The following is a 144,179-nucleotide window of genomic DNA, read 5'->3' on the forward strand; positions in this document are numbered from 1 at the left end:
GCCCAATTCAAAGTGCTGGTATTGACATTTAAATCCCTAAACGGTTTGGGGCCAGGTTATTTGAAGGAACGCCTTCTCCCATATGTACCTGCCCGGACCTTAAGATCATCTACAGGGGCCCTTCTCCGTGAGCCCCTGCCAAAGGAAGTGAGGCAGGTGGCTACTAGGAGGAGGGCTTTCTCCGCTGTGGCACCCCGGCTGTCGAATGAGCTCCCCAGAGAGGTCCGCCTGGCGCCTACACTTTACTCCTTTCGTCGCCAGCTGAAGACCTTTTTATTCTCTCAGTATTATAACACTTAATTTTAACTTAAATTTAAATTTTACTGTTCTAATTCTGTATTTTAATCTTATATCGATTTCTGCTGCATGGTTTTATCCTGGTTGTGCTTTTTTATACTGTATTTTGTATTTGTGTTTTTTGACTGTTGGTTGTTTTATGATGGTTTTAATTTTTGTGAACCGCCCAGAGAGCTTCGGCTATTGGGCAGTATAAAAATGTAATAAAAAAAGAAAGAAAGAAAGAAAGAAAGAAAGAAAGAAAGAAAGAAAGAAAGAAAGAAAGAAAGAAAGAAAGAACAATGTAGATGTGCAGGCAGGCACACAGTGACTTGGTCTGCACAACACAACAGCCCATTGTGGGTTAATTATTTCACATAAAATACAGGAATTCATTTTACACATTCAGTTCCAGTACTGTTCCAGTTCCAGTTCCAGTAGTTCCAGTTCCAGTACTGAACTAGAAATTTTCTCTTTGCAGAATGGGGGGGGGGGGGGGAGAGAGTCCTTTGTTAAAGTCATTTCAAAATTGGAGAGATTGAGCAAAATTTGCCTCTACAGTAGGGGTCAGCAACTTGTGACCCTGCAGATGTTTTGGCCTACAACTCCCATCATTCCTAGCCAGCCTAGCCAATTGTGATTAGATGGGAGTTGTAGACCAAAACATCTGCAGGGTCACAAGTTGCCCAACCTTGCTCTACAGACTGCAAAAAAACACAACCCAATACTTTTTACAGCAGTTTCTGCAGCAAATAATGGCCAGATTTTATCTTCAGTTATTAAAATGAGCATGTGCAAGTTGTCAACATATTTTCTTGCTGTAAATCACATGGGGCTTAATCTGCATCTGGATTCACATCTAGCATCACTTTTAGAGCTGGAATTGAGTACTAGAATCTGCTTTTTATCACAGCCCCTTTTGATTCAGGTAGTGCTTAACAGTGTTTTGTTTTTTAAATCTTGAACACTAATCTAGGGGCAAAAAAAATGATGTGGGGAAATTGGGGTGGGGGAGAAGCACTCTACAAAACCCATTACAGGGACCCACATGTACAAGACTGGGAAGAGTAGAAAGTGAGCTGTCATGAGAATTTAAGTCAGGTGGTAACTAGAAGCTAGGAGTCATAGCAGTAAATGCTTCCCTGGCCAGTGTTACTGTACATCTTCTCCAGATATGTGTTCACACTTGCAGTCAACCTGAGATAAATGTGCAAAAATAATCTTTTAACCTTGGCAGTCATGTATCTCAGCAGATTTATTCCAATGACACACAAGTTCTATTCCAAAGGGTGTTGGTTTATTGGTTATACATGAATAAAAAATGTACACAATATGGTCACACTGGGAATTAGCCTGTTTGCAATAAACATTTAGTTACTTAATATTACTATGTGAAATCCAATAGGGAATTAATTTGCTCATATATAACAGCAATCCTATGCAAGCTAAATTTATTAGGCAGAAGACCAAATAGTCGGGAAAGGACCTCCAGCAGATAGAAGAGAGTTCAAAAGATACCTTTTCAGGGATCCTGAAGGTAAAACTGAGGTGCAAAGGAGTTATTGTGGCTACCTTGGAGAAGGGACTTTGGAGAGGCTCCTGGCTGCTATGTTCCAGGCCTCCACTTCAACAGAAGCAGGGCTCAAGGTACTAGGACCAGGTGGTCTGGACAAAAAGAATGGCTCCCCTCTACGGATATGGCATGAAGGCATGGATGGCAGAAGGAGGTTGAAGCCAGTGGGCACAGGCCCTGCCTTTTTCCTCAGGCAGTTGTTAACCTCATGGGGGATAATGTCCCCAATGCAGCTATTATGGTTTGGTTTCTGTAATCGACTTGGGTTCCATGTATATCTTTGGTTCTTTTTTTTTTCATTCCTTAAAGTATTTTTATCCTGCTCCTTAGCCAAAAAAAAAAAAAAGCTCCCACAGCAGCATATATGCAATCAGTAAAATAAGACAGTCCCTGCCATCAGGATTTTAATCCAAAAGAGACACAACACGCAAGGAAAAATGGTACAGGAAGGGAAGCGGAAAGTAGTTTTTTTCTGGAAGGGTGGTGAAATGGCCCTTCTGTCCCTCCCATCTATACAGCCTGCTGAGATGACTGCTGGTGGTGATAGCTGAGGCATGAAGAGCCTTCATGTGGGAAGGTCTTTCAAGCAAGGCTTTGGTTCCTTTTCAGCTGCCTTGTAGCATTCTTACTCCACAGATATCGACAGGAATAATATCCCAGTAGTTCGGAGCAAAATAGTCAAATTGTCTCCTGTGAGCTCTCTAGCCATAGATTAGTTGATTCTCATACAGTGCAATGCTTCTGGCAGCAAATCTTGAAACTTGAATTAAAAGATTATAGGCTCTGTTCTTGTCCTTTTACTATTAGATGAGAAGGAGCTCTCAGCCAATCAAATCAAATGGGAAACCAAAGAACATTTGCTGATTGCGTTGCAAAGGAAAATAATGACAGGGTCCAACGACAAGATTTTGGGTTCTAACATTAGTAAAGGTAAGGTAGGAAAGAACATTTATCTCTGTGGCTAGAGGCTGATCTCCACTGGCAGCAATATAAGTCTGACCCCACAACTCGCACCCCACCAATCCAAGTGCATCCCATCCAAATGGCAACGCACGAAGGATGTGATCAACTTCCTGTTTTGGCTGACTTCTTGAAACTGCTAAAAAATGAGATGCGCTGGAGAGGTCAAGCATCTGGAAGGCCTCAAACCGCAACACATGGCTCACTTTTATGGATCATAACACTTGCTCCCTTTCATGGATCACAAGTTGTGCAGCCCTCCCTGCCCAATGGAAATCCAGCCTCTTTCCCCATCCCCATTCCTAACTGGCTGGCACCTTAAAGAGACAAACTAGCTGTCCCGTTCTGGTTGGTGTCAATTGGCTCGGAATTTTCACACACACCTCCCTCTCTTTTCAAATCCCTTTTACAGCTGAGAGGTGCCAGTGCAAAGCAGGGAGAAGGCAGAAAATAGGGTAGCCAATATTTGGACTGCCCAATCCAAGTCCAATTTAAAGAGGGAGAAAGCACAATGGAAATCAAGAGCCATGACACTGGCCACCAACAGTGAGCAGCTGAACTGCAGACTGAGCAGGCACACAGGTCAACTGGTCATAGTCTTGCTCACCATGGTGAGATGTATTGCATTCCTATTTAAATTATAGCAATTATTTCTAAATGTGCATGTTTAGACATGAATTAGCTTATGCAACTTTTATGTAAATCTTGTGCCATCTTTTGCCCTTTCTTTTGGTGATGCATTTCCTCATTTTGGACCCAGTAATTACAACCCAGTGATTACATGGTACATAAATGTCCACATGAAATTAGAGTCAGCCTGGAGTGTATTTTCATGAGCTGCAAAACTGCCCAAGTTTTCTTATCAGATTTTCTAAAGATTTTTACCTTTTCTTGTGTTCTGATTATTTCCCAAGTCTGACGGGCATAAAGCATGATGCAAATGTCTCCTTTAATCTAAGCATTTATTTTTCTCTGTCCTCCATCTGTTTATTAGGGTTGGTCTAAAAATAGAAAATAATGTAACCACCTCAGAGAATACAGCTGCATCATATTGTTTTGATTTAAAACATCTGCAGGAAACTTCATTTAACTAAGTAAGCGTGTGTAAATATCGGAAGCCATTTACTTGGTTTCTCAAGTTTTCAAACACCTCAAGGAGAAATAGTAGGACATTTTTGGCACATTTCTTTGGAAACTAACATCAGTAAAGTAAATTCTTAACATCAGATTCACTTGTTAGGGTGAACAATGGGTTAGCATTTATACTGGAACCATTCTTTGTAGAACAGAGAACAAAAGCAATGTAAATTGGATCCACAGATTGCTTACATCATTCTTAAGAATACATGGAAGTTTACCTCTCATTTACAATACAGCGACTTCTGCAACTATATCAAGGGCTGAACTGGTTATCTCAAAATGCCATCATCCTAGAATAGCATTTCCTGGAGTATTCATGGCTTTCCCTACTCACACAACACAAGAGTCTCTGTAGGGAGATACTGCAGAGGCCTGGCGCCTCTCCATGTAAATAGGATGACTGATATTCGGCATTTTAAAAAATACTAAAATTCATGTTTTATTTAAAAAATGCCTTAATAAACACAGCATTAAACAGATCAGAATAACAGGCTTATCCAACACCACCACATAAATTCTGGCTACAGGTCAGTTAATCAGGGAAAACACTATTCAGTTTGATATAGGGGGTGGTGCCCTCTGCACAAAGGCAAAAGTGGCGTGGCCCTTCCTTTGAAGTGTGATGAAGTCCACATGCTTGGGAGCTCTGTGTGTGCCCTGCACTTCTATGGGATTCTGAATCAAGGCACAAAGCAACAGGAACTAAAAGTAGGACTTTGTGAGTATCTCTCCACTGTCAGTATCAGTCCATCACAGAACTGGTATGGAACTGAAATGCATTCTATACTTTCCTGCCACAGGTATGACTAAAAGTGGCCATTCATCAGTAAACAAGGAACATCAGGTCTGCAACATTTTAACATGAACGTCAGTCCTTCAACCAGCTTGCTGTCTTAACATCAGCTAACCATAGATGGTCAAGGAAGGACATGGTACAATGCTGGGCTTGGTTTGGACACACCTGGGGCTGATCCAAGAATAAGAATATAAGAGCCATGCTGAATCAGACCAAAGACCTACCTAGTTCAACATCTTGTTTTCAACAGTGACCAACCAGATGCCTATAGGAAGTAGAACTTTAGTGCAATAGTGCCTTCCCACTGAACTGGTATTCAGAGGCATAGTACCTTCGATAGTGGATGTAATTGATAGTTTTATCCTCCATGCATGTGTCTAATTCCATTTGAAACCAAGCAAGGACAAATGCTAAACAGCACACAACTGCACAAATTCTGAATAACAGCCAAGACAGTGGGGTAAAAGAATTTATATAATATGAGAGTGCAAAAGAAATAAAAAATAAAAAATAAAAACATCATATACATATATACATAACAAGAGTAAAGTTACAAAAACAGGTTCATGTATTTGGCAATGAATTGCTGAGCGAGATAAGACTTTATGGGACTCTGGATTTTACACCTGTTTTGCTGCAGCTTCCTCAGAACCTCACTATAATTACTGCAAAACATAACATAATACAAATGAAAATAAACCCCCAAGCTGAGGTTGCGCATATGGAATTTGAAGATAAGGGTGATATGAATTCCAGCTAAACATCCATAACTCACCACCTCTAATAAGCTTGTGCCATGGGAGAAAAGGTGAGGCAATTCTTAAATTGTTCCTCTGCCCCAAAACATCTTTGATCGTCATCCAAGATGGATTGACTAAAGAAAAGTACAAACTTTCACTTACAAGGTTAAACAGAGAAACATAAAAATTGTAAAAGATTTGTCATTCTTCTCACCTTAAATCCCAGACAAGTTTAAAGCCATCTAGGTTGGCAGCCATTACCACTTCTTGTGGAAGTGAATTCCATAGTTTAAGAATTATTTGGGCTGTGTGATAGTATCTGATGATGGAAATGGATAACTTCATCAGAAACAGAAGTATAACTTTGTATTACACCTTTCCTCTGAGATCCTTGGTGTAGCTTGCTTTTTTTCTCACAATGTTTTTTCCTCACAATGTACCTGGGAGGTAGATTAAGCTAAGAAATAGTGGGTTGGATCCAGATTTAGATGTGTACTTGTTTTATCTATATATCTTTTTATATATTCACTTTTAGGAGCACTGCAGTCCCTTGCCAAACAAACAAAAAACCTCCTTGGTGGAGCCCTCGGCCCCCTTACTTACCTATTTTATAAAATGTATAGTTCTGTAAGGCGACATTTTGTAAACCGCCCAGAGAGCTTCAGCTATAGAAATGCAATAAATAAATAAATAAATAAATAAATAAATAAATAGACAGACATATATTAGAGGAAGTTTTGGCAAGAGTCTTAAATTGGTGAGTTAAAATTGTATTTATTTTTTTAAAAATGTATTTTTGGATACATTTTACTTTGATTTTAAATAGGAATTTTTAATAAATAATATTTTTAAATATAATACTGTCTTTTTATTTACAGGTTTTAACACTGCAGTAGTGCCTACTGATACTTGTGTTGTATGTATTGTAGATATGTGTTTGTATAATTGCAAATGTTCATTTTACCACTGAAGACCATAGGTCAAAACGCATTTGGTATTAGTAAAGTGTTTGTAGGTAAAGATAGTTTTTAAATGTTACAATATTGTGTTTTTATTGGCCCAATATATAGTGTGTATTTGTTTCGTATATATATATATGAGTGAAAAATAAAAACATTACTATTGTTATTACTATCGCTATTATTAGCGTATATATTGTCACCAGTGTACCCAACCCAGTTGTTCTGCTTTCCTCACAACATACCTGGGAGGTAGATTAAGCTAAGAAATAGTAGGTTGAAAACAGATTTAGATGTGTACAACTATTTCTCCTCACAACAGCCCTTCTGGACCCCTGAAAATGTAACCCCAAGGATTGGGGGACTATGTTGGAATGGGGTAAACTGTGATATGGGGAGAAAGAGGGGATCACTGAAAATCGGGCAAAGGCACCTTCTATCAACAGAAGGCAGATCCTGGATCCAATCCAGTAAATGATCCAGGATGCAAATTTGGATTGGTGTATATTTATTGCTCTGTTATCAGAACATGACTGAAGCGTAAATCTCATTTATATTGGGGATTAAAATAATGAAAATTTAGGCTTTATACCTGAAACCCACCAAAAGACTTGAGAACGTTAACCTTTATTGATGTTTCAAATTTTGATCTCATTTTTTACTTTTGTCAAAGATTCAACATATATTTTTGATGGATGTCATTAGAAAATTTATTCATACCACGATGTCCTATAGCAATGCTACAGCTAAGAGTCTTTTAGTGCCTCTTCCAGAAAATCTCCAGAGATTTATAACTCGGCCATAAATGTTTATGGCCGGGCCAAAAGGCTTTATAGTTAGTGGAACTTCAGGAAGATGAACAAAAATAGGCTTATCCTATACCTTTGTATAACAAAAGCTAATAATGTAGATGTATATCTAGTTGAAGCTGAGTTTTCTTCACTTCAGATGTGACCTATGGTTCATCCTGTGAAACATCCAAGTGTCCACTCAAGCAGTTTAGAGGAAAGTCCTATACTGTTGTTGCTAATTAGCAAAACGTATTATTTATTTCTTTATTTATTGGATTTATATCCTGCCTTTTTTCCTCCAAGGAACCCAAGGCGGCAAACAAAATCCTCCTCCTCCGCTCTATTTTAGCCTCACAACAACAACCCTGTGAGGTAGGTTGGGCTGAGAGTCTGTGACTGGCCTAAAGTCACCCAGTGAGCTTCCATGGCCGAGTGGGGACTAGAACCCCGATCTCCCGACTCCCAGTCTGACACGTTAGCCACTACACCACACTGGCTCTCACACTGTGCTAGTGGCACAGATCCAAACATATGCTTCCATTCAGTCTGTAACATAACTCAAAAACATTCTTAGGGGGTTCAGTAACTCGAACTTACCATTTTTATGCAAATTGCAACCCTTTAATATCTGTAAATTTATTTATTTATTTATTAAATTTATATACTGCCCCATAGCCAAAGCTCTCTGGGCGGTTTACAAAACTTTTTTTAAAAAGTGGACATTAAAAAAGTATACAAAATTTAAAACCATCAAAAAATATCAAAACAACAGTATAAAACATCTATGAAGAGTACATGGAGCTTTTCCACACAACACATTTATTGTGCACTTGTGGTTTCTTATTCACCGTTGTTTACAAGTTCTTCAGATGACATCGTGATCCTCCAATTTCGCTTTGGTTTTTAAGAGCACTTTACCGGGGGCATTTTAGAGCGGGGGAAATTGAATATTATTTCTGAAAGCGAAAGAAGAGGAATTTTCCTACTTGCACTATAGCACAGCACTACCTACAGATAATGTAGCAGAAAAGCAGGGAAAAAAATCTCTTGCAATTTCCACAGCTGCCACCAATTTAGGTGTTTCTCTCCCCTCCCCCCCCCATAGGCTCATCTACACCAAGCAGGATATTCCACTATGAAAGCGGTATATGAAATGCAGCAGCCACACTACTGCTTTATAGAGGTACTGAAGTGCACTGACAAGTGTTGGGGCCCATGACACATCTACACCAAGCAGGATATGACACTATGAACGTGGTATGAAAGCAGTATATGGTATGTGTCAATGGGCCCCAATGGTTGTCAGTGCACTTCAATACCGCTATAAAGCAGTACTGTGGCTCCTGCCTTTTATATACCGCTTTCATAGTGGAATATCCTGCTTGGTGTAGATGAACCCCATCTCTTGCAATGTGTGTTTGATGAGTTGCCAAATATCAGGTTTCCCACAAATACAAACTAGCAATATGTTATATTTGGATATGAACTCAGTAAGTTTCCATCACTTGCTGAAACCTTCCTTTCACCCTGAAATCTTGCCAGCACCTACGTACATGGTCTTGGAACCACTAAATGCTAGTGGCACAGGTCCAATGATCTTACCAATATTACATAAATATTGCTAAATATCTAGGTGAGCAGAAGATGGCTAGGACTAGCACAGAATTCAGTGATGGAGAGTTCTCCCTATTCCTAACTATGATAGACTTGTCCTTTTTACATTTAATATTTGTTTAAAAATGGATTTCAACAGATTCTGCATTCTTGCCCCTGCAGGAGAAGTTGCACCTGACAAAATTCATTCTTCTTTTCAACCTATTATTATTATTATTATTATTATTATTATTATTATTATTATTATTATTATTCTGTACTGCCCAACAGCCAAAGTTCCCTGGGTATTTCACAGAGTCTTGTCCTCCTTTGCATCTGGCCACCACAGTTGCCAGGGAGGAGAATAATGGACATATAGATTTTAAAATGGGTCCCATATTGCAGACTGGGATTAAAGACAGGCTCCTGCATCTGAACAGCCATTTTGGACCTAATTGTATGTTTACTTAATTGCTCATAACATCACCCTTTTGTCCCATTTGTGCCAACAAATCATGGAGTGACTTGGATCCTAGATAGAGCAGCTTCAGCAAGAGAATAATTTTCTATTCAAGGCCTATTTCTACAACACCAATAACCCCCTATTCAGGGGGAGGGTGTTGTATATGTGTGTATATATATTTATTTATTTAACCTTTCTTTGAGAAATGGCACAAAAGTGGCACACACACACACACACACACATTTTTCCAAAGACAACTAAGGGCTCATCTACACTATTTATTTTTTTATTTATTTATTTATTACATTTTTATACCGCCCAATAGCTGAAGCTCTCTGGGCGATTCACAAAAATTAAAACCACAATAAAACAACCAACAGGTTAAAAGCACTAAGCAGATATTCCACTATGAAAGTGGTATGAAAAGGGTATATAAAAGGCAGGAGCCACACTACTGCTTCATAGTGGTACGGAAGTGCACTGACGACTGTCGGGACCCATGACACATACCATATACTGGTATGTGTCATGTTTCATACCACTTTCATAGTATTATATCCTGCTTGGTGTATATTTTAGTTTTAATGCCCTCTACCCCGGTAGGTTTTTCCCCTCCCTCCCCTGTCTGTTACTGTGATTGTAGATTGTAAGCCAAATGGCAGATTGTCATGTTTTGTTTTATTCTGTACAGCGCCATGAACATTGATGGCGCTTTATAAATAAATAAATAAATAATGTGTCAATGGGCCGCAACAGTTGTCAGTGCACTTCAGTACCACTATAAAGCAGTAGTGTAGGTTCTGCATTTTATATACCGCTTTCATACCGTTTTCATAGTGGAATATCCTGCTTAGTGTAGATAACCCCTAAGTGTCTTATTATACCATAAAGACTAACAATGTTACTCTGTCATAAATTTTTGTGGACTATTATTCTTGAAAGTTTATGCAGGAATAGATTTGTTCATCCTTAAAGGGCCACAAGACTCTGTTGTTTTTTCTGCAATAGGCTAACAGTTACCCCTATGTAAGTCATTACAAAGGTTAACATAGATCAACACATCATTATCAAATAAATCAGTCAACAGCCTAGAAAGTCAAGGAACAGAAGCACAATTAACAATAGGGAGCACATGGGAAACCAGTTTTAAATCCAGGGGACATTGGCACAGTTGAGAATGTCACTGAACGTCTTGCATCACTAGAAAAACATCTATAAAAACGCTGAAAATATTTCTGTCTTTCACTTCAGATTTTCTCCTTGAAGAGCAATCACTGACCCTGGGAAATTAACTATAACGTTTTACTAATTGCCCCTGCTGGGAATTTAATGATCAACACTCAAAGTTATTAAAATAACTAATAGTTGCATCTATTAACTTTACCCTAAGTCATGATGCTGTGGGTACATTTGATTTGGGCAGTTTAATTCCTCCTTGAGGGCTGTTCCATGCATTACATAGCAGCAAACACTTGATTAGGAATAGAGGTTCACTCAATGCTTTCTTTAAACACACGAGGGGATTGCAGAACCATGATGGCTAGCCCTTCCCTGGCCTTCTGCATGCAATGACCAAGACTTCTGCCAGCCATTCTTTAGCCAAGGGTGCAGAAATTCATTCAATCTGAGTGCCGAATTCCATTTCAGAGAAGTTTTTAGTAGCCACCTTTCAGCGGTGAGCAAGGCCAGAGGCAAAAGGGATGAAGTCAAAATAATCCCAATACAAACATATTTTAGCCTAAAGTTCTTACTGCCATTAATTTTTATTTATTTATTTATTTATTTATTACATTTTTATACCGCCCAATAGCCGAAGCTCTCTGGGAGGTTCACAAAAATTAAAACCATGAAGAACATAATAAAACAACCAACAATCTAAAAACACAAATACAAAATACAGTATCATATTACGCTGTAGGAGGGACCTTTTCCCCAAAAAAAATTTCAGTAAGGAAAAACTCCACAAAACCTAGGAAATTACCAAATGATTGCTGGTTGTGGGGAAAGGGGTGGGGCCAGGGAAGGAGTAGTGGGCATCTGAGAAACCACAAAGGGCCAGACTGGGACCCCAGGAGAGCTGCATTTGGGCCCCTAGGCCGAAGGTTCTGTACCCCCTGCCTTAAGTAGTTGTGTGAGGGGGCTGTCTATGCATACAGATGTATATGTGTACAGATCCCCTCTGTGAGGGTCATAGGCCAAAATGACCACACAACTCCCTCACACGTTGAAAGAATGTGTGAGGGAGTTCAAGTGAATTTAAAACATCTCAGCTGTATACACCCAAACACATAGTGTGTGGAGAGGCCAATGAATTTTGAAAGATTGCATTAGTTTCCACTACCCTGGTCTTCAAAATTACAGTATTGTTTAAGGTGTGGTTCCTCTGTTACATACTGAGAACACAAGAAATGCCCTCACAAGTCACTTCTCTGTTAAAAGAGTTTCAAAATGTCACTTCTTCGGATTCAATTCATGCCGGTTCACAACCCTCATTTCCCTTGAGCTGTAGAAAGTTCCTGGGCAGCCTTTTACGGGGGTCTGTTTCCTTGTGACGAGAGAGCACTAAAGATTTACTGCACCTTTTGTAATCAACTGTTTATTCAGGCATATGGGTTGGACAGTGGCATGCCTGGTTCTTACATTCATAAGGCTGTAACTTAATCCATGTGGTGTGAGAGTGAGAGCCCACCCACACCCACCGCTATCATATATATCAGGTTAATTGCCTGATTCACAGGACTCCTCTCAAACAGGGGAGGAATATCACACAAATCAGCCCTGTGTGCATAGTGGCCTCTAACCATGTGGAGGACCTGCCACACATATACTGTATAAGTCTCATGTCTCTCTTCTGCTACACAAATTGAAGCACTTGCCTGGCGAAGCATTCTTAATATTTCAAGAAGCATCAATTCCCTTACAAACAAGGACTTACCCTGTCAGCTCACCAAGGCTGCTTCTGAATAATAGATCCAAATTTATTTCTTTTACCCTGTCCAAACTCAAAACTACCATACTGTTTCTGACACCACCCAGGGAGGTAGGGTATGATAGAAATTCCGGCAGCTTAGCCACCAGGAATCATGGCTCAGTACTCATAGAATCATAGAAACGCTGAGCTAGAAGGAGCCTATAAGGCCATCAAGTCCAACCCCTTGCTCAATGCAGGAATCCAAATGCCTGACAGCTAACTGTCCAGCTGCCTCTTAAATGCCTATAGTATGGGAGAGCCCACTACCTCCCTAGGTAATTGGCTCCATTGTTGTACTGCTCTAACAATCAGGACGTTTTTCCTGATGTCCAGCCAGAATCTGGCTTCCTGTAGCTTAAGCCCATTATTTCATGTCCTGCACTCCAGAATGATTGAGAAAACATCCTGGCCCTCCTCTTTGTAACAACCTTCCCAGTATTTGAAGAGTACTATCATATCTCCTCCCAGTTTTCTCTTCTCAAAGCTAAGCATGTCCAGTTTTTTCAGTCTCTCCTCGTAGGGCTTTGTTTCCAGACCCCTGATCATCCTCATTGCCCTCCTCTGAACCCCTTCCAGCTTGTCTGCATCCTTCTTGTCCCCCCGAGGGCACCAGCCTAAAATAATGGAGGAAGATAGAGCATAAACAAAGACATGTTTACAGAAGTATTTTCCTTAAGTGCTATAGGTGATGCTTCCATTGGTTCCATGCCACACTGGATGCTTTCAGATGATGCTTTTATTCTGCAATTGCCCTGCCACAAATACAGAATTTTATGGTGTGTCTCGATTATGTAGTCTCCCATTTGTAACCTGTCCATGTTTTCCTACCTCTTGTACCATCCTTTTTCTTAGCACTGAAAGCCATTAAAGAGGGAAAGACAGGTTGATTGGTAGTTCTAGGACAGGAGTAGGCAACATGGTGCCTGTGGGCATCAGCCAGTGTGCCCCAGGCACCTTCCTTGGTGCCCACTAAGATACCCTACTTCTACCATTTTTTTATTCAAAAGTATGTTTATATATTCTTACTAAACCAAATATCAGGAATGCCAAAAGGCACACAACTGCGTAACGATTTTAACAATACAGTCAGACAGTGTTGGTATACAGAGTCAAAATAATGACTTCTATTTTATATAGTTATATCAAATAAAACATTTCAAACATACAAAATTATAAAGATGACCAACCATAAGGCAAATAGTTGCTTCTTATGATGCCTTGACAATAAAATATAACAACAGTCTAACTATTATTGATATACTGTATTATTAATTATAACAGGATTCTGGTTATCTTTTCCCGTTTCATCATTTCAGACTTCCTCAGGCATATACTCTTCCAAGTCACCGCGTGCCGTCAAGAGCCGTGGGGGTGTCGACAGAAGATAGTACTCCCTAAGTAACTTCAAGCTAACAGATAGGGAAATTCTTTCTTATACCCCGGCTGAAAATTCATTACTGACAGCTGCAATTCCTTCAAAGTGAAGTGGGAGCCTATAGCTAGAGCAGTGGTTCCCAAACTTTTTCTGGTAACCGCCCCCTTGGTTCCACAAACTCATGCCCAGTGCCCCCTGCACGCAGCCCCTTTAAATGGCAAGTACCCACTGCAGGCTTGCCAAGGGAGGGAGGGAAAAGAGACCGAACCCCTCTGTTTTGCAGCCGGCGTGGCGGGGCACACCAAGCAGGGTATGTCTCTTCATTAGCATTTTGGTGCTTTTGAAACATTTCAATTCACCGTTAAAAGGACTCTTCTTAAACGGTATTAATACATGTGTGGATTCTTCCCCTATATGGCTTGGGACGAAACTACTTTCTCCCATAAAAATGTCCCGAGGTTTTAAGACCTTCTGGAGAGGCGCTTCTCAGAAAAGACCACCTCGAGTGCCCCCCTGCTGCCCCCTTGACTCTTAACGCCCCCCTATGCAATCCCACCGACCCCAAGGGGGCAGTACCGCCCACTTTGGGAACCACTGAGCTAGAGCCATCTTAATTTCCTATAAATTCCTCTGGGCAAGTTACTTGCCCTTTGTGACTAGCCATGCTCACAACATTTTATGGTTGTGCCCAGCACAGTTTCTCAAATTTCCAAATGTGCCCACAGGCCCAAGAGGTTGCCTACTCCTGCTCTCGGAGCAGCCCCCATTTCAGTAACAAAACAAGGAAATCACACAAGAAAGCATAAATCATGGGGAAAGTTTCCTACATCTGTGGCCCTGCTCCATTAGCACCAACTCCATTGCCATGGGAACTTCCCATGTGGTCTCCCCTCACCTCCAAATCTCCTCAGTTTATACATTACCAAGCAATATGGAATGCAGCCATTAACCTGCATGACTTGGGTAATAAATGAATCAGCTATCTGAGAAAGATTTGCATATTCTAGGCATTTGGGTACAACTTGACAGTTCCTATGCCATTCTTAACAAAATGAATAGGAGGTTACAATCACAGGACAGGCCATTTACCACAACAGTGTTTTACTTTTCTCTTCTCTCAGGCTTAGTTCTGAACACTGTGCACAGATAGCAGAGAAGGCTGTTGAGACAGCAAAAAATAACCAAGAAATGACAGGGAATATGAGAGTTGGGGGAAATGTCAGCATGTTACTTTCCACAAGGTTATGTTTCCAAGGTTGGAAGCAGAGGATCTCTTTTACAGGTGTTAGTGATACAGTGGTAGTATCACTGCAATTTGGTGTGCCTCAAAAACTTACCAGATCTGTGTGACCAGAGACAATGCCGTGGACCGCAAGTTACTCTTCTGTTACAAGGGGGAGCAATTTCCACCAATCCCTGCCTCCATCTGCAGCTCCTTGCAGCCATGGACATGGCTAGACGAGGGGAGTTGAGGGAGACGATCTCGCGATATTATGATCATGAGATCATCCCCCTTGGCTACATGTGGCACATAAAAGGAGCACATGAGCGCTTGAATGGATCTGTAAGGGGTTTTTTTAGTAATAAAAAAACCACCCACTCACCCCACCCCACCCCACCCCCAATGAGCACAGAGCTCCTGAGGAGCTCTGTGCCCCATGCCCAGTTCCCAGCTCCTTGTGTTTACTCGTGAGGAGCCTGGACAAAACAGTGATGGTGGGCTGCACATCCTGCGGTCTTGGGATCATCCCGAGACCCCAGGAAAAACCGGGATGGAAGGATAGGGCGATATCCCAGAGAAAGGGAGGAATCATCCATCCCTGCTCCTGGGATGCCCTGTGCATCATGTGGATGCACAGGGACGATCCTGGGTGATCCCCAGGATATCACCCCATCTAGCCATGCCCCATATCTCACTACACTCCCACAGGTCCCCTATCCCTCAGGAGCACATTGTCAAGTGAGAAAGTAGAGGAAGGAACGTTCTGCTCCATGGACAGAACTCTTTCCCACTCAGAGAAATGGATTTTTGGATCCAAAGCAACGGTGAGATGAAGAAGCGCATACACCATAGGAAGCACAACCACTATCCTGTGCCAATGGCCTCTTGGAATTCTCCACCCCATTTGTGGACAGGAAAATTTGGAGGACCATTTCAAAGAATTTCTCCAAGAGGAGAAGAAATTCTCCAATTGTTTCTCATGGCTGGGGATCCCAACTAGCTGTGGCAACAGCACTGTCTTTTTCTTTTTTGTGTGAAGTTGAGGTGTTTTCCCCCCTGTTGCTTCTGCACAGCAACAACGGCGTCAACAGACTAGCCATGCATTATGAGAGGAATTGCCAACCACCACATAAAAAAAGTTCTGCACCAAAATCTACAAACTGGCTTTCTTTTTCTGGTTTGGGGAGAAATTAAGAAAAAGAAAAATCTCAAAAATGTTCTCAGAAAAATGTAATTTGAAAATTTTGGCTAAGTTGTACTTTATAGCTGTGTTCAAAAGACACCTTAAACTACGGCTTTAACCATGGTGAATAAAGCAAAAAGTCTTGATCACTGTGGTTAAAGCCGTGGTTTAAGGTGTCTGAATGGGGCCCTGTATCTCCTCCAACTCTCTTTAAAGGTATTGCCTGTCTCCAGCCTACTAGGAAGATTGAGCAAGGACAAATGCTTCTTTGACTACCAGTCTGGAATCTTTCCAGAAATACCCAACATGCGATTAAACACAACTAAGACTTTGATGAACTACTGACCCTTTTTTTACTAAAACAAAATAAGATGAACTTGTTCATATCTGGCTGAAGAAAATGCACTATTTGTGTTACAATAAAAGTTTCTATATGAGATAGGAAGGAGTGATTAATTAACTTCCTAAAGGCACATCCAAATGGAATCAGCACACCTGACACCTACAAAATGCACCGGGAATATGCTAATACTGGCAACTCGGCACAGTTGGTGCACAGATCAAAGGATCTGGCTTTTCTTGGCATAGAATTTCAGATAAGGTGTCACATAATTTTGTGCTTTTTTTTTTTTTTACAGCAGTGTGTATTACAGTATTAGAAAAATCAGTGACTATTGAAATTTACTAGTAATTCTTCAGTTTTTGATGGAGTCAGAGGGGGGTAACAGAAAGTTTTAGATTTTACCAATAAATGTCAAAGCCAACTTAGGGCCTTCCTAGACGAGGCCTTAGCGCGCCTTCTGTCCCAGCTTCCCTACTGTGCATCCAGATGACGCACAGGGGAATCCGGAGACAGGCCGCGCTGAGGCCTCCTCCAACGCACCATAAGCGAATTCGCTTATGGCGCGCCTTTTCCCCAGCTCCGGCCTCAGGCCGGAGCTGGGGAACGTCTAGGGACTTCCACAGCTTTTCGCGGCTCTTCGCTTACTCGCGAGGAGCCGCGAAAAGCCGCGGACCGGGCACAGCGCGGACCAGGCACAGCACGGACCGGGCACATCGGCAGGGGGGGCGAAGAATCACAGGGTGGGTGGCACGGGGGGAGGCCGGGTGCGATCGCGCCGCGCGCCATCCGGGCAATGCCACCCCATGCCAGGCATTGCCTGGGCTCGGGCGGCACGCAGCGCGATCGCACCCGGCCTCCCCCCGTGCCACCCACCCTGTGATCCTTCGCCCCCCCCCCCCGTAAAAAAAACCAAAAAAAACCACTTACCTTGTACAAAAAGATTTCTGACATTTCTTGTTGAACTGCCTCCATTTTCAAGCATTACCAATACATGTCAACATTCACCAAGTTTCTGATATTTGCCACCACATATGAAATCCCTGTTCATTAAAACCGTGGTTGTACAGAGTGCAAGTTGCAATTATATGAGAGTTCTTTAGCTTGGAAGACTACTGAATCTGAATTACTACTGAAAATCAGGACAACTCTTCTGGTCAGGCTTCATGCAGCAAGACTATTTAAAAACCTTTTGGTGTTGTTCACATTGATAGTGTTCAAAGGACATATGCCAGAAGAAGCATCTTGCTTCTAGATTCCTCCACCTTTTTTTATGACGTAAAGCTGAATTTAATGCTGCAGCTGAAATAGGATTTCTCCACGGATGCAGATTCCATCATTGACGTCAATGGCTGTGCGTAATTGGGTGGTTATCCATCACCCCAGTGTCAGAGAATAGCACACTTAGCTGTTTGCTGTACTGTTTTGCAAAGGATGAGTAAAGTCAGGCCTTCTGATCTGCCACCCAGGAGGTCCTCAAAATATTCTGGAACAATAATTTCAGCCCATTGCCATGTCCGGAAAGCATTTTACTATATTAAGAATATGTGTGTGCATGTGCACGCAGACTTGTTTTTATTCTCATGCCACCAGCAGTAATGGTTCTTTTGAGAAATATTGTATATAGTCCCTATGGGAAGAGTTAGCAAATTTTAATCTTCTTAAACTTTCCCTTGCACTAGAAATTACTGCTATGGGACACCAAATGGCACGATAACCAAGTCATATGTTATCCCATTGCAATGTGATATGTGAAACTCATATGAGCTTTAAGAAAATGCTCCACACAGTTCATGAAGCAATTTATATGTTAGAGTTGGGGAATCTACTTCCAGAGGACTGGATCCTATGCTATTCCTATAACATTTGCAGGAAACAATATAGCAGGGGTAGGAAACCTCAGACCTGGAGACCAAATCCAGCCCTCCTGCAATCCCAATCCAAGCCTCCAGGGTTCCCAGAAGGCCCCACTCTTGGCTCCACACCCTTTCCCCTGACCACGGTTCATTTGTTGTTGCCCTGTCTTTTGTGCAGCTTTTCCCCATTATAAAAGATAAAAATGAATTTCTAACTTATCTGGCGTGCAGGCATGGCATGCTGCAACCTTGATGAAGCTAAGCAGGTCTAGGCCTGTTCAGTTTCTTGAAAGGGTGACTACTTGGAGACCCCATGTACATTGATTCCTGCGTTAAGCAAGGGGTTGGACTCAATGGCCTTTGTAGGCCTCTTCCAATTCTGTGATTCAAAGGCTTAGTTACTGGCAGTAAGAGTTTTAAACTAAAATATGCTGGTATCTTGGCCTCATCCCTTTTGCCTTTGGACCCACCCACCACCGGAATCCCCCCTTCTCCCAAACTGAATTCAGCCCTTGGACTGAAAGAGGTTCCCCAGACCTGGAATATAGGGTTTTTCTTCACACAGCAGCGTTGTACATGGTTCTGTCCCACAGACATTTCCAGAGCAGCAATGGTTCCTTCCAGTCACACAGGCATGGCTCCTGTTAATGTTTGGAACTGATTGTGTATGACCTTAGCACAGCAAAAAGAGTTGCAATGCCACGAAAAGGCAGCTTTTCATTGCACACCACCAAATAACTTCATTGCTAGGAGTGTATGAGAAATTTGTTTCAGTTTGTTTTTGAGCAGAATTTACGCAGTTCAAACATCCCAGACCCGAATGCAAACCTGCAGTCAGTCCATACATTTCTGAGCATGCAATGTGATTCACAGGGCAAAAGGAAAGAAAACCACACGTTCAAAAATACATACATTTGAAAAATGTGAACATTTCAAAAATGTGCACAAACATGTTTCAAGAAGTAATTTTATGGGTTCCGCCCTTGATACTCATCAGCTTTTGAACTCAGAGGCTTAGGAGTATCCAGAATTGAGTGTGAGATATGGCCGAAGCAATCTTCAATTCCGCCATACCTTCCACTGTACATTTCAGCTTGATGTCTCCTCTGAATGAATGCTTGGAGGCGGTAATGGGTTGGATGAGGAAAAACAAACTGAAGCTGAATCCAGACAAGACAGAGCTGCTCGCTGTCAAAGGCCGCAACCTGGGTTTGGAGGTGTGTCAACCGGTTCTGGATGGGGTTACATTCCTCCTGAAAGACTGTGTTTGCAACTTGCGGGTGCTTCTGCACCCGTCACTTCAAATGACAACCCAGATAGATGCGACGGCCAGGAGTGCCTACTATCAGCTTTGGCTGACACGCCAGCTGTGCCCCTTCCTAGAGTTAGAAGACCTAAAGATGCTAGTGCACGCGCTGGTAACTTCGAGGCTCGACTTCTGCAATGCGCTCTACATGGGGCTACCTCTGTGCCTAGTCCAGAAACTTCAATTAGTCCAAAATATGGCAGCCGGGCTGGTCAATGGTAAACCTAGAGGTGACCACATTACACCAGTTTTAAAATCTCTTCACTGGCTGCCGATTAGTTTCCAGGCGAAGTACAAAGTGTTGGTTATTACCTTTAAAGCCCTACATGGTTTGGGTCCAGGCTACCTGTGGGATCACCTTCTCCCATACAATCTGCCCCCCACACTCAGGTCCTCTGGGAAGAATCTAGCTAGTACAAACTAGATTAACAACTGTTACCCAGAGCACCTTCTCTTCTGCTGCTCCCAGATTATGGAATGGCCTGCCGGAGGAGACTCGTCAACTTGACGGTCTTTTAGAATTTAAAAAAGCAATAAAGACTGATCTATTCCGGCAGGCCTATCCAGTGAAATTTTAGAATGTTTTAAAGATGTTTTTAAGATATTTTAATCATGTATGGTATGTTTTTAATTAGTTTTTAATGTGTATTTTATATCATGTTTTTATACTGTTTGTTTTATACTTTGAATGGTTTTAGTTTTTGTGAACCGCCCAGGGAGCTTTGGCTGTTGGGCGGTATAAAAATGCAATTAATAATAATAATAATAATAATAATAATAATAATAATAATAATGAGCTAGCTGATATGCAGGGGGAGGGAGAAGCCTGAGGATATGGTGTCTCCACCCATAGGAATGCCCTCTTACCTGAGGTCACTTTTGCAACCTGGGAGAGGCAGCCAGCAAGGGAAACTTGGGTCCCTGGTTCTGAGGTCAGAACATTGTCTTCAACCTCAGATCCAGGAATCCAAAATATCATATGCCCCCCCCCAAAAAAACCTCTGTCTTGGGGCCATAGTATTGCTCCATTAATCAATGGGAGAAAAATATGTGCATTTCAAAAATGCAGCAACTGATGCATAAATTCAAGAAAACGTGCATGAAAATTTGTGCAGATTTTCAAAGTCAAAAGTAAAACAAGAAGCAAACCTTGCAGTCTGATATGAGCCTGAATCGGAACTAGGTGGAATTTGAATTCGAAAAACTTCTGTGAGTTTTGAGTTTTGCTGATTTGCACATTCCTGTTCTTTGAATTGCTGTACACTATTCTCAAGGATTTGGTGGGGGGGGGGTATTTTTACCAAAGAATCCAAGATCCCCATTTTCCCCCTTAGCCAATGCTCTATCAGCTGGTGAGCGCTGGCAGACTGTAGCCAAAATGGGGCCACAGAGAATCAAGAGGGGTATCCGAATACGTAAGGTGGCAAAAAAATTACATCAGTGAGGACTGATCACAGAATGAGGTTTGTTGAGGCATGGAGGGACTAGTTGGGAGATGGAATGGAAATGGAGTATCCTGTAAGAAGGCATGGATGGCTTAGACAATCAACAGATGCACTCCACACTGCAAAATTTTGTTTCAGGTTCTATGAGTTTGAACTTAATGCTGAAATCAGAGCCAAGGCTGTGCAAATTAGGGATGTGCTCCGCTCCGATTAGGAGCGTAGAAGCAGTAGCGGATTGGCCTGCTCCGCCTTACCCAGAGGCGGAGTAGGAGCGGACCGCGGACCCCCTAGAAGCAAGGCGAAGAGAAGCGGCCATTTTTCGGAGCTCCGAGTTCAGTCGGAGCGCTCCGGTCGCCATCTTGAAAACATTTCGCCATAGGATTGCATTGCGGCAAATAATCGCGCATAACTACGTTGTTTTTGAAGCTATCATTCTGAAAATTCTTGTGCACAGAGAGTCGTGGATGGGGGTCATTTTGAGACCACTCTCACCTCTCTGCATCGTACGGGTCGCGGGCTATATTTTTGTGAAAATCGGGTCAACCGCGCGGCTCAAACTGCGTTTCCGGCTTTTCGCCCATAGGATTGCATTGAGGGAAAGAATCGGGGATAACTGGGGGGGTGTTTAAGCTATCATTCTGAAAATTCTTGTGCACAGAGAGTCGTGGATGGGGGTCATTTTGAGACCACTCTCAACTTTCTGCATCGTACGGGTCGCGGGCTATATTTTTGTGAAAATCGGGTCAACCGCGCGGCTCAAACTGCGTTTCCGGCTTTTCGCCCATAGGATTGCATTGAGGGAAAGAATCGGGGATAACTGGGGGGGGGGTTTAAGCTATCATTCTGAAAATTCTTGTGCACAGAGAGTCGTGGATGGGGGTCATTTTGAGACCACTCTCAACTTTCTGCATCGTACGGGTCGCGGGCTAGAAGTTTTTAAAAAATCGGCGGGAAAAATACCTTTTTCAAAGGGCTGAGGGGCAGAGTCAGCTCCCGGTCATGATGATCCCAAAGTTGGAGGAGGGCATAGGCAAAACAGGTAACTTGGGATTCTGGGAAACTTCTCTTTCTTCATCTGAACGGGCTTTTCCCCGTGTTTTTTAACACACCTCGCAGGGATGTTGTGTGTGGGGTGCCCGATTTTCAAAAATTCGCCAAAAATCAGGGGATGATGGGATTGCTTTGAAACTTGGCGTGCGTGTGTATATCCCCATGAGGTGTCATGGTGCCAAACATGAGGTTTCTAACTTGAACAGAAAAAAAGTTGTATAATTTTTTAGCTTTCAATGCAAGCCTATGGGGGGGAAACGGAGCTCCGGATCCGGATCCGGAGCTCCGGGCGGAGCGGAGCGGAAGTGGGCGGAGCGGGGGCGGGGCGGAGCGGCCCGATCCGAAAAATGGCGGATCTGCAAGTGAAGCGGAGCGGGGGGTCCGTGCACACCCCTAGTGCAAATGACTGTGGGCCATATCTGGTGAAATCTCAAAGTCAAAGGGGTTAATGAAAGCTTTCTAGTGGTTCGAGGGTGGGTGGGGGGAGGCATTCATCTAGTCCAGCATTCTGTTCACACAGTGCCCAACCTTCTTCCATCATCATATATAGCCAATCATCATTCATTGTAGTCAAAAGGCTCCAAGACTGTCCATTCTGCATTAACAAGGTCTCAATATATAAAATAAGCAAACCATCCTCATGACTTGCTGTACTGGCCTTGATGGAGGCTCCTTACTTTAACACAGGCTGTTTATGGACCTAGTAGTTCAGAGTCTTAGGCCTTAGCTAGACCTAAGGTTCATCCCAAGATCATCCCGGGGTCATCCCTGCCTGCTCCCGGGATCCCATGTTTGTCATTTACATGAACAGGGATGATCCCGGGACGATCCCAGGATAAACCTTAGGTTTAGCTAAGGCCTTAGTTATCTGAAGTCTGACAAGCACTGAACTATCTCCGGGCATGTAACCACCTCTATGGCATCAAAGCAGCTTAACCAATGGCTGCTAGAAGAGCTATACCAGAACAGTCTGAACAGTTCAGTCAAAGGGATCAAGAGAGGCAGGACAGGCAAAAACATTATAAAGGGGAGCCCATCACTAGTTATACCCATGAAAGATTGCAAGGATTAGTTTGCTTTAAAGCTTAATGCCACTTTTGGTTCAATAGTTAGAAGGTGCAAAAGAAGTATCACCAATCTTTAAATATCTTGTAAAACTCAACATCTCCAGAAAGAAAAATACCTATTTCCTCTCATTAGCTGTGTATTTATTTATACTGCCTACCTCATGAGCTCCACTGAGAACAGTATGAGTCACCATACAAATGAGGGCATTTGTTAGAGTAGCAGATTCCACTATGCAGTTGTTTCACAGCTTTAATGTTCCTGAAGCTGTCTTCTAAAAATTGCTTTGAAATTAATGAAGTGCAACCTGATGATAAAGATGTCAGGAGGACTGGCTGAGCTAGAATAGGGGATGGTGGTAAAATGGCACCCCAAGGCTTTGTCAGTTGATTGATGCTAATTCAACTATTTTTTACATTGCAAGGTAATTTCCATTCATGTTATAAAGGGACTGCATTAACTGCATTCCTCTGATTTAATCGTGGCATTTCTCTCTTTTTTATACTTGCCCTGTTCAGGGCCAATTCACAAAAGAAATTGAAGTGTTGAGAATGTTGGCCAATAAGATTTTTAAAGGTTCAGCCTAAACAAAAGACATCATGTGGTCATTACGCACACAGCCCCAACTCCATTAACATTTATCATTCCACCCCACCCCACACCCCTGAACCCACATTAACTCCACAATGCCATAGTAGCTGCAAGTTGATCATATGAAGCAATCGCAACACCATGTACCAAATTCTGCATGGAGTCAGAGTGGCGCCAGCCATTATGAACGAACAAGGGAGAACAAAGCATGTTAATAGCACTTTCTCTCCCCCACGGTCATTTAAACTGGCCAAAGCTGAGCTTTCCACTCTCCTTTCATAGAAGCAAAGGATAAGGATCACATATCTTCACCTGCTGAAGATATGTAAATGTAAAGGCATTTTAAGATGCCTTTTTTAATGGTGTGCTGCTTTTAATGATGCACTGGTTTTAAACATTTGAAATAGTTTTATGTATTTTTATGGTGTTTTTATTTGTGTTGTACCCCGCCTCGATCCAGAGGGAGAGGCGGGGTAACAAATAAGTATATTATTATATATTATTAAGCTCTTAGCTTCCAACATTCTAAACAAGTATGGAAAGCAAGAGCATAAAAGAATTGTGCTTCCTCTCCCAGCCCTCTTGAAACAATCTCGCTCAACACATACTCCAGTATTGGGAGAGGAACTGCACCTAATTCAGAAATTGGCAATTTGTGGTCCTCCAGATGTTTTGGCCCGCAACTCCCATCATCATCACCATTGACTATGCTGGCTAGGGATGATGGGAGTTGTAGGCCAAAACATCTGGAGGGCCATAAATTCCAACCCCTGCCCTAATGCATGTGTTGACTGTGGATTGTACTTTCCATATTGGTCGCAGAATAAAGAGATGTCAGAAGGCATTCAAGCACTTTTTTAAAGCAAGAACTCAAGAAGAACCCTGAGGGATCAGACCAGAAGCCTATCTTGTCCAGCAGTCTGTTTTCCACAGTGGAAAACCAGATGCCTATGAGAAACCCACAAACAGAACATGAGAACAGTAGCACCCTCTGGTTGGTGTTCCCAACAACTAGTATTCAGAGGCATACTGCCTTTGAAACTGAAGGTAGCATGCAGCCAACATGATTAGTAGCCATTTGTCTAATCTTTTAAATCCATATAAGTTGGTGGCCAACACCACATCTTGCGGTAGCAAGTTCTATAGTTTCTATGCATTGGGTACATTCAATTTTGAGAGTAAAATCATTTGGTTTTTTTTAAAAAAACAACAACAACAACAATGCAAAGCTGCATTATCAACATTGTAATAAAAACATTTATGATAGATATATTCATATGGATTTGTTCAGTCTTTCCCCACTTTAGCATAGTAGACAAGACAATGTGATTTTAGAGAAGTACATAGTGCATACAACAACTGGAAAATGTATAACCTTATTTTCTGTTCTCCCTCATGAAACCAGAAACCTTGAAATTGGCACTTGGAAATAATGCCATTTAAGGTACATCTTTGGCCTTCTTGGGTGCTCTAGAGAAGAGGTAGCAACTTGATCAGATTTTCCTCTTCGGTTTCTCAGCCCTGATACAAAAAGCAATCCTCTAATGTGCAAGGAAATTAGCTGGAGTTATTTGTAGAAACCGTATGCAAGCACTGCTAAACTGAATAGAGGTCAAGCTGCAACAAGAGCACTTGGTAATTGTACCCCATATCGCTTTATACAAAAACAGCAGTAACATAAAGTGCATTTTCATGTTAACATAGACCGAGACACACATCTCATGTACAGTACACAACATGGTGTTATATCATGAGCACCAGATGGAAATCTCAGATAACAGTCACATTTTCTGTATGTACAACAGACAGCTGGTAAGCAATTCTAGCTTTATTTAATTGGGTGAGGTATGAAAACAAAAATGTTTATGACTGAAAGACTTTGGAGTGGAATGTTCAGCTTGGAGGACTCCTCAAATGCGGTAAATTTGAAATTTACTGTAAGCTATTGGGGTTTTTTGGCAGGGGGACACATGTTACATTAAAACGAAGATGCAGCTTCCCACATAGTAAAGACTTTTGTTTATGGAAATTTATTTTCCCATCTTACACATGCAAGTCTGTCTGGAATGTTCATTTCCAAATACCTGACATGAAAAGCATCTCCCAGTACACAAACTCTGAAAGGCACCTGCACTAACATAGTTACAATATTTCCTTATTGTTAGATTTGTCTATTTAAAGCATATCGCAAGCACAACAGATTTTGGAACACACTGGGACAAAATGGTCCTATAATTAACAATAAAAAATGGTACTTTAAAGGGGGTGGGGATATAACAGTTGCTTTGCCACTTTGACAAATTCATAGTTGACCAATTTCCTCTCATTCTTTTTTCCAGCTTTAAAAAAGTAACCTACATCCTTCCTGAAGATCATTCTATAGGCTTCCAATTCCAAGGCCATTTTTGATCCTTTAAGGCCATTTCCTTGTATGGAGAAGAACCAAAACAATGTTGTGTTGATTCACTGATCATTTGTTCTCCTAGCATTTCTAACACGCACTTGCACGTTTATGCAACTTTGGGAAACAGAAGGACAAGAAATGAATGTTCTTCAGCAAGACTCAAGTTATGTCTCTTTGGTGAAGAAGGTCTGTTTAAGTCACAAAAGTTCATTTACAAGCCTCTACTGTTTATATTTAATTCCGAAACAACCCCTATGGTAAATATGATTGCGCACGCGTGTGTGTACACATGTACATGTGCACATATTCACATCTGATCAGCAATGCACATGTTATGTTAAAAAAAAACTAGTTCATCAGCTCAGATTAACACTTGAGTTTGAAAAACAAACTGTAGTTGAAGATAGCAGATTCAAATCATGTTTTCAGTTCTCTCCATATGGCTTCCATTCCAGAAATATGATCATCAACCATTGCGTCCACTTTCAAAACACTATCTGTATTATTGTTGCAGCGGTTATGGCTGTAGGTAGTAGGCTTGAGCGGCTACAGAAATATTTTCCCCTTTATTGCTTGACACAGCTTAGAACCCTATCATGTATAAAAATTTATCATTCTTTTCTGTGAGTCAGACTCAACAAAAGAAAGAAAATAAAAATAACAAAGCAATAGAACAAAGAGTGGCGATGAAAGCCGAGTTACACCAAAATGTCACTTCTCTTGCTGCACCATACAACTAGTCCGATCATGGCAGCTGTCAGGAGAACTGGTATGAAAATCAGGGTAATCAGAATTTTATCCGGTGGATCTTCCCAATGAACTTTTTCTGAAGTACAGTTTGAAAAGAATTGTCTATGGATTCCAGTGATGAAGCCCTCAGCAAGCGGATTAGGCCAAAAACATTTTGCTGTCACAGCCTTGTGTTCTGTACATAGGGTAAAGTTGTTGTAATACCTGAAAAAAAAAGAACATGAATATAAGTGTGACAAACACATACTAAGGGGAAAAAGCTGTTGATAACTCTATTCCTTCTTTCATCCCAGTCCAACATATTCTTGGTTCAGCCAGACATAATATCAAAAAAGGTGTCAGTTTCTCAAATATGGTAGAGTTACTGTAGTGGGGGAGGGCAATTTCCAGCAATACTTTTGCTACAGAAGTGCACCAAGACTTTGATCCTATGAAAAATATAACCATGATGGGAGGATTTATATTAATGCCTGACTTCGAGTCGGACCCAATTCTGCCAATCTCTTTTTACTCCTGATATCCAAAAGTTGGCAGATGCCGTAAGCAAAATTAGCAATACAGAAAGCAGCCCTCAGAGATAAACTCCAGTGGCATAATCTGAGGTCCACCAAACCTTCTCAGAGGTCCACGCATTTGTTTGATTATGTGATTATGTTTGAAAAGCAGATTATAGGCTGGCTCACAATGCGTGCTGGCATGTGCGCCCTACCTATGACGTAATGTGGAAAGGAAGCAAGTGCTCAGGAATCCCACCCCATGACATGAATACTTTGTGTAAATGGCCACTTATGCACATACATTCATATGTGAGTATGATCCATGCATGCAGTTCATCTTCATTGCAGTACGAAAAGAGTGGAGAAATTCCATGAGGAAAGCCTACTCATGTACATGTGTGGCAGCAGTCCACATGAAATATGCTCCATATGGCAAGTTGGGGAGCTTTGCTCCTAGAACCAACGGTATGTAGATTCTAGTCTAGATCTAGAATCTAGATCTAGACTAGAATTTTTCAGCCATCTGGTTCAAGACTTTAAAATGAAAAGCAGTGAAACGTGATCCATATGGCAGGTTACTGAGAAGATGATTGCATGGAAAGACTTAGCCAGGCCTGCACAACTTTTTAAAAAATATATCATTTTTTCCTACTGTTTTCCATCAAAGATGGACACAAAGTGGCTCACAAAAATAAAGCAGATGTGGAACTTAGAAAGCTTCCTTATTCTTATTATTGATCCATCCACCCAAGTATTGCCAACATTGACTGGCAGCTGCTCCCCAGGGTTTCAGGCCGGATTGTTTCCTAGCCCTATGTGGAGGTGCCAGGGACCGAAATTGAAACCTTCTGCATGCAAAACATGTGCTCTACCACTGAACTACAGCCCCTCACTTAGCCACTAGGCCAGTTTGCACGATTTCTGCAGGTGGGTTGCAGCATGTGGCAGCAGCCATTGTGAATATTCAAGCCTTGACAGGCAGGCACTATGGCTCATTGTGACATGTAAATCTGGTGCAGGGTGGGTTGTTGCTGTGGTTAAGGAACCATCCACAACCCCAAAACAGCCCATGTTTTTTGGATGGTTTGTTAAGCATGACAATAACTTATCCTTACTGGGTTTGCATGTCGTAATAAGCCACGCCAACCCACTACTGAGGCTTGAATATTCACAACAGCCACTGGCAGTTGCTGCAACCCACCGTGGCTTAAATAAGCTACAGTGGGCTATGGTGATCATGCAAACCAGGCCAATGTATATCAGCCACATATCACAACCCACCAGGGGATCTGTCAGAATACTGGTCAACCATGCGGCAAACCAATGTGTAACTAGTGGGTTGTTTCTATAACTCGAAGGCAGTTGCATGACAGAGGAATGGCAAGAACAAAGTTTGTCAAATGCTTCCAGAGTTGGGAACATGAAGAAATCATAAAGAACCACAGTTCCAAAAGTGTTTGTAACTCTTGAGTCTCCGCTGTGTAGTAATCCCATTCAGAGAATGCCAGTAACACTTTTTAGCTCACCTGCTTCCTGCTGAGCTCTACAAATACGTATTCAATATGCCTTGTTGTGCATTAACATTTTATATCACTTCATTCCATTTCATAATGAAGGATCCCTAAGAATAATGCCTCCACAGCACAAATATCTTTGCGAATGCATGGAGAGTCCAACACTTATTAGCAGTTTGTGATACAGAAGCCAGTGCTGTGATTCAATATCCCTACCTCTTCCTGATAGTTCTCTGGCAAAATATTAGATTGTTGCTTCAATTCATGTACAACACAAAGATCATTTTCTTGACAGAATTGCCTGTAGGACCCATAAAAACTGCATATTGGGAAAGCATGAACTTGTAAGTTATGCATTATTCATATACATTGCATCATTGGTGGAGACAAATGATCAGCCACAGCATGAGGTCATGGCTTGCTGGGGGAAAAACTGTTGATGCTCTGCTGCGATATAAAGAGAAAATCTGTATTATGTGTTGGATCCAAATCTGGCCATACTTAGAGTGGACCCAATGACATCATAAATATCATAGATTTCAATGGGTCTATTCCAAGGATGAATAATTCTGGATCCAACCCTATATACAAATGTATTTTGGAAACTTGCAAACTAAATACATAGTGAAATGTGTTGAAAGGCACCCAGAACAATTAAACAAAATACAACCTGAACGTTTTCCAGCGCAGGCTGTGATGAGAATTATATGTTGGGCTGTGTTAGGAGTTTTTGCACTGGCGAGGCCTTTGTGTTAGATCCAGACTTAGTTATACGAAGAGTAGTCCCATTGAAATCAGTGGGACTTAAGTCATGATAACTTAAGTCCCATTGATTCTAATGGGTTGATTCTAAGCATGACCAAGTCTGGACCTAACCCCCTTTCAGTGTTTGGAATGGAATCTTTACAAACTCCTGCTGAGTAGATGGAACTGAACGATACAATATTCACAAATGCTCCACTTGGGGTGAAGGAAGTGAAAGCTGCATTTGCCTAGGACTAAAAGCTCACACAGGACACACAGAGCCTGGTGGAGCTATGTCGGTATGTAATATCAATGATTGGAAGGTGGATATGGAAGAGATCCCAGGAGATACAGAAGCTAACAAGTAGGAAGTTGAGATGCAAGGAAGTTGGGGGAGGGGGAATCTACAGAGTATACAGAGAGTATACAGTAGACCAAGAAAACAGCAAGTTGAGAAAGTGTTGAGGAAGGAGAAAGAGGACAGCAAAAAAAAAATACGGGCAAGGAATACAGAAATGAAATGGGGATGTAGAACAGCTCACACTGACTCTTAAGGACGGGAGTAGCTGGATATTGTTGGGAGGAAAAGGCAGAGTGAAGAAACAAGAGTGCTATCCAAACAAGAATGAGACTTGTCAGGGATCAAGAAGGTTAAAGGATTATAAGAAAGACATAATAAGCAGTGCAATAAAAAGTTGGGAATTGAAGAAAACAACTATGGATGGAGACACAGAGGTGGGGGGAAGAAGCTGAGAAGTGGGGCAAAACCTGAGAAAGACCCTTGGCATTGTATGTTCATAACTTCTCAGCGTTCGGTTGTCCCAGCTGGTCAAGAACTATTGTTTTTCAACCTTGATTCCTTAGTGGTCCAGCTCTGATAGTATCTTGGGGTGAGGCAGGTTTTCTCCTAAACATGTTCATTTTTTTAATAATGCCATTCTGCACTACAGAACAGGACAGGACAGACATCATACAATGTTTAAGCCAGTGACCAAATACTAATTCCCGACATCCAGCTGCAGTGTATGTGTGAATGCACAGAATATAACCAAAACAGATGTAGAGGATTTAAATTTAGTGCTATAGAGATTAGGCTAGCAAGGCTGAGAAATGTCATTTCTGCTGTAGAGCTCAACAGAAGATAGAGTGTCTCAGTTAAGAATAAATGTTTCTGTTCAGCTTGCAAATGGCAAAGGACAATCTGCCAGCTGATTTGAAAATGATCCACTTCTCTTTTTCCCATTTGTACTCTAATACTTTCCTTACGTTCTTAACTGAAGAGCTGCCCAATTCTGCTAAAGCATTCAATATTGCTAGGTAGTGTACTTGAGAGTACATGCCTAATGTTATCTTGATCCTCGTTGAGCCTTGTACTTACAACGTGTGTGTCGCCAGCAATATAAGGGGATTGTAAAACACATCTTCAGGAATTAAGGAAGAAACTAAATTTACAGCTAAGCATCTGTAAACAACATTCCAAAACCTAAACATTTAGATGGGGATCAGGCTGGTAAAACAACACTTCACATTAAAAAAAAAAGAAGAAGCTTACTCATTGTCATCAAATGTATTAAGTAAACTAAAGCATTAATTAAGAAGACATGAAATGTGTATCTTTCTCTTAAAAGTGTTTATATGAATAGTTACATGAGTAATTAAGATTCCGTGGATTTATAATGTACATAAAACACATTGCATGTGTGATGACACAAATTCTGCAGGCCAGTAGCTATGGTGTAAACAGCAGACACCGAAAAATCACATGCATGTTCCACAATTATATGAGTAGGCTTTGGATACATGGGCCGCTGCTTCCAGGCTTAGTACAGACCTGGATTTTCTGCTGAACTTATCATCTAATGCAGGGATGGGCAGAAAGTAGATCTTCAGATGTTTGGGACTTCACCTCCCAGCATTTCACTCCCAGTGTAGCCAATTTTCTTTGTGCTATGTCTGAGGCAATTAACTCTGTATTTTCTGTCTCTGGCGCTGCTTTCGCCTTACTTCTGGTTACTGTTAGAATTTTCTGCACACCTGCTCCCATTACATCTCTGCAAACCTTAATACTTTATACTAAACAGGCATAAGCAGTAAAACATCACAGAGTCCATTGGACTTCCCTCCTCCCAGCCACTCTCTCCCATCCCCTTGCAGCTGCTCCCCCCTAATCGAGGCCTCCACATGCACCAGCAAGCAGCCCAACCTCCTCTCTGGCCTCCCCACCAACCCCTCCCGGCTAGCAGCTTTGTTTATATACCGTTGCTTAGCAACACAAACGTCTTCTCATAGTTCAGAACCTCCAGCGTGTCGTAGCTCAGAACCTCCGTGCCACACATTACCTTGCATCGCCTTGGCATTTTGTATATCTAGATCGGCCGTGATAGAGGCAGGGAGAGATTTCATCTTGTGAAAGAATGTAATGGGCCAAGGGTTAAAGATGGCTTCTCTGTCAAGATGTGGCTACAGGTGGCTACTTGCCAGATTTGCATTCCTTAATGGTGGACATCATGTGCTAGCAGACAAAGGGAAAAACTTTCAACCAATGGAGCATCGAATGTAATCTATGACTCAATGAGATTGTGCACCTTAACTAGCAAATTGAATGTAAGTTAACTTGCTAACCCCGTCCTGACCAATTAGAAAGAAACTAACACCCCCTGTGTAATCAGAGCATATATATACTGTAAGATTCCTTCGTTCTGAGTGCCTCCATTTTGTAGAACCGGAGAGCACCCCCATACTGCATGGATTAAGAGCATTCTCCAGCCTCGTGTGTTTGATTGGCTACTAATGCGCTGGGGTAGCGAGCCTTTCACCCCTGTTTGAGGGGCAACAGCAGGACCCTTATTTTGTAATTACAAATATTCCCTTTGCTTTAGGACCATGTAATGCAAAAGTGACCTCATCATCATCATCGATCTTCCTCAATCTGCAAAAATATACCTGGAAGCAAACTTTAGTGTGAAAATAATTATAGCCACTTTGACAGTATGCCAGCACCATCTCCTCCATGGATATTGACATATTTTTCTGCCAAGATTAGCCTCGCTTTGGAGAATGGTACTGCTCCCACTCCCCGCCACCACTGAAAGAGGGATTATGCTGGGTGGCTCTCAAGGGACAAGTGCCTAAGCCCTAAGGCAGTGGTTCCCAAAGTGGGCGGGACTGCCCCCTTGGGATTGCATAGAGGGGTGTTAAGAAGCAAGGGGGCAGCAGGGGGGCGCTCGAGGTGGTCTTTTCCATACCAAGAGTTTTCGTTACAGAAGGAAATTTCTGATCGCTATCCTGCACTATGGAGAGTGGTTCAGAAGCTCCTGGTTGCATTTCCAACATCATATTTGGTGGAATGTGGTTTTAGTATGGTCTGCCTACTTCTCTCCAAGCAAAGAAATCAACGATTTAAGACTCATGTTAAGTGACTTTAAACCAGACATTGGGAAACTGCTATCACTTATTTATTTATTTATTTCATTTTTATACCGCCCAATAGCCGAAGCTCTCTGGGCGGTTCACAAAAATTAAAACCTCAATAAAACAACCAACAGGTTAAAAGCACAATTACAAAATACAGTATAAAAAGCACAACCAGGATAAAACCACGCAGCAAAATTGATATAAGATTAAAATACAAAGTTAAAACAGTAAAATTTAAATTTAAGTTAAAATTAAGTGTTAAAATACTGAGAATAAAAAGGTCACTTCATCAAGCCCATCCATCACATTAAGAATTTACAGAATAGTGAGGTACTCTACCCTAGTTACTAAATGTGTTATCTAATATTCTTGCTAAATGACTATCAGACTTTGAAAAGATGATATCACTGGATCAAGTTCATCAATTATGTTTAATTGAATAAACTAAAAACATGTAATTGGATTTTGAATAAATATTCAATTAATTGTTACTGTTTTGAATTTTATTGTTATTATCTTCCTTAGTGGGTCGTTGAAAACCACTATTCTGAATAATGATTTTTATAGTGTAGGGTAGGGGGCACTGGGCATGAGTTTGTGGAACCAAGGGGGCGGTTACCTGAAAAAGTTTGGGAACCACTGCCCTAAGGGAACCAACCATTTGGATGAAAATGTGTGGGTAGTAAGAAAGTTGAGTCTAGGGACCTTTATGGTTCCAAAGAGGATGGAAAAATTAGAATTGGAGAGATACAGTAGGAGCCATCTACCATCTCCATTCAATGTGAAAGATGAAAACATAGGTGGATGGTGGTGTTTCCTACCCATATAGATTGAGGAACTGGTCCGGATTGTTATTGGGAATGACTCTGAATTAGCCTTGTAAATTTCTATACTTTTAGCTTTAATTTACAATTTTTAATTGTACTGTTACATGGCTTTTCGATTTGGGACAGAATTGTATGACAAATTGTTAACAATAAATTGGGGATTGTCTTGGCAACAGAGAAAGTGTGTGCCCACATAATGAAGGAGTTAACTCTCCTTTGCAAAACAAATTCATTTCACTTGCTTTCCTATGATTAAAGACCTGGTAGACTCTCGTGCCTTTAGTAAATAAACTCCAATCACTGCTTAGACATCATTTCCTTTCCCAAGAAGGTAAAATGTAATTGTGTGAACAAGATGTCCCTGTGACACACTATATAGGAGAGCTAGAGCGATATAGTAGCTAACAGTGTGCAATGGAAAGTTGCCTCAACTATGAACTCACTTGTCACACTCCAACTAGGGGACTACGTGCCTGGAAGCAGGCTTTCTTGGACATATCCCTATCTGCAAGGGGAATTGTACATGTAGAATGTGCAATTTCCCAACCTAATCCAACAGGAAGAACTGCACAGGCATAGCCTTTTCACAAAAATTGAAATCCTGCCTAGCAGCTGTTCAGAACAGACAGCAGGAGATTGAAATGATTAGCAGGATTTCTGATTTTCCAAAAGAGCTACATACATGTAGCACGAGCTGCTCCACACTCTCTCTATTGGGTCGGAGCCACTAGGTACCACTGCACACCCCCTGCCACTGGCCCTTACTGTTCAGATTACTTATTCATTATTTTATTTAATAAATTTATTTAATCTATTTACTATACCTGAAGGTTATCTAGAAGCAGTTTACTAGACAGGATTAAGATCACTCAGAGAAAGCCTGGATGAGTAGATGGATCTTTAAAAGGCTCCTAGAGCACACCACAGTTGCAGCCGGGAAGGGCATTCCATATGATGGGCACCACCATGGAGCAGGCCTTCTTCTGGATTGCCACCAGATAACACTCTGCAAGTCACGGTACAACCAGCCAGGTGATCTTAGCAATCACACAAGTTTTTATCAGGGAAGGATGTCCGCCAAGTATTACTTAAAGATTTGGAGAATTACATATCAATTTTCAAAAAATTAATCCAGATATTTTGAGACTGTAGAAAGCACAATATTTTGCCTATCTCCAAGCCAAGTATCATTGGTGGCGGGGACGACACACAGTGCATTTTATGCATCTTTTGATAAATTATTCTACAAAGAACATTAATTTAAGCATGAATAATGAATGTTGGAGGCGGAGGTAGCATTTAAATTGCCTCCCCACCTACCCACACGCACACAGGAGAAGAAGCCAGTGATGTAATCAGTCATACAGATCACCATCATCCACCACCAGCTAGATGGGACTTTCTTCCAGAGTTCATTATAGCCAACTGCCCAGTGAGCAAAAGAAGACAGAGGCAGTGAAGAAACTGTCATCATTGACACCTTTGTAAATAATAGACACAATTTTAAATACCAGATACAATTTTCTACCTGTTCTAATGATTTGTTGTTGTTTTTTAGCTTTGCCAGCTGAAGAGCAAGAGAAATATGGTTTCAGCAAAATAAAGTAAATAAATGAATAAAAAGTTTCTCAGACGTCAATTGAGTGACTGTTGACCCCCCTCAGATCCTCATGGGTATGTTTTGTGTGTCTCATCATATTGTTACACTGAGCCAAAAGCTGAACAAAATGATATGGAAAATAGTTTCCAGGTTTTCATTTTCCCAAAGTGCCCAATGTCTGTAGCATGTGCCTTCAAAGTAGTTTATCTTTAGCTTCATTTTAAGACTAAATGTTCCCCTCACCAAGCAATTTATTTTTATGTGTTCGTTAGAACAACAAAAATAAAGAAATGGCTTATTAGGAATGGATTTAACATGATAGGGTGGCCATGTGTCCCCTTTTAGGACAGTCCTCTATTTTGAACGCATTCTCTATTTGAAGGGCTGTTCAGTACACGTCCAGTTTAAAGACAAGGAATCATCACAAGGAAGAACTGAGCCTTGTAGCTGCAAAAAAAGAGGACATGTATCATCAAAATAGAGGACCAAAGAGGACACCTATTTTCACACAATTTACATATGCTGATTTATATGTCTAGATGCAAATTTAGAAAAAGAAATTATGAATGAAATAAAGTACATCTCACCATAGTATGGAAGATTGTGTCCAGGTGACCTGCAGGTCTTGCTCGGTCTGCTGCCAGGTGCTGTTGATGGGTGACTACAAAGTCCAGCTCTTCCTTCTGATGGTTCATTATCTTAAACTGGACATCCCTTCAGACTAGGGGACAGTCATCTGACAGCCCTTCAAATAGAGGATTGTCCTCTATAAAAGGCGACACCTGGCCACTATAAACACAGGACAGAGAAGTTGTAGAAGGGGAAGCAAAAAGAAGGATGGATTATCCCTCTCCTTTATTTCTCTGTTCTGTTCTCACCAACTACCAAAAATCATAAAATCATAGAATAGTAGAGTTGGAAGGGGCTTATAAGGCCAACCCCATGCTCAATGAAGGAATCCACCTTAAAGCACACCTGACAGATAGCTGTCCAGCTGCCTCTTGAATGCCTCTAGTATGGGAGAGCCCATGACCTCCCTAAGTAATTGGTTTCACAGTCATACTGCTCTAACAGTCAGGAAGTTTTTTTACTGACGTCCAGCCAGAACCTGACTTCCTGTAACTTGAGCCCATTATTCCATGTCCTGCATTCTGGGATGTTCAAGAAGAGATCCTGGCCCTCCTCTGTGTGACAACCTTTCAAGTATTTGAAGAGTACTATCATGTCTCCCCTCAATCTTCACTTCTCCAGGCTAAACATGCCAAGTTCTTTTAGTCTCTCCTCATAGGGCTTTGTTTCAAAACCCCTGATCATCCTCTTTGCCCTCATCTGAACCCCTTCCAGATTGTCTGCATCCTTCTTCAGGTGTCATGCCCAGAACTGGACACAATACTGAATAGAAGGAAACCAGTACCTCAAGCAGTTTGGAAGCTATACTTCTATTAATGCAGCCCAAAATAGCATTTGCTTTTTTTGCAGCCATATCACACTGTTGGCTCATATTCAGCTTGTGATCTACAACAATTCCAATATCCTTCTCACTTGTAGTATGGCTAAGCCAAATATCCCCCATCTTGTAACTGTGCATTTGGTTTCTTTTTCCTAGGTGTAGAACTTGGCATTTATCCCTATTAAATGTCATTCTGTTGTTTTCAGCCCAGCGCTCCAGCCTATCAAGATCAAAGTTTGTTTCTGTCTTCCAGGATATTAACTATCCCACCCAATTTTGTGTCATCTGCAAATTTGATAAGTATTCCCTGCACCTCCTTATCCAAGTCATTATTGAAAATGTTGAAGAGCACTGGGGCCAGGACTGAGCCCTGCAGTACCCCGCTCACTACCTCCCCCCAGTTTGAGAAGGTACCGTTGACAAGCACTCTTTGAGTCCAATTCTGTAGCCAACTGTGGATCCACCTAATAGTTGCTCCATCTAGCCCACTTTTAGCTAGTTTGCTGATCAGAATGTCATGTGGTACTTTGTCAAAAGCTTTCCTGAAGTCAAGATATATTATGTCCCACAGTCCACAAGGGAGGTTACCTGATTAAAAAATGAGAGCAGATTAGTCTGGCAGGATTTGCCAGACTATCACTAAACTTATCACCAAACTCTGCTTGTTTAATTACAATATAGGTGTCCAACGATGTATCATGAAAAAAGAGGAAATGCATCACCAAAAAAGATAAAAGAGGGTGGCAATTTGCATAATGTTTGCATACACTAATGTATAGGTGTAAGTGCAACTTTAGAAAGAATTACTATTATTTAAATAGAAATACAATACATCTCACACAATGGGGAAGACCATGACTTGTATGCTTGCTCAGTCTTCCATCTATGTTGATAGGCAACTTGAAGACCCCGTCTTACCTTCTTAATGTGGTTCTTTATCTTTAAACCAGACTTGGACTGAACAGCCCTTCAAAGAGAGGACACTGTTTCATTAGAATAAAGTACATGCAGGCTTTAGATAAGAGGAAAGCTTTTTCATTCAGTTGTAGGCGTGCACAACCAGTCTGCTCTTGGCAAGCTGCAGCAAGTGAGAGACCCTCCCACAACCTTCCACAAGTGTCCCAGCACTTCCACACAAGCGTAACGTCTTGGTTGGATGACTGCAATGCATTATGCATGGGTCTGCCTTTGAAAACCTCCTGGAAACTTCAGCTTGTCCAAAACAGGGCAGCAAAACTGTTAACTGGCCAATATGATCATGTTATACCAGGGCTTTATGATCTGCACTGGCTGCCACTCCTTTTCTGGGTCCAATTCAAAGTGCCAGTATTAACTCTTATAGCCCTAAATGGCTTGTGGCCAGGTTACCTTAAGGATTGCCTTCTCCCATGTATACCTGCCAAGACCTTAAAGTCATCTTCAGAGGCCCAGGACCACCCTACCAAATGAGATGAGATGCATGGCCAGTAGAGAGAGGGCCTTTTCAGTGGTGGCATCTCAGTTGTGGAATACCCTCCCCAAATATGCATGCCTGGTGCCTTCCTTGTGGTCTTTTCAGCACCGTGAAGTCCTTTTTTATTTCCTGAGAGTTTTTAGTCCTTTAGCTGCTGGCTTTTACTTCTTTTTTAAAAACTCAATTTTTATTTTGTTTTACTTTTCTTACTTTTTTAATGTTATATTTTACGATGCTACTGCATTTAATGGTTTTACGTTTAGTTTGGTGAACCAGCCAGAGGGCTCTGCCTATTGGGTGATATGTAATAAAAACATGTAATAAAAAAGAAAGAACTTTATCAAAGCAGTGAAAATACTGGAACAGGAACTCAACATAATTTTCTAATAAAAGTATTGTATCATCTGTTTCAGTAATTTGACCATGGCAACCACATAGAATAACACTGTTCATCAGCTATGCTTCTAATCTCTCCGCCAAAAGTAATGTCATGGTGCTAAGTAGTGGATGCTGGATTTTTAAAGAGGAACTCCCAGAGGAGAAATAAAAGCCCTTGTGGAAACAGCTTGTTTTAAAGTGCAGTTAAATCATTCCTGCTTTCAAGCTTATGAATGCTTTTTGAAAGAGACCTAGCCTGCATTAGCCAAAAAACATTCATTTCAGTAGTAGTACTTTTACTGTGGATGAACCTAATTCTACAGCAGCCAACTCCAAGAAAGTGAATAGAGTTAGGCCACTCCTTAAGAACAGAAAGTTTCCACACCTCAGGCTTGAACAAGAGCATAATTTTGCAGAATTGGAAGGACAAGATTTCACTTTCAATTATCCAATGGAGAAAGACCTGTCTACCCTCTCTGTACATTAACATTATGTATAGCTGACAACATTAAGGGGAGCCTTATCAAAACATATTATATGGATACCTAAGTACAATACCTTTCTGGAAATCGAACTTCATTGATGTGTATGCCTCACTAATTAGCAGATGATGATGATGATGATGACGATGACGATGATTTTACATGAATAACCCACCTGTTTTCCTCTTGCAAGGAACCCAAGGCAGCTAACATGGTCCCCCTCCTCTCTATTTTATCCTCACAACAACCCTGTGAAGTTGGTTAGGCTGAGAGTAGTTATGATACACGATTGTTATAATAGACCATATTGCAATTTTTATTCCTCCTCTCCTCCCCACTTTCTTCTCCACTTCCTTTCTTGCTGAGGATGCATTTCCTCACTGAACTTAATGTTGATCTTTCTGGATGCTCAGATGTTTGGAGGGAAAATTAAATACACTGTAATAAAATACAATTAAAAAACACACACCAAGATTATGAACACACTGGTTGATTCAACCAGTTTGTAATCCAAATAGAACACCCTATATTGGCCAGAATCCCAATTTCCATTACAATAGCTTTTCTGTCCTTCTCCTTTCTCTTCTGCCACTATAATCAGAAGTCCACATAAGTCCACATAAATTTATGAAAATGCCCAGAGACTCTTGCCCCTGGTAGAACCTAGTGTAACATTTTTATAACATTTTAATTACATGTTAACAGATGAAATAACATAATGATCAACAATAAGAACAATATCAAACAAAGTGTTCTCAGTCAACATTTGAATTTTGAATGCCCCTTGCCTTTAAAACCAGCAAAGCCCATGAGAAGTATGTGACAAGGATAATAATACTCTCAACTGTGCTCCTTGTTCATATATTGTGTTGAGTCAAAATACCCCTTAGATCCGTCTTTCCCAACCTGGTGCCCTTTAAGTGAGTTGGGCTACACTTCCCATTGTCCAGAGCCAGCATGCAACTTTGAAAAAAGGTATCAGTAGCCCACTGTTCTCCAAGATGCTTATTTAACATGCATTTATCCCCTTGTTATCCTTTTTCCTGTGGGGTACGTTATGCTGAGAGACGTCACTATAATAGCCGGATGACTGGAGGAATGATTTGGAGCAGAGGCTGGAATGGAATGCTGGGTGGAGTTAAGTGTCAGTTGGGAAGTCAGTTAGTGAGTAGGAACAGAGACAGGGAGAGGTCAGGGATAATCAACGGCATCAAGACAGAGAGATTTCATGGAGTTAGGAAGGAGAAAGACAGTGATAGTGAATACAAACCAGAGTTAGGCCTCAGCTAGACCTACCAGTCTAGCGGGACAGAGGGGTCAAGATCTCGTGATATCTTTATTACGAGATCTCCCCCCTCTGTTTACACACGGTGTGTGATGACCTCAGATGGAGAGGACATCGTGCCTGCCTTTTTGGGTTTTTTTTTAAGTGGAAGGAGCGCATGAGCGCTCGTGCATAAAAGGTAAGTGTTTTTTGTTTTTTTAATATTTTCCCGCTCCCCCCAACCCACCCCTGATGGGTACAGAGCTCCTAAGGAGCTCTGCGCCCCGTGCGCGGGTCCCAGCTCCTTGCGAGTAACCGCGAGGAGCCGGGACAAACCGTGACAGTGGGCCACACTTTTCGCAGTCTCGGGATCTCCCAAGACCGCAGAAAAAGCAAGCCTAAAGTGTAGAGCCTTATCCCAGGGCAAGGGAGGGATCATCCCTCCCTGATCCCGGGATCCCATGTGTCATATGAATGCACAGGAATGATCCCGGGGATCGCCCCGGGATAAAGCCCTGTCTAGCTATGGCCTTAGTTAGGTTAGTTACTGAGAAGACAGTTGAATGTGTTCAGAGAGAAAGAAAATTGTAACTAAAGGCCTGGTGGTTAAGGATAGTTATTAAAGAGGTAGGTGAGTGAGTGAAGGTAGATTATTAATTAGAACCATTCTTTATTATTCTTTATCAGTTGTCTGTTTGTTCTGGATGTTAAAAATGCATTTAATGATTTAACTACCTGTTTTCTGATTCAGGTGGATACCAAGGTTGGTGTAACTCACTCCACATGCTGGCTTTAAGTATATAAGAAAGGAGTGTTCTCTGGGGACACTAGGAGACTCAATAAATGACCCTCAGTTCTATTACTTTCTCCACAGCATGAGAAAGTAGTCTTCCTCTTACTTGTCTTTCTTCTAAGCTGAGGAGTCCCAAATGTTGTAACCTTTTTTTAATAAGGGGTGGGTCCAACCTCTTGATCATCTTGGTTGCCATTTTCTGCACCTTTTCTAGCCCCACAATATCCTTTTTGAGGGAAGAAGAAGAAGAAGAAGAAGAAGAAGAAGAAGAAGAAGAAGAAGAAGAAGAAGAAGAAGAAGAAGAAGAAGAAGAAGAAGAAGAAGAAGAAGAAGAAGAAGAAATTTTATATCCCACCTTTTTGAGGATACAGATCCTTCCATCAATGATTAATAAATGACCATAACTATTGCATTTATATCCCATCATGGAATTCACTGTGACATACAGTACATGAGGTTCTCATGCGGTTACCCATCTAGTCAATGAGCAGATCCAGACCTGTTTAGCTTCAAGCCGACCTGCTCAGCTTCATGGCCTTCAGGCCATATATTCCAGATGCAATTGCACAACATATTTGTATAGAGGCTTTCTACATGCAAATTAGTTTTGTATAATTATAATATTAACTTTTTTATTTTCAAGTCCTTTCCTGAGGGTTCCTAACATGATCCCCAACATTTTCACAGTAGCTATGCTGGGTCAATATTTTTTATCAGGCTGAACCATCACAACTCCAAGCACAGAGACGTAAGCTAAGAAGTTCATCAGACAAGCATTTTGTCACACATTCACTACTTCCCACTTACGGATGTGCGTGTGTCTATTATTATTATTATTAGTAGTAGTAGTAGTAGTAGTAGTAGTAGTAGTAGTATCCCGCCTTTTGCCCAATGCTGGGCCTCAAGGCAGCCTTACAAAGTTTAAAACATACATTGGGGGGGGGGAAGCAAAAAAAAACAAAAAAAAATGTTTAAAATACACAACAAAATTATAAGACATTAACATAGATGGAGGGCCAGATTATTCTCCAAAGGCCTGCTGGAACAAAAAAGTTTTAGCCTGCTTCCAAAAGCCCATCAAGGAGGGAGCCAGCCTAGCTTCCCCGGGAAGAGAGTTCCAGCGCACCGGAGCAGCCACCGAGAAGGCCCTCTCCCATGTTCCCACCAAGCGCGCTTGTGAAGATGGTGGGACTGGAAAAAGGGCTTCTCCGGAAGGTCTTAAAGCACGGGCAGGCTCATAAGGGAGAATACGTTCTTTCAAATAACCTGGACCCGAACCATATAGAGCTTTATAGGTCATAACCAGCACTTTGAATTGTGCCCGGAAACAGACTGGAAGCCAGTGGAGCTGTTTTAACAGGGGAGTTGTATGCTCCCTGTAAACAGCCCCGGTCAACAATCTGGCTGCAGCACTTTGAACCAGCTGGAGTTTCCGAACACTCTTCAAAGGCAGCCCCACATAGAGCGCGTTACAGTAATCCAATCGGGATGTAACTAAGATGACGACGTCCACGTCCTGCACAACTCCCGCACCTTCCACTCATTTTTCCATAACAAAATAGACCCATTTTAATCTAACTTTAAAAAACAAACACACAAAAAACAGAATGTGCCGCTATCGCCTGCTGTGTGCAGGAAAAGCAGTGCAATTAAAATGGCCCCTGAGTGGGCCACGTGGTCTTTGTTTACTTCCTCTTTCCCTTCTGGGCAGAAGAAGTAATGAGGGACAAACACGGGAGAAGTGATGGTAAAGAAATGTAATTTCCCCCCGTCTGATGACACTCTAAGGCCTCATCTACCCCAAGCAGAATATTGCACTATGAAAGCGATATATAAAAGGCAGGTGCCACACTACTGCTTTATAGCAGTAAAGAAGGGAACTGACAACTGTTGGGGCCCATTGCCCCATGCCATATACCACGATCATACCGCTATATCTTGCATGGTGTGGCTTCTGCTTTTTATATGCTGCTTTCATTCCACTTTCATAGTGCAATATCTTGCTTGGTGTAGATTAGGCCTAAGTGTCATAGTAGAGAGGTCTTCCATATTAGTATGTCAAATTTCCTGTTGAGTCAAAATAAGAAGCTGCTTCCTTGTATTAGGGAACAGCTATCACAACCTTCCCAAACCTGGTGCCTGCCATGTGTGCTGGACTCCAACTTCCATAATCTCCCAGCTGCTAAAGCTGAGCTACCATGTTAGGCACATTGCCTGCATGGAAGCTACCATACACCTTAATTCAGTTGCTGTCTCTCCGCTACAGCTATTCAACATAAAGTTTAATTAGCAATATTAACCCTGGCCTTTACTTATTATGAAGCATTGTCTCTTGAAACAACAAGTGCACATTTTCATTCTGGTGCTAATATTGGAACTCCAGATCCAAATGATCTCACATCATTCCAAATGCATTTAGAGCAATGTCACAGAAAGTCAAAGGATGTTTTTGCAACATAAAGGTAATTATTGTTAGTCTTCATTGTCACAAACACATCTGCTCTATTCATTACTCCTTGCAGACAAACACAGCTGCAAGTAGAAGAAAATTTATAGCAGAAGGAAGAACCATTTCTCAGTCTGTTGAGGATGATCCTGTCAACAGACTAAGTCTTAAGGATCCCAAACAATATATGTGAAAGACCCCATGTTGATGCTTTATTGTCCTAATATATATTTGTTTTCCTTCCTGTCCCACACCTGCAAGGATTGTAAATATTCTGTGTAGAAGGAAAACATTTGATCTGAAAGATCTTCAGCAGGGTTTCAATCTTTCATTGCAATACTTTACCCTGTGTTTTTTTTTTAAATGTACTAGTCAAATTTTATCGTGGACCCTTGCCATTTTGGAAATCAGGGTTTTGTGGAATGGTGGAGACTAATGGGGAATATACCAGGGATGTTGACCCTCGTTCAGCTGGGGGGGGGATTCTATTTTGGAGACCCGGGGGGGGGGCATATTCCAGTGGTGACCAGGGCTGAAGGTCAAAGGGAGTGGGCCCAAAGGCAAATGGTATAGGGCTAAACAACCCAAAGTACAAGCAAGTTTAAGGTTAAAGCTCTTACTGCAAGTAACTAAGCTTTAGGAGAGGCATCTCAGTCTTTTAGACCCTGTTCAGATGACACGCTAAGCCACAGTGGTCAAGCATTTTGAGCTAAACATTATGGTTTAGCATGTTGTGTAAACTATTGCTATACAATTCAAAACGTACAATTCAAATACAACTCTCCATAGTAATTGCAAAATATATAATTCAAATGCAACTCTCCATAGTACGAGGAACGATTATGCTGATGTTCCTCAGAAAGATTAATGTGACATGAATTTATCTTTAACAGCAAAAATAAAATAATTCCAATCCCGATACCCTTCCATACAGCTTCAGAACAGATGGCGGGAGGGGGGAGCTATAACTGGAAGGGAAATGAGCTCCCCACCCTTAAATGGCCACTTGTGAGTCAGTGCGTTGTAATGCTCCCCATATCAGCACAAAGGGTCTAAACGTGTTCTTTCTGTACACAAATCGGCAGAGGGTTTGCAGTCAAGCAAATTGAATTTGGCTCAGATCCAGGTCAGAATAATACAGCTGGAAATGAAAGCAGCGACACTAAAGACACCTGGAATTAATCATCAATTCAAAGTCACAGAGGGAGCAGCCGAGGAGATGAGAGTCGGTGATTAATGCAGAAGAGCTCTCAAATCTCGATGTTTGGATGGCCAACCACAAATGTTCATTCGGAGTCCATTTTTCAAGACAGACATTAAAGTGCCATTTTGCTGGGAACTAATCAAGCCTGACCCATGCCAACAACTCATCATTTATGGAATGATGCTTTGGAGATTTGTCAGTAAAAATAAGCGAGAAACCAAGCAATGATCTCCAGCTGTAGAGAAATCCCTAATAGGCTGGATAGGTGAACGCAGGTTGAATACTTCATCTGATGCCAGAGACCAGTTAGACAAAGTTGAATTTTGGATTAACTGCACTTTTCACTTTTTGTTTTAGTTGTTCACCCCTGCGTTTGACCCTCATTACTTCCTCTTCAAAGGAGCATACAGCTCAGCAGACAGAAGTTAATCCAGAGTATTGTGGGGTGGGGCTTGCCTTAACGCGCTCCTAAATTGAAAAGGGAATACATGCACTAACTGTTTATTTTGTACATTTATAGCTTACCTTTCTTCTATCATAGAACTCAAAGTGGTAAACATGGGATTCCTAGATGGTTTCCCATCCAGGCATTGACCAGATAGACATAAGTACATCAGAGGAGCCATGCTGGAACAGACCAAGGGTCCATCTTGTCCAGTACTCTGTTAACACAGTGACCAACCTGCTGTCAACCAGGAACCCACAAGCAGAACATGAATGCAAGAGCACCCTCCCACCCATGTTCCCCGAACAACTGGCATACTGTCGCTGCTACTGGAGGTAGCATGTGGCTATCAGGACTAGTAGCCACTGATAGCCTTCTGCTTAGCCTTAGCAAAGAAGTTATAACACATGCCTTCGTGCCACACTTTATGACATACTCTCTACTTCCTCTGAATTTGCAAGTGATAGAGTTCGGGTACGATCCACCAGTCCAACTTATTTAAGTCTCATACATCCTGATCCAGCAAGAGAGCACTGTGCAGATAAGGAGCTTTGCACGGACATTGTTAATGGGGACCTGAATGCACATTCTCATCTGCATTGTGATACTCATCTGAACCCTACCAAACTGGCTGCACCATTTTGAAAATTAGGAGAAAATGTATGGAAGCAGAGAGTATGACTATGCACAGATGCAGGCACAGACACACACACATATCAAGGAATTGCCCCAAACCTATGGGGCCAGAGTTTTCCAGCACAGGAAGGGCTGAGCTTGGTTGAGGAGCAAGAAACAGCCAGATTGCCAAAGTGATGGGAGGGGATATTCTGCGGCTGTGCCACAGGAAAGTTAGAAGTGGAGTTCCTGTGGCACAGCCGGCAAGAGATTGGCAACCTGGTTGCTGGAGCTACTGTCTGCCACTAAAGGTGTTTGCCGTCAACAGAATCTTTGGGGGCAAATCGCAGCCAGGAGGTGGCAGGAAAGAAGCATGAAGAAGAATAGAGTCAGACCTCTCCTCCCCATGCACTGAACTTCCAATCCAGACTACATCTCCATCCATGCGGCTGCTTTTGGCACTAAATGGAGAACATTTTCCATTTAAAATGCTGCGACGCACCTTTGGGGTGTTCCTGTTGGTTTGTATTTGTATATGTTTAACTCTCTGCAGCTTAAATGAATAGGATTTAAAAGGGCTTGATTTTATTTGGATTGTGTCTTAGGTTTCAAAAAAAAGAAGGTAAAAAGGTAAGGCAATACGTCAATGTATTGAGATTAATAATTTGAAATAAGTATCTGCAATGTACTATATTCTGGTATTTTCCCTTTTTAAAATTACATTCTGCGAAAACTTGTCACATAGGATTTCAATTGCAAGGAATTTCAATTGCACTGTGGACCCAAATGTTCCTGGAATGAGATAACTGAAGGTTTTTTTCTATTATATTTTATCAGCTCCTGACTATTAAATTGCTTTTCTTTGTTATTTCATGAATTGCTTTTCAAAAATAAAGTTAAAAATAGAAGTTGTTGGTGCCACCCATTTTTTTAAAAAATAAAATAAAATGTCATTTCTGTCACAAGCATCATGGCTTCTAGGAACTTCTTAGCATTTGTAGTGGGAAGGGATTGAGCGGGGGAGTGCAAAAAGAAGTGAAAGATTAGATGATAAAATGTACTGGTATTTGGGGAGTTGGGAGGCATCCCATATTCTAGAAGCAGCCATTTGTGCTTGTGCCCCTGATCTTTTGAATCACATATCAAGAGTAGTAGTAAAAAGGGCACCTTTATGCACCAGAAATGGTTCCCACAACCAGCCACTTACTTCATATCCACAATCAATGGGAGAATGAAAACTGGAAATTTGCTTTATGTTCAAGTTTTGAAAGCAAATTCACACATATGACTCACAAATCCACCTTGTGAATGGCTCTACACAAGTCTTCACATTGCAAGCCAGAATGTTCAGCAAGCTTCAGAGATCAACACATCTGCTGAATTGTCCACAAGATGTTTTTTATGTTGCAACAAATACTTATAGTAACATTACAATAATTAATGCAACAAGTAAATGAACATCTTTATTATCTCTAAAAGTTACAATTTTTAAATGGGACACATTCAGCTATAGCTGAGGCTAAGACCTGGTTCGCACTAATGACAACCCAGAGTACTGGTTGAGTATGGTCTGTCGTTATGTGTGAACCCTGAACTATGGTTTAACTATGAGTTGTTAATCATGAACAACCCAGAGATCACAACCCAACAACAAACAATGGGTTCTCTTCTTAAGTTGTTCATGGTTAACAACCCACAGTTAAACCATAGTGCAGGGTTTGCAGGTAACGACAATCCACAATTCAACAACAACACACACTCAATCCATACTCTGGGTTGGCATTACATGTAACTCATGCCTAAGGCTGCAATCCTATACTGTGAGTAAACCCTATTGGACTCAACATGTATATGCCTGCATAGGAGTGCACTGCAAATCCCATTAAAATCCACAGGATTTAAGATTGTTTGAGGCAAACTAGACTAGGCATTGGAGTCACATCAGAAGTCTCCCAGGTTTTAAAACCTGAAAGGCACATGGAGCCTGAGAATTTGATAGGTGCGGAGGTCCTTAACTCTTTCTTTGTGGGCCATTTTCCCAATAAATCGCGCACACACAGCTCTTCTCACATGGGGAAAACTATGAGACCTCTGTATTTTCCCACAGCAATCAAAGCTGGGGATGAGAGAAAATAACTTTGACTAAAATATACCAGGAAAGGGAGATGGTTAACCCCTTCTTCTCCCCACCACACCAACAACAACTGCTGCAATCAAATTTGCATCCCCCCCACAGTTGCAGTGTTAGGGCTTTTGTTTATAAAGTCAATTGACTGCTCCTTCATCTCACCTAGTCCAGGGAAAGGTAGATATGAATCTACTGGCAGATCTCTGGGTGGCTTAGAGTAGATCAGCAAAGATTTTTTACTCCGAATTGTGAATCTAACAGCAGCAACAAAATGACAATGCCCCCCATCCCTAGATTATACTACTGAAATGAAGAACACTTGGAGTAACCAAGAGTGGGTTTTTGTATGGAAGGGCTGTGAGCTCTGTTCAGTTCTGGTACTCCAAAGAGATCCCTGAGCTCAGCATGCTTAATGCTAAATCTGTACCACCAGTTGGTGGATCTAAGCCTTCCAATTAACAAAAAAACAAAATAAACAAAGATCTCCCAAGCTTGAAGTTTGTCCATGTCTGTTCCATTAATTTCAATGAGACCTGCCAGTCCTATCTTTTCAGGGTTTACATGGAAGACTGTGTTGCATCCTGACATTTGTAGCCCCTTCCCAGCTTGCTTTTCAGATGTTTGTCCTTAGAAGGTCAAGACAAAAAGGAGGGGAGAAGGAAAAGGGGAAGAGCTGAATGGAGGGAAGGAGAAAGGAGACAAATGCTCTAAAAAGAGTATGTGGATGAAGGAACAGTTTGTTTGCCTCCAGGTCTTGCCTACCGTCTCCTCCTCATCCCCAAAAAAACAAAAGCATGCCCCACTGAGGTCAACAGTGCTTATTCCCAAGCAAGTGTGAATAGGATTGCAGGCTCAATCACAGCTAAACAGCACAGGCTCCAGAATTTTGGAGGCCCTCAGGCACAGCACCATGGACCCACCTATCCGGGAAGAAGCAGTACAGGCATCGTAGGATTTCTCTTAAGCTGTCTCTGTTCTTCTTGGAAATGTTATGCAAAGTGGAAATAATAGCACTTTAAAAATCACTTCACTGGCTGCCAATGAGTTTCCAGGCCAAGTATAAAGTGTTGGTTATTACCATTAAAGCCCTACATGGTTTGGGTCCAGGTTTCCTACAGGATCACCTTCTCCCATACAGTCCGCCCCGCACACTCAGGTCCTTTGGGAAGAATCTACTTCAGTCAGCAAAAACTAGATTGACAACTGTTACCCAGAGGACCTTCTCTTCTGCAGCTCCCAGACTGTGGAATGGCCTGCTGGGAGAGATCAGCCAATTCAATAGTCTTTCTGAATATTAAAAAAAAAAAAAGCTATAAAGACTGATCTCTTCCGGCAGGCCTACCCAGTCGAATTTTAAGATGTCTGGCTGTTGTTTTAATAATGTATTAGTTTTATATGTTTTAATCAGTTTTATGTATTTTATAATATTTTTGGTTTTTATGTTGTTCCCCGCCTCGATCCAGATTTATTATTAAATTTATTATTATTATTACTGTTGTGGGGGGACTCTGCTGAACTGGAGGGGCCCTGGCAAATGGCCATCCTCACCACCCACTGGAGACACCTTTGCAACTGACTTTAACTGGATTGGGACCAAAGAGTTCAGGAGTAGGTTGCTAGAATCACCTGTTTGTACATGCTAGGACATGATGTTTTGATTATATTATTATTATTATTATTATTATTATTATTATTATTATTATTATTATTTATATAGCACCATCAATGTACATGGTGCTGTACAGAGTAAAACAGTAAATAGCAACACCCTGCCACATAGGCTTACATTCTAATAAAATCATAATAAAACAATAAGGAGGGGAAGAGAATGCAAACAGGCACAGGGTAGGGTAAACAGGCATACTCTGCCACATATACACCCAGATTTGCATTTGCCAGACCTTGTGGGCTTTACCAGCTGACATACTGTCCATATTTATTTATTTATTTATTTATTGCACTTATATACCGCTCCCATAGCCAGGGCTCTCTGGGCAGTTTACAGAAATTCTAAAATTAAGATTAAAACAAGTATACAAAATTTAAAATTCTAAAACACAGAACATACACACATACAGCATTACAAACAGTTTAAAAACTAAAACGTGGGTAATTAAGATGTGCCACCATATGCCTGGGCAAAGAGGAAAGTGTTAACCTGGCACCGGAAAGATAGCAGCGTTGGCGCCAGGTGAGCCTCGTCAGGGAGATCATTCCATAGTCTGGGGGCCACCACCGGAAAGGCCCTGTCCCTCGTTGCCACACTCTGAGCCTCTCTCGGATTAGGCACCCGGAGGAGGACCTTAAATGTTGAACGTAGTGACCGGGTATATTCACGTCGGGAGAGGCGTTCCATCAGGTATTGTGGTCCCAAGCCGTGTAAGGCTTTATAGGTCAAAACCAGCACCTTGAATTGGGCTTGGAAACCTACACGCAGCCAGTGCCAACAGACCAGAGCAGGTGTTATATGGTCGAAACTTCTGGTTCCCGAAATCAATCTGGTCGCTGCATTTTGCACGAGCTGCAGCTTCCAAACCGTCTTCAAAGGCAGCCCTACATAGAGTGCATTGCAGTAATCTAACTTGGAGGTTACCAGAGAATGGACAACTGAAGCCAGGTTATCCCTGTCTAGATAGGGGCGTAGCTGGGCCACCAACCGGAGTTTGTAGAAGGCACTCCATGCCACTGAGGTCACCTGAGCCTCAAGTGACAATGATGGATCTAAAAGAACCCCCAAGCTACGAACCTGCTCCTTCAGGGTGAGTGCAATCCCATCCAGAACCGGTAGAACATATATTTAAGCATGTCCATGAACACACGCTTTTTCAAACTTCCACATGTAGAAGAGACTGGCAGTACCACTCAGTCTCTTGGTTTACAGTTTACCTCCTACAGAGGTTTGGGAACATGAGAATTAAATCCAGAGAAGATGAAGGTGCTGTTGGTCAGTAGACAAGTCTGGCTTGGAGACTAGGATTCAATCTGTTGTTTGCTCTCCCTTGAGAAAGTTCATGTCCACAGCTCGGGGGTGTTCCTTGACCTTGTCCTGTCCATCCATTTTCAAGTGGCAGCTGTGCCAAGGGGTGTGTTTCGCACAATTATATTTAGTGCAGCAGCTGTGACCTTTCCTGAATTGATCTGATTTGCCAACAGTTTTACATGCCTTGGTCAGGCCAGATCTACACCAAGCAGGATATAACACTTTGAAAACGTTTTGAAAACTGTGCATGTAGTGTGTCCTGGGCCTAAACAGTTGTCACTACTGTTACAAACCATTATAAAGCAGTAGTGTAGATCCTGCCCTAGTGCTTCCTCTGAGGGAGGCTTGGAAGGTGGCAAAAAGGGAGAAGGCCTTCTCAGTGGTGGCCCCTGACTATGAAATGAGCTCCCCACTGAGGCCCATCTGGCACCAACACCATCAACTTTTCAGCGTCAGGTTAAGACTGCCCTCTAATCCCAGGCATTTAATGGCATATGATGGGGCAACAGTTGTCAGCTGCCTTGAACAGGTCTGTTATTGAAACTGTGTACTGATTGTTTTTAGCTATTTAATTGTTTTCAAGTTTGTACCTTAAACATTTATAACACAACATTCATATAATGTTTATATTCCCACAGTGGCCAACCAGCCCACAAGCAGGACATGGGCGATTATAGGCTTTTCATATATTTGGGAACTTTACCTTCATTACATTAGGACAGCTTTTCTGAAGGAGCTCCGTGTTTGAGATACCTTGCTCAGACCTATTTTTATGCTGTGAGCCTTGTACATTTGTTATATGTTATGCTGCCCTAAGGCAGCTCACAGCTTCAAAGAAAACAATATCAAAACGCTTCAACATGTTGGAAATGAATGATGAGCTCAAGAAAAGCACGAGAGAAATGCTGTGCTCCAAAGAAAATGGTTCAAACTGGGGGGAGCATTTTCGTTTCCAGTGTGTATACCACTTTGCCAGGCCTCCAATACCTTTAGAAATGGGGCCTGTATTGTTAGTCTTGGCTGGAGTACGTGGAATGATTAAGCTGAGAGCTCCTTTGGGCAATTGGAGTGTCTTTCTCAAACTTTCAGGATGTCACTCTCAATAACAGCATGCATGGAGCTAACTCAGAGAGAATTACACCTTACACTTGGACTAAAAATACATTACTGAATCAAGGGACAAAAGATACTACTAAATCCAGTACTCTGATATTTCTACGCAGCAGGAATAAAAATTGGCAAGCTACCAGCTCCCCTAAAACATTTGAAATCATACACTCAATAATCATTTGGCTTTAGCCTTTCAAGGCAATATAGAAATAATAATAATTCTAATAAGTCTAACAGTGTTTGGGAGGATTACTAAAATAGTGAAACACTTTGAACGCACCATCGTGAGAGAGGGCTGCCATTACCACCCAAAGGACAGCCCTTCTTCAAATCCTGCCCACAGAAGGCACCACTGTATGAACGCCGCATATTTGTGAAATCAGGGGTGGCTTTGGTGAACTCCCATGGGCCTTGCATGGAAGCCAACTAGCCCAGAAAAAACTGTTGAAGTCAGAAGAAAAACACTGGTCTAAAGCAGAAGCCATGCAATAGCCAGGGTCCCAAATTTAAGAATACATGCATCCCTGTCTGTAGCAGTTACATCAGTGGGCATGTAGGCATGTCAGCCTTTGTTAACAGGGTTTACAAGTCATCAGATGTGCTTAGGCCAGATTTAAGTATGATGCCAGATGAACAAGAAAAATCTGCCTATGTGGTACTCCTAGCACCTTTAAAACAGGTCCTTAGCCGCTACATGTAGAATCCATGGTATGGGTTGGTGGGTGCTATGCTGGTGTCCTGCCAATGCACAGATGATACAACTAGTGTCCTGCTTGCAGGGGTAAAGGGACAAGGCTTCAGGGAACTAGTCAGTAGGCAGTCCAAACACAGGGAATTCCAGAAAAGAACTAGGTTACCAGGGAGCTACAAGGCAGGTCTCTGGCAGCTGGTGCACAGATGTTGTTCCAGCAGCTTGGGTCTAGAACTAAGGGCTTTTACACCTGAGCCTTCAGAGCCCCACCCAGAAGAATAATCTTTTGCAAGCAGAGTCTTGCTCCTGTATATATCTTTACTCACAAGGAATCCTTATTCCTCAGGAAGGCACTTTTGAAGCTGGCAGCTGGCTGAGCCTGAACCTTTAGACGCCTGTGCTCTCTGGGGCTTGGTGGCCACTCGGAACCTGCTTCTGAGTCCAAGAGGGGTTACCTTTGTTGTGAAAGTGCCATCTCCCCCTACAGCCCTGACATGCCACAAGGTCCCTAGACATAGGACTTTACTACACAAAGCACTTATCATGCACTCGTCATTCCATACTCACAGTTGTTTATGGGTTCTTTAGACAACGACGTAACCCTCCAGATTCACTTGTGTCTAACCAGCACTTTTGAAGAGATTTTTTAGAGCATTAAATGTAACATTTAATTGTGAAAGCGTGATTTCCTCTTCTGCATTTGCACTATTTCACTATTCCACAGTGCCACCTAGAGGTTGTATAGCAGAAAAGCAGGAAAGGAAACACCCCTTGCATAATGCTCCAATCTCAATTTTCTACCAAAACTGATATATAGCAGATTAACAGCCTCGTGTAGAAAAGTTCATAGGCAGCTCCTCCATGACGTTTGGGGGCAGAGGGTCAAGGATGCTCCAAGTCATCTTTCGGAGTCCTCCAAAGAGAGGTGACAACTAATATAAGTGAGATGCAGGTGTGTGGAATGCTACACAGGTATTTTTCCCCTTACCTGCCTGGCATCATATTTAAATTGGGCCTAATATTCTTGCCGGAACAGACATGCCGAAGTGAGTGTCCTTTAAAATAAACCAAATCTTTTGCTCACATGTAATGACAAAGGCTAACAGCTAACATACTAGACATGTGCAAAGCAGTAGTGCTCCTTGTTGCATGGCAATCTGCTTTTCAGACATAAAGGAACTTGGAAATTTGCAGTGTGACATTTCAACGGAGAGGTGTGTAGATACACTCAAGTGCAACTGAAGGAACTCTCGGGCTTGAGGCCAACTTCCCATCATATGGCAAAACAACTGTTTGACAAGATGACAGAGAGTGATTTAATATATACTCTGTGTGTGTGTGTGTGTGTGTGTGTGTGTGTGTGTGTGTGTGATTACAATACTCCAAACCAAAATAGTCTAAACCAAAACAGCAATTATCTCATATGTCCAGTACTAAATCACTGCTCAACTATATCAATTACACCAATCATTTAAACCTAGAGGGACCATCATTACCATCACAGGAAGCAAAAGTCATTCCAACACTAATCCTAAATCACCATTATTCAATATCTATAAGACCTTGTCTATCTCATTATCCACTTCAGTTTCTACCTGAATGAATAAGAAATCATTAAACTTAAAACCCAGGGGGGAAGTCACTATCAAGTTTACCAGCTAGTTCATCCCCCCCCCCATCTTATCAAATGATGTATCTATAGAAGTGTTCTTTTGAAGGGTGCAATCCTGCACTATTCGCACTTGGGGAAAGCAGGATGCAGAGTAGCACGAGACCTCCATAAAACACTCACCTCCTTCTGTCCAAACATTCATAGGATTGTGCCCTTAGCCAACTAGCAAGAGCAAGATGTCCACTGGTGGGTGTGTCCATGTCCAGTGGCCGGGCTCTGGCCACTATTTCCCTGGCCCCACAAAGACATTTTGCATGAAATATCCCTCTATGGGCACAATCCAGATTGGGACCTTAGCATGCAGCTGAGGAGGCTTTAACCCTCTCCCGCCCGGACATGCTACAGTCCTGACCCAGACTGGGCTCTTCACACCTGCCATTTACATTGCCAAATATCAATCCATTAAAGCAGGGGTGGGCAACAGGTGGCCCACAGTTTCCATGTAGGGGGGAACCATTCTTTTTTCCAGCTCCCCTGCCATCAAATGACCACTGCTGGGCTGCTGGATTGCTGCTGGATGATGATGATGATCCACCATTGAGTTTTAGGATTTTTAAAAAAAGTTTGAGGTTTTAAAATTATTTTTTAAAATAATTTTAACATGGCAACCATGTTGTCCTCCTTCTTGGTTTCCAAAATATGGTCACCCTACCTTAGGTCTAGCTAAGGCCAAAATCAATCCTCCGGTTTTTCAAAACTGAGACAGTATAATGTGCGGGGGACACATGTTACAAGTTTATACTGGGCCCGGAGAAATGCTTGGGCACCGAGAGAAAGAGCTGAATGTATAAGCCAGGGCGGGGAGGTTCTGTTTGTTTATTTTAAATAAACTTCTTGCAGTCTAGTAGAGAACAGAATTAGGCCCAAATCAATATTTCAGGATTGCACTATTTATCAATGTAATAGCCAATCATCAACAAAAATCTTTTTTCTCTTCCAGCTTAGCTACATAGGAGCAAGGTTATTCCATTCCAAAAGAAGCAAGTAGCATAGATTCTCTATTACCACAGGCTTCTACCTAACGAGAAGAAATGGAATGTAATCTATCACTTTTGGCTGCTTTCTCTTTTTCCCCATGAAATGAGATCATATCATCCGGCAAATCCATACAATGCAAGACAAACTGTTGAAGCTGGAGTGATTTTTCCTCCCTCCATGTTGTAAAAATAGTAAGACATCTTGAAAATGAATTGTCAATAAATCTTTTTAGCCATTATATATTTTAAGGTTTTCCACACCTTGAAATTATTTCATAGATTTTTTTTTCAAACACATTCCTGCCCCTCACATTCTGACCTTCAGCATTTACAAATAACAGATTTTTCCCCTCCTATTGTGATGTGGATTGAATTAACCTAGCTGGTTGGTCAGGAACAAGTAAAAGCACAAGAGGCATCCCCTTATATTAAGAACACTGAAAGACAAAATTATTCAAGTAAAACGGATGCTTCGTGCTTTCTTTTTAGCTCTGCCTAGTTTGAACAGCCTCGTGTGGTGCAGAGTGGTAAGCGGCAGTTACTGCAGCCGAAACTCTCCCCACGGCCTGAGTTCGATCCTAGCAGAAGCTGGTTCTCAGGCAGCCGGCTCAGGTCGACTCAGCCTTCCATCCTTCCGAAGTCGGTAAAATGAGTACCCAGCTAGCTGGGGGAAAGGTAACCGCGACTGGGGAAGGCAATGGCAAACCACCTCACTACAAAGTCTGCCAAGAAAACGTCAGCGAAAGCAGGCGTCCCTCTAGGAGTCAGTAATGACTCAAGTGCTTTGCACGAGAGGTTCCTTTCCTTTCTTTCTAGTTTGAATACCAAACATAATGGAAATTCACTGGCAATCTGTCACATAGATCATTGCTCCTCCAAAATTAGCTCCCTCTCTTAAATTCCCACATATCTCTCACTCCACACATTAAAAACAACCACACTTAACCTTGACTATACTGCATTACTAGGGGTGGGGGGATATTTAACACATCAAGGAATCAGCTTCATTTACTCTTCGGAACTTTTTCTTTACTTTTCTTTTCCCCTAATTTTTGCAAGATCTTGTAGCATGAAATAATAAAGCCCACTGCTGTTTAAAATGCACAACCTGTCACCACTGAGAACCCATCTTTAATCACCTCAGTCATTCCACTCCCATCCTGAAGTTTCATTTCTTTTGCAGTGGCTCGCAACATCTGGATGCAAACAACCTGATGAAAGCTTGAACCCCAAATTTACTGAGATAGCAAACAGCAATGGATTCATTGTACAAACTTCTCCTCTGAAGATAGACAAATCTCAGAAATGCAAATAAAAAAAAACCTATTCATGTTTATGCTGAAGGAAGTCCTGTTGTATTTAGAACTTACTCCCAGGTGAGTGAGCACAGGATTGCAGCTAAAGTGCATCATTTTGAAGCACCCGTAATGCTCAACAATTATGCATTTAGATGTAATCCTAGGCACGTTTAGACAGAAAAAAGATCTAGAACTTCCTGTGGATTGAACTTCTCTGCCCCCTGAAAATGCTATGCAGAAGGCCAGGGGACCCTGCTGAATATAATGAGCTGTGGCTTGTGTGGGAAAGGAAGGATCCCCCAAAATCAGGAAGAGGCAACTCCTATGAGTAGAGCCCTTCTGTCCACACAAGGCAGGTCCTGGATACAGCTCCCGGTATCCTACTATTCAGTACAAACATTCCTAGATTAAAAACATAACAATATAATCGCTCAACAACAAAAAACACCAAATTTTGAAACACAGCGACAGCACAACCCATAAAACCAGAGTTAACATCATAGATCTTAAAGGCCTTGAAGAAAAAACAGTATTCACTTGGTGCCAAGAAGACAGCAAATTTGGGTACCAGTCAAACTTCCCTGGGGAGAGAGTTGCAGAGCTGGAGTAATTTATGTTGCCTTGTATTCTGACCTTGCTTTATCTCATCCTGGGTTTTGTGTGTGTGTGTGCACACTTCTAAAATACGTTCTAATAAAAGTTAATCTGTCATTTCAGCCCTCGGCAAAATAAAGGAATTTGATCTGCCAAACACCGACGGCCATTCATACCGTCTCTGTCTAGTGGCATGGTTTGAAAGACTGGCCATTTTTCCCCTTTAGTGGAGAAGGAACTGGATTTAAATGGCCAAATATTTGCTCCTTCCATGTTTTGGGCAATAAAATGCTTTCCTGTTTCACATCAGCAAGTTTGTTATGTCCCTGGACTAAATCGTATTTCAGTACGTTTAAAGATCCAGGCCAGCCAAGCGGAAAATACTTATATCTTCTCTTTCTTCTTGCCAGACCTATCAAATGATCAGAAAATGCAGCACAGCTGCCAATCTGGGTTATCCTGTGACAACGTAAAGGGTTATCTTTAGCTTAGGCACATATAAGACACTTTTTCGTTGTTGTCAAAGCCTTTGAGCTGAGAAATAGGACTTGTGAGCTATCGCAACACATCCAGAGGTCTGTGAAGAGAGGCCGGTGAGGTTGAAAAGGCAATCACCAGAATGTGGCAAACCTTTCGGTAAACTCATTTAAGACGTTCTTATTTAAACTTGCTCCCTTGGGCATAAACTTCACAAATGCTGAACTACTAAAAATGCTAATGGATTTCAAGAACTATATAGGATGTTCAGAACTTTTTTTAAAAAAAAATCAGGCTTGTCATGACATTAACATATGTACTCTGGACATAAAAGTCCCCCCCAACTCACATGCACACATAACATATACAGACACAGGGCCTGTTAACAAAAAAAGCTTTAACCACCATGGTTTTAAGGTGTCTTCTGAACAGGGCCACACACTTTAATAAAATTAAACTACCCAATTAAATGAGCTCTAACAGTTTCCAGAAGACGATTTTTTCAGCTTTAAATACATTTTTCATCCCTCTCTTTTGACTCCTAAACGGGAAGAGATAAGCAGATGACAGCTCGAAGAACAGAACGATACTTTATCATACCTTCATAATCCCTTGTATGTGAAGAACAGGCCAGGAGGCTGGGGAGTGGACAGGTGTTAGTAAGCTTTTAAAGCTAACATCTGTCAGAGAGTAAAGCAAGCTGAAACAATTGAAATGTGATGGTTTTGTCTAGAACTGGATTTGGGAACCCATCATTCAGAAGCCTTGATTATAGATCTGTTATAGGAGAATTGTTGTTTTCTCCACAGAGTAGTATCACTCAAGAAAGAAGCTTTGGGTTCTCAATTCCTTACACATAGCAAACTCTTATGTTTCAGCGATAGATCATTATCGCAGCTTAAATAAACACCAGTCATTTCTAATGAGCCCAATGAATTACAGCTGGGAGTATGTTTAAAATTTCGAGTGCTTTGCTTGGTTTGAAGGGATGCAGGCATTTGTACCTTAGACTTGAATGAGACACGTTGTAACAGAAAGAGAAAACAACAGATCAGTGACACCCAAAAGAGTGCTTCATGGCAATTTGTGCTCCACTTCGTGCTTATACTTGGATCCTGAAAAGATGTACAGCACAAGTCTATGCATGTCAACTTGGAAGTAATCCCCTCTGAGTTCAATGGGGCTTACTCCCTGGTAAGTGTGCATAGGATAGAAGGTTTACTTAAGAATAAAGCCTCTTGTGGAACATATGTCTGTGTACGATAGCTAAGCCAGGAGCATCCAACTATTTACATATGCTAAGCTTAATTCTGGAGATTTTGACATTCAGTATTATTCTTTAAAGCAGGGGTGGGCAACCTTTTGCTGTCTAGGTCCACATTCTCTCATGGGTAATCTGTCGGGGGCTGCACATCAATGGTGAGCAGGACTGAACCCATCAGTGAGCAGGGCCTGAGCCAAAACTGGGTGGGTCATCCCTTTCTTGCTATCACCCCCTGTTCTCTCCCTCCCTCTTCCTTCCCACCCAGCGGGCTGCCAGCAAAGGGACAGATCACTTTTGCCAGCACATGTAGAGTGCTTTTGAAACCACCGTGGGGGCTGCATGGGCCTGTGATTGCAGCTTGCACACCCCTGCTTTAATGTACCAATGCCTTTTTACAAGTCTGCCACAAGTCCAAAATATAAGATAGAGCCACTCTAGTGCACAGTATTGTACATATGTCCTTCATCATGCCTTGGGGTGCTTTTGCTTTTAGCTTTTTGAAACAGGGAAAAGTACAGCAGAGGAGGGTTGATCTGACTATGCCAACTCCCATTAGCCTTAGCCAGATGGTTACTGGTCAGAAATCCTGGGAGTTGGCATCTAAAACATCTGGATGGCACCAGGTTGGGGAAGTCTGGACTATATGTCATAGCCAGTGCCTCATTTTCATCTGCATGTTGTAGCACCCATGTTTTGAAAGGATTATGATAGACTTTCTTAATAGCTAATATTTTGAACAATACTTACAGGATAAATTCTGTTAGATTGCACCATTTTTTAGAGTCCACCTTGTGCATCATCTCTTCAAAGGACTTCCCACACATGGGCAAGTTTTGTAACATGAGGGATTCATTGCAGACAATTCCTTGTTGTGCACCTAGAAAAGAAAGAAAAGATCTTTTCAAATCACCAAAGAAAAAACTTCACAATCTCTCTGGAGTAAGAGTAGCAACATTTTGAAAACACTCTCCAAGAAAAGAATTGTTGAACCTATTTTACATCTCAGGGCTGACTCGGACATGACAATGGTTGCACGTGGGCACGGCTGAAAAGCTCTTACCTTTGGGATAAATCCTAGCACTGTGGTAGAGCACATGCTTTGCATGCAGGAGTCCTGGGTTTGATCCCCAATTAAAGGCTCTTGAATAGCAGGGCTGGGAGGAAACTTGAAGAGCCTGTCAAAGTGTGCAGTTCTAATCTAGACAGAGATGTGGGGTAAAATCCAACGTGTTCTACTTAGAATAGACCCATTGAAATGAATGGGATATGAGTAAGTCATGACTAAGTTAAGTTCCATTCATTTCATTGGGTCTACTCCAAGTAGCACTTATGCTGGATTTTGCCCTTTGCTCTTACCCAGTATAACTATAGGCTTGGTGGGCCCAGTTTCACATTTGAAGGATTCTAAGACCATGAGCCACCTCATATACATGAACTATTTGCATCCATCCCAGAAACGTTGGGTTGTGTCCAAGATCTGCCTTTCACAAGAGGAAGGGCTCCACTCATGGAAGGTCTTTCCACCCGACTTTGGGTATCCCTCCTCCCCACACACACCACAGATCACCCTATTTAGCAGGGTCACAACACTCTTTGAGCTGCATGATCAGGGAGCTGGAGGGTCTGTGTGGGAAGAAGTGGGTGGGGAAGCCAATTTCCATCAGTGCAGATGATCCCATGTAAATCTGGATCCAACCACATGTGCAGAAAAGGGCACCCAAAATAATGAGGAGGCTAGAACAACTCCCCTAAGAAGAAAAGTGACAATGTGTGGGCCTTTCTGGTTCAGAAAAAAGTGAATAAGGAGGTGGGGAGACATAGTACAAATGTACAGAATTATCCATCGTGAGGAGAGACTGGAAAGAGAGAAACTATGGTGGCTAGGACTGATGGGAGTTGAGATCCAACAATATCTGGAGGATCATAAATTTCCTGCCTTTGCTATACTAGATGATCATTCAATGCACAACTAAAGCAGTCTTGTGAAGGTACCAGAAGAAGCCCATCTTTTTAAGGTTGCCATCGTGATCAAAGATACGAACAAAAACAATGCAAATAGACAATATTAAAGCTTACCTGCTAATCCGATTGTCATTAAGCCATTAACTAGAAAGAAAAGAGAAAGCCATTATAGAGCCATTATTCCAAAACAATTAAAAGTGCCACACACTAATGATAAATGTAATACATAAACTAGAATCATAGAATAGTAGAGTTGGAAGGGGCCTATAAGGCTCAATGCAGGAATCCACCCTAAAGCATCCCTGACAGATGGGTGTCTGGTTGCCTCTAGTGTGGGAGAACCCACAACCTCCCTAGGTAACTGGTTCCATTGTTGTATTGCTCTAACAGTCAGGAAGTTTTTCCTGATGTCCAGTTGGCAACTAAGTTAATCAAGTCAGGCTATGTTGCGCTTAAGTCCAATTGATTTCGGTGGAACCTGAGTGTAATAAGCCCTCTTCAGGCCTTTGTACAGAACATGTAAAGGGGCTTCCAAGAATGCATTAGCTAGCCCCGCCCTAAGATGCCCACAAACATGTTGGCAACATGCCCCAGCCAATGTACAACTGGTGTCATCCTGAAGAGGGATCAATGCATGCTCCCCTCATGTAGATAAGAACTCTGATCACTCAGGGTTCTGATCAGTGTGCACATCCATATGAGAATAGGGGGACTTTCAGACTGGCACCAACCACATGTTGCCTGAGAGTGTGGCTGATGCATCTCTCCACATCTAAGTAGCAGGGCTGTCTGGCCCATTCTAAGAAGTCCCTTCACACATTTGGTACTCTCAGGTACTAAACAATTTCAGAGGGCTATGGCGATTTGGCAAACCACCCCCAAGTTCCCCTCTAACCTGAATCCTGTCAGATTTTTTTTATTCTGTTTTATATTATTCAAAGCATGAAGCTTCATGTTTGCTAAGTAATAAGCAATAATAATCTCCCTCTAATCTTAAAGAGTACAGTTCTTAATGCCAGTTGCTTACAGTATTTCATGGGTTGCTTCAGCATATAATGAAGGGTGCTTGGGTAGTTAAAATAACATTTATGCAGCAAATCAGCTGGTGTCCACCCATGTGCATTGGAGTTATGGAACTACAAGGTGAGAATTATTATTCAAGGTAATGCTTTGGAAGTTCCAAGGTTCAAATTTCAGACAAATCCTGTTTAGGAGGATACATATGCACAAAGGGCATCTCCAGTTTAAAAGAATCTCAAGCTGCAGGGTTGAGAAGAGGACTCCAAGAGCTGCTGCCACTCAGAGTAGGCAATACTGCAGGGGTGTTGAACCTCTTAACCAATTCCATTTCAGAGAAGCACTTGAGGGTTGCATGCCTGCAGCAATACTGGGGTTAAATGGGCCAATGGTCTGATCCAATATGGGGCAACTTCCTAATCTCTTTAATGGATGAGGATGAAGTGGTGGGACCCAACATTAATTTAGATGGATTGTCATGTAAATGCACAATCTTATGCATGTTTAGACAGGGAAAAAGGCCTACACATCCCAGCATTCTGGGGGATGTTGTGAGTTATAGGACTTTTTCCCATTTAAACATGCATAGGATTGCACCTTAAATGTTGTTTTATTGACATTATTTTTCTATTTTCCTGACTTTTGCATTTCGTATTCCCTTTTCTGTTGAAAGCCATGTTTGGGGCCTTGTTAAAAGCCAAATGTCATAATACAATACAAACATTATTTTCTAACAAAAACATATAAAATCATCTAGTTTGCCCTAACTTATATGGCAATACAAAATATACATTCCAAAACATTATTATAATATTAGAAGCTCATGTAATATATTGTCAAAATCTCGATAAATAATGAAGGGAGAGAAAAACTCTCCTAACAATGGGAACAATCCATCATCAGGGCAATGTTGAATCTCCCTGGATTTTCATGGTGATGGATTTCTACATTTTCCGTATCATCTTCACACAATTACAGAACACTGATATAAATAGACGATAGATAGATAGATAGATAGATAGATAGATAGATAGATAGATAGATAGATATGCAATCCTGTACATCTCTGCATACCAAACATGTGAAAAGGGGTCAGCTTTAAATCTTGGTTCCAATATACACAAATAAACCAATTTTTTCACTCAAGCAAAAGAAAGGACTCTTTTCTTTTAAATAAAGGTGTATGTGTGTGTTTTGTGTGGGTTTTTTTTACAGATTTTTCTTTCTTTTACAGATTAATATCGATGTTTAATATCAATGTTTAATATGCCACAGAGGTGTTTTGCTCAGAATATTGTGAAAATATGTAATTTTCTACTTTGTGACCTTTTAACAACAACTGCTGAAAAAGATGTCAGTTGAAACATGTTTGACTATCTTATTTATAATTGGATTTGGAATACTATTGCAGGAACTGTTGAGTTGTAATTTTCATGAATTGAACTGAAAGAACAGGCAAGCAGCCAGCTGATAAACTGATTTTACTGAAATAAAAAATGATATGTGTTGCATGTATGTTTTCATTTTATTACTCAAACTTATATACCACATTCTACAGGGGTATCAAAGTAATGAACATAAAATATATCACCAAAACAACAATAAAGTAATAAAACAACACAACAATAACTATGCTTATCAGTGGTAAATACTGGGAGCTACAGACCATAGGGTCACACTTTAGAGAAAGCTTGGATGAAGAGATGGGTCTTGAGAAGACATTGAAACATCAGAACTCTGGCAGCCTGTCTAATGGCAGTTGGCTCCAGAAGGTGGGTGCTTCGTCACTAGAATCACTGCTACAAGTGCTCCTGAGGCAACCCCCAGGTACATGTGGCACCCTCAGAAATGCTCCCTCTGAAGATCGCAGAGATCACAGCAGGGACATAAATGTTTGGTGTGGGCCCAACATTTTTCAGGTTTTGGTTGGATCCTGCAATCTGCTCATGTTGGTATTTGTGGTTATTGCTTGCACAAAAGAAGAAAACCAGGCAGATGTAACGACCCCAGCTTTGAGCAGTAGCCAAAGCTCGGCTATGGAAGAGGAGAAGCCAGCCAGGTCAGGAGAGCAACTGCCAGCTGTGGAGGAGCTGGACCTGGCCCCAATGGCAAGCTTTAGCCTGACAGTCAAGAATTCCTGGAGACTCACACTGGAAGTCTCAGGGACAGCGTAAAACATTTTTGTTGAACACGATGGGACGGCACTTCTCACTCCCCATTCCACCTACAGGAGCTCATCCTCCACTATACCTAAGGGCATCAGACTAACTGCAGGGCAGGCCAAGTGGCACACACAGCTCTGTCCTCCAACAAAGAGGCATGGCTGGGAGACACTTACCCCCTCCATACCACCCATCATCTGCTGCTTGAGATGGCTGCCTCATTCTGCCTAATGGTAGGACTGGCCCTGACTCAAAGGTGATGTCTATTGAGACAAATCCCCCTGATGATTGATGCCCTCTACATCTGGAGTGTCACTTTCTTCATTGCCCACTCACTGGCAGAATAAATGCCCTAGGCAGGAATTGATGGAGAGGCAATTGAGTGCTTGTTCCCAGGCCTGAGGCATCCCCTTTTATTGAAGACTCTTCTTCATTTGTCAGCAAGGCAGTGATGCATGGGAGAAGTCAGAGCCAGAAGGCATATAAGGGCACAGTTGGCACTGTGGCTCTGTTGGAAAAAGTAGTCATTTTCCAGTGACCTGACAGACCTATATCAATCTGTTTTGTTTCCCAGGATCATCGTGACCCTGGCTATCTTCTGGCTGCCTGTGTGTGTCCTGCACCATCTACCACCCTTCCTTCTTGGGATTTTGATCATGTCTTGGACTTTGCCTAGCTGGTATTTTATATCTCCCTCAATCCCAATCCCTGTCTCCTTCACCCATAGGCACCGCCTCTACAGGACTGTGTTTTTAACCGTGTTTAATGTATTTGTTCTATTATTGTTTTAATTAAGTTTTACTTATGATTGTAAACCACCTTGAGTGCCAATTTTCTTAGTAGGGTAGAAATCAACCAATCAATAAAACATAAGATGCATGCATCTCTACAAGTATATTGAGTATGAAAAAGGGTTTGAGTTTTCAGTGCACATGATGTTCATGGGTGGATGGGACTCTCGTGGGACATTCCTGTAGAGGGGCTAAGCAATAACTCAGCTGATCCAAACAGTTTGATGGCTTCTGATATCATCAGGTGGGCATGGGACGTCAGTGTGGAGCATGCTCTGGGCATCTATCAAAATGATGAAAAGGTTCACCTTTCAAAAACTAGCAAAGAGGAATAGCTGAAGAAGCTACAAGGCAACTACAGGGAAATGCAGGGTGGAGTGAGCTGCATTCTGTTTGAATGTGTTATTTATCCGGATGGGATTCCACGTTTCTGTCATTTGCAGACAGAATAGATTGATTTTCTTTCCCTTGCCATTACTTTTTGAGTGGTTATGTTACTGCAGTTTTTGATGTTTTCTTAAACTTGTAAATATGAGTCATCTTTTAAGAAAATGTGAATATCCCAATTTCTTATTAAGGTAAATCCCTAGGGGCCATAATGGTGTAATTCCAGAAATATAAACACAGGGACGTGTTTTGAATACATTATGGCAGGAGTGTTGAACCTCTTTCTGGCCATGGCCTGAAAGAGAAGCTGTCTGGGGGCTGCATTCCAGTGGTAGGTGGGGCTGAAGGCAAAAGGAGTGGGCCCAATGGGAAAGGGGGCAGAGCCAAAATACCAGCATAGTTTAGCTTAAAGTTCTTACTGCCAGTAATGAAGCCTCAGGAGAGGCGTTTCAACCTGTTAGAATGAGGCAGTGGGAACCAGGAAACCACCAATGTTTGAGGTTGGAGGAAAGGGGGAGGGGCAAGGGTAAGGGGGCACGGCCAAACAGGGAACCTGGGAGCACCAGACTGGGATCCCAGGCAGGCTAGATTTGCCCCCTGGGCCTGAACTTCTGCATACCTGCAATAATGGATCTGGAAGTCAGTTCTTTGTCCTACTAGCCCCTGCCTTACAAATACAATATGGTTAACATAAATGTAGGGTGTAATCCTTTGCATGTTTAGATAGAAAAAGGTCCTACAACTCCCAGCATTCTCCATCAGCATGGCTGGCTGGGGAATGTTAGGAGTCGTAGGACTTTTTTCTATCTAAACATGCAAAGGATTGCACCCTTGGTGTATTACCAATGTATCATTGAGGAAGCTGCCTTATACAGTCAGAACATTATCTGAACTGACTGGCAGTGGCTGTCCAGTGTTTCAGGCATGAATCATTCCCAACTCTCACTGCATTTGCTGGAGATTGAACCTGGTGCATTTTGCATGCAAATCCTGTGGTCTACTGCTGAGCTATGAACCTTCCCGTAATGAAAGGGCACTTCCACCTGCCAGCGACATTTTGCAGCAATGCTGTGATGGAAAGCCACATGGAGGCAGGTCTTGCAAATTGATCTGGCACATGTTCAAGCCCCTGGCAAAGACTTTCTGGCTGGGCAGCCTCAATGTAGTACTGAAAGTCTCTCTAGAGAAACCATTTGGGACCTGTTCTTACTAAGAAAAAAAGTAGAAGAGGCAATTGCCCATCCCAAGACTTTCTGATCTCTTAGAAATGTTCTATTTGGAGCTTGTGACACCATCATAAATTCAATTTGCAATGAAGATTTAACCAAAAGGCTAAAAGGGAAAGCAAAGCTCTTCACTCAGCCTTGGGTATGATTGACCAGGCAGTTTAGTCCAATATTCCAACACAAAAACATAGTAATGGATTGATTTTATTAAATTGAACTAAATTAAGTCTAGCTGGAGGTTATGGGCCCGAGGTTCCAGTAGTAATCTACTTGCTGAACAATCGTAAACACAGATAGCTCAAGTTTCTTAATTAAAGTGCTAATTTTTTTTTAAAAAAAATAGCAGTTTGAATTAACATGCCAGATGTCTGCTTAATTTTATTGACAGTGCTCCATAGGAGCATTTAGCATATCCTCCACAGATAGATGGAGAAACGTACGGTGGACATTAGCAAGCATTATGGAAAATTGAAGCCAAAGGGGCAGAACAATTGGAAGCAAGTCAGGGAATCCCAGAGTAGCAGTGGAACAGGAGAGAAGAAAAACAGCAACAGCAGGTAGGTAGGGATACTTAGCAAAGTGGAAGAAAATCAGGATTAAGCAAGCAGAGACCAGGGATGACATGCTTTTAAATTATTACATAACAACAAGAATGAAATATCATTGCCAGTATTCCTCTACTTCCCAGAGGTATTTGGCTGCCTGCTACTGGAGACAGAGTGCTAGATTAAATGGAGACTACAAATTGATATGTAGGATCTGAGCCCAGAGATGCCAAATGACTCCCCCACACACATACCATTTTCTGCTGCAACATCCATTTCACAGACAAAAGTAGTAAGGCTGAGAGACATGTGGCTTGCCCAATACTTTATGCAAGGAGAGATGAGGTCTGAACCCTAAACACCAGCAAACCCCTCCCCTTATCATCTCCTCTTCCAAAAATTACTACTCCTTTGATTCAGTGGTTCCAGCAATGCCATGCTCTACATTTCTGTTTTTCCCAGCTTCCCATATTTGCAGAAACAAAAACAAATGTAATAAATAAATAAATAAATAAAATAAATAAATAAAAAGTTCAGACACCGTCTAGCATGGGACCAGCTCTGCCCTTGCCTGTCAGAGGAAGGGAGACCAGGCCAAATAGAGAGGCCCCAGTCCTTTTTGCCTTTCCCTTCCAATGGCCTTTCCACTGCCATCAGTGGGATTTTTATTTTCCCTGCCTGCTTTTACCAAACCATCTAATAACCGTCTCAGTCTCTTGCAAACACTCTTAGATAGCGTATGGAGTGGGTAACTCACTCAAAAATAAGAAAAACCAGACCACACTGTTTAAACAACAACAATTTAAATGTCTACTGAAAAATATTATTAGGAAAAAGGTTTCAATATCTGATTAGTTACAGCACACACAGAGAACAATACCATAAGCGCAGATGTGGGGGGGGGGAATAACCAAGCTAAACACATTCAGCTAATTTCTAACTAGACTGTGTCCCTATTTTCTCTAAGTTCTTCCCAGCAATATTTTACTGTCTGGGTTCTCGGCTTTTCCAAGCATTCAAGCTTCCATCAGCACTCAGTTTCTCCTAAAGCAGTTCTCTGATCTTTCTTTCTGACTAGTGTTAATCCCATGTTGCCACAGGGGCTAGTGATTGGATGGAAATATGCTTGCCTGTTTCCCTTGCGATTGTGTGTCTGTTTTTGTCTCTTGTTTTACTCTCTCTTCTCCCCCTGGTGTCTTTTCTGCTCTTTCTCCTCAGCTTCTCTTCCTTCTCCTCTATCACCAACTGTCTTTTTTTCAGCCCCTTTCTCAACATTCTCAGCCTCTCTTTTCATTGGCCCAGCACTCAAAGAGCTCACAGGAATGAGCATTATGACACGTGCATTATGACACTGTGTCACATATTACATTACATGCATAGTGTGGGGCAGCCTGAGTGTTCGTTAACCTCCTCTTTGGCTTATTCCTCTCCCTTCTCGAGCTGCCCAAAGGTTCAGCTTTAAACTTTTTTAAAACTACAAAATTCTCTGCACTACTCAAGCTTCAGTTTAAAACAAAAATGAGCAAAATTGGTCTGGTAGGTCTCAAGTAATAAACCTTAAACTATTGTATTCTTATATAAGATTCCTCTTTTCCTCCAGCCTTCCTCTCTATTTCAGCCTTCCTCTACATTGTAAAAACTCTTTTTGGCTTCAACTTTTTATAAGTTAAAGCTAACTGGTACTCTCATAACACTTAACCAATCAGGAAGGTTGACTCTTGCTCTAATTTCCTTCTGTTGAGCTATTTGCAAATATTTCTGCAGAAACAAAACTACTTCTAGCAACCTACACCACCATAATGCAAGCAAGCAAAACCTTTTCTGCAGGCTCCTTATCTTGCTAACCATCTGCTCAACCTCATTAGTGGCTCACGTTGTTTCTTTTGCTACCTGAACTTTTGACATTTTGGATTTAGCAAATAATAAAATTTAGCCCCATAATACCCAAACCAAACTATATACAAAATTAGAAGACAGTTCAGTTCCTTCATACCCTGGCAAAGCAATGATTCACCCAACACATAATGTGTGTATGGAATTCACTGCTGAAAGGTGTAGTAATACCCAATAATTCAGAAGGCTTTAATAGGGAGATAATACAAATTTGTAGAGGGTGGGACTCGTCAACATCGATTGATAAACAAAGCCTCCACATTCAGAGTTCATTTTTCTCTGAATAAATACCAGATGCTGTAGACGGAGGAGAGCAGAAGGAATCTGGCTGGCCACAGTTGGGAACAAATGGTCTATAAGCCTGCCCCAACCTAATGCCCTCCAGATGTTTTGGAGTACAATTCCCATCCATGTCAGCCAGCATGGTCAATGGGTAATAATTTGTAGTCCAAAACATCTGGAGGACACCAGACTGGGGAAGACTCTTTATGCATCCATCTCTCTTCCAGATCTATCCCATGTTCCATTTGTATCTTCCCCAGATATTTGTTTCCCTCTCAGGCCTTAGCTAGACCTAAGGTTTATCCCAGGATCATCCCGGGGTCTTCCCTGCCTGCTCCTGGGATCCTCTGTGTGTCATTTACATGAACAGGGATGACCCCGGGACAAACCTTAGGTCTAGCTAAGGCCTCAGATTCCCCCAAACATTCATTTTCTCTTTGTCTCTCCCATACAATGAAAATCCCTATTATTATTATTATTATTATTATTATTATTATTATGTTTTTGCCTTGTTCGTGCTAGTACTCCTTCAGTCTTCATATCAGGAATGTGTGCATAGAGCTGTGGGTGAATGAGCTCTGTGGGAAGGGGAAGTCATGCTAACAGTGAGCTCCAAACAATCACAGGTGGGTAAGATACGACCAGTCCATTTCAGCCCAGCTGGCCGGCAAAACTAACTCCCCTGCCAGACATGCCTCCTTTGCCAGCTAGACTAGACAGTGTATGGCAACCAATCCCTCACCCTGAACTCAAATAGGCAGAACATGGACAAAGCCCTAAACTTAAGCGAAGTGTAGACAACATGTTCCTCCAGATGTTTTGGCCTACAACTCCTTTATGTCTCACAGTTGGCTACAATGGCTGATGAGTGCTTATACTGCTCCTTTATTCCGTTCCTGAATCAAAGCACCCAGCGCAGGTGCAGGTGTCAAGAGGTTTGGAATGCTGCAGCCATCCCTGTGACACACCTTTCTCTACTTAGGCCCCACAGCTATACAGTTCAACGCCCTTACCCCAAATTCTCCCTTCCGCTGCCACCATAGACCTGCACCCTTCCCAGGTACTCCAAGGACCACACCAGTTGTAATTGAATGTAATTTATTAACAAGTAGTTATTGCAGGTACAAAAGCTTAACGGTTTCCTCAGTTGTCAAGCATAATGGTTATAAAGCACAATGCGTAATGGTTTCAGTCAGTTCTTTCTCTTATACATTTCACAATATAACTTCAGGTTCTCCTGCTTACTCCCCACACTAATCCACTCAAACCAACACAGCACACAGACCCTTCCTATCTCCTATCTATTTCCTATGTCCTATGTCCTATCTCTCAATCTCTACCAAACTCTCCCCCAAAATTTCAATCCAAAACTCATCTCTAATCCTCATATCTTCATCCCTTCTGTCCTCTCAGCAGAAGCATATATACTCCTCCCATTCTCTCACAGCCAATCCAGACCTCCACACCAACATCCAATTAGCACTCTCCTTCCATCCAGCACTCACTCCCCATCTATGGCTTTATATTTACCAATCTGCTACAAATACACAGGAGTACCTTCTTTAAACTTTTCAATCATTCTTATTAATAAACTTGTATATCAACATCACAGCCTCGTGTAATAGAACATCACATAGACCAAACCAAATTAAGCAGCAAGAATGTTGTCCCTTAGCAGCCACTTCTGCTGGAGACCTAGCTTGTCTCAACTCCCTGATCCTTCCTCCAGAAAGAAAAATGCAGGCATCACAAGGTCCTCCGGCAGTAGGGTGACCATATGAAAAGGAGGACAGGGCTCCTGTATCTTTAACTGTTGTATTGAAAAGGAAATTTCAGCAGGTGTCACTTCTATATATGGGGGACCTGGTGAACGTTCCTCTTCATCACAACAATTAAAGCTGCAGGTGCCCTGCCCTCTTTTAAATCTGGTCACTCTAGCATAGCTCCTGAAGATTTAACTGTTGTGATGAAGAGGGAATTTCACCAGGTTCTCCATATATACAAATGACACCTGCTGAAATTCCCTTTTCTATGCAACTATTAAAGATACAGGAGCCCTGTCCTCCTTTTCATATGGTCGCCCTATCCACCAGCAGCTGTTGGAGCAGGCAGGAAGCAAATTCTGTGAACCCATTTGTGTGTACTTGCCCCTTAAAGCCTCTTTAGTAGGAGTCAACCACCATTTTAAAGGCAACCAAAACCTGCCCTTCTTTGCCCTTCATACTGTCAGTCTATCATATTTTTAATCCACACAATTAACAAGCATTCTCTGGGTGGATTACAAACAGTTAAAAGAAAAGAAATACCATACAAATGGCTAAAAGAATCAACTATAATACAGGTCACTAAAAGAATAACATACAACACAAAATGATACTGACTACAGTGTTGCAACTGTTTAACATTTAAAATTCACAAAGGACAAAAATCCTGTCATTCAATAAATCACTGCCACTGTCTTCCTACTGCAAACAAAATGGCCATCTTAATTGCCCATAAGCAGAATTGTTTGCTGATGTCAGTGAGAGTTTCATTCTCATCAAAATCAGAATTTCCCAGAACATAAATTTAGAATTTCTGCCCTGTAATTCTGAACTAGAGCCCCTGATACATCAACCACTTTGAGTCATTCTAATTGTTTATGCTATCACCAGAACTCCCACATGGAAATATGTTTTTTATTTGGTACGTGCTGCATTTGGGAGAGTGAAGGCACTAAGGTTAATGCATTATGTTAACCATTTTGTGGTTAAGCAGCATGGTTTAGTGTTTTTTGTCTGAACAGGGACAATGAGGCTCCGCAGGCCAGATTGCAGAGCCCTGCAGACTGGGTTAGGCCCATGGGCAGGAGGTTCTGCACCCCTGGCTTAAGGAACAGATTCCCTATCGCCCTCCCTTTAAAAAAAAATAGTTCACCCCTTTGGTGGGCAAAGCATTGCTTCGTTATCAACTACTGTGATCTCTTTTTAACCTAAAATAGTAATTGGCTTGATTTTAAGCAGCAAAGTAAAACAAAGACTCATTGCAAGGAAATCTGAAGAGGAAAATTTAATAGGCAGAGAGGCAGAAAATGGAGAGTGGAGCATGGCCCAGGACAGAGAGGTTGAAATGAGCAGAAGCAAGAGGAGGCTGGAAATTATGAGGAGGGATTCTCAAGTAGGGATCACTACACAACAACACAGTAATGTATAAACCAACTCAAAGATCAAGGTGAGTGATGCTGGAGGTGGAATGCATTATTAAGGTGACCATATGAAAAAGAGGACAGGGATCCTGTATCATTAACAGTTGTATTGAAAGGAGAATTTCAGCAGGTGTCATTTGTATACATGCAGCACCTGGCAAAATTCCCACTTCATCACAACAGTTAAAGCTGCAAGAGCCCTGCCCTCTTTTGTATCTGGGCACTCTAGTATAGCTCCTGCAGCTTTAATTGTTGTGATGAAGAGGGAATTTGGGGGGGCAGATCTACACCAAGCAGGATATGACACTTTGAAAAAGGTTCGAAAACTGTCTACGGAGTGTGTCCTGCTCCCCAACAGTTGTCATTACTGTTATAAACCATTTTAAAGCAGTATTGTAGATCCTCCCAGGGCATTGCATACGTACAGATGACATCTGCTGAAATTCCCTTTTCTACAGGAGCCCTGTCCTCCTTTCCAAATGGTCACCCTAAGGTTAGCCACAAGGGAACATGCCCCATGAGGCAAAAAATGTTCTCCACCACAGAGTTAGAGGCTCGATGGAAAATAAGGCCAGAACAAATTGTTACTCAGCCAACTTTGAACATTGAAAACAAAGCACAGCTTTTCTTCTGCAAGACATCATTGAATGCGGTGCCTGGGATTGCAGAGCAAAAATGGTGAATGGTGTATCAGCATGTGAGGTGTCCAGGTAATATAACATTGCAGCATAATACTTAACTTTTTTCTATAGCACTTTAAGCATTCAAAGCACTTCATCCATTATCTAAATAATCCTTACAAGAACCCCATAAATTAGGCGCCCAATATTAATCTCGTAGTGTGTGTGTGTGGTGGGTGAGGCGAGGTGAAGCTGAGAGAACAGTGGTCTTCCAAAGGCCACCAAGTGAGCTTTTGGCTGGGGCAACTTCCCCGCTCACAGTCCTAGCCAGGACTGGCCCAGGTCATTCTGCTGCCTGAGGCAAAGGGCAAGATTGCGCATCTCATTCCAAGTATAAAAGCTGACTAGACAGGAAACTGAACTGTTCTTTGACACTGGCAATGGGACACCATTCTCCACCACACCTGAAAGCAGCAGGCTAGCTTAGAAAGCACAGGCAGGCTGTGTGACCAACACCTCTCTCCTCACCACCTTCCTGTGACCTTCCAGGATCTTTGGTGACTGGCATACTCTGCCTAATGATAGGACTGGCCCTGCTCCTAGCCACTGCTTTAGTTCTCCTTGGTGTAAGAGGAACACAATGAAGGATTGAATTGAACCACATTCACCATATATCAGTCTTTTGCATCTAAAACAAAAAAGGGTGCCAAAACTGACCTGCATAACAACACATTCCTTATTTTTGAAAAGAATAAATTCCCTACTGCTACACACTTTAGAAAACACGTGCCTTTTGTGTGTAGGAAGCAGTCTGCTCTCTTTCAGGCAACATTAAAAAGAAAATGGATACTAAACCCCTTACTTTTTTTAGAGGCAAACAAACTAAAATAAATATTTTAACATAAAAGAAAAGAGACTGCCCATTCCTTTAAGCAAACCTCAGAGTTGTGTCCTGTTTTGACTATTCTCTTTTGTTCAGTTACTAATCGCCCATTATGTTATTTGACTTACATGAGCAAAGAAACCTGTTGTGGGAAAAGAAGGAGAACAATTATAACATGGTATGAAAAGGCCAAAGGAAATGAGGCAAGTGAAATCCACAGGCTGGGATAATGAACATGGTACAAAGTAAGGATGCAGGATATAAACAGAAGCCTTCATAAATATACTGCAAAGAGAAATATGACTGGCACAAATCAGAATAGCTAACAGAGGGGTTAGAAAAAAAATGAGAAAAATTAAAGGCAACTGGAGTGGGGAAGCAAATATGGTATAGTAACCCACTGGAGACACATAGGATTTTGTATGTGCTGCAATTCCATGGGTGGCCAGGAACATGGTACTAGCTGTAGAATTTGCCTGTTCCAGGAATCTTAGTTTTTGGGTTTTTAAAAGCATGTTTTCAGCCCTTGTGAAAATGACAACATGCTAAGGCAGCTGAAGAGTAATGGATTTATTGTGACATGTGCTTTTACAGGCCACAGTCCCCCCCTCGTCTTGTTAGTCTCAGTTGGCAGATGTAAGAGAAGGGGGGTTATTACAAAATGAGGCCTGGGGGCTCACCAAAACGAGAGATCTGGATACCCAACGTGGCAAAATGAGACCACGGTGCCTCCATGCTTCTCCCATTGTTGTTGTTTTTAATTCATGTGTTCTCTTAACTTCGTTGTGCCTAGGGTTGCCATATTCTGAATCCACAAAACCGGGACAATTTGGGGGGGGGTTTAAAAAAATGAGCAATATGTAAAGGTCTAGAGAAAGAAAGAAAGCTATGTATCTAAGCTTTAGTTATCTAACACTGCAATCCTTTGTGTGTCTACTCAGAAACAAATCCTATTAAGTTATATAGGACTTATTCCCAGGTAAGTATGCATAGGATTGCAGCCTAAAGCACTTAAGCACCTGCAAATAAATAAGCAAAGGACAGTTTAAGCAAACAAACAGAAAAAAATGACACTAAATTACATTTCTCCACTAGTTCTCAAATGCTAGTTCTCAAAAACACTCCACTGAGCAGACTCAAGGCACCATTTCAGAGGTTGGAATTTCTCTGGCTGGCTGGAACAGGAACCTGGGATTCTTGACTGACTAGCTGGGACATTTTGGAAATGCTTGGAAACAGGGACATTCCCGGTTTTCCGGGACGTATGGCAACCCTAGTTGTGCCCCTTCCTCTTCATTTTCTTTCCCAGAACGGATCTGGGCCCCTCCTGCAGCATTTCTTAGGACAAGGCAGCTAAAGACCAGAGCTTTGATGTCCAATACACCCAGCATGCCCAGCCAGAAAATGCAAGAAAAAGGGTGCTCACTGCTGCCAGGTAAACTAAAGAGACTGGGGGAGCAGCAAGGAGCAACCAGGGATGGCTAGAGAGCTAACAGAGGGTGACCTGAGCATGTTTTTTTCCTAGTTCTTTTTTTTTTTTAGTATCAATCCTTTATTTACAGTCAATAGACCAGAAAAAGAAATGTACAGTTATTTCAAGCAAAAGGTCAATAAGATAACCTAAAAATAAAACATATCATTAGTAATACATTTTAATACATAAAAATCAAGGGTAAAAGGGAGTAAGATCAGAGCAAGGATGGGACATGTATTAACATTAGATCTTGAACAGAACATAGGAGGAAAATTCAAGCAATCATATGTGGTCTGAGGAGAATGGCCAGATTCAGAAACTTGGCAACCTGTATAGTAATTGATTTATTTTGGCCCTGGAGGAGGCTAACCATCAGGGTCTCTGGGGAGCGGCCAGGCAAAGCCTGTATAATAGTATCAGCTCTTTTCTGATATCGTCATAGAAGCTACAGAAAAACAGGACATGGGTAATGGTTTCTACTTCAGTTTCGTTACAAGGGCAGCATCTTTTGCATAAAGGAATTTTTTTAAATCTACCTTCCATCAACCTGGAAGGAAGGGCATTAAATCTCGCCAAGGTAAAAGCCCTCCTATACTTGGGAATAGTCAACCAGCATAAATATGGAGGACCATCTTTATTAGTGTATCTAGTTAGGCCTAATGAGTATGGGGAGCATGGGCCACAGGCAGCTCCCTGTAGTTCCTGCCGGTCAATATCCGCTAATCGCTGTTTAACAATCGATTTAGCCTTTGCTAGGTCCATTACTAGCAGATGAGGAGGCGAGAGCCCGCTAGTGCAGATTTTATATGTAATGTATGTGTGTTGTGGGGGGCTTGGGGGGGGTTGCCTGTGGTTGTGTGTGTGTGTAGGCCACCATGACAGCCATTTTGTGACTAGGCAGATTGTCCACGACAGCCATTTTGTGGTGGTGCCAAGACAGTTTCTCTGATTTCCAAATAAGCTCATGGGCCCCAAAGCGCCAGGGACACCTGCAAGATTTTGATGTCCCTATGCAAAGTCGAATGCAAACATGATCCAGTGAAATGGGGAACTGATCCAATCTACATTTGGGTGATTCCACTCCTAGGTGGTGATAAATTGGCAAAGCTTGATACTAGTGTACATGAATACCTAATAAGAGGCAATTACTTTTAATTGTTAGCTAACCATCGTACATCCCTGATGCCGATGTGCCTGGCAGCCACACCATATGTGCATTTGGAGTATGGCAGGGTGGACGCTACATGTGTACCAGTTGTATGCTCCAATCAGAGCTGCCACCCCCAACATAGAGGAGCTCTATGCATGTACATTGATGCATGCATAGAACCCCTTCTAATGCACTCCAAATGTATGGATGATAAGGGGTATTGGCACCAGGGCTAGCGTCTGTGCTCCCATGGTCCCGCTTACACATTTTTCAGTGTGGAAGTGGGTCATCTAACACACACACTCCATGTGTTACTATTTTTAATGTTTCATTTATGCTCATTGAATCTCTAGTTAGGTTTGCCCAACATAAATGACAGAACATTGCTGGCACATGATGGCTTTTAAATCCAAACAAAACAGAGCTGTTCCAGGTCATTAGAACAGCAGCTCAGGGTATAGGGGTTCAACCTGTCCTGGATATGGTTGTACTTTTCTTGAATATTGGAGGTGTTCCTAGATCCTTGGAGGTCTAGGTGGCTGCTTGATGTGGGAGCCACAAAGCCTACATTTAGTCTCTAAGCGTTTCTAAATGAGGCTTTTATTGCAGGCTCATGTTTGGTCCCTCATGCAAGTTTGCAGGTCCTTTAAATGACAACGTCAATCTCCAGGGCATCTCCCAATCATTTTGACCTTTCTCTCACTTTTAAAAAGATCGGAAATAATGTAGCAAGGAGCATTATTGCAATATATCAGTTGCGTGTAATGATGGAGTTGTGCTATATAGCAGCACCACCTAGTGGCTGTTTAATGAAATATATAAAACTTGCAGGCAAATGAATCAAATTCCATGTCTGGCTATGTAAAGGAGTGATCTTAATCCTGCAAAGAATCCAGAAGCAAAAGCCCTGGTGAGTTGCAGGATAAAAAGCCTGGTGAGATGTCAGCCATAGTCTTAAAATGGAGTGTAGGAGGAGACTGCAGTCTTAATTGGATTAGGCTCTACTATCATTGACATTAAGCCATCTTTTTTTACTACACCACCGTCGCAACATCACCACCCATTTAACTTTACATCCAGCTTGTTGAAGAGTCCTGGAGAACTTGAAAACTTGTTCATTGTTTTTAGGTATTTTGAGTGGTATTGCTCGATGTTGGAATTTGATGTTTTAGTAATGAATGAAGAGGGCTTTCAGTGTTTTTGTTTTTTTAAGTAGAGATATGATAAAGTTGGAAAGTATGAGTCTCTTTTAATGTTCTATGCCAGCTGTTCATATAAATGTAATGTGATCCTCTGTAGAAATTGAATGAACTTATATATATTTTTTAACCCTACATTTTTAAGATAGAAGAAATGAAGCATGTCTACCTGCGCACTGAGACCTTCAGGAAAAAAACAAACAGATACCAACAGCCAGACAAGACATGATGTGTGAGATCTATGATTGGATCCTTCACATGGTTGCTCATGGTGAGGGGGCAGGTTTAACAGCCAAGTGTGGCTGCAATTTAGTTGCCAAAACAATATCAATCTTCCTCTCCTGCCATTGCCCTGAATAAATCACCCCATGAACTGATATTAGCCCAGGGGGTTAGGGGAGTGGGAAAAGAAGACAGGTACCCATTTAGCTGCTTTGAAGTGAAAAGAAAAAGGAGATTTTCCATTCACGTTGCATCTAATTGGACACCACAGCTTGACACTTTCAAGGACCAACACACACACTACTTGAATGTTATGTGAACCGCCCGGAGAGCTCCGGCTATTGGGTGGTATAGAAGTGTAATAAATAAATAAATAAATAAATAATAAAAGTGCATCTAAAAGTGAAGAGCATTTTTGCCCTAACCATCTACCCATCTCTGCTGCTTGCAAAGAGAACTGATCGTATGAATCTAGGACAGTACAAGGCAGTTAGGCTCCATATAATGACTATTATTGCCATGGGAAGTGCATTTAGCCTATTAATGCAACCAAGCTAATTGCTCATAAAGCAAAATTCTGCGAAAAGCAGTACCCTCAGAACACAATAAATTAGCTGGGCTGTAGGACATAGGGCTACACAAAGGAATGAAAAAGGTCAACAACACATTATCCTAATTATAAACTAACCTAATGCATTATGCCATATCTCTCCTTCCTCAGATTAAATACGGAAATTATCTACAGGGACTACCTGGCAGAACAGATGACAGATTTTAAAAGATGTTGTAAACAGAGAGACACACATTGACCACTCTACAGAATTAGATCTATGTTATAATAATTTCATGTTTCACACTTTAAAGCTCACTCTCCATCTCTTTAGACTTTCCACTGATCTAATATGACAGTTTCTAAGAGAACAATCCTATGGTCTCTGAGCAAGCACCCCAGGGGTCATAGGACAGTTGGTATTCCCTCCAGAAGGTCAGAGACAGCACTGCGACCTTGGAAGGGGGAGTTCGAGATCTGACCACCACCACCATGGAGAGAACCACGCCAGCTGCCTCTCGGAGGATGGACCTTGGAGAGTGGGGGGAAGGGGACTTTCCGGTGGGCTGAGTGGAGACTACAAAGGGCAGGGTACGATTTATCCTGAGCCTCCTCCAGCTTCCTTCCTTCCCACACTAAAGCACCCTCTAGCCAAAAAGCAGAGGACAGGGAGGCGAAGCTTGCCTCCACCGGTTCTCCCACCTTGCCAGCTTCAGCCCAACAGGACTTAGGAATCTTGGAAACAGGACATCCCTTAAATAACTCTCAACACAATCCAGCCATGTTAAGTATTTTATGTGATTTCAGTGAAGGGGTTAAAGATGTTCTTAAACTGTCTTCACCGAAACCAACGGAGTTTTAGTACCTATCTACAATTTGATTGAAGATCATATGTCAGTAGTACATCTCTCCAATGACTGTATTGAAAGTGTAATATATGAAAGCAAATTACCATGCATGTTTTAAAAAACAAACACACGCCTGCTGTTTCATAGTTGTATTGTCAGCATTTGCCTTTACTTTCCTCCCCTTTATAGATCTGCCTTAATTTTTACGGAGTAATTTTTAACAGCTTTGACTGGGACTCATGGGTTCTCCAAAAAGAAGAAAAAAGAAAAAGACACACTTCTTTTGCAAGAACAGGACTGGGCAACATGTAACCCATCAGCCCCACCTGCATAGCCAGTGATGAAGGATAATGAGAGTTACCATCTGTGGCGATACCCACCTTTCTGTCCCTTAGGTATGTCTGAATTTGTATGTCTAGTGAGTGCGGAATGTTTGACTGAGTGGGTGTGGCTAGTGATGCGGTGAGAGAGGGGGAGGGAGGAGTATAAATAGGTTGGCTGAGGGGATTGTGAGTTAGTTTAGTTTTGAGGTTTGGTTTTAGTCTGGGAGTTTTAGTCTGGCTTGTGCTTCGTGAGAGCGTTTGGTGTGAGAAGTGAGAAGAGAGAGAATTTTAAGGGACTTGGGATTGTTGTTTTAAACATAAAAATATGCAGGTTTGATCTAAATTGAAATACTAAAGATTTGTTAAATTTCAATAAACTTTACTTTGTGTTCTGTTACCACAAACCACACGTCAGCTTGGATTTATTACCTGCTATATTACCCAGTGTAAAAACATCTAACAATACACCTGCAGTTCAGTACCTCAGTAATAGAACCTATTTTCCAAAACCCTTTACCTTGTTCCCTCACATATAGGGGAGAGGTTGTGTTGTTTTTACCCTTTCCTCAGGCTTTTCAAGAGGTGGCGCTTGGCTTGAGAAGGGTGTGCTAGGCAAGGCCTTCTGGGTGAGGTTGGTGCCATCGCATCATCCGACAACAGCATGCCTGTCCCTGCTTTGGAACTGCCGTCAGTGCTTTAGCGCAGCCTTTCCCACCTTAGTTGCTTCCCAATGTGTGAGGGAAGGCTGTTTTAGAGCAATGGTTGTTGTACTGATCTTGGTCTTGGCTAAAAGCAGTGGAGGTTGGTGGCTCCATTTTTGGTGGGGCTGTATATCCCTTCTGGGTTTCAGTCAGAACCAGCCAGAACTCTAAAGGAGTTAACCAATATCTGAACCCTACCCCCAAAATAGGTTCAGCACCTTGAATTGTTCCTTTAGGGTTCTGCATGAAACCCAGAATGGATTCACAGACCCACTGAAATTGGAGCCACCTGCCTCCACTGGCTAAAAGTGATCAATATGGGGATGCTACCCTGAGTGTGTAGAATTCAGGTGTTCAGAGCACTAAACACCCGCAACATACTACATTTGGAGCAGTAGAAGTACAATAGCTACTGTATTACAAATAGGTGTAATACTTCATTTATTTATTACATTTCTATATACTATAGAAGTTCAAAACTACAGTATAAAACCAAAATGAAACCTAGCAACAGTGCAAAGATTTAAAATACAGTAACAGGCTTAATGAGAGTTAATAAGAATAGGCACTGAAAGGCAAAAAATGTCTGGGGAAAATAAAAAGGCACCAAAACAGACCATAATGTGGGTGCCAAGGGAGCCTCTCTGAATAGCTCATCTGCAGCTGGGGTGCCACAACAGAAAGGACACTCTTCATAGTAGCCAGCACCTTATTTCATTTATGGGGGTGGATCCTGGAAAAGGATCACTGAAGAAGATCTTAGGGTCTGGGCAGGTATATGCAGTGGATTAACAGCTGATTAGCAGCCTCATGTAGAAAAGCCCTTTGTGTTTGAGCTTTTGCTGCCTGATCCTATGGACCCTTTACTCAGAGGTAAGTCTACTAAATTCAGTGTGCTCTACTCCAAAGTATATACACAGGGCTGCTGCCTTAAAACCTGAGCTGCTATAAACTGCTTCATTTGGTCGTAGTCATTTATCGTACAGCAATGCAGCACTGTTGACATTCCCACGGTACAACAGCAAACCCTCTCTATTCTATACTTAGTTGAAGAATTGATTATCTCTGATAAAAATTCAATCTCTTTTCCTCAAGACAAGCATAAATAGGAGTGCAGAGCTAATGTGTAATGAGGCGGACAATGAAGTGGGATGGTGAAATGAATTGGATTGCAGTGGTGGGAATTTGATGGGGAGAAAGGCTTTAGAATGGAGGGCTAACGGAATGGGCAAAAGTGGGCTATGGGGATAAAAGCAGGTTACGTGGCACTATTTGTACAGGCTTTGTTTGCTCTGAATGGTTGGATGTAGCTTGCCAATATTTCTTTTGTTCTCTTCATCATGCATCCTACCCGACCAGCACCTTTCCCATTGGAAAGAAGCAAAATTAAGGAATGATGGGTAAAGAGGCAGAAAGTAAGAGAAAATTGGGGTGGAGAGTGAGGAGAGAAAGTGAGGCAATAAAGAGACAAAGAACACTATGGCCTGGTTCACACCTAACAACACCCATTGGTTGTTTGAACCATAGGTTGTTGGGGCTGTGAGCAAGTGAATGAACACGCTAACTCCTGTGCCCATGATATCCAAATCTGGAACTATGGATTATTGTAGGGTTAAACAAACCAGAGTTTAACCCAACAATCACCCATGGCTTGTTGTTATTGGGTTACACTCTGGGTAGATTAACCCTACTACAACCTAGAGTTCTGGGTTTGGACATCACATGAAACAACCCAGGAATGGAGGCACTGAAAATGAAAGTGATGAGCATGCAGGAGGCAGTTCCCTTGCTTGCAGCCCCGCCAATTCATGGATTAAACAACTCATGGGTTGTCCTTATATGTGAACCAGATCTATCTGTGGTGTGTATGGTAACTGTAGGACAAAAAATGTAGTTAGGGCCTAAAGTGTAAAAGATCAATATAATCAAATTGACCAAAGATTGGCTTGGGCAGAGTTAGGAGCTTTTATAAATGAAAAGCCTCGATCACAAAGAGGCTAATTAAACAAAGGCAAAAATGATTCTGAAGAAGGAGAAAACAGGCAGCTATGCATAAGACTTCACATCAAACATCAGCCTTTTGTCTTGATGTAAAACCCAGGTTTTAGCATTTTTAAAGTTATTAAAGATGGAGACCAGACATCACCCTGATTAGAAATCAACCATCAACATGTTCTAAAGGACAGCTGAAAAGCAGGAAAGAGAAGAAAGTAAAAGATTGTGGTTATTAAGCAGGATGCCAGACAGTACAAAGACAAAGGGTCCATGAACATAGAGTGTAATTCTCTTGGTGTGTTTCAGTAGACAAAGGTCACTAAGAGAAAGGGGTAACAACTGACATAAAAGGGAGGTATGCATAGACAGATGTAAAGAGAAGAAAAGAATACGGTAACCAGAGTACGGTAACCAATCACATCATACATCATGTTCAAGTGTAAAACTATCAAAGAAAAGAGAAGATTCTGGCTGTTGTCACTTCCAGTAGGGAGCAACGTCTGCTATCAAAAAGATGTATAGGAGCCCTACCCCTCCCACTTTTAAAAAATAACACTTGTTTTATTGGCTACTAGGATTGCTGGGAAATAAATTACTGTTGGTGCTGAAAACTGGGTTCAAGGAAATTGTTTGGTGGGTTGGGGATTAGCCCCCACCTCTGCCTTGTATGAAGTTCTTGGTGCAGATAACTTGAGTCCTTTGCCACCCCTCCCAAGATAGCCATTTTGCAGAGGTGCCCAGGAATACTTTCTCAAATTGTCTAATCTGAGAAAAGGTTGTCTATCTCTGGACTAAGATTTGTATGGTAAGTGCTGAAGCCCTGCAAGCCGAGAAAGTGCTCTGAAGTTCTCGAAATCCCTGTGAAAGAGGAAGAAAAATTACTGCCTCTTTTACAGGAAGGGCAGAGGTAGCGAAAGAGCAGCTGGGAATTCAGCACAGTACTAACCATCATAAATAAAAAGCATTTTACATGCAGCAAGTAAAGTTGGTCCAAGTAAACTGTAGACAATCCCGCCGTAATAACCTACCCCTTCTGAGCCTGAAGAAGGGGCAGCATCTAGAGCAGCATTCCCCAATCTGCTGCCCTCCAGATGTTTTGAACTTCCAGCTCCCATCAGCCTCAGCCTGCAAAGCCAGTGGCCAGGAATGCTAGGAGTTATAGTCCAAAATATCTGCTGGAGTAGGGTGACCATATGAAAAGGAGGACAGGGCTCCTGTATCTTTAACAGTTGCATAGAAAAGGGAATTTCAGCAGGTGTCATTTGTATATATGGAGAACCAGGTGAAATTCCCTCTTCATCACCACAGTTAAAGCTGCAGGAGCTATGCTAGAGTGACCAGATTTAAAAGAGGGCAGGACACCTGCAGCTTTAACTGTTGTGATGAAGAGGAAATTTCACCAGGTTCCCCATATATACAAATGACACCTGCTGAAATTCCCTTTTCTATGCAACTGTTAAAGATTCAGGAGCCACACTGTTCTCCTTTTCATATGGTCACCCTATGCAGGAGACCAGGTTGGAGAAGTCTGCTCCAGAGAATTATTGTTGCCATTGGCTGTGAAAGTGATCCAGCAAACTGGTCAGGCACACTGAGACAATTAATTGACCAGACAGGCCACTATGTTGCCACTGAAAGATTTTCAATACCCCAAAGAGGCTTACAATCATCATTTCACTCCAGCATCAGCTGTTTACTGATGAAATATTGGACTCACAGAATCATAGAATAGTAGAGTTGGAAGGGGCCTATAAGGCCATCGAGTGCTACCCCCTACTCATCGAGTGCAACCCCCTACCACTTTAAAGCATACCTGTCCAGCTGTATCTTGAATGCCTCTAGCGTGGGAATGCCCACAACCTCCCTAGGTAACTGGTTCCATAGTCATACTGCTCTAACAGTCAGGAAGTTTTTTCTGATGTCCAGCCAGAACCTGACTTCCTGTAACTTGAGCCCATTATTCCAGGACCTGCATTCTGGGATGATCAAGAAATGATCCTGGCCCTCCTGTGTGTGACAACCTTTCAAGTATTTGAAGAGTGCTATGATGTCTCCCCTCAGTCTTCTCTTTTCCAGGCTAAACATGCCCAGTTCTTTCATCTCCCCTCATAGGGCTTTGTTTCCTGACCTTGTATAACATATTTGATTCGGGGTGGGGGGGATTAGATTTTGTTGCAAACATTCTAGCATATCTGCAAGTGCTACTGCAACAGAGACACATAGTGATTGGAGAAATATTTAACAGAACCTGGGGAGGGGGGAGGGAATTAAGCATCATTTGGAAGCAGACAAAATGCCAGAGAACAATAGATGTGGCACATCATAATCTGCTGTCAGCAAGAAGACAAGAGTGGCGAGACAACCTGTACCTGCAGTTCAATATCTTACTCAGCAGGGCTTCGCATTTAGAGACTCTGATGAATGAGTGCTAGCAAAAATTGATCAGGTCATGGCAAAGAAAGTGCAAAAAAATAAAAAGGCACCTAACTGCACTGCCATTAGTTGGGAAGGTGATTCAAGACTAACCATGAGTCTGCTTGCACAGAAAGTTATTGCATGCATTTTGGAGCTACATAAGAATGCAGAATACTTGATTGTGCCCCTGATGCCAGTCACATAGGACTGATTTCAATCATCATTTGGTTTATATGAAGAATTAAGCATGAAGAAAGCTACTAGGGCTTTCTAGGGCTTTTCCCAATTCATAATTTCACAGGTGCAGAGCTAACAACCAATTTTTGGAGAACTAAAGAGGGTGGTGATGACTCTTAAAACGAAAAGTCAAGATTATGACAATAGTTGAAACATGGAAGGCAAATAGGGATGCAGGACAATGTCTAAATTGATACCTCTTTATTTTAGAAAAATGTATGCTGCCTTTCTGCCATAAATGAAATTTAAGATAGTTTAACAAGCCATAAAGATACCTAAGCAATCGTGCAGAAATCTCAGGTGACACCATTGCATAAAAATAATACAAATAGAAAGCAGCAATTAAATAATACCAGCAGCCGAAAAGCCAAACCAGGAATAAGAATGCCAAGCCACCCCTGACGTCAACCTCAGCCTGACTCAGGAGACTCTCAAACCTTACAGGACACGCCAAAGGCTTAGAAATAAGGGCCCAAGCCAGCACCCTCTGTTTCAAGCCGTAAGCCTGAAACTTCAAACAGTAGCAATAACCAAACAGAGGGCTCTAGATTTAGTACCAATGCTTACTTGGTAGGCAGCACACACAAATCTTGTAAATAAACTCAGCACACACACACAGATGTAACTCAACACAAATAGGTGTTGAGTTTATTTACAATGAGGAAAGGCAGGGAGAATAAAAGGCATTCAAGAATGAGAGTACATTTGGAAACACCAAGTCAGGCAAAAAATACAAAAGCTACTTAAACCGCCCCTTTACATTAGCTAAGCACAGGTCTTCAAATAGGACAGGACCAATCCATGATCCAGAGAGTCTCAAGCCTGAAACAAAATAAAAGACAGAATGGAAACAAAACCGAAGAGGGGGAAAAAAGCTCTAACCCTCCTGTTTTATTTTCAGAAGTCTTTGACATATGTGAGGTGAGCCCCGACCGACCCACCCATTGTATACTCACAACAACCCTATGAGATAGATTAGGCTGGCTTATAACTAGTAACTGGCCCAGATTCACTCAATGAATTTCATGGCTGCGTGGGATTTGAACCCAGCTCTTCCTGGCCACAGATCTACTCTCTCTTATCTTATTATTGACTGCAAGGACATGTTCATCACCTCCATCACTTCACCTCCATTAAAGAAGAAATAGACTGGGTTCACACAACACGCTAACCCACGATCACTTATTTTCAGGAACAACCCATGATAGGTTAGCGTGTTGTTTGTGGGGTGTTTCTCACACACACACACACACACACACACACACACACACACAGAGTTATTTTCCCCAAATAAACCACGCTGAAAGCCAATGGTCTGTAGTAAGGGTTATTTTACCTATGGTGGGCTAGCCTGTTGTCTGTCGCACAGTATTTGTTATGGAGATCACTTCCAGAGCTGCTCAGCAAGAGCGGCCAAAACGCTGCTGCACTCTGCCCCCAAGTGATCTATTCCCTCTGCAAAGGAAGCTGGAATACGTGCCTAGAGCCAGGTGGAAGGACTACAGGAGGAGGAGGAGGAAGAGTGAAGGTGAGGGTGAAATAAATTACTTTGTGTGCTTGTTTGCCTGATTGTCTGACAGCAACACAGTAGCTTGTTTGGATTATTATTATTATTATTATTATTATTATTATTATTATTATTATTATTATTTATATAGCACCATCAATGTACATGGTGCTGTACAGATTGCACAGTAAATAGCAAGACCCTGCTGCATAGGCTTACAATCTATTACCACCTGGCCAGCATAGCTTGCCACCCACCATGGGTTAGTGTGATGTGTGAACACAGTAATATAGTTGGGTGGGATGTCATCTGCACACTAATTTTACCACCTGCCAAATCTCAGGACCTCACCCAGTAGTTCTTTGTAGATACTAAATGGCACAGGAGTGACTTCCTCAGAAAGTGGAGTTTCTGAATTGCAATAACAAAAAATGACAACATGTTAGATTCGGCTGTGCAGTCTCCGTTATCATACGTAATCACACTTTAAGATGTTAAGTTGTGTAACGGAAATAATCTGTGCTGTGATGTTTGATCTGCATAAAATCTAGCAGTGACAGGCTGAGTTGCTGCATCCAACAGAACATTAAAGGAATCCATCTGGAGTTGTTTTCCAAGCCTCTAACAGATTCTTCATCTTCCTCACAGCTGCACAGCCTCCACACAGGAGTTGTACAAAGGAACTCTGGATCCGTTTCCATTGACGATGTCAGCTCTCTTGCTTCAGCCACAGCTTTCCAAAATGGAACCCACAAAAGAGCAACATTCTTCCAAAAGCCTTTTGGGCTTTCCTAAAACATGAATGGTGCCTGGTAGGTACAGCTTGACAAACCGAAGTGGTTTGTTGACAACTTCAATTCACTCTGTGTTGAACCAAATTACACTGGCACACAAGAACATAAAGTTCTTCAGCTCTTTGATCAAGGCTTCAGTGTCATGTTTTGTCATATGATCTTAGACAGCATTACAGCAACATTACAACACCCTCACATCTGATACCTGAATGGGTGAACAGCATCAGTCTTCCTTGACCAGCTGTCCCCAACCTGGTGCCCTCCAAATGTGTTGGACTGCAACTCCCATCATTCCAATCCAGTATGACCATTGACCACCTGGTTTCAGATCAATGTATCACAGTCAGATGCACTTCAAACATCCCTTGATCAAGACATCCCTCGAACATGATAAAAACATACATTTGGGACAGGGAGGGGGGAGGGTTTAATCCTTAGATTATAAAGCTGCTTCATTTATTATGAAATTCAAGGAATGAGCACTATATGGGATAAAGAAAACTCTTCCAGAATCTTCAGGAATCAGCAGTGACTTCCTTGCTTAGCATGTTGTGGATAAAAATCTCTCTTGTCCATTCCAACCTGAACTTCAGTTTGGAAGCAATGCAAAGACAAGATGTTTCTTTATCGTGATTTGTCACAGCTGACTGAATCAGTTTCAGTTATTAAAGACCAAGGATGCTGACATAGTGTTTGACACAGTCTACTTCCTGGGCACTCGATTCTTGTCTCTCTTGACTTTTTTAACATCTAGTCAAACGTGTATGACTGGCTGGGTCCCATAGTAGTTAATTCTCCCTTGAGAGTGGGAATGGTTCTGGGTGATTGTAAAGCCAGGAAGGCTTTGCTAGGCCCATCAGATTTGTCTAACTTTCAGCCAGTTACTAAAATCCCCTTTTTACACAAGATGCTCAAGAGGGTGTTGGCTACTCAACACAAGGCATTTCTGGATGGTGCATGGATATATAGCCAGGTAACCATCTCCAGATGTGTTGAAATAGATAAGGGTGATCTAGACTAGTCTTCCCCAATGTGATGCCCTTGAGAAGTTTATTAATTTTATGAGTAAAACAATTCCACAAAACAAAAGTGTAACAATATCATAAACTAACCCCTCCCAAACAACGACAACATTCACAGCAGATTAGATGTTAATAGAGTTAATAAATTCAGTTCCAATATTTCATCAGGGACATTTAGCATGTGAAGTTCATTTTCGGGTATTTTCCCTCTTTAGGGTTTGTTAATAAAGTCAACTCCATCTAATGCCAGAAGTTCATCACAAAATTCCAAGCCCCTTTATGTGCATAGATGGTTGGCGTCCTGGTTCACAATGCTTGGGCTGAAACCCTCAACCACATCCAGGACAGGTTGCTCACCCAATTCCCAGACTCAAGAACCACCAATCTACACAGCTTCCACCTTATCAGGATTCAGCTTCAGTTTATTGCCCCTCATCCAGCCCATTATAGCCTCCAGGCATTGGTCCAGCACCTTCACTGCTCCAGCTGACTCTGACAACATGGAGAAATGGAGCGGAGTATCACCAGCATACTGATAGCACCCAACCCCAAAATTTGTCCATTTAGTCTAATATTGCCTGTGGCCAATGGTCAGAAAAGTCAGAAGTAGTAGTCAAAAACATTTGAATGACACCAGTTTGGGAGAGGCTGGCTTACAGCCTAGCATGTACCTCCCTTCTCTCCATCCTACTCAGTAATAGGGCTCCACATAGATGGAACAAAAGCTCCTGTGCTTTCCCAGACTTGTTTTTCTGGAGTACCCAATGTGTGGGCCTATTTTTCCAAAGTAGAGCTGCTCACAGCATTCTCACTGAGCATCAACTTTCTAGGTGGACCTTTGGGTGTGGCATGATGACAAGGATCAAGACCTCTGATCAAATGTCAGGAAGAGTCCAAAGAAGGATGAAAATCATCCTTCCATCTATCCTGCTGGTTAGTGATTGGAACAAGTTCTTTTCTGGTTACATCATCCTAGCAAGAGTAGATTGGTACTAGAGTGTCTTTCGATTTTTCTGAAGACTGGACTGATTTTACACTGTTTTATAATTTTGATACTGATGTTAGTTGTTTATTATAAACAGTTAGGGGGGGACTTTATCCACTACAGAATTAGTCTTTAACGCAGCCTTCCTCAACCTGGGGTGCTCCAGATGTGTTGGACTGCATCTCCCAGAATGCCCCAGCCAGCTGGCTGGGGCATTCTGGGAGTTGTAGTCCAACACATCTGGAGCGCCCCAGGTTGAGGAAGGCTGCTTTAACACTTTCAGAGCAAAGATCCCACTTTTAACACCATCCTGCAACTTAGGACACACTTTTTACTTTATGTATTTCATTGTCCCCTCTTTTCCTGCTCTTTCTCCCCCAGACTTTTCTGCCATTTAAAAAACATCTTGAGCACCAGATATTTGGTGGAAAGGTGAAGTACAAACCAAATGAATAAAAATAGAAACCCACACTCATGGGTCCTCCCGGCCCACAGCCAAAAATCAGTGCACAACATCATACTGAATGGGAGTTATCTGTGGTTGAAACAAATTATTCCATAGGTGCCATGTGCTACATTAATTTCAGTTCCTTAACAAAGATACAATGAAAAGGATCCCAGAAAGATAAAGGACTGTGGGTTATTGACCGAAGCACTCTACCCTTTCTGTACTATATCGGCTTTTATCTCTATGCACCAAAAATTCTATTCAAACCTTATTATACTTGTTGAAAAAGGAAAATAAAAACAAGATAATTAAGTTAGACACTCCACAGAAAGTCTTTTAATACTCAAGGAGCTATTATAGGAAGATGCACTCTGTGTTTCATCTTTTGATTGTGTCTCACTGTGCTACTGTCAGTTTTATTTTCATCTCAACTTTTTATCAGTGTTCTCAAACTTTTATAAAGGCAATGGAAATTGGTTAGAGAAATATAATCTGAGGAAGGGCATAAAAGGGATCCATGAACTAAAAAGCATCAGTCCTAATAGAAAAGAATTTCATTGAGTTACAGTAGGAACAGTGGAAAAGAAAGGACAATATTTAAGAGCATTGCTAGAAAGCACAGCAGACTTGGGGAAGATACACAGAAAAACCAAGGAGAGGGGCATAAAGCAAGCATGCGCAGAAGATGGATCTCCAGATTTTTGGATTTCAACTCCCAGAAGCCCCTGCCAGCATGACCAATGGTCAGGAATGCTGCGAGCTGAAGTTGAAAACATCTGGAGTTTCTTTCTGCCCACTCCTGGTATCAAGGATTCCAAAGATCTCCCCCACTGGATTATATACAGTAACCCATTATTAATGCAGAAGTTACATGCATAATGAGCTTATGGAATTCATTAACACAAGGTATGGCGAGGGCCACTATTCACAGCAACACACAAAACCTATTTGGAGCATTGGCCCATCTCACTGTCTGCTCTGTTTGGAGTCTTGGGTTGGTTTAAAAAGAGATCAGACAAATTCATGGAGGAACAGCCTATTAATGGTAATTAATAGCAAATGTTGTCAATTAATCTCAATGGAACCTCCAGGTACACAGGAAAATTATAATTTGAGTACAAAGAAGCAGTGGATGGCCATCATCTTCATATTCTTTGGCTGGCTGCTGGAAACAGAAGCTCTTGGTCTAGGCCAGCAAAGCGCACCCAGCTGCCAGGTACTTTACACTGGGGTTCCAAGACATTGGGCGGGCAGCTGCTCCAGAGGGTTCCACCAGCTGTGGCCAGTGGGGCTATCCAGAGGGTCTGCCTGCCCAAAATTTTGCTCTGATCCCTCAGAGCAAGGTGTCAAGCCAGCTGCCCTGGAGAGCAATGCCAGCCACTTTCCTGCTGCAGCCCAATTCAGTTCAAAATTTGGCCAAATCTGACACCTCTGGTAGTAGTACAAGTAATAGAGCTCCATCACACCAGCTGATAGGGTGCTTCCATGGTGAATTTCATGCAAAAGACTCCCATGATTTCCACTTTTTAGTCTGCTATTGTGGCAAAAGACTCAGATGACGTTGACTATGTCCTTCTGCGATTGCAGTTCTTCCCTCCCTCTTGGTGAGATATTTTGCTCCTCAGAAAGTGTGATTCTTCTTGAACTCTGAGTGGCCACTGGGGGTGTGGAAGGATGAGGCGGAGCAGAACCGCCTCCCTTGGCAGCCCCCAAGTGGGCGCTGTGGAGCCCGGAGCAGGCCCAGCCCTCCCAGGGCATGTGCTGGAGCAGGGCCTCCCTCGGCAGCCCCCAAGCGCGCGCCACGGAGCCTGGAACAGCCCTCCTGGTGGGGGGCACCAGAACAGGGCAGAGGCTGGTGTGATGGAGTTCAACAACAACAGCTTTCATACGCTATGGAATAATTCGAGGGAAAGCCAAGACAAATGGGTAGGTATGATAAGACTCGTAGTAGTAGTAGTAGTAATAATAACAACAACAACAACAACAACAACAACAACACACACACACACACACACAGGATTGCAGCCTTAGAGTGTCAGCAAAGTCAAAGAACTACCTGGGATTGTGCAAAGCATCTCCTTTCTAGCAAATGGACATATATGCTGTTAAACAGAATAAATACTGAATATTATAGCTGACCACGGAGGTGAATGAAGATGAAAGAAACTGAACAACCTTTATTCATTTAAGTTAAAGTGAATAAAAGAAACTTTTATTAGTTTAAATTAAATTAAAACAGTAATAGGAGGAATGATGAACGATGATCGCAAGATTGAATGAATTCTCACAATATGACACCCCACCCTGCAAAAATAAGTTACGCAGTGTGGTTTGTCGTCAGAGCAACCCTCAGTGAGCCCAACAGACAATCAGGCTTATCGTGGGTTCTTCTCCTCCTCCTTCCCCCTCAGTCCTCCAGCCAGCTCCAACACATACCCCAGAGAACCCGGTGGCAGAACACGTTTTGTCTGCCGCCAAGTCACCCTCCCTGCTCCAATCGCAATGTTGGGAGACTTAGGGAAGAGTGGAATGGCAGGCGGACCCCCAAGGGTAAATTCCACACTTCAAACCCTGGGGATCAGGCTGTTACGGGTGCGATCTGATCCCCTTTCCTCATCGCTGTCTGTGTGTGCAAATTACCCACTGACAGGTTGGGGAAATGGGACCAGATCGCACCCTTAGCACAGTTATCCTCAAGATCTGAAGTTTAGGACTTACCCTTGGGGGTCTCCCCTTCCCTTCTATCTGTCTCCGAGCCACCCCCAAGTCATTTTAAGGTTGATTTAGGGTCCACCCCATTTTCAGAGCTCCATTTGCAGTAAAAGGGGAGCTCCAAAAATGGAATAGAACCTAGATCACCCTTAAAACCATTTGGGGAGACTCAGGGGGTGGAATGGAAGGGGCACTCACAAGGGTAATTTCATACTTTAAAATGTAAGGATAACATTTCCCCCACACAAACCTATCAACTGTCAAAGGCTGTCAAACTAGCATACATGCAGTCCCATCTTATCAATTACCTTGTATATTTTCCCTAGTACACTTTGTTTCCTTTGACAGCTGAAACATACAAGACAATAGACAAAGCACAGCTATATATAGTTTGACAGCCACAATTGTGCTCCACAATTGCAAAAAAAAAAACCACCTGGACAACAAAAAATTACACAGACATTTGTGCATATGTCCAGGGCTGAAAATGATTTTTTTAAAAAATGACATCATTTTGTGCAAATATGAGGACACCACCCCCCAAAAAAAGTTTGCCAAACAAGTGACAGCACCTCCAATGTGCCACTTGGGCACCCGTGGAAGGGCTGTCACTGCAGCACAGGCAAGTTCAGTTGGCAAGAGCGGCAAAGGGTTCTGTTATTTTTGGCGAGCCGTTTGCTGTCCAATGCCTGTCACCCATGATGGGTTGGCAGTGTTGGATTTGGACAATACGCCAACCTATTGTGGGTACACCTCCTAAAACAAGCCATGGGTTGTTAGGGTGGCTTGTTGCCCATGAAGAAGACACCCTGCAGTAATCAGTCCAGTTTCGCATGTCATGACAACCCACTGTGGCTTGTCACCCACAATAGGTTGTTGTTTCGTGCCCACCCGGTCATTGTCTGAACCAACTTAGTGAAAATCAATTTAGGGCAGAGTCCTATGGATTGTGTTGTCATTGCACAGAAGTCTCTGATCTCAGAGGCTTCCAAGTATCCAATGGCGTGCCAGACTGCTGCCAGCAAGGTGGAAGGAGAACAGAGGCAATTTTCGTCTCTCCATCTTCCTTTGTTTGTTTGTTTTCTCTGTGGATGTGAAAGTTCAGGGGGAATTGGGGGTTGGATCCAGATTTATGTTGGATCTATGCTGTTGGAAGTGAACTTCTATGCCTCCTCCTTCCCACAACAGCCCCTCCAGACCTTTGAAAATGCTACACAGAGAATTAGAAGATCCTGCTGAATGGAGTGAGTAGTGGTATGAATAGGAGGGATCCTCAGAAACCAGGTAGAGGGACATTCTGCAAGCATCCAACATGGTGCTTAATTTTTCAAGGCACATTTCAGACCATTTCTCAGCACAGCCTAGAAGTCACCAGCCTCGATGCATGAACATTTTGCAAAAAGCCAGAGTTGCAAAACCTCTTTCAACCCAAAAGCCGAATTTCATTTGAAAGAAGCTGTCAGGGGTCATATGCTAATGCGGAAGAGGGGCAAAGACAAATGGGACAGAGCAAAGGCAAGAAGACCAGGGCATAAAAAAAATACCAGCACCTTGTAGCTTAAGGGTGCAATCCTAAACATATTTAGATAGGGGGAGTCCCAACTCCCAGTATCCCTCCAGCCAGGAGTGCACCCTAAAGTTCTTACTGCAAGTAACATAGAGCTCATCTACACTAAGCAGGATATTCCACTATGAAAGCAGTATATAAAAGGCAGGAGCCACACTACTGCTTTATAGCAGTACTGAAGTGCACTGACAACTGTTGGGGCCCATCTACACCAAGCAGGATAGAATACTATGAAAGTGGTATATGGTATGTGTCAATGGGCCCCAACAGTTGTCAGCGCACTTCAATACTGCTATAAAGCAGTAGTGTGGCTCCTGCCTTTTATATACCACTTTCATGCCACTTTCATAGTGGAATATCCTGCTTGGTGTAGATGAGCCCAAAGCCTTACGATGTGCATTTCTACTTTTAGAAGAGGGGGGAAATGGTGCAAAAACCAGGAAACCACCAAATGATCAGTGGCTAGGAGAAAGGGGCACGACTATCTGGGGGAATTGGCCCCTCGTCCTGAGATGCCACACTCCTGCAATAAGGAGTGGTGGTGCTGAGGCCTCAGAGACTTTACAGCCAAGCTTTTAGTGTAAGCTCTTAATTTTCATCAGCACTTTTATTTTTCATCTGCAAGGACATATAAATTCAACCCTAGTTAGCTGTGCCTGTTTTCTTCTTTCTCTCCCGCCCTCTGTTAACAAACAACTGGCAGGCCCCTTCTCTAGGGCCTTTTATCTTGACAATATCCAACACTCTGTGCTGCCCTCAACTGCATATCTGTGTTCATTGCAACAGATTTCAGGATGTTTTCGAAAGCACAGACACCACCACCCCACGTCTCTTTTGCCAAGAGTCCTCCTGCGTGAATGGCTGAAAGACATTCATATTATACCAGGGATGAAAAAAGATGGATGGGTGAAGAGTTGTCCAAACCGGGTGGACCTTGGAAACACAGAACTCCCGTCTTTGTCTGGTTTGCCTCAAAAGATCAGTATGATGATAAAAGTCTGAGGTGACTGCCAGTTAATTGCTCTGAGAACACACAGGCCTCTAAAACCACTGCTTTGTTCAGGGAGATTAGTTTATGGCTACATCCATCTGTTCCTTTTCAAAATGAGGCCCTCTCACTTTTGGAAGACAATGTTTTATGCGTGTGTGTTTTAAAGGAGCTGTATAACAAAATACAGTCTCTTCTTGTCTCCGGGTGACACTTTGATTGAATAAATAGAGAGTTGAACTTCTTCTCTTCCTTCCCACCCCCCACAATTTTCATTCCATTCTGCTCCATTTCAGGGCCAGCTTATATAACGTCAGCAGAGGCAAGAGGCAAGGGGGGGGGGAAGCTTTAGTAGTTGATTCTACCCATGGTACAAACTGGCCCTCAGCCAAACAAGGGCGAATACATGGACTTTCGTTGTGTGAAATGTTATTCTTTCCAAAGCTACTGGCTAGGTAAAAGAACAAACAGAGGTGAGTGCTCAACACCGTCTAGGGCACACTGTAACAAGCCACATAGTGAAATAGTAGGGGGGCAAAGGATCAAGCAAGTTTAATAGAAGCTAAAAGAAAAATCGCTCAGGGTTATACAATGGCTGCAAGAACAGAACACCCAGGCCTCTACTCCTTGTAATTCTGCAGGGTTGAATGTCATCTTGCCCTGTTCAGGTTAAGAACGATTAACTTTTCATTTCGATTCCTACTGCTGTTTAGACACACATTCAGGCTTCTCAAGTCAGATTTGCATAGCATTGATTGGCTGGCCCTTGCGTCAATCACAAAGTCAACTTCCTTCTCTCTCTGAACAGTTTTTAAAGTGCTTACATTGTATATCTATTATATGGTGTTTCTATTTAAATGATAGTATTTTAATTTTTCATTTCTATGTTAGCATAAACAAAGTTTATGCAAATCTGCGTCCTCTTTTTCTTTCCTTCTTTTTTTGTGGGGGTGACACATTTTCTCTTTTCGCAATGTGTAAGTGGCTGTCCTAAGCAAAGCACGTTCCGTATCCATTTCTGTTCACAGGTATGCCTGGAAATATACTTAGCCACGTAGAAGCTCTTTGATTACTAACAGAGGGCTTTTCCATCCAGTATGTGACAAAAAGCCCAGTTCTTAAATTTTAATTTTATTACATTTACACTCTGTCCCTCCAGAGAATTCAAGGTGACATTTACTCACAAAATGTACACTTGCCAGGGATCACTTGACAAAAGTACCCATATGATATATATTTTAGTGAGTGCAATCAAAGAAAGAACTCCGGGTTGTTGCCAAATAGCAACTTCATTGAGGAATGCTTAGAACTCAGTGGGCCATAATATGTACCAAAAGAAGCCTACGCTTTATAAAAGTCCTTAATGAAAGAGTTCTACTTGTAGTAGTCGCACAGAAATCCAGCGTTTAGAAGCCATTCTCCAATGTTCCACCACAGTCTAAACAACCAGAGAGTCCTGAGAAAGTTTTTTGTACAGCTTTTCTTTGTTATTACTTGCAAAAAAGATTCACAGAGATTGGAATAGCCTTAGTTTGATACAGTGAAGCCTGCCAGCACTCCTTCGCACAGCCTCTGCCATCGTACACCCCTATAGCCCCTGAGGGAGGGGTTTGTATGCTCCATTCCCCTGAGGGGGCTTGCCCCACAGCCATAGAACAGTATCCCTTGGACCACTCCTCCCCTCGCTTCAACTGCGGCCATAGTTAGACTGGGCTTTATCCCGGGGTGATGCCCAGGATCGTCCCTGTGGATCCACATGACACACAGGGGATCCTGGGATCAGGGAGGGATGATCCCTCCCTTGCCCCGAGATCTCACCCTCCACTTTGGCCCCAGTTTTTCCACGGTTCTGGGCTGAGCCCGAGACCGTGGAACACATGGCTGGGCGCCGCAGGTTGACCCGGCTCCACGCAATTCCTCGCGACGAGCCAGGAGCACTGCACCCATCGAGGGTAGAGTGGGGGGAGCAGGGAATGTAATTTAAATTTTAAAAATTACTTACCGTTTGCGCACAAGCGTTCGTGTGCTGCTGCCCATTTAAGTTTTTAAAAATGGCGTGCGCAACACTTCTCCTTCTGAGGTTGTCGCTCGTCGCATGTAAACAGAGGAGGGTTCTCACATTAAACACATTGCGAGATCTTCCCTCCTCCATCACAGACTAACCGATAGGTCTAGCTAAGGCCTGTGTCAACAGCAATGTGCTGAACAGGAAAGTCTGCCGCCTGAAGATGATGATGCAGACTTCAAACCCATGGACACATTTAAATTAATTAAAATTAAGTAATATGGTTATTATCATTATTATTTTTAAAAAAAACAAATAACCCTGAGGCACACAGCACACCCCTAGGGTTCCCTTAGTATGCATGGCAAGTTTCAAGTGTCCAAGTTTCACGGTCTTGATCTTATGGCACTGACAGTCAACCAGGGATCCTCTTATTATTTTAGATTCAATGCGTTCAGTTTTTCTGACAAGTTCCTGGAAATGTAGGCAAACCATTCCATTCCATTCATTTACAGAGTTTTCCTGTAGCTGCCCTTGTTAGCTTCTATATGCTTCTTATTTAAGCCCTCTTTACAGAAAGCAAACTGAGCCAAAACTTTCCTAAGCAAAACGTTAGCAGACTCTTCAGTGTATGTAGGTTTATGATTATATTTGAGTTTATCGTACAGATGTTTTTGAAATATCCGAAACGTCTAAATTGGCTTCGCCTGACAACTGTGAAAACTATTTGCATGCATAATGATGTAGCAAACAAAGTCACAATGTGCCCCTTAAAAATGAAAGAACTTCATATTGTGGTACTTAATTTCCAGGGAGGAGGAAGAGCTCCTGAGTCCCAGGGCTCTGCGGAAGCGCCACCCGCTGATCTGGAAACCCTTTAACCTAAAAGCCTGATGCGTGGATGCTAAGTGGTTACCCAAGTGGTGAGGAAAAGGCACTCTGCATCTGGTAAGGGGCACTTCCATGTATTCTTACACTGAAAACCGTTGTTTGGGCTCATCCTGGTGAGCCATAGCGTAATGTAAGCCCTGGTTCTAAATTAACAAAACAACCCATGACCAATTAAAAACATTGAACTAACCATTCATGTATAGATACTAAGCAGAAGTGAGCCAATTCACCACAGGAAAGGAAAACAGTGTCCTACAAGGAACTTCTATACCATATAACGTGTGCCTCTTGTGCAAGGTTTAGCTGAGCACCACTCTTGCGGTCAAGCAGGTATTAATTAATTACCCACTTCCAGTTCAGATTGGCCAGTGACCTTCTTGGGAAGGTCACTGGCTTTCCTGTCCATTTTGTGTGCTTGTTTGTCGTTCTTACATGCCTCACTCGCTTAAACTCACTCCACTCTGCAGTTAATTTGGTGCTGTTCATTTTGATTATGGCACACTGTGATCTACGTGGACTTTATAGATTAAGATCAGCAACTAAAAAACCCAGGACCAAATCCATCTCCTGAGAAGTACCAGCTGCCACCACCACCACCACCAATTGCCAACCCTGTGGCAAAAGAAGCACATGTAGAGAATGGTGGCTGTTGTACTGGAATTTGTTGGCTGTCCCTTTTGAGGAGAGCAAAAGGGGCAGTGCACCACACACACACACACACACACACACACACACACACACACACACACACACACACACCAAATCAGCTCTCTTATAAAGCTACTTGCTGACTAGTGTCGTAGACTGATCAGTTCTGGAGGAGTGTGTGATATACCAGAGATCGTACTTTGGGACAGGAAGTTAATAACTCTGTGGGGCACTTCATTTTTGTTATGTGGTGAGATTAAGGGTGGGGTGCGTGTGTGTGTGTGTGTGAAATAGCCCAGATCTATTCCTTATGCCTCAGAGCAGTTACCCAAGCTCTACTGCTTTGTGAGATTTTAGCTGGTCCTAATAACGGTATTCTGGGCAGCTTACTGTAGCTTGGGACGGAGTTCTAATCGGCTAACAGAGTTACCTATAATGTATGTGTGATAAGTTAAATTTTAAAGGGGGGGAAGGAAACATTAACGCTCTTATGTACATGTCTAGACCAACCATGAATGTGTTTGCAATATTTGTGAGGTAAATTAAATTTGGCTTTACTTTTTATTTTGTTTCAGACTTGCATTTATAGCCATCTGCTGTGCAGCAAAGCAGCCTGTTCCAGGCTTGTTACATTACTGCCAAGGCTTTAGGTGAAACAAATACCTCACACTGCAAGTAATTAATAATGGAGGTGGAAGAAGATAAGAAATGGGGTGGAAAACTACAGATTGGGCAAAGTATCATTTCCAAAGACATGCTTATCTGGACCTTGGAACAGATGTTTACTCTCACAAGGAAAGAGGGGAAGGAGAAACAGTTGTAAGAAAATTCCTGCCTTCAGACAGATGACCCACAATTTTTAAAAGCAAATGGTTTTTACTTGCTGGCATTAGGGCCCACTTACTACAAAATGAAATGCCTTTATTATCTAAGCTGCCCACCCAAAATGACCAAGGAAAAATAACCATAGTAATATTCAGCTTGCCTATAAAAATAATAATAATACGCAAACAATTATGAAAACAATTCCACAAGTTTCTTATTAAAAACTTGCTTTAAAAAATTCATGATGTTCTAACTAGCACAGATGTAGTACTTGAGCCAAACATACAGAACTTGACTTTGCGCTCCATCCATCAGAACCATTCAAAGCGAAGCATATTAAAATGCACACCTTAAAAATAACATGTGAATGTAGCAATCGTGTATCATACAGTATACTTGCAGGGGAGCTGCAATGCATTTCAGCTTTCAGTTTTCTGTTGAGTGCACACACAGTGGCAAACTTAAGTTTGTCCCTCCACCATGTTTGCAATGGTTCTTACTGGGCGGCCTTGGGAAAGTCCCAAGCCCAGCTTCTGCTATTAATTCCCCTTCACTAATTCCCAGGACTGATGCGAGGTTAGATGAGATAAATATTGTAAAGCACACTTTGCCATTTAAAATGTACACTATGAATAGAGTTATGCCAGGAACTACATCCAAAAGCTATATGGATCATAGGACATTTCCAGATTAAGGTTTTATGGTACCATCGCTCATAAAATTACACGGGGGGGGGGGGCAGATGATGATGTCTTCAACTCGTAAACCTCCAGCATTTTCCCACCACTTCTTCCATCTTTCCCCTTGCTGCAGAAAATCTGTTAAGAAATGACAGAATCGCTGCACGTTGGTAGCACGAAGAGCCTTATGTCTGAAAGCCCCCCTAGAAGCCATCTACAAAATCCAACTCTATGCTTTTGCACTGAGCACACCCACAAGCATTGTGTCTTTTGGGAATGCAGGCATGTGCTTCTCTAAACATTGCTAATACATTAATTCAAGCAAGATGCTAGGGTGGAGTGTTGGTTTAACTGAAAACTATCATCATCATCATTATCATCCAGTCATGTAATAAAACCTTTATCTAATCACCTCTATGGAACTGTCTCACTTCCCCAAACAAGATCAACATGACCAGAAAGGAATGTCAAAGCAGCTATAGGAGTACTTTGGCAAACTCTTGTTTTTCTTCAGTAGAGGGACTCATGCATTGCTAAACCACGGCGTCCTACTGTAACAAACAAACGATCAACAGCACACAGGTATCTTAAGCATAAAATACAACACTGTAGTAAAATAAAAAAGGGCTTACAAAAGATCACTCAAACAATCCTTTAATCGCTGAGAGTGCGCTGGGCGAAATAACCTCCAGAAGGGCAACATCCTGCACTTACCCCAAAACACAAAGAGGAAAAGTTGCACCAGCCAGAAAGCATGAATTTCCATCCTGACGCTTTCGAGAGCTGGAAGCGGCTCAGCCGGGGGTGGGTTGGGGGAGCAGCTGCAGCGCACATGGGGGTCCGGAAAGGGGGCACTTGGGAAAGCACCCCAAACCCTCCCCAAATCTTGCAACGACCGTCCTACTCCTTAGCAGGAGACCTGTGTTTCATCCACAGCATCAAGTTCTGAGCAGGAACTTGGCGTTGGGGGTGGGGGTGGGTGGCTCGCTGGCTTGCACAAAATCCCACCCTTCTGCTGCTGCTGCTGCTGCTGCTGCGTGCTGCTCCTCCCTCGATGTAAGCAGCAGCAGCAGCAGCAGCGCCAACTCGGAATGCCATTTCCTCTCTTGTTCCGCCTCCCCGCCCCGGCTTGCTTCTCGTGGAGAAGGAGGACGAGGATGTTGCGGCTTTTCCAGGATCCTCCAGGGGAAAGGGAAGAAGTGCAGCTGGGAGCTACCGACCAGGCGCGACCACAAGACCGGGGGACGGGTGGGAGGAGGGGAGCGCATCCCGCCCTCGGAGAGCAGCAGCAGAAGCAGCAGCAGCAGCAGGAGACGGAAGGGTCCTCCTGCGCCTCTAAGAAGCAAAGCTTCTTTCGGAGTCTGCGGTCCAGATCTACACCAAGCAGGATGTGACACTTTGAAAACGGTTTGAAAGCTGTATCTGGAGTGTGTCCTGGGCCCCAACAGTTGTCACTACTGCTGTAAAACGTTTTAAAGCAGTAGGGCATTGGTTATTTCTCGGTTGGACTACTGCAACCCTCTTCTCACTGGCCTTCCTTCTTCTCACATCAGTTCATTGGTTTCTGTTCACCACTCTGCTGCTAAGATCATCTTCTTGGCTCGCCGCTCTGACCATGTCACTCCACTTCTGAAATCTCTTCATTGGCTTCCAATTCACTTCAGAATCCAATATAAACTTCTCCTGTTGACCTACAAAGCTTTTCACAGTCTAGCTCCTTCCTATCTTTCCTCTCTCATCTCACACTATTGCCCCACTCATGTTCTTCGCTCCTCTGCCATGTTTCTCACTTGCCCAAGGGTCTCTACTTCCCTTGCTCGGCTTCGTCCATTTTCTTCCGCTGCCCCTTACGCCTGGAACACTCTTCCAGAACATTTGTGAACTACAAGTTCAATCGCAGCTTTTAAAGCTCAGCTAAAACCTTTTCTTTTTTCTAAAGCTTTTAAAACTTGATTTTGATCTGACTTTTATACCGTTAGTTTTACTCTACCCTGTGCCTGTTTGGTGCATTCTCTTCCCCTTCTTATTGTTTTATTATGATTTTATTAGAATGTAAGCCTATGCGGCAGGGTTTTGCTATTTTATTGTTTTACTCTGTACAGCACCATGTACACTGATGGTGCTATATAAATAAATAATAATTTAAAAACAAAAATAATAGTAGTGTAGATCCTGAACAAACGTGGATGTTTTTCTGTCCACTTTGTCCTACTGTTGGATTCATTGGCAATTAGAATCAAGGCTTTCCTCAAAGATTCTTCAAAGATGTGTGTGTGTGTGTAAGATATCTCTCTCGATCTCTATATAGCAGTTCTCTGATAACTTTTGTCAGCTCAGGTGTGAGAGCAACTTTTCCGCAGAGGACTTGGCTGAGCGGGGAGGGGCCAGGACACTTTGACAACAGTGTGATTAATCACAAAAAAGGGGTGCCTTTCAGCCCTCACTGTGCAAGTGAGCTGGCAAAACGGCGCCAAAATGTACAATTTATAACAACAACAATGCAGATTGTAATGCATACTGGCAGCATCAACTTTAAGCAAAACAGAGTAGTGAAGGAGCATTGAAAATGCTATGGTGTGTTGTCCTTGTTTAATTCTCTTAATATGTTGTGTCATTGGTTTTATCATTAGTTTATTGTATTAGCTTTTATGATGTCTGTTGCCCTGAGAGCTTTGCCTTTAGGATGAGTACTAAGTTGAATAAATGAACACATCAATAAATTAATTTTTTAAAAATGTTTCCATCACCTACATAACCAGACACTACCTGAGACAGAAGGACAATATTCTGCTCTTTTCTTCATTTTAAAAACAGTTCCAGTCCAGTGACAGAAATCTGCTCTTTCATCAGAAGACATGGGGACCAGCAGTATCAAGAACGGCGATTTTCTAGGGATTAAAGTGCTGCAGTTATCAGGATCCAAGGATCTACTTAGATTTCATCAAAAGGCTTTGCACAAGCCCAGCAGAAATTTTGAATGTCTTTGAACAGTCCACCTCATGCTAGATCAGGAAACTGCTTTTGAAATTTCCTCATTTCAAAATAATGTAAGCGCTGACCCAGGGCAGTGTCAGGATTAACAAGACCTTGTAACCAGGAACAGAAAAACACACATAGAAGAGAAATGATACCACTCACTTTTATTCTATAGTGTCATGTCATTGCTACAAATGTATCTTAGTACATTACTTTTCCCGCAGGGCTATAATCAACCACAGCAACTTAACCCACAACATCAGATAATTATGAAATGCCAATGGCTCTTGGCAACCTAATGTACACCTTCACCGATAATGATCTCCAATCCTCCTATCTTCAGCTGGAAATGGGACCCAGATCTTCTCTAGTCAACCCAGGGCAAGGCTTTCAGAGATGGAACAGCAGACAGATCATGGAAGCTACTGACCACAGAGTCCTGGTTGAATAAATTCAGGGTGGAATTTTGGTCAACCATAATACTAAGGGGTTCTAAACCTAACCACAGATGACTACACTGTGTCTGAGTTGTTGTTGTTGAGAAACTGTAGCCATATCTCTACAGTTACAATTCGGTATGCATTGGGTGATCAGGGGGCTGGGTAGAGTGTATGTTTATATGATTAATCTTGATTTTTAGGCCTGAAATTTAGGTGAGTTCACAGGCTTAAAAGCAATACAGTCTTCTTTGTAACGAGCCAATATTTTCCCTTAAGAGAAAGGTAACTATTAGGGGAGGGATTATTGACCTCTTTAAAGCATTGCCAGCAGAAATAAACTTTTTAACAATGTGAAAATAGATTAACCACTTACTTTGGTAAAAGAAGAACCAGGAACTAGTGATTAAAGACTACAGCAATGCATGAAGGGTTAGGTCTTCACTCCATAGCAACAGAACTAGTCAGTAACCAGGGTTGGAACAACAGAATACGACAAAGCCACAGTAGTTTGTATTGCTGTGCCATTCCACGCTTCACCACACAGTTAAGAAGCAGGAAAACTTCTCCACTTTAATTGGTCCTCTGTATTCACCCTTAATAGCATTTACTTTTAGGGTTGACACTCAGAGAAAACAAAGATGAGAAGTTTTGTGTAATGGGGACCTCCTAATGTCATTGTAATAACTGGGGAAACCACTACATGGTGGATGTAGAGTTTGCTCAGGTTGTTTTGGACCTGGCTTCCCTGAGATGTATTTAGCATAGGCAATGGCCAGTGGGCTAAAAGAGAGGGTCACTATAGGGGGCAATTCAGGCAAAGGAATGATGCCATTGTTATAGAATGGTTATATCAGGAAAGGAGGAAAAGGGCGATACTTGTAGGCTATCTTCCTTTCTGAGCGTGTAGTCAGCCAGGAGGCTTTTGAATTAAACATCAATTTCCCACCACCCATACAAATTGCCCATGCAAATTTTGCAAAAATAGCTCGTTCCCTGGTGTACCAAGTCCAATTCAGCACACAAGGAGGAGAGGAGATGGGCTATGCAGATCGGGTGTCCGCACTAAGTTCAGCATCACGGATGTTGTCAATAAGCATCAGGTTAGAGGCCAATGTGATGGTGATCATAGAAGACTATCTGGCTTTTATCACAGTGACAAACTGAAGGAACACCTCCTCCCATATGTACCTGCCCAGACCTTAAGGTCATCCTCAGGGGGTCCTTCTCCACCAGCCCCTGCCAAAGGAGGTGAGGCAGGTGGCTACCAAGAGGAGGGCCTTCTCGGCTGTGGCACCCCAGCTGTGGAATGAGCTCCCTAAGGAGGTTCGCTTGGCACCTACATTATATGCTTTTAGACGCCAGTCTTGAGGTTTATATAGTATTTATAAACCCTTTTGTTCACTATACCAGTGAACTAGCAGAGTTGCAGCGGTTCTTAACTATGAAAGTCAGCAAAGACCAAATTAACTTCAAGACAGAGTCTATTTAGTTTGGTACAAAAATAAAGTATTTTACTGATAGAACATAACACAGTTTATGGCAATACAAATTTACACCAACATACTCACACACTTGGTCATACAGATTACAGCAGGGCTCACAGCAGTAGAGAGGGAATATTTTAATCTGGTTACAAAGCTCCAAAACTCTCTTTATATACACTTCCCTGAACAAATGATGAAACCACTAATTGGCAATGGCAAGACAATTAGACTTTTGCATCATCCCAATAATTCAATAAAGTCCACCTGCAAACTTGACCTTTAAGCTGATTGACTGATGCTGAGTCTTCAGTTTCTTCCAGGTTTAGCAGGCTTGTACAAAGATATGGAAATCACAAAAAACCAGTCCTAATTCAGGACTCCCAACACCCCTTCTTTTTTGGGTTTTCCACTATTTCACCACGTTACAACATTTGTACAGTTAATCACATTTTTAGCCCTCCCTGAAACCTAACGTTTCACAAATCTCCCAATGTTTGATGGCTCCTAACGGTTTTGTAAAGACGTCTGCCAAATTATTCTGGGACTCACAGTAGGCTAACTTCAATGTTCCACTAGCTATGTGTTCTTTGACATTATGAAACTTGATAGCTATGTGTTTAGACTTTATCTTTAGGATTTCTGAATTCGCCAATGCAATTGCTGCTTGGGAATCACAGAACACAGTTACAGGCTTTGCAACATGGATTTTGAGGTCCTTTAATAATTGCAATAGCCATGTAATCTCACCACAAACATCAGACAGTGCCCCATACTCAGCCTCACATGAAGATATGGCCACTGAAGCTTGCTTCCTTGACTTCCAGGATATTGGGGCTTTTCCAAATAATAGAATATATCCAGACGTGGATTTTCTATCTTCCGTACAGCCTGCCCAATCTGAATCCACATAGCACAATAAATCTTCATCTGGCTCTGCAGATAAATTTAATCCGTACTCCAAGGTGCCTTTTAGGTACCTTAAAACTCTTTTCAGGGCATTCCAGGCTGGTATTGTGGGCTTTGCAACAAACCTGCTTAAAATGGCGACAGAAGCTGACAAATCTGGCCTAGACCAGTTAACTAAGTACAACAACATTCCAATCACAGACCGATACAAATCTGGGTTGCTAAAACATTCACCTTGTAAAGTATTTTGTATGTTCAGTTCCATGGGGCTTTTCACCGGTTTGCAGTCTTGCATCCCACACTGTTCAAGTAACACCTCAATTTTCTGCTTTTGACTTAGCAGAAAGCTTCCGTCCTCCGTTTGTTTAACTTCTACCCCCAGGTAATTTTTCACTGGCCCTAGGGATTTCAAGTTATACTTACTAGCCAACTGCTGTGCTACTTTTTGGACCTCTGCGTCACTATAACAAGATATCAAAATGTCATCAACAAACAAAATTAAGGCTTTATAATCCTTACCACTCCCCTTCGTGTAAAGACAAGGGTCTGCAATGCTCCTAGAAAAACCCATGTCGTTTACCAGAGTGTTGTTTAAAGTTGAATTCCAGCACCTCGCACTCTGTTTCAACCCATAAATCGCCTTCTTTAACAACCAAACTTTGTTGTTGTTATCAAACCCTTCTGGTTTCCTCAAGTACAATTTTTCCTGGATTGGTGCGTTTAGATATGCTGTGGTAAAGTCGTACTGACTTATTTTCAACTTTTCTTTGGCTGCAAGGGTTAAAAACAAGCGTAAAGTCTCTGATTTTACAGTGGGTGAGAAAGTGACGTCATAATCGACGTCCCTAACCTGATTATATCCCCTAGCAACCAGCCTAGCCTTGAATTTAGTGTCCCCGTTTTCAAGCGGCTTGCGTTTGAAAACCCAGCGGCAAGTTAAAGATTTCTGTCCCGGAGGCAAAACAACTTCTTCAAAAACCTTGTTCTCTTGAAGACTCTGTAATTCGCTTTCCATGGCACACTCCCATTGTTTTCGTTCAAAAGAACTTAATTGCTTTACTTCCGCATAAGAATTAGGTTCACAGCTCACATTACTTGCGTGTATTCCAAGCCTATGGGGAGGCACGCCTTTGTTTTGTCTTTGGGACCTACGGGGGATCTGCACCTCCTCCTCCTCCTCCTCTTGCTCTCTGTCTTCTGGCTCGGTCTGAGTTGCTACAGGCGTTTGCCTGCTAGAAGAATCTAAATCTAGTAAAACTGACGGATTATCATGTACCGATTCCCAATTCTGCTCAGCAAAGGAAGCAGATTTTGAGACAACAATTCTTCCTCCTTTGTGCAAAAACCTCCAACTACCATTTTCATAACCAACAAACATCATTTTGACTCCCCTGGGTCCTAGCTGTCTCCTTTGAGCTAAAGGAATATTCACAATTGCATAGGATCCCCAGATTCTGATGTGTTTTAAACTAGGATTTTTGCCAAAAATTAAGAAAAAAGGAATATTGTTAATGGCTGAAGACCACGTTCTGTTGCACAGATAGTTTGCAGCCATAAAAGCTTCACCCCAAAGCTTGGGATCTGCTTTGGCATCCTTCATTAAGCATTCCATTTTCGTTTTCAGCACGCCAATCCGCCGCTCCACATTCCCAGCTTGCCAAGACGCCATGGGATCTGTAAACTTATGAGAAATCCCATGCTTTCTGCAAAAATCAGCAAACTCTAGACTTCTAAACTCGCCCCCCCGATCCGAACAGAAGCTCTGTATTTGCCTTTGCAAAGATCTCTCCACCTTTTTAACCCATTCCTTTACTTTGGCTAGACACTGAGACTTTTGCTTTAACAAATATACCCATGAATAACGTGTTTTGTCATCTAAAATGACCAGGGCATATTTAGCTTTCCCATAACTCTCTGGGAAAGGACCAGTCAGATCTAAATGTATTAGACCAAGAATGTCCTTATGTCTCCAGTCTCTTACACGTGGAATATTGGCTACACGTGATTTTGCCAACTTGCAAACGGAACAGTCAAGGTAATTGTGGCAATTTTTTACTCTCACATCTTCAGCAATCTTGAGAGTTTTGCCCAGAGATCTAAAACAAGGATGTCCAAATCTCCTATGAAATAAATGTAGGCAATTGTCATGGGGAGAAATGTTTTTGTAAGTCATAGAACTTGAAGAAATATCTTCCTCTCCACCTTGGCTCCTGTCCAGGAAAAACAAACCGTTTTTTAAACTGGCAGTCCCCTTCAGTTCTCCATGCCTGGAAATAAAACATTTCCCCTCCTCAAAGGAGACAGAGAACTTTTTCTCCATTAGATTTGACACACCTAAAAGAGAATGACTTAAGTTGGGAACAAAAATAGCATTAGCAAAGCTTTCGTTGAGGACAGGAATATGGCAAATGCCTTCTCCTTTCACTTCCTGCTTTGAGCCGTCAGCAAGGAAAATAAATCTGTTAGACGTGACTCTGAAGTCCAGGAAGCTTTCCATTCTAGTAGAAATAACGGAATTGCAAGCTGAGTCTATCAGCCAGATAGCTGAGCTTCCGTTTCCTTCCTCCTTCGACATCTTGCTCACTCCGGCTGTAACGAGCTGTGCTGACTTCTTTGAACAAGAAGCATTTTTCCAGCGATGTTCAGAAACTTTCTCAGGTTGTAATCTCACTCTACAGTCAATTTTCTTATGTCCAATTTTGCCACATTCCCAGCAAACAATTGTTTTTTGTGGCTTGTGCTTTTTAGAAACTGAATAAGCAGATTCAGTCTCCTCCTTTTTCACAGTCCCGGTCTTAACCCCTTCAGAACCAGACCATTGTTGAAATGAGTCTGCCTTGCCGTTTGAGCTCACGGCTTCTCTCTTGGAATGTCTTTTCTGTTGTTCTTCTAATAATTTTCCGCACACATAATTCAGGGTTAAATCACGGACAGTCACTCCCTCTAGGGTAGTCACCAACACGTCCCAAGACGTTGGTAAGCTAGACAAAATAATATAAGACTTCATTTCCTCTGAAAGAGTCAAGCCAGCCGATGCTAAACTTTGGAATATTTCTCTCAGCTCCTGCAAATGTTTGCCAATATCTCCAGACTCTTTTAGCATCGTCCTATACATTCTGCGTGTTAAATTTATTCGAGAACCTGCTGTATCTCTTACATATACTTCACGCAATTTTGTCCAGATCACATGAACAGCATCCTCTCTATTAACATAGAATAGCTGATCATTCCTCATACAGAGGATTATATAGGTTTTTGCCTTCTCTGCATTTCGATTCCACTCTCTCAAATCAGCTGCACTTAAATCTTCACCGGGTGGGTCTGTAACAACTTCCCACAGCCCTTGGTTCCTTAAACTCATTTCAATCTTAAATGACCAAGTAATATAATTTGTGTCTGTGAGTTGTTCCATTTGTGTATTCATTCCTATTTGAAGTGCCATAACTGCTAATTGGTTGTTTTTTCAACCCTTGTGTTATTTGAATTTCCTTTTTGGGAACTGACCGGCTTAACAACCTCAGAATCCCTTTTCAAATTCAAAAATTGCCTTCTATCAGACAGCGTGTGACTTTGCAAGACAAAAAGCTTTACAAAAAAGCCTCTTCCTTTGTCTAAATCCCAACGTTCTTTTGAAAAAGCAACGCTCCAGGGCAATTAGTCAACGCACGGCTTCTCTGTCTTATCAGGTCCTACTGTTTCTCTGTTAAGAACTAGAATTATGTCCAGACTGTTACTGGGCTACTGGGTTACTGGGTTTCTGGGTTCTGGGTAGCTGGGCCCATAACCTCTTGAGGTTTATATAGTATTTATAAACCCTTTTGTTCACTATACCAGTGAACTAGCAGAGTTGCAGCGGTTCTTAACTATGAAAGTCAGCAAAGACCAAATTAACTTCAAGACAGAGTCTATTTAGTTTGGTACAAAAATAAAGTATTTTACTGATAGAACATAACACAGTTTATGGCAATACAAATTTACACCAACATACTCACACACTTGGTCATACAGATTACAGCAGGGCTCACAGCAGTAGAGAGGGAATATTTTAATCTGGTTACAAAGCTCCAAAACTCTCTTTATATACACTTCCCTGAACAAATGATGAAACCACTAATTGGCAATGGCAAGACAATTAGACTTTTGCATCATCCCAATAATTCAATAAAGTCCACCTGCAAACTTGACCTTTAAGCTGATTGACTGATGCTGAGTCTTCAGTTTCTTCCAGGTTTAGCAGGCTTGTACAAAGATATGGAAATCACAAAAAACCAGTCCTAATTCAGGACTCCCAACAGCCAGGTGAAGACCTTTTTATTCTCCCAGCATTTTAACAGTCTATAAATAAATTTTAACTTGTTTTAAATTTGTAATTTTGCATTGCTGCTGTTTTTACCTGGTTTAGCTTTTATATTGTATTTTATATTACTATAAAATACTAAGATTACCAATGATCTTCTTATTGCCAAGTCTAAAGGCCTTTATTCCATTCTTATTCTCCTTAATCTAACTGCAGCCTTTGACACGGTTGATCACGATCTTCTTTTGGATTCCCTTCATGACCTCAGATTTTGTGGCTCTGTCTATAACTGGTTTGCCTCCTATCTAGCGGGTCGCTCTTTCAGCATGTTGGCTAATGGCAGCTCGTCTTCTTCTTTTCCCCTTTCAGTAGGGGTTCCGCAAGGCTCGGTGCTTGGCCCGTTGTTGTTTTCTTTATACATGTTGCCCTTGGGTAATCTTATTCAATCTCATGGCCTCCAATATCATCTGTATGCCGATGATACACAATTATATCTTTCATCTCCGGATCTTTCTCCTGATGTTCACGATCGTATCTCGGCATGTCTTTCAGTTATCTCAGCTTGGTTGCTTCATCGTCGTTTGAAAATGCAGGTTGCTTACCTGTAACTGTAGTTCTTCGAGTGGTCATCTATGCATTCACACATATGGGCTTTGCGCCTGCGCAGAGACCAAACGGAACCTTCTATAGCTAAATGGAATGTTTTTGGCGGGAACCCCTCCCCCACGCTACTGCGCATGCCCCTGAGGTTCCCACCCATACCTCAGTTTACAGGAGTCCGCCATTGTGCTTAGACTCATAGAACGAACCTCTAGCGTTTCTTAAATTTTCCCTTCATAATTCTGGTTTTTCCTAAACTTTTCCTCAGATTCTTCAATCTTTTTCTCTTTTCACTTTATCTATAAAAAAAAAAAGAGTTAATATTTTTGTTTCTCCTCAGTGACCCGTTGTCGCCCTCGCCCGAGCCATATGGCTGTGAAGGCCCCTTTTCGCAAATGCGTTAAGTGTGGAGCAAAACTTCCTCCTACAGACGGTCATTCATTGTGTGTTCTCTGTCTGGGCGAGGCTCATGTAGTGCAAACTTGCCATCACTGCATGGCATTTACCAAACAGACTAGAAAGAACAGAGTCGACCGTTTGCGTGCCGTTTTGTGGGAAAAAGCCCTCAAGGCAACGGACGCAACGAAAATGGACAAAACGGCATCAAATAAGACCGTTGGAGACCGCAGCACTGAAGTGTGTGATGATACCAGAGCGAACAGTAGGGCACTGATACCCCTCAACTTAATATGGCAAAGACTGAATTGCTTGTTTTTCCTCCTAAACCTTCTCCTCATCTCCCATTCTCTCTTACTGTCAATAATGTTACGCTTACTCCAGTCAAAGGAAGCTCGTAGTCTTGGCTTTATATTTGATTCCTCGCTCTCCTTTATTCCTCATATTGAGACAGTAGCTAAATCCTGTCGTTTTTTCCTGTATAATATTGCCAGGATTCGATCATTTTTGTCTGTCTCTTCTGCCAAGACGCTTGTTCATGCGCTGGTTATTTCTCGGTTGGACTACTGCAACCTTCTTCTCACTGGCCTTCCTTCTTCTCACATCAGTCCATTGGTTTCTGTTCACCACTCTGCTGCTAAGATCATCTTCTTGGCTCGCCGCTCTGACCATGTCACTCCACTTCTGAAATCTCTTTATTGGCTTCCAATTCACTTCAGAATCCAATATAAACTTCTCCTGTTGACCTACAAAGCTTTTCACTGTCTAGCTCCTTCCTATCTTTCCTCTCTCATCTCACACTATTGCCCCGCTCGTGCTCTTCGCTCCTCTGATGCCATGTTTCTCACCTGCCCAAGGGTCTCTACTTCCCTTGCTCGGCTTCGTCCATTTTCTTCTGCTGCCCCTTACGCCTGGAACGCTCTTCCAGAACATTTGAGAACTACAACTTCAATCGCAGCTTTTAAAGCTCAGCTAAAAACTTTTCTTTTTCCTAAAGCTTTTAAAACTTGACTTTGTTCTGACTTTTATATTGTTAGTTTTACTCTACCCTGTGCCTGTTTGGTGCATTCTCTTCCCCTCCTTATTGTTTTATTATGATTTTATTAGAATGTAAGCTTATGCGGCAGGGTCTTGCTATTTATTGTTTTACTCTGTACAGCACCATGTACATTGATGGTGCTATATAAATAAATAAATAATAATAATAATAATAATAATAATAATAATAATAATAATAATGTTTTATACTGTTGTTTTATACTTTGAATGGTTTTAATTTTTGTGAACTGCCCAGAGAGCTCCAGCTATTGGGCGGTATAGAAATGTAATAAATAAATAAATAAAATCTGAACAGACTATCAGCACCCCCTAGAGTATCTGTGGAGCTCAGTAGAGAAATATCATTTACTTTATTTCCAATTACACATCCTGAGGTTCATCCTTTTTTTAACAATACCTCATCTAGTTGGAACTAGCTAACTCCTTTATAATGTAAATCCAGAATTGTAAATGAGGCAGAAGCAGTCTGTCTCATTTACAATTTCTGATCTGCTATCTGGGCCATTTACATCAGAAATGTAGCTGCAGTTACTACTGGACAAATCAATATTCTGTCTCCATTAAGAGACCAGCTTTTGCTGCTTTCAGATTCCAATAAATAAGTGAAGCATCATGTCAGTATTATGTGTTCTGGGAAACCTCTAAATCAAGAGTCCAAAGTTCCTCTCAAACTCTTTCAAATAAACGTTCCTGAAAGGAACATGCTCTCAAAGTCGAGCAGGTAAAATTTAAGTAGCCAAGTTAGAGTTCATTTCAAGTTTGTATGTAGGATTTTGTGCCTTCCTCACCCTTCATGTACCCCCTTTTCTCAAATACACCTCATTCTAAACATTGACATTAGGCTGAATTATTTTTAAAAGGTATTTCTCTGGAATGTCTCACTAATAAAACTGTCCGTATGTGATAAGACAAGGGTGGTCACTTACACATCATGAAAAGGAAAGGCACCGATATGCATAACATTTGCATATGCTCATTTAAAAATGCAAATGTAGACATAATTACTACAATTAAAATAGAAACACAATACATCTCACCATAGTGGGGAAGACGATGATCAGGTGACCTGTATGGCTGCTCAATGTGCTATTGCTATTATTATTATTATTATTATTATTATTATTATTATTATTATCATTATTATTATTATTATTATTTTTGTTTGTATCCTGCCAATTGCCCAATGCTGGGCCTCAAGGCGACCTTACAAAGTTTAAAACATACATTGGGGTGGGGGCAAACTCTTGATGGGCATTCTCAAGCTTTCTGCCCTCTCTCCTTACTTTTTAAAATATTTATTTATTTATTTAGAATATTTTTTGATCGCCCACCCACTCAGTGAGTGCTCAAGGCGATGTACAAGAAAAATGATATACATTTAGGTGGTGTACAATAAACCAGATTTTGGCTGGAAAACCTTTCAATAGAGGATTATTTAAAGGAGTGTTCTCTGACAGCCCTTCAATTAGAGGACTATCCTCTGTAAAGTAAGAGAGATGGCCATCCTTGCTAAGACTGTGTGCGTGTAAAGCTACACCTATATTCTTGTGATATTTCACACAGGTTTGTTAGGTTCTAGGTCCTGTGGGCATTAGGAAAGTAAATACAAAGCTCCTTCCCGTTTAATCTTTGTAGAACTGGACTTAAGGGAGGGTTTGTTGGCAAAAAAGTAAGTCCCCAAGCAACAGCATAGCCAAGAGTGTTCAGGCTAAGATCAGCCTGAGGTGGCAGCCTATCATAATTCTTTTTCTGGAGAAACAATATACAAAAACCATGTACAACACTAATAAAGAAAGTTTCAACCCAACTTCCACCCTTGATCCATATCAATCATCATAAATTACACTCACCACGTGCCTTTTTTGGAGGGGGTCAAATTATTCATATAAACCGTGTGCATTTTACATTATTCTCAGGGAAAAAGATTTTTCTGCTACCAGTCACTGCATCAGACATCTCTAGGAATGGGTGCAGCTGGCACACTAGCTTTAACTGTGCAAATGCACTCCTGGCCACCACTGAAACCTGAGCATCCAGGCTCAGGCCTGAATCCAGTACACCCAAGCTGCGAACTTATGTCTCCAGGGGGATTGTAACCCCATTCAGCACAAGCTGAATCCCTATTCCCTGATCTGCCTTTCGACTGACCAGGAGCATCTCTGTCTTGTCTGGATTAAGCTTCACTTTGTTTGCCTTCATCCAGCCCATTCCTGCCAACAGACACCAAAACAGCTTCCTTGAAATTGGGAGGAAAGGAGAAGTAGAGTTGGGTGTCATCAGCGTACTGGTGGCACTGCACCCCAAAACTCCAGACAACCTCTCCCAATGGTTTCATGTATATGATGAATAGCTATGCTGTCTTGGGCTGATGGGAGTTGCAGGCCACCAACATCTGGAGGTCTACACGCTGTCCACCATTACGCTAGGGGCTGCATCTTCCAGAGTGTAAAGCTTCCCCGAATATCTCCTGGCTTATAAACCTAGGCAAACAGGTTGCAGAAGGCCTCAAAATGAGCTAAACGTTATGGCTAAGTGTGTCGTGTGAACTATGACTTAGCATATAATGTGAACCAGTCCTAATCATGGTGGCTACATAACCATGGTTTAAACATGCTCACTAACCATTTGCTGCAAAAGAGTTAGCAGCCTAACCGTGGCTTAGTGTGTTTTCTGAAAGGCCCATTGTTTTTTCTGTTCTTAACTTTGGTCCCTCATACTTTCTAGGACTAAAGGAATAACACTTGTTTGATCCTTTCCCCCTTCTTTGTCTTAAGTAAATGATACAAAGGAAGCGCAATCTCATTAACATGATAAATCTGGAACCACTGAAACAAAATTTCTTGCAAAAAAAAAAAAGTGAGTCGAAAAATGCTTATTAAGACTAAGTCTTCAATGTGGTGTAAATATATTTCTTAGGTACAGTTCTTACACAATATTCTGACACCTACCAGCAGGTTTTCATAGTAATCTGTAGCTTTATCAAAACTTCTCTCCTTGGGAAGCTTACACAGTTTACAAGCTTACAAGTTTACACAATGGAGGGATAATGCAGGAATGTTTCTCAAAAAAAAATCCCCCCAAAAACGAAAAGGAAGTTGCATCTTCAAAAGAGAACTCTCAAAATAACAATTATCTACAAGACAATTCAGTCCTACGGTGGCCAATTTGTATCTGAGCTCTGCAAAGCAGTTTGTGGTTATTCTTGTAGGTCTTCTAAAAATAAATGGAACCAACACAAATAGCAGTGCTTATCACCATCACAAAGACGGTATATCATTAGTGCCCTCCAGATATGCTACCATAGGCAATGGCTGTCCTTTCCCATATATTTGGTGGCACTTTTCGGTTGGTATTTTTTTGCTGCACTTCTCACTAGCTACTTGTCAAAGCATTAATCACACATATAATACATGTAAGAATAATTGCAGCCATGCTTGTGCAAGTTTAGGTGGTCCTAAGGGCAAGCATAGAAGGCTGAAGTCACTTGTGTTGCATTCTATAGGCTCTCAAAGAAATTGCAATTTTGGGTTTTGATTTGGAGACCATACCCATTGGCATGATGAAGACTCAACCAATAATGTCACAAGATAAAAGGCTCAAAACGGCTACAACATAGACCTATAATTAACTCTTTGCTGTGGGAAGTCAGGCCTGACCAGCGCATTCCTCCGCTCTTTGTTGTGGACGAACTGTCCAGAAATATTGGGGATTTTCCTTCAGATTTAGTTGACTGTGCTGCCAAGATTTCAGCCTTCGCCTATAATGCAGGGATAATCTGAGGTCTTGATAAAATAGCTCCCAAATGTCCTCGGCCCTGTTGGAGAGCAATATCAGCTCCCTGGTATAGTGGGGGCTCCTTCACATGGAGCATATGTAGTGCGATCAAGATCAGTTGCTCACAGAAGTTTCTGGGTCCTTTTCATGACGTCATAATCCTCTGGTGCTTCTCTTGCTGTTTTTGAGGTTTATTCCACAGAGATTTAACTCTCCGAAACTGGAGTAACAAATATATACCGCTATCAAAGAACTGATGTATTTCCTGGCTAGTGGAATATATCTGTAATGTTTCAGTGCCATCTGCTGGCTGTTTAAATGAAACATATGGAACTTCCCCACAATAGGAACCACCTGGGGGGGGGGGGAATAGGGGAGAGGAAAGGGAGAGGCACATTTATTGTGCCCATTGTAATCCCAAAATGGCTCTGCAAAAAGAAAGACCAGTAAGGGAGCAGGCTAAATCACTCATTTAAAGAAGCTCTGGATGTTGTATTCTGTTAACTATTAGAAGTTTGTCCTGGCCAGGGCCCAGGAGGGAGGGAGGGAGAAGGGAAGCATGGTGGAACAAGGGTGCTGCCATTTTGGCTGGGAATGGAGCTGGAGATAATAAAGTGTTCTTTGGAAATATTGGAATTTTTTTTCTTATTGAAGAAGGGCAGGCACAAAATTGGAAAACTGATGAAATGATAGGGTGGATGATTAGGGTGCAAACAGCAGACTTGTAACGAATAGATGCAAACACATTTAAGAACCTAACTTTGATCTTATTGTGTGGCACAATCTTGCTCAAGTCTTTCCACATCCTGCAGGCATTTAATCTTTAATTTGTTGCTCAAGTTATTAACTTTATTGATAGCTCTTTAATATTTTTGATATTTTGGTACATTCATTGCTGTATTTGGGTTATTATTTTATTATTGTTTGGGGGAGGGGTTATTGAGAGACTTGAGAGTCTCAAAGCAATAAAGAGAAGTCAGTACCAACAGCTAGTGGTTTGTTATTGTAGCTGACATGGGAGAGACTTTTGGACAGTCTTTCTCCCAGAACAAAGTGTCACTGGAAGGCACAAGCAGCAGCTGGCATGTGAGAGGCCAGCCATTGGGTGGAAAACCCCTACCAACAAGTGTGTCAGTTGCCACCAACAGTGGCTGTTTCTCCCACAACTGCAGCTCTATATTGTGACTTGTAGCATGTGTTCACATTATTTATTTATTTATTTATTACATTTCTATACCGCCCAATAGCCGGAGCTCTCTGGGCGGTTCACAAAACATTTATACATGATAAAACATACATGACTTCCTATTTCCTCCCACAATTACAACCCTATGCATTGGGGTGGCACTTGATTGTGCTATAAACTCAGCGGATACTACGACACATATATTAATGTGTCCCAACTGAACAGCAGTTGCATTTGGGGGGGGGGGATACAGGCCGAAAAGTTCCTCGGAAATGAAAAGGGCTCCACTGTAAGATTCTCTCCCTGTTAGATCACATTTACTACAAGACAAAACTAGAAATGTATATAAAACCAAGAGTGCCACCTGGTGGAGTCTTCTATTAAAACGTTAAGTCCATTATGAGATTCAATTGATGTTGTATACTAGAGGTGTGCTCCGCTCCGATTAGAATCGGAGAATCAGAAGCGAATTGCCCTGCTCCGCCTTGCCCAGAGGCGGAGTAGAAGCAGACCGCGGACCCTTACAAGCACGGCGAAGAGAAGCGCCCATAGGCGGAGCGCTTCTCTTTTCGCGGAGCGCTCCGATTGCCATTGTGGAAAATTTCGCCCATAGGATTGCATTGCGGAAAAGAATAGGGGATAACTGTGTTGTTTTTTAAGCTGTCTTTCTGAAACTTCTTGTGCTTAGAGAGTCATGGCTGGGGGTCATTTTGAGCCTACTCTCAGCTCTCTGCATGGTGTGGTTCGTTTGCTATAATTTTTGGAAAAATCGGGTAAAAAAAGCGGGAGAGGTACCTTTTTAAAGTGCTGAGAGGCAGAGTCATGATCACATGATCCCAAAGTTGGAGGAGGGGATAGGCAAAACGGGACTTGGGATACTGGGAAACTTCTCTTTCTTAGTCTGAACGGACTTTTCCCAGTGTTTTTTAAAACAGTAGCCCCACCAAATGCACAAACACAACCTGAAATCATATACTAAGCAAATAAATAACAGATGGGAAACACAGCACTGCTATCCACCCTAACCTTAGTGAACAACTGAATAGATGTGGTGCAAGGAGATGAGGTCCCCTAGGGCATGTGGACATGCCCAGTGCACACACTCCTGTCCTTGGAGGGTCATCAGATCCCTCCAAAGAGTAACCCAGTGGAGAGAGACTAATGCCTATCATGAGTTGAAGTGTTAGTTTGCTTCTTAAAGACTGGTCCCTAGACAGGGACAGTCAAAATTGGCATAATTCCCCCTCCCCCTGGGCACATCCACTTCCCTCTTACTGGTAAAAGACAGATATAGCTTTTTTAAAAAAATTCTTCCTGTTGTTTATTCAGCAACACTGCTGCTTTTAATTCTACCCCTCCGTTGTTTGTTTATTTATTTATTTATTTATTTATTTATTTATTTATTCCATTTTATATTTACACCCCATAGCCCAAGCTCTCCTGGCTTTTCCTCTTCAGTGAAGTCAGGCAGGCTTTCATTGTGGTTCAACTCCTTGTTGTTGTTGTTGTTATTGTTGCTATTAATATTAATTAGTACTGCTATTAACATTATTATTTTGTTGTTTAGTAATGGCTGTGATCACAGTGCAGTCAATCAACTCTGAAGCAAGCATCACAAAGCTTTACTCTTATCCTTCTAGCCTCCTAGTTAGTTATGGGATGCAAAAGAAAAGGCATCTCTCTGTGCTGCTCCCACCTCACAGGGATGGTTTGCATTACTGGCTTTGAAACTATCCTTGGCTCACTTCCTTATGCCCCCAGAAATGTCTGCTGCCTGCTTGCCTTCCCTCCCTCCTCCCCTGCCCGCCTCGCAGGGATGGTTTGTGTGTGTCTTGCTTTGACTCAGGAGATAAGTCCTTCCTGCGCTCACTTAGACTTTTGGAAGTTCCAAATCAATTTTTCAAGTGTGGAAGAAGATTCATATAGGTTTATCTCTACTCCCCAATTCATGGCATGTTGGGATTTCCTTTGAAATGGCCCCATTGAGCTGTCTGCAGCTTTAAATCCCTGAGATACTGGGGTGTCCAATTTTCAAAAATTCCCCAAAAATCAGGGGATGCTTGGATTGGCTTGAGTCTTGGCATGCGTGTGTATACATCCATGAGGTGTCATGGTGCTGAACTTGAGGTTTCTAACATGAAAATTGACGTAGTTCTAGCATGGGACTTGATTTGGGGTGAGTTAAAAGGTTAAAGCCCCGCCAAAAATCAGGGGATGATGGGATTTGCTTGAGGCTTAGCATGCATGTGTATACATGGATAAGCTATCATGGTTCCGAGTTTGAGGTTTCTAACGTGAAAATTGACGGAGATATCGAAAGGGGTGTGAATTGGGGTTATGGGTGGTGCGTTAGAGGTTTAAGCCCCGCCAAAAATCAGGAGATGATGCGATTTGCTTGAAACTTGGCATGAATGTGGATCTAGATGGCATCTGTAAGGGTGCCTGCTTCCAAGTTTTTATCTGTCAAAAAATGTTGGAGAACAGTCCATGTCTGAAAATGGGGTGTCCGGTTTTCAAAAATTCCCAAAAAATCAGGGGACGCTTGGATTGGCTTGAGGCTTGGCAAGCATGTATGGATAAGCTATCATGGTGCCGAGTTTGAGGTTTTACTTTCTAACGTGAAAATTGATGGAGATATAGAAAAGGGGTGTTTGAATTGCGGTTAGGGGTGCTGCGTTGGAGGTTAAAGCCCCCCCAAATCAGGGGATGATGGAATCTGCTTGAAACTTGCCATGAATGCGGATGTGCCTGCTTCCAAATTTTTATCTGTCAAAATGTCAGAGTAAATCCCATGTCTGAAAATGGGGTGTCCGATTTTCATAAATTCCCCAAAAATCAGGGAATGATGGGATTCGCTTGAGTCTTGGCATGCATGTGTATACATGGATAAGCTATCACGGTTCAGAGTTTGAGGTTTCTAACGTGAAAATTGACAGAGATATCGAAAGGGGTGTGAATTGGGGTTATGGGTGGTGCGTTAGAGGTTAAAGCCCCGCCAAAAATCAGGGGATGATGGGATTTGCTTGAAACTTGGCATGATTGTGGATCTAGATGGCATCTGTGAGGGTGCCCACTTCAAAAAAATTTATCTGTCAAAATGTCGGAGAATAGTCCATGTCTGAAAATGGGGTGTCCGATTTTCAAAAATTCCCCAAAAATCAGGGGACACTTGGATTGGATTGAGGCTTGGCATGCATGTGTATATGTCTATGAGGTGTCATGGTGCCAAACTTGAGGTTTCTACTTTTAACAGAAAAAAAGTTGTAGACTTTTTTAGCTTTCAATGCAAGCCTATGGGGGGGAAAGCGGAGCTCGGATCCGGAGCTCCGCAGCGGAGCGGACTATAGGCGGAGCGGGGTGGAGCGAAGCGGTCCGATCCGCAAATTGCGGATCTGGAAGAGAAGCGGATCGGGGGGGTCTGTGCACACCCCTATTGTGTACTTTATTTGCTGAAGAATCTCTGTGCATTTTCCACATGCATGGAACGGTCCTTAGACTCAACACTTTACTTTCCCCTAAGGATAATACCCATTTTCCCAGAGAGTAGTAGTTAGTCATACGTACTTTTGACTGGAATCTAGACACCCTTGAGAGAAAGTCTGGCTTAAGCATATTTTTAGTATCTGTCTTTGTAAACTATCTATTCTTCTGCAGTCTTAGAGCATTTCTACACCAGGAGAAAATCCTGCAAGTGTACCGCAGCTTTCTGACTTCCGTTTTCATCCAAAAATCACGTTCTCCCTTTACACACACTTCCCTCCCCTTTCCCCCCTTTAATAAGAGTTGATGCAGCCACAAGATGGCACTGGTCTGCCTCATTCTTATGCTCTTCCTTATGACGGATTTTCTCTTTACATGCTGGATCTGTTTGTTACCACTTTTTTTCCGTTATCAATTATTGCCCAGAAATCATGAGACAGGCAAGGGAGGATTGCTGCATCATGAAAATGACAAGGAAACTTCCATGAGTGGCCAGTCATGAACCTGCTATGAACAGCTCATTTAGAGGAGCTCTAATCCTCCATCTATATTTTCAAACACAACAGCCTTCTCCAGTCTGCTGTCTTCCACATACTTTGACCTGCCATAGACGCCCTTTCCCAGGATACTCCATTCCATTTTTTCTCCCCATTTTTCTGCTTTTTCCTCCCAGCCTATCATAGTATTTTGTGCCCATTAAAATGGACAGTCAGGGTGGGTGGGTGTTCTTTGTATTTTTATGCCCCTTAGGTTTTTTTTATCCCCCCTGAAATATTTTGGTGTTTCCACAAACCTTGGGAGTTTGCTACGTAAGGAATTTGCTATTGTATATATGAAGAGATTGCATTACAATAATGGAATATTGTAGTGCCCGCAATTTTGCCTTGCCCTATGTCAAATTTCAGAGAACTGCTTACATCATTATTATTATTATTATTATTCACATTTATTTTAAACCTTCCAGCAGTTGTTCCTCCATTACCACAGAAACACACCCTGTTTTTTTATTGCAAGCCATAAATTGATATCAAATAATGCTTCAAATTAAGCTTGTGGCATGTTTTTTCTGGACTAATTAAGCAACACTACAACAGCAGATACTACACTATGTTGTTTTTGCTGCAATAAATCAACATGGCTACCCTCTGAAATAAATTGTATGCCAAAAATTAAATTAAACAAAGATGGCTTTGAATAGAAAAACTTATCTAGAAGAAAAATGTTTCAATGCAAATTAAAGATAAAAGCAAAAAGGAACAGGCACCTTTCTGAACTGCACAAAAAGCTAAGCAAAATACCATGGCAGCATTTCTACAGAAGGCTTTTATAGTGCTTTTGTAATTGCTCACTCATGGTAGTTTGCGGGTCCTTTACATGACACTGCCATCTTCCAAGGCTTCTCCCAAGCTTGGCAAACATTATCGCAGGGTTTTTCCTAACAAGGAAAGTATGGTATTATTTAAAAATGGTGGAATGAGTCACATGGAATAGCAGAATTTCTACTGCATCTATTTATTTATTATTTAAAGCATTTTTATAGCGCTGCCTCACCATTTCTGGCATCGAGGCGCTTTACAATAACATATAAAACAATTCCATTAAAACCTATCTATTACAATCTAGTGGTTGTATAGTATAAAAGCAGAGAAAGAAACCACCACCACCAGAAAAAAGTATGTGTAAAGGAATCAATCTTAATCCCCCAAATAATCTGGCAGCAGAAGCTTCAATAGAAGTGTAAGATAAAAGTTTCATGTAACCGCCCAGAGAGCTTCAGCTATTGGGCAGTATAGAAATGTAATAAATAAATAACTGTATAGAGGCCCTGGTTTGGTTCCAAACGTTTCTTCCACTGTTCGTGTTAGGATCACTGGAAGAAGGGAACTTTGGATTCAACAACTCACTGGGTACCACTCCCTCAGCACTAGTGATTCTTGTGTCATGGAAATGGTCTCTTATGAATCACAATTGTTAGAACTACTATTAGGTATAGTTATAGGAAACACTATGGCCATAGCTAGACCTAAGGTTTATCCCTGGATCGTCCAGGGGTGAAACCTGTTCATCTAGTGACACACAAGGGATCCAGTGCTCAGGCAGGGGCGAACCCTGGATGGTCCCAGGATAAACCTTAGGTCTAGCTGTGGCCTCAGTCAAGTAAATTCACACATTACTGTCACATTTGCTGACTCACAGATGTTTGTGGTTTTTGATGTGCCGTTTCAAATTTACAAATGATCTCTTGGTGGTATGGTCAAAAACATATGGGCATCGACAGATCAACTTATCCCAAATGTATGTCTAGTGTCAAAAATATGAACTAATCCCATGTTAGTTAGAAAAAACTTGGGTTTGTGGGAAGCAGCAATGCAAGGTTCTTACCAACTTATTGGGGGGGGACCACAAAAACCTCGTAAGCTCTTCAAGATAACCTGTTAACACCTGGTTGCTTGCAGACACCATTTGGACTTATCCAAACTATTCCATTTTAGGCCCTTTGCATAATGCTTTGTTTCTTGCATTCCAACCCAAGCTCAGGAACACAAGCACAGGTCACAGAGGGCTATGCAGCCTCATGCACTGGCAATCAGAAGGAATGGCTTTCACATTTTAGTTGTCAATAATTGGTGTCTACAAAGTTTATGCATCAGCAGTAGACATCAAAGCAAAAAGCAAAGAGCTCGTATAAAGTCATTTATTTTCATATACAGACTGCCCAGCCCACAAACAGGAGGGTGGGGAGAGACATAAAACAACATACCCTTAAAAGGCTATTAAAATCTTTTAAAAACATTTCCTTTAAAAAAAAAATATTTGTCATACTGTACAATACTGAGGCAGTCTATTACACAAAAGTTCTTTAACTGTGTTTCTTAGAGCTTGGATTCCCACCACCACCCCAACTTAGTCTATCTTCTCAGGGGTTCCCACCTAGCACCAACCATCTGTTCCACAGAGCATGAAGAGATCTTTATGGTCAGGCATGGCTGTACAGCCTGCTGTTGTATGAAAAAAGGTCTGAGGTCTAGAACACTAATCCAACAAGAAATGAGAGGAGAACAAAGCATCTCTATTCCCTTCCTGAAGTGACATATGGAAGCATTAAAAATGCAGCAGCTTCTTCCAAACAAGGCTGGGTGATGTAGAAAGTCTAAATCATTAAGGATCCCTTGAGCAAAAACATTCAACTCCCCTGCCCACCCCCTCCCCATTTAGGAGTGCTGAGGGGAGAAGGACTACACCTCCATCAGGATCCTACCCCTCCCTAAAATGTAGCCACATGAACATCCTGATATTCCACAAATCCCAAATTGGGGCCCATTCTGTATTATTATTTACCATGCTATTTCAATAGTCCTCTTGTTGTCAAGACTTCAATTATTCAGAGGGCAAAGGCACAAAAGACACCGCTTTTGAATGGACTTGATTTTGAAGTCTGCACCGCCATTTTGAAATTGAAGAGCCACTCAAGGCGTTTCTGAAGTATTCTAGAACGCCTTGTCTCCAACGTTTCTGTATTATTTCACAGCAAGATTTGCTTTCTACCATTTATTCATCAAGAAGAGCTGCCCTTTTAACAAAACAATTAAAATCAAGATACAAATTATTTCCTACTTTGTTCCATATTGAGACATTCGTTCAACAGCAGAAATTAGTTGTGCAATTTTATTTAAACAAGCAAAGTTACCATCAATTCGAAGAGGTACCAACTATTTTCTGCGGTTCTCACATTTTAACAGATAGGACTCTACACTCTAAAACTAGACCTTACTCACAACTTTTTTATGCAATGGTTCTTAATCCTAAAGCTTTAGAAAACTAGTTTTTGTGGAATCAAAAGAACTTACTTTTAATTTAATGTTCTAGGGCAATTCCATTTTGGAATTTTTTCAATTATTTTCATGGTAAGTACACCTCCCTCTCACAAATACCCTCTACAAACACTGTTTCTGGACCTCTCATGCTCCTTTCAAACTAATATTCATCTCTGCTGTCCTGCATTTTGACTGAAACAGACAAATACCTGCTCACCAAGTTGGTTTTTGTTTTCAGGGAATTTAAAGAGCAGTGTACAAGATCCATGGGACAACGTATGAACAGCAAATTATTGAGAACAATTTGTGAGTACAAGACATGGGGGCATGTCCCTTTGGACAAACACCTTAACTGTACACAGCTCTAGAAATGTGGCAATATATCATATGTTCCTTTAGACAGAGAGCTTGCTTCAGCTCCCAGAAAATTACTTGCAAGCAAGGGTGGCATACAGCGGAGCGTTGAATCTTAACCATGGAGATATTAGTTCATATCCCCAGTGATGAAACTCACTGGTGCCTTTGAACTACTCACTCTCCCCCAACTTAAGCTAGCCTTAGAGTTGCTGTGTACCTTCTCCGCCACCCCACAGAACAGGGGTGGGCAACATGCAGGCCCCCATCCTCTTTTGCCACCCTGCTGATATCAGCAGTGTGATGGCAAAAATAATAATAATTTTGCAAAAAGAATAAAAAAGATCACTGATATACAAAGAGATTGCCCCAATAAAGAGATATTTGAAAGTCTAAATCATTAAGGATCCCTTGAGCAAAAACATTCAACTCCCCTGCCCACATTTGTTACACATGTGTTCCATCTAAAAGACCACTGCAACAACCAACTAATGGAAGGGGTTGTATCCATAGTACTAGTCAGTTGACTGGGGGGGGAAATATTACTTGAAATGTAGTCTTGACAAAATCCCAAATGGCTATAGAACAACACTTACCAGATGGAGAAAAACATGGATTGATTGGACAACCTTACTCGCAAAATGACATTTCTCCCTTCACCAAAGGTACTGTCAACCAGGTACAGATGACAAATTATGTTTCTATAAGACACAGTCAACAGAGTTCACAAAAAGGCCTAAACATATTCCCATACCCTAAAGATGGCTGAAACCTCCACATCCTTTTGATAGTCTACTGGCATTTTTCACCCTAGTTTGGAAAGCTGTGCCTTTGCACCTTACGTTTGTTTCCAAAACAGCATTTCCAAGTTTCTGTGAGTGCTTTAAAAATAAATAATCTAACCTCACTTGTTCTCTTGCAGTTACAAATAGACCGCTGGAGGGTTTCTATACAATATTGAAAATTGACATTAGGAGTTTCAGATGTTAGAAGCATACACTTCTTCAGTGCTTTGTCTTTGCATTTGAACGAAATCATCCAGTAAAGTGATTCTATGACATGAGGATAGTTAAAGACAAGATGATCAAAGTACACCAAGCCTGGGGATCAGGGTAAGAGTTAGTAACATGCATTAACTTTATATTTACCAACAGTATGCGATATTGGCAAATATCAGGCACAGCTATGGGGTGCAAGTTTGCCCCTGAGCTTGCAAACTTATTCATGGACAGCTTTGAACAAACATATATCCCTAATCAGGGGAGTACTTTTCAAACCCACATTAAAACCTATAAGAGGTATCTCGATGACATCTTTTTGATTTGGAAGGGCACTGCAAAAAAACGAATGGAATTTAAAACTTATCTCAATAGTATACATACCATAAAATGTGAGTTTATGACACCTCTAGAATTAATTTTCTGGATGTGGTGGTAATTAAAAGTGGTGCCTCAATATATACAGATACCTATAGAAAGGCTACAGATGCCAGTTCATACTTGAAGTATGATAGTTTCCATCCTACACACATTAGGAGGAATCTACCATAATCTCAACTTATAAGACTCAGAAGGAACTTACTTTCTCCCATGTGATTTCTCCCATTAATAGTCACAATGATAGTCCACATTTATACAAAATAATTCAAGTGGAAATAAACACAAACTGCTATTGTTGCAAATCTTAGCAAGCATGTCTATCCATAACCATTTAGACTGTCTAATCTGAGGTAGAACATCTTACCGATTTTCTTTCCAATCATTAAGGAAGGCTGACCAATAATTTATAAACATTTTTCTGTTGGTGAATGTAAATCTAACAACCAATGCCAGAACTGTCAGAAAATGAAGCCCTGTCTTTCAGTTTCTAGCACTTTTCAGAGTTTGAACTCTTTCCTTTTTTGCTTTCATTGGGGAAATACTGTCGAGTCCATGCACCATTTAGGCCCGTGGCATCTATTGCAGGATCGATAAGGTCATCTGGTGTCAGCCACCTCAGGAGTGCCAGAAAAAGAAAGCTTAGCACAGCCAAGAGAGCAAAAATGCGACCAGTCACTGGGCCACAGTGAGACACAAGTCTGTCAAGCCGTGTGCTCATTGGAAATACAGTTTCACTTGCCACTCTGTCATACACCTAAAAAAGAAATATATAGGTATTAGGTTTCTCTGCCACATTTAGATTGCATTATCCAGTAGAGACATCCACTCCTACTACGGATTATATGCTACAAGCAATAAAAGGAGCATGATATCCACAAACACCTGTGTAGCATGCTAGAGGAGTCACGAAGAGATTTATAGGTAACAACCTACCATTTTGCAAAGGTAACCTCTTGATTCACAAGAACTTTGCATTCAGAAAAGTACGCATATTCCCCACTCTACAGGATACAATGATATATGCAGAATACTGCTTGCCTGGCTGTAGGTTAAGAGTATCCAAGTCAAATATATTCAGATAAAAGAATTTCCACAATTCACAAATGAACAATGAAGACATGAAAAAGTTCCCAGGTGTAGAAGATTTAATGAAAGTTGTAGAATTATGCTGCCAACATAATGGATTTGGGAACTTATTCCTGTTACATAATGTTAGAGCAAGGCACCGCATAAAACAGGCAACACATTTTCTAAAACTGTTCCCCTTCAACTCTGCAAAATACCCAGCTGGCCTGAGGAACAATAAAATAACGATCTAGAACAGTGGTCCCCAACGTTTTTGGCACCAGGGACCGGTTTCATGGAAGACAATTTTTCCACAGACCCGGGGGGGGGGGGGGGGTTGAGGGGTTAGGGAGGCACCAAGGGGTGGGCTTCCCCTTTCCTTGCCAGTCGCAGCCACCCTCCCTCCCTCCCTCCTCCTCCTACCAAGCATTAGCCCAAGCTGCAACCTGCTCCGTGTTCGGAGTGCCAATGGCGCCGTGTGCCTCCAGCCCATCCACACGCAAGGCCCGCTCCTGCCTGCAAGTGGCAGTGGCCAGGGTCGCGCCCGCCTGGTCCCCAAGAGGGAGGAGCGGAGCTGCGGCAGCCTCCCCACAGCGGCTCTCCCACAGCAGCTCTAAGAGATGCTGGAGATGGGTGGGGGCGTGGCTTTGCTTCAGCTGGGTGGGCGCCCAGCTGAAGCGAAGCCAGGACGCTGGCGCGGGCAAGCAGCTTCGGAACGGCGCACCCAGAAGTCGCTCTCCCAGAGCGGCTTCCGGCCAGGCGTGCTGTTCCAAAGCCGCCCACCCCCACCCCAGCTTCCTAGCTTAGCTTCAGCTGGGCAAGCGAGATGGCGCCCCGCGCCCAGGTACGCTGGGGTGGGTCTGGGTGGGTGAAAGCAGCTCACCTGCGCGGCCCGGTTCCTAACAGACCGGGGGTTGGGGACCCCTGATCTAGAAGATAAGTGAAACATGAATTTCAGAATATGAAAGTTTACTTACTTTTTCTGTTCTCTTTGCAACATTTCTCCAAGTGTAGAACGTTTTAACTTTGCTATGTATGATTTCTGGAGATGGAAGTGATCCTGACTTCAATTGGCTGATAGCTTTTTCCAATCCATTACACAGAGATTTCACTGAAGGCTCACATAAGATTATAAGATCATCTGGTAGCACCTCAGGAATCCCACCAACTCTTGTACTCACCACCTAAGGCAGCAGAGAAAATGTTATACTTGCTGGGCAGTTAATGTCTCCAAAGTATCAATACTACTATAGAGCAATTTATGTTTCATCTAAAAAAAAACCCAAAAGGATTGCTATTTGTTTATACCATTTTTATGCTATCCTTCATCTGGGTGGCACACATGGCTGTCTTTCCTTTTACTCTCACAACAACCTGTGAGGTAAATTAAGATGACAGTGTGACCCTGTTCAGATGACACAGTAAGCCATGGTGGTTAAGTATTTTGAGCTAAACATTATGGCTTAGTATGTCTTGTGAACCATGACTTAGCATGTTGTGTAAACCATTCCTAACCATGGTGGCTACATAACCACAGTTTAAACATGCTCACTAAACATTTGCTGCAAAAGGGTTAGTGGCCTCACCATGGCTTAGCATGTTGTCTGAATAGGCCCAATGCAAATGGCCCAAGGTCATGTACTAAGCCTCATGCCTGAGCAGAAACTTGGGTCTGTGACAGTAAACACTCAGGTTCAACACTACTTCTTTGACTCTTCTCTCACCTTTGCCCCACCCCCATTTTAGTCCATCTTCAAATCACATCATTTCTTCCCTAATTTAGATGCCAGTTTAAGACCTTCCTCTTCCAGCAGGCATTCAATCTTTAATCTTCTGCTCTGATATTTTACCATTGGTTCTTTAATATTTTAATGTTTTCATATTCTGACACTTTTACTGTTGTATCAGTTTGGTTGTTGGTTTGTTGTTGTTGTTATTATTATTGTAAGACACCCTGTGGGGATTTGCCAGTTGGGTGGTATATAAATTTAATGAACAAATTATATTATCTGAATACATTTGATTGGATACTCTTCCCTTTCCCTGCCATGAAAACTTTGTTCTGTACCTTGGACATCTCTCTCCTCAAGTATTGCATTTTTCCCCTCCCTGGTCTTTCACTGCCTTATCTTGGGCCCCACATCTCTATCCAGCACTCTGCTAGATATCATGATCTTTGCCCACCCTTATCTCTTCACTTTTATATCACAAAATATTGCTACTTAGGACCTTTGCTCAATCAGCTCTACTAATAGCCATTCAAAGGTCTCCAGTTCACTCAAACATCTCTGCCCTTGCTCCCTTATACCTGGAACAGCCTCCCAGAATGCCAAGAGTGCCCTTTCATTCCAAGATTGACCAGAACAATGGAGCTATCGTGAATGTTCTCTCTACCTGGGGATAGAAGGACATCCTGCTCACACTCGTTATAGAGGACGGCTGCCACAGATAAAACTATGAATGCCCTTCCTCCAAGAGCAGGTTTCAGAACTTCATGTTAGGCAAAGAAATCTTTTTTTCCAATTCTGTCTTGTGAAGAGTGCAGCCTCAGTAAATAAGCCCCATTGGACAGAGTTAAAATATGCTGATTGTTTTCATAAATATGATCGGTTACTATGGTTGGTTGAAAACTAGGAGAGGACTCTCCCCACTGGTGGAGACAGTAAAGGAACAATCCTATGCATATGCAGACAGAAAAAAAGTCCTATAATGCCCATGCTGGACTTTTTCTGTCTAAACATGCATAGGATTGTGCCCTCAATCTAGTTAAGCCCTGCCCCCGGAGACTGAGTGGTGGAGAAAGCTTGTGCAAGACATCCTTCCTCCTCCAAGTAGAAGGAACACTCACAATAAGTATGGTGCTCCAACTCACTTTAATTTAGTTATATACCTTGGGATATGCTAGCCAAACATTTCAAGAATAAAATAAGAGTCACATATGAAGCTAAGCTATCATTCCTCTTGTTCAGGAAGAACAGTAACCACCATTCTGCACTTTTAATTTGTCTGCCTACTTTAATCTAGCAAACTGTACCCACCATCCCAAACATAAAATTTGTGATTATTATTATCATTATTTCCCGCCTTTCCCCCCCCCCCCCGATACTGGAATTCAAGGCAGCTGAGATTATTCAGAGTCAAAGCGATTTTTTACTTGAACCATAACAGAATCCAAGCTATAAGTGATCTGCTTTGAAATTAACCAATTCCTGCCGAATTCCTCAAGACTATCGTATTTCTTCGATTGTAAGACGCCATCGATTGTAAGACGCACACTAATTTCAGTACCACCAACAGAAAAAAAAGCTTTGATTCTAAGAATAATAATCGCACCTGCAATTCTAAGACACACCCTGTTTTTAGAGATGTTTATATGGGGGGGAAAGTGTGTCTTAGAATTGAAGAAATACGGTATTTCATCTCCTCTCTCTCATTTTCCCATATTGCTGAAGTGCAAAATACTCTATCCTTTCCCAGATATACAAAATTGCAATGTTTAAAGCAGCCATAGGATTTTCTTAAGTATAAATGCTACGTCTTTTGTCCAAACACTTCTTTCTGAATACAGGATGAAGAATTGAGTATTCAATACACCATGCATTTCCTAAAACAAGCAAGCTAGCCATGTAAAAATCCTACAAAATTAAATAGAGAGAACTAACAACAAAGCTGGAAATCCCATAAAAATCAATTCTCCATTTCCAGAGAATCTGTAGTTGTAAGTACAATTTGTTCCTTCTTTATAAACTACTTTTATCAGTAGTGTTATTCAAATGTTTTATGTTTATTAATATTCTATATTTTAATATCACAGCTTTAAGAATATGGTCCAACCACCCTCTATAAATAAGGAAGATGGTTTTTACCTGTAAACCACAACTGGCTGCTTCCACTATTGCCATGCAAAATGCTTCTGTGAGAGAGGTGTTAAGAAAAATGTGCCCCTGGACCAAGACGTTTCTGACATCCTGATGTTCTAAAGCTCCCAGGAGACGGACTCTGCATGGAATTATTATGAAAAACAAGTTTTAAAAGGGTAACTGTTACAAAAGTCTTGCTGATTCAGGGCATGATCACAGCCAAAGTCAAACACTAGTAAGTGCCACTGATTTCAATGAAACAAGCTGATAAATGTGCTTAGCTACTTATACTATCAACATCGATGGGTCTCAAAAGTGTTTAACTTTGGCAGGATTGCACCAAGTATCAAAACAAGCAATGCTCATCAATTGTTTCACTTCACACATTCTGTCACAACTCACAACAGGTATGACCCAGCAGCCGGCATGATGTTTTTTCAAGCCCGTTTGATTTTAACTCTCCTGTTGCATTCAAAGGAGCTTAAAAGTATTTAGCTTCTGGCTGGATTATGCCTCAACTGCCCAATAATCAAGAGTCATGCTGGATTTGACCAAGGGTTTATCTAGCCAACGTTCTGTTCACCCAGTGACCAACCAGCTGCCCATGGGAAACCCACAAGCAGGGCATGAACCATCCAGGTTCATCAGCAACTGGTGTAGATAGGCATAACGCCTCTGAAATTGGAGGTAGCAAACTGTAGAGAAATGAGACAATGCATATATGTGTGAACCAGTTCCAAGGTCATCCATAGCTTACTGCTTTCTTTACATTTTCATCCATCTTATTTCATAATGATGAATGTTAGGGGGAAAACATCAAAAAGCTTCAAAACACTTTATAGATTTATTTTTAATGCTGCTAACTTAGTTTTTAGCAGAACATATTTTGAACTTCATGGTTTAAACTATTTAAACCTTAATCTAAGAAGTTATATTTTAATCATTTGATCTTAAAATTAGAAAGAATTGGATATGTTGCATCTTTAAGCTGCGTATTTGTTTTTAATTTCTGTACAATTCTAATGCATAGCAAAAGCAAAACAAAGTAAGAATAGATGGCAAGCTATACAAGTATCTAAAAAATTGACATTTAAATTGCTCAAAAGAACTATTTGAAATCACTTTTGAAAAGATTCAAGGAGTATTAAACAGTGCTGATTACAAACTAGGGCACTGCAGCTACAATTCTATATAGGTTTACCTGGGAATAAGTCCCATTAAGGTCAATAGGATTCATTTCTGAGTAGACATGCATAGGTTTGTCACAATCCATTTCCTTTTGAGATCCTCCCCCTCTCATATACATTCATCTGCCCACAACTGCATATATGAATAGGACCGAATCACCTCTTAAATAAATTGCATAAGCTTTAAAATATATATATTTATCCAGCATTTTTATGAACTGATCCAAGATTTCCAAAACTGACGATATTTCAGAACAAGAATATTGTAGAAAAATTGTAACATGTTACCAAATGTAGCTTAGCATCTGGCAAGACTATGGAAATTATATACAAATAATTGGTTTTATTCATGATATAATTGTTGAGGCCCACCCATAGAGATTCAACTATTGGCGATATAGAAATGAAATAATAATAATAATATCTAAGATATGCAAAGCCCCCTCCTTCCATCCCACTCCCCATTTCCCCCTGCCCCTTCAATTAACAAATGTGATGTTTTCAAACAGAAAGTACACACCTGTCATGTAGCTGGTATCTTTCCCGTACCTCTTCCAATATAATTCTTTTTGGTCCTTCTCCTCCAACTAAGAAATGTAAATCTGGATACTTCTGACAAAGCTCAGGAATTATACCACTAAGCAAATCTATACCTGAGGGTATAACATTTAAAGCCATTTGTTATATCAATAGTTGAAGCAATAATCTTCAATATAAAGCATTCTACCATACACACTAGTATCAAATAAAAGTGACAAGAGGTGATATTGATATATTCCCTGACATCTGAAATAAAGATAATAATAAGACCAGAGGTGGGCAGAAGGTATATCCCTACATGCTGGAGACATTAACTCCCATAAACCCTTGCACTCAGCATAGGGAGAAAGAAGCGACTGGCTGAGAGTAAAGGAGCAGGAAGTGTGGTTGTCTCCAACCTCAGATCCAGGAATCTGAAATATCCTATGTCCCCCAGACACTGCCTAGGGGCCATAGGATCGCTCCCTTAAATGTTTTCCCCAACCAAAGCTTTGTTAATAAATAATAATAATATATTTATTTCTTACCCGCCTCTCCCTTTGGATCGAAGTGAGGAACAACATTAGAACAGGAATCAATACATCTTAAAAATTCTTGATTTTACATTGATCTGGATAGGCCTGCCAGAAAAGGCTAGTCTTTAAAGCTGCCTTAAAATCACACAGAGAGTTAATTTTACAAATCTCCTCCGGCAGGCCATTCCACAATCTGGAGGCGACAGAAGAAAAGGTCCTCTGGGAAACTGATGTTAGCCTAGTTTTAGCTGACTGAAGTAAGTTCACCCTAGAGGACCTGAGTGTGCGGGGCAGACTATATGGGAGAAGACAATCCCGCAGGTAACCTGGACCCAAACCATTCAGGGCTTTAAAGGTAATGACCAAGACTTTGTACTTTGCCCGGAAACTAATTGGCAACCAGTGGAGTGATTTTAATGTTAGGGTAAGATGCTTACCCCTAGATGTACCGGTGACCAACCTGGCTACCATATTTGTTGCACTAATGCTGAAAGGATCAATCTGCTAGAAACATTTCATGAACCAAGGCCTTTTTATTACTCTTTGTTCAGAATGTGTTGCTTATTCTAGGTTTTCGGTCAGATCATCCCAAAGTCCCAAAAGGTTTTAAATGCATATGTGTAAATTAGGCCATATGATCACCTGCAAGAGCATGCAAGGCTACTTACATAGCAAGAGGGGCTTCATAGAAAAGCCAAGCTGTATGTACTACCACCCTTCTTCTAGGACTTATAACAATTTGTAGGATCACAATGTCTCTCAAGTCACTATGATCATGTGAAATCACAATAGCTGTGCATATGCCCAACACGAAAGTTTTAGTTCATACAATTAGCACCCCATGCAATCCCTGCCAGGCTGCATGCAGATCCAGACAGTTGCATGGGATATGCCAATGGTCTTAACTGAATTTTAGTTACATCAACCAGAAATAAGGGTCAGTTATCATGCCTTTTGGTAATTGTAAATGCATTTAGAATGCAAATCTAAACACAAGGGCATTTTCTGATCAACTCCATAACATTTCAAAGACGAAACAACATTGAAGTGCAACTTACAGTCCAAACCTCATTACCTTTTCTATATACAAGCCTGCTGACAACAACAATAGTTATTGTGTCGTTGTCCCATCTAGATTCATCTGGAGTGAAGTCAGTAGGATCAACAGCATTAGGGATGACAGAAACTATCTCAGGATTCAGCGCTGCTCTCAACACAGTGTTCTCCTTGCTTGTGTAAGAAACACATATTATGTGGTTTGTATCACACAATGATACAGTCAAGAGTTTATTTGTAAGCACAGAACTGACATCCGCAAATCCAAAAAGGGAGTGATCTGTAAAAACTGTCCGTAGCTGCATTGTCTTGGCATGGAACAGTGCATCATGAGCCATAGCAGAAAACGAACTATGTGCATGTACAATGGTGACTCTTTCCCGTACAAATATATACCTGAGAAGAGGCAGACTGTGGAAGAGAGTTGTTGCTGTAGACTGGTTGTACATAACTCTTAGCGGTAAATAATAAACTTTCAGCCCATTCGTGAGGTAACGGATACCTTTACGGTCTTCATAAGCATGGGTGACTATTATAACTTTGTGTCCTCTTTCAATTAGGCACTGAGATAATTGGTAGATGTGGCTTTCCACTCCTCCCATATTTGGATAAAAAAAGTCAGATACCATGCATATACGATGGATTTGACTTGCACATACTGGAGGCTTATAAGAGTTCACAGTGGAGAAGGAGGAAGGGAGAAAATGTCTGTGATTTCCTTTCCTTCTACAGGCCATGTTGGGTTAACAATTAAGTCTATTTGGTATCCATTCAATATGAAGAACAAGCCCCATTCAGTACCTAGGAGAGCAAATGGAGGGGAAAATACATTACATATTAAGGCTACAAAAACACCACACTACTTATTTATTTATTTATTACATTTCTATACCACCCAATAGCTGAAGGCCCTTACAAGGACCTTCATATAAAAGTAGCAACAGCATAGAGAGCAATCCTATGCATGTTACTCAGAAGTAAGTTACACTGTTTAAGAACACGTACTTCCATTCCTAGTGTATTTGCAGTTGCAGCAATAGCTGGAAGGCGAGCAACAGTTTTTGGGTAATTCATTATGATGCAGAATCATTTCACTGGCTTCTAACTGTAAGGCTTTAGGATCCCTACGTGAAGTCAAGCACACAAGCAGCAACCGAGGAATAAATAAAATCAGGTTCTAATGACAATAGGGTGACCATATGAAAAGGAGGACAGGGCTCCTGTATCTTTAACATTTGTATTGAAAAGGTAATTTCAGCAGGTGTTGAATATACAAAGAACCTGGTGAAATTTCCTCTTCATCACCACAGTTAAAGCTGCAGGTGCCCTGCCCTCTTTTAAAATTGTCAATCTAATATAGCTCCTGCAGCTTTAACTGTGATGATAAAGAGGGAATTTCACCAGGTTCCCCATATATACAAATGACACCTGCTGAAATCCCCTTTTCTATGCAACTGTTAAAGATACAGGAGCCCTGCCCTCCTTTGAATATGGTCATCCTAAATGGCATAAGCCTGTGTATATTTTATTCATTAGCAAGCATCATTGAGTTCCATGGGGTTTACTCAGAACACGGTCACCCTAGTCATGGGGTGGGTCCAAGAGTTCTCTCACCCTTCTAAGGGTGCCTGCCCTGAACGATGCTAAGGAGCAAGTACCGGTGCTATAAAATGCCGCACAGTATGTCTGGTCAGTGGGTCTGGGTTGCCCTCTCTAATACCCCACCCCACCCCAAGGAAGGCACTACATTGAGTTCACCTGTCAATAGCATAACGCACTGAGAAAACGCCTACGGTTCTTCCCCACAGTGCGGAACATTTCATTAAAAAATAACCTTCTCAAAGACCCATCCAAACCGCTGCCGCCAACCCGGCCCCTCACATCCACTCACCTGCGGCTTTGACCCCCGCATCTCTCTCACCACAGTCGGAGTCAAACCCAAGACATTTCCGGATTCATTTAAGGCGGGAGCATGCGAAGCGGCAGTTCCTGCCCTCGTTTAAGCGATAGCCCTATCCTCGCACGCTTGCCCACAGTTCGACTTCGGAGCCCGCACTATGAGTGGCCAATCAAAGAGCAGCGAGTGGGCCATGTGGTGCAGTGAAAGCCAATCCAAGTGTTTTGGGGGGTTTCAGGAAGTCGTTTCCGAAAGGGAAACTGACGCCATGCAGAGTCTGGCTGTTCTTGCATATGCCAGTGTGGAGCGCGGAGCTTTTCCTCTTTCTTATTGGCTGGATTACCTCGTAGAGGAAAGGCTTCGAACAGTCGGATCGGCCCCGCCCTTAACAGCTTTTTTTCCCCTCTCGAGCTCAGCTGCCTTCCTCTTCTCCGCTGTTTAGCGTTACTTAGTAACGTTCTCTAATCTGTTTTTTTAATCTATGGTATTAACCCTTAAGGGTCCTGAGAAATCCGCTTTGGCTCCGGCAGAGGCTTGGCTCTGTGGAGACTGAGAGGACGAGGCTGTGTCCATGCTTGTACCCCTTGCCTTTATCTAGTCATCCAAAGATCATGAGCAAGCAGAAGCTGTGGGATACTCTTCCTCCCTCTGAGTGGCCCTGCTGGGCTCAGTCCTTTCCATCATGCCACCCAACAAGAGAGAGAGAGAGTAGATTAGGGTGACCATATGAAAAGGAGGACAGGGCTCTTCTATCTTTAACAGTTGTATTGAAAAGGGAATTTCAGCAGGTGTCATTTAATAATAATAATAATAATAATAATAATAAATGTATTTCTTACCCGCCTCTCCTTTTAGATCGAGGCGGCGAACAACATTAGAACAGGAATCAATACATCTTAAAAATTCATGATTTAACATTGATCTGGATAGGCTTGCCGGAAAAGGCTAGTCTTTAAAGCTGCCTTAAAATCACACATAGAGTTAATTTTACGAATCTCCTCCGGCAGGCCATTCCACAATCTGGGGGCGACAGAAGAAAAGGTCCTCTGGGAAACTGATGTCAGCCTAGTTTTAGCTGACTGAAGTAAGTTCACCCCAGAGGACCTGAGTGTGCGGGGCGGACTATATGGTATATAGTATATATGGGGAACCTGGTGAAATTTCCTCTTCATCACCACAGTTAAAGCTGCAGGTGCCCTGCCCTCTTTTAAATCTGGTCACTCTAGTATAGCTCCTGCAGCTTTAACTGTGGTGATGAAGAGGGAATTTCACCAGGTTCTCCATATATACAAATGACACCTGCTGAAATTCCCTTTTCTATGCAACTGTTAAAGATGCAGGAATCCTGTCCTCCTTTTCATATGGTCACCCTAGTAGATGTTTTGGAGGGCTACAAGTCGCACAGAGGCGAAGAGGATTAAGTGCGCTGCTCGCCTGCCCTCTCCTTGTGAGCGGCTCTACCTGCTCTTCCATTCTGTCTCTGGACAGAGCCTAGCAGGGAGAATTGGACTAAATGGGCCCAATCCCCACTGCTTCCCACCCACAGGAAGAGTTCAGACGGGCAAGCAAGGAACAGCAACTAGAGAGAGGGAGAAGGGGCAGGCTGCAGTCTCTTCCCACCGGCTTAATCCTCTCCGCTGGTTCCCTCCAGATGTTTTGGACTGCAACCTCTGTAATCATACCCCATGCTTGCTGGGGCTGATGGGAATTATAGTCCAAAACATCTGAAGTGAAGCCGGATGGGTTCTGGCCTACAACCCATCTGGCCTAACCAGGAACGCCAATGGTGAGGCATGGTGGGAGCTGTAGGCCAAAACATCTGGCGGCTGGAGCGCCACAAGCTATCCATTCCCAGTAAAACTTTGCCATTCCTAAAATGCACAGAACTCCGCCTTGCAGCCGCCCTGATGCCAGCCGAGAAAATGCCATAAAGGAGCGGAAGGGTCCTGCAGCCACGCGTCCTTACGCGGGCACCGACTGGGCGCCAAGGCGCTGCTTCCAACTCCCAATGGAAGTGGGGCGGGGAGAGGCCGCCTCTAAGGAGCATCGCCTTCCCCTTCCCCTTCCCGGAGCAGCCGCGTGGAGGAGCCGTTCCGCAGAGAGCGAGAAGAAGGGAGACGCAGCAGCAGAGCAGCTGCGGTGGAAGCGGAGGAGGAAGAGGAGGGGGCGGCTCCCGCTGGGAGGGACTGGCCTCTCCGCCTCCTCGCCCCGGCCGAGCCGTCGCTGCCCGACTGCCGCCCTCCCCGGCTCCCGGGAGAAAGCGGGGCGCCCGGTCCTTTTGCGCGGCTGCCCTCCTGGCTCCGACGGAGAAGCCTGGAACCGTCCGCTTCTCCGGCTCCGCCCCGCATGGGAGGCGGCAGCTTGCGAGCCTGCGGGCCCCATCGCCGCTCTTTCGAAGCAACAGGCAGGGCAGGGCTGGTTTAATCAAGGGGGCTTGGGGCGCTATTGGGATACAGCCCCGGCCCTTCTCCGCGAAGTCCCATCCGGCAACTCTAAAGCAAAATCAGTGGCAGCAAGCCAGCATCACCGTTGGGCCTTGAGGTGGTACCACCACCGGCCCAACCAGTCTCCAGAGGCCATGTTTCCACAGCCCCTCATGCCTGTGGTGGCGAGAGGCAAAGAGATGGGCCCCACTTCAGTGCGCCGGGCCACTGTGTCTGCCAGGAGCCGCTCGCGAGGCGCCAATGGCACCATGCTCTTGCCATCCATGTTGATGTTTGGCGTGATTGTGGCCTCCAGTGGGCTACTCCTGATGATCGAGAAGGGGATTTTGGCCGATGTGAAGCCCCCACCACTCCATCCCTCACACGGAGAGCAGCCCTGGAGAGGAGTCAGCAATGCCAGAGCAGTGCCGGAGGATGTGGGCTACCAGGTGTTGCAGGATATCCGGAATCGGACAATCCGCACGATGTGCGGGCAAAAAAACATGCCTCACAGTGTCTGGGACCTCTCGGTGGGCCAGAGGAGGACGCTGCTCAAACACATCCTGGTTAGTGACAAACATCGCTTTCTATACTGCTATGTCCCCAAAGTGGCCTGCTCCAACTGGAAACGGATTCTTAAAGTTTTAGATGGCGCACTGGAGAATGTGAATGTGAAGCTTAAAATGGACCACAAAAGGGACTTGGTGTTCCTAAGTGACATGAAGCCAGATGAGATCCGTTACCGACTGAAACACTATTTCAAGTTCATCTTTGTCCGGGATCCCATGGAAAGACTTTTATCAGCTTATAGGAATAAATTTGGAGAAATCAAAGAATACCAGTTGAAGTATGGTGTGGAAATAGTAAAAAGGTATAGGAAAAACCCTGGGAAAAGCACAGGTGATGATGTCACCTTCTCTGAATATCTCCGGTATCTCTTAGATGAAGAGGTGGAGAGAATGAATGAACACTGGATGCCCATCTACAATTTGTGCCAGCCATGTGCAGTGAGGTACGATTTCATTGGATCCTATGAAAGGCTAAATGAGGATGCCAGTTACGTCCTTGAAAGGGTTCAAGCGCCCTCTTTTATACGCTTCCCAGAACGGCAATCGTGGTATAAGCCAGTGACTCCTGAAACTCTGCATTATTATCTATGTAACACTCCAAAGGGGCTTGTAAAAGAGCTCTTACCAAAATACATTCTGGATTTCTCATTGTTTGCGTACCCTCTTCCCAATGTTACCAGCGAATTTTGCAGGCAATGAAACTTTTCCACTGTGAAGCAATTTGTGTCCTATGCAATTTCCTAATTTTATACTTCTTACAAACACCTTTGACTTCAAATGCCTTCCTATATATGTTGCCTTTACATTAAAAAAAATAGCTTTGACTTTTTATACAATATGTATACGCGCCGCTGAGTTAAGCACAATATTTGTAATTTGGGCTGTGTGTTTTGTATATTTTAGGAACAATGCATTTTTGTAGTCACTAGATTATCAACTGCAGGACAGTCTCATTTCAGGTAGGAACTGTAGTAACAAGGATGTAAGCTATCAATGGCTACTAGCCCTGATGGTCATGTGCTACCTCCAGTAACCGAGGCAGTAAGCCTGTGTGCACCAGTTGCTGGGGAACATGGGTGGGAGGGTGCTGTTGCACCATGGCCTGCTTTGTTGGCCCCTAGTCGACAGCTGGTTGGCCACTGTGTGAACAGAGTGCTGGACTAGATGGACCCTTGGTCTGATCCAGCATGGCTCTTCTTATGTTCTTAAGATTTGTGGGAAGGGTTCAAGGGAATCTCTGTGTAGTGCATCATTCATTCACTTGTAAGGTCTTGTCATATTAGGGCAGCAATTTGATAGGTTTTTAAATTATTTTTATTTGAATATTGAAACACTGACATACATGAGATATTGTTTGTATTGGTAGAGTCATTAAGGATGCAGTCCTATATTCACTTCTGCAAGCAAGTCCCATCCAATTCAGTGGACTTACTTCTGAGTAGATGTGCATAAGATTGGATTATAAGTCAAATATGATTTGCCGTTATTTTGTTTCTTGGAAACATAATACCTAGATCCTAAACATTTATGCCCGCATATCTCCTTGTATAAAATAAACCAGGCATAACGTGTGGCCTCTGATATGGAATTAGCATAAGTATTCATTTGCTCTTATCTTAAGCACCTATTTGGCTGGTTTGGCAAGTCATAGGAGAGAGCATTTGCAGAGCATGCTTACACAGAAGTAAGTCGTACTGTATTCATTGGCTCTTACTCAAGCTTTAAGGATTGCAGGCTTTAAAACATCAATATGGGGAAACCCATTGATACAGTTGGACTTGTGACAACCAAATGCTTCCAGACACAAGGCTCCTACCGCTACCAATCAAAAGGCATTGTGCAGCTGTGCCATCTTGTTCTTAACACATTTTTCTTGGGGAAAATAAAAAGACCCATGAACGAAGCAGAGCAATTGCACAGTAAAAAGCCTCATATAGAAATACCTTCTCTCTCTGTGTGTGTGTGTGTGGTAATATACAAACTTCAAATAATTTTGAGCTTCATTTACTCTAGGTTCAGATAATTAAGTTTGTTAGGGTACTATCATGTTTCTTTGTTTTCTCCATGAATGAATATGTATTCATCTTTGTTAAAATATTAAAAATGAATATCTTTCTAATCATATCTCTAAAATTACCTCTAACTGTTATAGTGTACCTAGAAAAGTAGGAAATCTAATTTCTTGAGGGCATCTGTTGAAGAAAAAATAAGTTCTGATTATCCACACGTATATGGCATTTTCATAGCTTTATATTTAAATATTATGGTTATTAAGCATCAAAGGAAGTGGACAAAAATGGTTCACAAATCTTTATACAGTCTTCCTTTTAATAAAGTTTGTATATAATGCTTTTCTTGGAGATTGTGCTTTACCTTATGCTGTGAGAATTGGAGATATGAAAGGAGCAACTCCCAGCTTTCATAATTTGAAAGCAGGATGGCCTTTTTTATAACACTATTGGCAAACTGGTTCCTTTATCTCAGGCTTGGGCAGCTAGGATGGCTACATGCCCTCTTTTGCAGGCCATCCTCTATTTGAAGGGCTGCCAGAGACCTGTCCTCTATTTTGAAGTTGTCCTCTATTTGAGGGGCCATCCAGGCCATGTCCAGTTTTAAGACCCATCAGAAGGAAGAACTGGGCTTCAAAACTCCCATAAGCAGCACCTGGACAGCAGACTGAGCAAGGTGCACAGGTCACCTGCTCAGAGTCCTCCACAGTATGTTGAGAAGTACTGTACTTCTCTTTAAAATAGAATGATTATTTCAAAATTTGCTTCTATATATGTACATTGGCATATGCACATTTTATACAAATGGGTATCCCCATTTGTCCTCAATGCATGTCCTATTTTTGGAGATTCCCAAGTGGCCACCCTAAGGGCATGCAGCCATCGGCATAATTTCAAAAGCCCTCCACAAGCAATCAGTTCACACCTCTGGCAAGAGTGATGATCTGTCCCTCCCCAGGCATTCCACTGGACAGGAAGGAAAAGGGAGAGGGTCGGGGAGAAAGAGAAGGCGGCAGAGAAGGGGGGCTGTCTATACGTTGCCTTTGCCCTGGGGTGGCTCTGAATCCATGCTGTGTCGGTTATATGATGCTGCCGCCAATTTGGAGCTACCCCTGGGCAAAAAGCCAAAGATGCTCAGGTATTTGCCCCGAGTTTTCCTGTCCGAGTGACATCAGCGCTGCTCTTCTCTGTCCTCTTTCGGTTACTGCTCTGGGAAGTGCTCCAGGTGGAAGGCAACCTGCCATTGGTCGCTAGAAGCCACGGGAAGGGAAGGGCCCAGCAAGCCTAATGCCCCTGGAAAGCCCACGCTGCCTCCCTCTGTATGGATAACTTGCTGCCACCCCACACCAGCGAAACCGTGGGGTTTGGCAGTGGAGACAGCCTCCAGAGAAAGACAGAAGGATGGCCCCGCCTGCAGTTAGCATCGGAATACAGCCCTCAACAGAGACTAGACTTTCTCTGCTGCTCTTCCCTTGCCCAGCTAGCTTCAGCTACTTTGCTAAAGGTTGCAATATGTTATTTGAAAGTGTGGATGTGAATGGTTAGGGGACCCTCGGAGTAGATCTGGGGGTCTGCGGGGAGAAGGAGGCAAAGGGAAACTGCTGTCAATGGTATTGACTCATGCACTGTTGGATTAAACCCAGTGTTAACAAAAGTTCCCCTTTATAACAGCACTCTGATCCTTTGCCAGAGAGTGATTGTGCTGAACTTGCAGTTTGACACTGAAGTGCTGAGCCAGAATCAGGGGCGATCATAATTCTGCCTGTCATAAGTGCAGAAATAATCTGTGTTTAAATTACCTACGTCAGAATAGAAGGGAAGACAGTTGTACCCACTTAGGGTTGTATTCAGTGGAAGGGAACCGGCCCCGTGCATTTACTGCAAGACTTTAAGAGGCAGAAATAACTTCTACCTTTAATTAAGTTTTCCTTGCACCCATCACGTAAGGGAAATGCATAGGTTTATAATGCTTTAAATTCACAACTGGAAAAAATGGCATGCGTTATAATGACAACATAGTTATTTTTGGTTTATAGATGAAACAGGAAGAAAGCTCTGATTCACTGGTAACCTGTTAGTATAAATGGTTTCCCCTTTTCCCATAGAATAATACTAACTTGCATTATCTATTGACATACTACATTCTTCAGATGGAATTAATTTCACTGATATTGGCTCAAGGGTCCCAACTGCCCAAGATGCCTTTCTATTTCCTAATTTTTACAGGAACTTTGTCACGCGGTTGGAGCTTCTGCATAGCAACTCTCCACAGCCAGCGGTAACATTTAGTGCAGCTCACCACATTGGTCCCATCTGATTGTATTGGAGTTTCCCTGTCAGTGCTGAGATTGGAAAATCCTCCCGCAGTTGGAAGAATCCACAGGAAGAGAAATGCTTGACATAGCAGCTGGGCATGGAGAGTTGCCACAGGAAAGCAATCCCCACATGAATAAGGTAACTTTTCAGCCAGCCTTCAGAACAGAGGTGGGCAAAATGGGGTCTATGGGCTGCATGTGACCTCCCCACTCCCCATGGTGATTTTTGTGCACACACTCCTTTCATGTTCCCCTGCTTAGGGTGACCATATGAAAAGGAGGACAGGGCTCCT

General features: G+C 42.2%; 3 protein-coding genes across 5 annotated transcripts; 1 reads left to right on the top strand and 2 right to left on the bottom strand.

The window, feature by feature from the left end:
* Nucleotides 1-24,983: 24,983 nt before the first annotated feature.
* Nucleotides 24,984-101,318, bottom strand: RAMP3 (receptor activity modifying protein 3). Of its 3 annotated transcripts, XR_010025033.1 has the most exons (5): nt 101,019-101,318; nt 61,243-61,272; nt 59,914-60,043; nt 25,681-27,053; nt 24,984-25,630 (listed from the first exon to the last, which is right to left on the bottom strand). XR_010025033.1 is itself a non-coding variant. In XM_063116355.1 (4 exons), exons 1-4 carry the CDS (start codon nt 101,068-101,070, stop codon nt 26,798-26,800), a joined length of 468 nt encoding a protein of 155 aa, XP_062972425.1. In that variant the 5' UTR covers nt 101,071-101,318; the 3' UTR covers nt 24,984-26,797. The 3 variants fall into 3 exon arrangements, 2 of the variants coding, with proteins under 2 accessions (XP_062972425.1, XP_062972436.1); XM_063116355.1 differs by having other exon boundaries at nt 24,984-27,053; XM_063116366.1 differs by lacking the exon at nt 101,019-101,318 and adding an exon at nt 86,569-86,672 and having other exon boundaries at nt 24,984-27,053.
* A 25,345-nt stretch (nt 101,319-126,663) lies between these two features.
* On the bottom strand, nt 126,664-136,599 carry PIGA (phosphatidylinositol glycan anchor biosynthesis class A). Its single transcript, XM_063116378.1, has 6 exons — nt 136,565-136,599; nt 134,693-135,474; nt 133,083-133,215; nt 131,382-131,514; nt 128,493-128,699; nt 126,664-127,204 (listed from the first exon to the last, which is right to left on the bottom strand). Exons 2-6 carry the CDS (start codon nt 135,408-135,410, stop codon nt 126,938-126,940), a joined length of 1,458 nt encoding a protein of 485 aa, XP_062972448.1. The 5' UTR covers nt 135,411-135,474; nt 136,565-136,599; the 3' UTR covers nt 126,664-126,937.
* A 2,238-nt stretch (nt 136,600-138,837) lies between these two features.
* CHST14 (carbohydrate sulfotransferase 14) lies at nt 138,838-140,665 on the top strand. The gene has a single exon (XM_063130732.1). It carries the CDS (start codon nt 139,149-139,151, stop codon nt 140,259-140,261), a length of 1,113 nt encoding a protein of 370 aa, XP_062986802.1. The 5' UTR covers nt 138,838-139,148; the 3' UTR covers nt 140,262-140,665.
* The last annotated feature ends 3,514 nt before the right edge of the window (nt 140,666-144,179 follow it).

This window comes from Elgaria multicarinata, chromosome 1 (assembly GCF_023053635.1).
Source record: "Elgaria multicarinata webbii isolate HBS135686 ecotype San Diego chromosome 1, rElgMul1.1.pri, whole genome shotgun sequence".
Taxonomy (NCBI): Eukaryota; Metazoa; Chordata; class Lepidosauria; order Squamata; family Anguidae; genus Elgaria; species Elgaria multicarinata.

Bases quoted from the DNA above. Each gene is read 5' to 3' on its own strand.
- RAMP3 (XM_063116355.1), bottom strand. From the start codon at position 101,070: ATGGAAATTCATGCTTTCTGGCTGGTGCAACTTTTCCTCTTTGTGTTT. The intron at 60,044-61,242 runs GTAAGCTTTAAT...TTTCTTTTCTAG, and splicing joins AATGACAATCGGATTAGCAG to GTGCACAACAAGGAATTGTC. The intron at 27,054-59,913 runs GTAAGTATTGTT...TTTTTTTTTCAG, and splicing joins AATCTAACAGAATTTATCCT to GTATTACAACAACTTTACCC.
- PIGA (XM_063116378.1), bottom strand. From the start codon at position 135,410: ATGGCCTGTAGAAGGAAAGGAAATCACAGACATTTTCTCCCTTCCTCC. The intron at 128,700-131,381 runs GTAAAAACCATC...CTGCTGCCTTAG, and splicing joins CAGCCAGTTGTGGTTTACAG to GTGGTGAGTACAAGAGTTGG. The intron at 127,205-128,492 runs GTAAGTAAACTT...TTTCTTTTTTAG, and splicing joins TTGCAAAGAGAACAGAAAAA to GTGTATGACAGAGTGGCAAG.
- CHST14 (XM_063130732.1), top strand. From the start codon at position 139,149: ATGTTTCCACAGCCCCTCATGCCTGTGGTGGCGAGAGGCAAAGAGATG.